This window comes from Salmo trutta, chromosome 12 (genome assembly GCF_901001165.1).
Source record: "Salmo trutta chromosome 12, fSalTru1.1, whole genome shotgun sequence".
In the NCBI taxonomy this organism is placed as follows: domain Eukaryota; kingdom Metazoa; phylum Chordata; class Actinopteri; order Salmoniformes; family Salmonidae; genus Salmo; species Salmo trutta.
This window is the reverse complement of record NC_042968.1, coordinates 83,206,244-83,330,262: the sequence shown is the minus strand read 5'-3', so window position 1 is coordinate 83,330,262 and position 124,019 is coordinate 83,206,244. Positions and strand designations below refer to the sequence as shown.

General features: G+C 43.4%; 5 protein-coding genes, 1 long non-coding RNA gene and 1 pseudogene across 9 annotated transcripts; 4 read left to right on the top strand and 3 right to left on the bottom strand.

Annotated features, from left to right (window-relative positions):
• Positions 1-32,245: 32,245 nt before the first annotated feature.
• Positions 32,246-44,347, bottom strand: LOC115204458 (sodium/hydrogen exchanger 6). Its single transcript, XM_029770046.1, has 16 exons — positions 43,998-44,347; positions 43,538-43,737; positions 43,092-43,169; positions 42,904-42,980; positions 41,315-41,427; positions 40,356-40,461; positions 36,758-36,899; positions 36,395-36,500; positions 36,202-36,290; positions 35,943-36,056; positions 35,696-35,807; positions 35,422-35,575; positions 35,267-35,297; positions 35,007-35,092; positions 34,231-34,336; positions 32,246-34,162 (listed from the first exon to the last, which is right to left on the bottom strand). Exons 1-16 carry the CDS (start codon positions 44,266-44,268, stop codon positions 33,818-33,820), a joined length of 2,130 nt encoding a protein of 709 aa, XP_029625906.1. The 5' UTR covers positions 44,269-44,347; the 3' UTR covers positions 32,246-33,817.
• A 7,215-nt stretch (positions 44,348-51,562) lies between these two features.
• Positions 51,563-58,934, top strand: LOC115204456 (cytokine receptor common subunit gamma-like). Its single transcript, XM_029770045.1, is given in 9 exon segments — positions 51,563-51,645; positions 57,015-57,096; positions 57,325-57,491; positions 57,655-57,791; positions 57,931-58,102; positions 58,201-58,300; positions 58,457-58,541; positions 58,668-58,685; positions 58,687-58,934. Coding segments are annotated over 9 exon segments (975 nt in total). The 5' UTR covers positions 51,563-51,578; the 3' UTR covers positions 58,834-58,934.
• A 416-nt stretch (positions 58,935-59,350) lies between these two features.
• Positions 59,351-60,067, bottom strand: LOC115204457 (uncharacterized). The gene is made up of 2 exons (XR_003880368.1): positions 59,979-60,067; positions 59,351-59,799 (listed from the first exon to the last, which is right to left on the bottom strand). It is a non-coding gene; the product is annotated as an uncharacterized LOC115204457 (long non-coding RNA).
• dpp3 (dipeptidyl-peptidase 3) lies at positions 59,992-80,371 on the top strand. 3 transcript variants are annotated; one of them, XM_029770041.1, is made up of 19 exons: positions 59,992-60,204; positions 61,139-61,267; positions 71,965-72,295; positions 72,581-72,670; positions 72,766-72,903; positions 73,051-73,125; positions 73,380-73,470; positions 73,591-73,721; positions 75,415-75,545; positions 75,647-75,705; positions 75,815-76,009; positions 76,143-76,255; positions 76,624-76,716; positions 76,973-77,035; positions 78,326-78,450; positions 78,572-78,692; positions 78,921-79,100; positions 79,233-79,395; positions 79,562-80,371. In XM_029770041.1, the coding sequence occupies exons 1-19, from the start codon at positions 60,095-60,097 to the stop codon at positions 79,702-79,704; spliced, it is 2,481 nt and encodes an 826-aa protein (XP_029625901.1). In that variant the 5' UTR covers positions 59,992-60,094; the 3' UTR covers positions 79,705-80,371. The 3 variants fall into 3 exon arrangements, with proteins under 3 accessions (XP_029625901.1, XP_029625902.1, XP_029625903.1); XM_029770042.1 differs by lacking the exon at positions 61,139-61,267 and having other exon boundaries at positions 59,994-60,204; XM_029770043.1 differs by lacking the exons at positions 59,992-60,204; positions 61,139-61,267 and adding an exon at positions 67,548-67,642.
• Positions 80,372-80,462: 91 nt separating this feature from the next.
• Positions 80,463-88,908, bottom strand: LOC115204455 (ras and Rab interactor 2-like). The gene is made up of 10 exons (XM_029770044.1): positions 88,665-88,908; positions 86,277-86,471; positions 85,931-86,045; positions 85,745-85,817; positions 85,563-85,654; positions 84,207-85,253; positions 83,771-84,079; positions 83,508-83,639; positions 83,268-83,434; positions 80,463-81,686 (listed from the first exon to the last, which is right to left on the bottom strand). Exons 1-10 carry the CDS (start codon positions 88,668-88,670, stop codon positions 81,411-81,413), a joined length of 2,412 nt encoding a protein of 803 aa, XP_029625904.1. The 5' UTR covers positions 88,671-88,908; the 3' UTR covers positions 80,463-81,410.
• Positions 88,909-89,539: 631 nt separating this feature from the next.
• LOC115204453 (RNA-binding protein 4B) lies at positions 89,540-93,094 on the top strand. 2 transcript variants are annotated; one of them, XM_029770040.1, is made up of 4 exons: positions 89,540-89,582; positions 90,224-90,593; positions 91,378-92,275; positions 92,360-93,094. In XM_029770040.1, exons 2-4 carry the CDS (start codon positions 90,236-90,238, stop codon positions 92,643-92,645), a joined length of 1,542 nt encoding a protein of 513 aa, XP_029625900.1. In that variant the 5' UTR covers positions 89,540-89,582; positions 90,224-90,235; the 3' UTR covers positions 92,646-93,094. The 2 variants fall into 2 exon arrangements, with proteins under 2 accessions (XP_029625900.1, XP_029625898.1); XM_029770038.1 differs by lacking the exon at positions 89,540-89,582 and adding an exon at positions 89,617-89,996.
• A 5,089-nt stretch (positions 93,095-98,183) lies between these two features.
• On the top strand, positions 98,184-121,452 carry LOC115202777 (alpha-actinin-3-like; annotated as a pseudogene).
• The last annotated feature ends 2,567 nt before the right edge of the window (positions 121,453-124,019 follow it).

The following is a 124,019-nucleotide window of genomic DNA, read 5'->3' as shown; positions in this document are numbered from 1 at the left end:
AACACCCACTGGTTGGTGACATGCTGCAGGTAGCTCTTAGACTCCAACATGTCTGAGATGATGCTGATGATAGCTTTGCCCAGAGGTGGGGTCATCCAGCTGATGAAAACAATTGTTTAGAGTTTCTTCAGAACGGTGTTAAGTTCAGTGCAGTTGAGTTCTGGATGGTCCTGCAGCAGGCTCTCTATCATCTCCACCACATCCATTGCATTCTCTGAAAACATCAAAAGCATAATACATTGATTATCATGGCCACAGACAAAAGCCGAAAGGTAGACGGTTTCGAATCCTAGGCAGGGCCCCTACCGTTGGCCCCTAGAGCAATTAACGCCACAACTTGCCGTTCAGCAGCAGCACTGGGGGGGGGGGGGGGGGGGGGGGGCATATGGACAGTAAAGTTGTGTTCTAAATGGACGTAGCAGAACTATTGAGGAACTCACCAGGAGTGACATCAATGTTGTCTAGTTCTGGAATGGTCTCAACCACGAACAGGCACTGGTGCAGATCTGGGATGCCCCAACTGACTGGTACACCCAACAGACTGTATGTAGGAGTCATCCGTCCATGGTCCAGATGTGGCAGGAGTCATCCGTCCATGGTCCAGATGTGGCAGGAGTCATCCGTCCATGGTCCAGATGTGGCAGGAGTCATCCGTCCATGGTCCAGATGTGGCAGGAGTCATCCGTCCATGGTCAAACAAATAAGAGACAGGAAGATTAAAGTCAATGAACAAAATATATTTGTGTTAGCTGCCTCGTAATTCAATCCACAAGGCATGTTAGAAGGCTCAGTAATAGTTGTACAGTCCAGTGTTGTTAGCCATCACATATTTATCTTAATGGAGGCGAACAGGTGTCTCAGAGACAAACAATATCACATCCCTCGCAAACAATAAGGCTCCATGTTTAACACACATAATAAAATGTTTTAAAAAATTACTTAAATATTAGCTCTGCTCATGATGTCTAACAGATTCATGTTTTTATTGCAGGACATGTTCCAGATGTAGTCATAAATTGATTTGGTTATCGTTCAATGCAAATATCCTTCTTCCAGTGTTAATAAAGAGAGACTGCTTGGTCAGTATGTTTCAGACAGCACACAGTCTCTGACAGCAAGATGAAATAGGCTATAAAATCAATGAGCCAGAAACAATAGAGCTCTAAAATTAAACTGTGCGATGACACGAGAGACAACATTTTTTTTTGGAGACCACAAGAGCCCTTCATCATTGGTAATTTGTCATAAATAATCATAATGGACTACAGTATGTCAACTTGACAGCTTGTCTCACCAGAGCCTACTGGCTGTCTTGCTGGGGTCTCCCTGACATGGCAGCGTGGCTGTCTGGGGGGCCCAGGTGACCGGCCACACAAACAGGCCATGTCTGGTCTGGTGACGGTGCTCCAGACAACTCCCTGGCGGTGGGACAAACAAGGAACACAAGGCATCAACGCCTGCACAATCCACATGGACATATGTTATATTTTCACATCAAATAAGTTCAAATCATTCATATCAAAGGGAAAGCCATTTTCAACCGTTTTCTTTCTTCAACCCCAAGCCTCTTTTTCTCTAGACAGTACCAGAGTCCTTCCAGTTTCAGTTTTATGGGTCCTGTTTCATTCAAACAAAGCTTACGTATATGACGGATCTTGATGTCCTTGGACTTGGTTTCTATGGTTATAAGGCCATTGGTGTATATCTTCTCCAGGAGGGTGCGGATCCTTGTCGTTGTCGCCTCTTGACTTGATGACGTTGTCACCTTCACTCGGAACAGGCAGCCGTGTCTGTGGATGGAGAAGGAAACTTCTTAGTTAAAATCCTCCAAACAAATAGTTACATATTGTTCACTCAATTTTATTATAAATTACATGTGGTGTTTAGTTGTCCTCAGTGTATGTCTGACTCTCTTTTAGTATTATTTCTATGTTTCTGTGATTATTTTCTATGATCATACCTTGACGTTTTGAGCAAGGAAGGCTGCAAGGAAGAATGACAGTGTTAAGTGCTAACAGACCCTGAATATACTGGCAGGTTAAAGTCATTTTCATTTTACAATGTGGATATGTTAACCTCTCACAAAAACATTTCTTGCTGCCTCAACTACCAGGAGAATCATTTGTATGTCCTTGGCCGATACATACCCTATCAGAATGAGCCGTGTTTGATCGTGGAGATGGATGGTGCACACTGAAAGACAGAACACCTTCTGATTTAGCTGAGACTTTGTATTCACTGTATCTGTTTATTCTTTAAAAACCTCTTCAGCATAGGACCCTTTTTTTCAATTTTTGCCTAAAATGACATACCCAAATCTAACTGCCTGTAGCTCAGGACCTGAAGCAAGGATATGCATATTCTTGATAGTATTTGAAAGGAAACACTTTGACGTTTGTGAAAACGTGAAATGAATGTAGGAGAATATAACACATTAGATCTGGTAAAATATAATGTTTATTGTTCCATCATCTTTGAAATGCAAGCAGTGCAAAGTTTTAGACTGATCCAATGAACCATTGAATTTCTGTTAAAAATGTCACATCAAGACTGCCCAAATGTGCCTAATTGGTTTATTAATAACTTTTCAAGTTCATAACTGTGCACTCTCCTGAAACAATAGCATGGTATTCTTCCACTGTAAAAGCTACTGCAAATTGGCCAGTGCAGTTCGATTAACAATAATTGAAGCTTTCTGCCCATATCAGATATGTCTATGTCCTGAGAAATGTTCTTGTTACTTGCATCCTCATGTTAATCACATTAAGCTACATTAGCTCAACTGTCCGGGGGGGTTCGATCCTGTTGAGGTTAAGACGTATGTAATAAGAGCCAGACAAAATCTCCCATGATTCCATTTGCGGGATATAGTGAGCGTTTTACTGATACATACCTGTATGCCTTTCTCAAAAGCTGGAAGGTCAGAACAGACATCTCAGCAGGTAGAGTGCCATGCAGCTGAAAGTGTCAGAGAACAGGCAGAATAATTAGTAACCTGGATTAATCAGGAAGACAAGCATTTGAATGAAGAAATGCTGTCCTATCATCACACATACCCAGTTACTGATGGTCTGTCCCGGATCGTCACAGGACCCAATAAGGGTCACGCTCGCATCAACCTCAAAATATATGTCTGTAATGAAAGACAGTTTACGCCTCATGTCCACCAGATGCATCGAACTCGTTGCGTTCCGGTGGAAGTCATTCATTGTCAGTGGAGCAGCTCTACATTGGGGGTGAGGCACTAGGCTGCGGTGCATTCTGTGTACCGCACGAGTTCAATATTTTCAACTCTTGTTTTGCTTTACTGTGCTGTGGTACAAACGATAGTACAGACACACAGACTCCAACTAGCTAGCTTTTAGCTAGTTGAAAGCGAAGCACATGTGCATCCAGTACGGAAAATCCGTCTAGACGTGGTAAAATAAAAGGTATATACATCTGGTGGATGGGAGACATTTTAAAACCACTATATTTCAAGTCAAAAATCGTATCACATGCAGTAATTAGTTTGGTTGTGGATGGAAGAAGGGATGGTTTCCAGAAACAGATGAGGAACACACTAACCTGAGAGTTTGCCACCAGTCGTGACACTAAGGTCTATGGTTGTGTCAGAAGAGGCTTCAGTGACTATGTCAATGGGAGGAATGTGTGTGGCTCGTGGGAAGTCCTCTGTGGAAAAAGACAATCCCTCTCCACATAGACCTGTATTGGTTCTCCTCATCACAGTGGAACCATAGACCATTGACATCACACGTCTAGATCATCTATAAGACCAGGAGTTTGTCCTCCTGACCAGGAGAAAAACCCAGGGCCCTAATCACTTAGTAACCTTTCCTCTTTAGTCGTTATTTTCTCTCCAAAGGTGGGATTTCTTTTGAAATGCTTTGTGTCTTACCTACAGCGTTCACTTGAATGCTGTGGGGGCCAGCCATTAGTGTGAGATATCCAGAGTTGTGATGGGTGTTCAGCAAAAGAGAGACCTATTTCTGCACTGTACTGACATCAGAGCTGGGGATCACGTTGAGGTGGACCAGGCATTCAAAGCTGTGTGGTGATACAACAATGACTAAACAACAACAAGCACAAGTCCTGTTAGTCCCAAACATATAGCTTCAGTCAGCTCCTGGAAATGAGAGGTAGTGAGTATATTTCTTTGTAAATGTAATGCCAATTGTAGTAGTGTCATAGAGACCAATTTCAAAAAGTGAAACTTGTGAATTACACCAGAATAAAGTATTTCTTACTTGTTAACATTGAATTCAGCCCACAATGTTGGTTTGTCCTGGGGAATTAAAATCGGAATACATGCTATCATCTGTGCTCAAAAAGGTGCACTGATCATCATCAGAATAAATGTTTAACTTTGAAACTATCACGTTATTGTTGTTACTGTATATTGTAGTATCATCATTCCATCGAGTTCAACACTTACCTGGACCTCTTCCTCGTATGTCTCACCAACACTGTCAAGCGTGTGATATGGCCTGCATTAGAGATTACAAATGAGAAGAAGAGATGGTTTACTTATATTGCATACATAAATCCATGATAAACCTGTATTAAATGTGTAATTGGGTCTTTTCTTACCCGGTTGACACAGACACAGAGACTCTGTACAAGTAATATTTGTTGGATGGTAATATTTGTTGGATGGTAATATTTGTTGGATGGTAATATTTGTTGGATGGTAATATTTGTTGAAGGTAATATTTGTTGAATGGTAATATTTGTTGGAAGGTAATATTTGTTGGAAGGTAATATTTGTTGGATGGTAATATTTGTTGGATGGTAATATTTGTTGGATGGTAATATTTGTTGGATAGTAATATTTGTTGAAGGTAATATTTGTTGGATAGTAGTATTTGTTGAATGGTAATATTTGTTGGAAGGTAATATTTGTTGGATGGTAGTATTTGTTGGAAGGTAATATTTGTTGGATGGTAGTATTTGTTGGAAGGTAATATTTGTTGGAAGGTAATATTTGTTGGATAGTATTATTTGTTGGAAGGTAATATTTGTTGGAAGGTAATATTTGTTGGAAGGTAATTTTGTTGGAAGGTAATATTTGTTGGAAGGTAATATTTGTTGGATGGTAATATTTGTTGGATGGTAATATTTGTTGGATAGTAATATTTGTTGGATAGTAATATTTGTTGAAGGTAATATTTGTTGAATGGTAATATTTGTCGGAAGGTAATATTTGTTGAAGGTAATATTTGTTGAATGGTAATATTTGTTGGAAGGTAATATTTGTTGGATAGTAGTATTTGTTGAATGGTAATATTTGTTGGAAGGTAATATTTGTTGGAAGGTAATATTTGTTGGATAGTAGTATTTGTTAAATGGTAATATTTGTTGGAAGGTAATATTTGTTGGAAGGTAATATTTGTTGGATAGTAGTATTTGTTGAATGGTAATATTTGTTGGAAGGTAATATTTGTTGGAAGGTCATATTTGTTGGATAGTAGTATTTATTGAATGGTAATATTTGTTGGAAGGTAATATTTGTTGGAAGGTAATATTTGTTGGATAGTAGTATTTGTTGAATGGTAATATTTGTTGGAAGGTAATATTTGTTGGAAGGTAATATTTGTTGGATAGTAATATTTGTTGGAAGGTAATATTTGTTGGATGGTAGTATTTGTTGGATGGTAGTATTTGTTGGAAGGTAATATTTGTTGGATGGTAATATTTGTTGGATGGTAGTATTTGTTGGAAGGTAATATTTGTTGGAAGGTAATATTTGTTGGATGGTAGTATTTGTTGGAAGGTAATATTTGTTGGATGGTAGTATTTGTTGGAAGGTAGTATTTGTTGGATGGTAGTATTTGTTGGAAGGTAATATTTGTTGGAAGGTAATATTTGTTGGATGGTAGTATTTGTTGGAAGGTAATATTTGTTGGAAGGTAATATTTGTTGGATGGTAGTATTTGTTGGATGGTAGTATTTGTTGGAAGGTAATATTTGTTGGATGGTAATATTTGTTGGATGGTAGTATTTGTTGGAAGGTAGTATTTGTTGGAAGGTAATATTTGTTGGATGGTAATATTTGTTGGATGGTAATATTTGTTGGAAGGTAATATTTGTTGGATGGTAATATTTGTTGGAAGGTAATATTTGTTGGATGGTAGTATTTGTTGGAAGGTAGTATTTGTTGGAAGGTAATATTTGTTGGAAGGTAATATTTGTCTGAGCTGCAAGTAGATAAAGGTAACGGATCCATCAAAATAGAGAACATTACATATGGAGAGTAATATTGGAATCATTCTGAACACTGTGCAACAGGAAGTGAAATGTGACCCAGTAGCTTACTCATTGATGTGCAAGGTCTCTGGCTTTGTATTTATCTGTACGGTTTCCATCGTAGCGGATGATGGCAATCTTGACTTTAACTTCATACAGAGACCAGGCTGACAGAAATTATGAAAATTATGTAATAGATCAGAAGCAATGTATAAGATACAAAACATAGCTTTGGTGTTTAGACCATATACCTTCTGATTTGTGACTACTTATCATCTACATATCTACCGAATCTAACGACCTGAAAGTAACTGCAGAGAGCTTTGAGATGGATGTTTAACACATGTTTAATGATGCACCCTGTGTTTGCACCATTGGATACGAGATCAATATTTGAACTTGGGTCCAGATACATAACAGGAACAGCAGAGGACACCGGAGAAATACAAAATGGCTGCTCATAGCTGACACCAATCAGTTTTTCCATAGAGAATTACATTCAAAATAAATGTACAGACAATCAAAATCTATATAAAATATAAATGGTCTCCTGTCTCACCACACTGTAGACGGGAGTCTGGGACTGGAGGACACCTCAGGGTAAGCCAGTCGACAGAATCCCAGCGCACCTCATCCCCCTCTGTGCAGCTCAGGTCAGACACCTGTTCAGGGGTCCGCACATGTCCCCACATGCGGAACAGAGACAGACTCCCATTGAAGTTGGTACCATTCTTCACATGCATCTCCCCTTGAACTACGTAGTGTGAGACGCCCAGGGTGAGCGTCCCGTGCGCGGCCAGCCTGCAGCAGGAGGGGGACAGGGGGATTCCTTAGCATGGGCTGTAACATCCACACTGGTCCCATTGACGTAGAGGGCTGGCTGGTGAGACGCCCCAGACCAGGTTATACAGATGTAGGTCCAGTGGCTCAGGGGGAGGTGGAGGGGGGCTGACCACCTCATCCCAAACAGCCAGGTGTGGACCAGGCCCTCCTGACCCGCCAGGCCCAGCTCAGCCTGCAGCCCGTCAGGGTGGCGGTACATGAAGGCTGTCCAGGCCGGTGTTCATGTGCTGTTTGAGGTGGACACACACGCTGAGCTCCTCCAGGGCAGGGATTGAGAGGTCAGAACTCAGCTGCCAGTAGCTGCAATCCCCTGTAAAGTCAGCCATCTTCCCCCACAAGCTCACGCTGGAACACTCTGGTGTACATAGGGCACATGGACCACTGTCAGCAGGCACTTTTTATTTTCTCAATCGTTGTTGGTCGTACTTATCTTCCATATCTCCATTCATATCTTCACTCTCTTCCAGATACAGTATTTCTCCCCGAAAATTGGCAGCATATGGCTTGTTATTGATCAGTTGTGTGTGTAATTGAGTGTGAGTGTGAGTGCAGTGCAATGCTGTGGCCAGCTGTTTACCTGGGTCCTGGGGAGAGGCACAGCTTAGTAGAGACACACTGAGAAGGAGATGGAAGAGTTTCTTACAGAAGTTCATCACAGCTCTGAAATAAACATCAATAACAGTAAGACCTGCACTCAAACTTTTACTCTGGTGTTTTATATACATCTTTGAAATGTAATATTTGAAGATCTTATTTTGTAGGGCAAAAAGTTATTCTGTGTAAACCCTATCAATCATTGTACACGCTTTACATTTGGACAAACACTTTCCAAAGGACAGTTTTCTAAGCTGCTATTAACCAGCACAATACAGTATCTGAGAGAATATAGCAACTCTATTGCACTTTGTTATGTGTTCGCATATTGACTTTTGGTTATCATTGCTCCCACTGCCAAAGCCTTTAAGGTGGTTCCATATGATTTCAACCCCTTTCTGACTGCACCACTTTTCATTTGAACTAAACCTTCCATACATGTTTGCCCACGGTAGAAGTGGTCAGAAAGTGACAAAACATTCATAGAGATGCTCAAAGTTGACCCATTTTGCATAACCTACCCTACCAAGGGACAACCGTGTCTTCATCACTGGAAAAGATAAATTGTTGATTTTGATATTATTTGAAAGCTTACAAACACTGTTGTCAAACTGTTTTCTCATTTATTTTACATTTTTTCAAGAAATGATAAAATAGTTTGACCACATTTCGAACGATATCAAACTCAACCGTCTATATTTTTCAGTGATGAAGACATGGCTGTCTCATTGTAGGGTGGGGTACGCAAAATGGCTATTCAGGTCTAAAAAGTAACTTTCTGACCACTTCTACCATGGGACAACATGTATGGAAGGATTTGTTCAAATCGAAAGGGATGAAGTCAGTAAGGGTTGAAATCATATGAAACGACCCTTCATAGTCCAGTGTGTAACTCAACATGAGACTGACCATATTTACAGTAATGAACATCTAGAATAGTCTATAGCAGAATTATAGACAATCGTAAAAGATGACAATTTATGACATGAATGAGAGATGCCATTATGATTACAATGACATTGAGTTGGAAATGGATATACTAAACAGAGAACAGAGTTCGACATATATTTTATATCATATGAGGTATTCACCACCCCAAAACAATTGGTTCGCCACTTTACACTTTATCCCTGTATAAACCGCTGTCTAGGATTCAACTAAATTTTTGTTTAATCACAAAGAAATGTACAAATACTGAAAAGCTTGGTCAACATCATTAAAGTGAAGTTAAAGTATAATTTTTTTAAAGTCTATGATATAAATGGTAAATTGACTTACCAAATAATGAGGTGCCTGCAACAGGCAGATGATCCTGGTATATAGTCACTTAATGGATGGTGCTATTAACCATCATATCTATTCCTAAAGGGATGGGTGAGACCTGTAGTGTTCTGGAGTCAGTGAGACCTGTAGTGTTCTGGTGTCAGTGAGACCTGTAGTGTTCTAGTGTCAATGAGACCTGTAGTGTTCTAGTGTCAGTGAGACCTGTAGTGTTCTGGTGTCAGTGAGACCTGTAGTGTTCTGGTGTCAGTGAGACCTGTAGTGTTCTGGTGTCAGTGAGACCTGTAGTGTTCTAGTGTCAATGAGACCTGTAGTGCTCTGGTGTCAGTGAGACCTGTAGTGTTCTGGTGTCAGTGAGACCTGTAGTGCTCTGGTGTCAGTGAGACCTGTAGTGTTCTAGTGTCAGTGAGACCTGTAGTGTTCTAGTGTCAGTGAGACCTGTAGTGCTCTGGTGTCAGAGAGACCTGTAGTGTTCTGGTGTCAGTGAGACCTGTAGTGCTCTGGTGTCAGTGAGACCTGTAGTGTTCTAGTGTCAGTGAGACCTGTAGTGTTCTAGTGTCAGTGAGACCTGTAGTGTTCTGGTGTCAGTGAGACCTGTAGTGCTCTGGTGTCAGTGAGAGCTGTAGTGCTCTGGTGTCAGTGAGACCTGTAGTGTTCTAGTGTCAGTGAGACCTGTAGTGTTCTGGTGTCAGTGAGACCTGTAGTGTTCTAGTGTCAGTGAGACCTGTAGTGCTGTGGTGTCAGTGAGACCTGTAGTGCTCTGGGGTCAATGAGACCTGTAGTGTTCTAGTGTCAGTGAGACCTGTAGTGTTCTGGTGTCAGTGAGACCTGTAGTGTTCTAGTGTCAGTGAGACCTGTAGTGTTCTAGTGTCAGTGAGACCTGTAGTGTTCTGGTGTCAGTGAGACCTGTAGTGTTCTAGTGTCAGTGAGACCTGTAGTGCTGTGGTGTCAGTGAGACCTGTAGAGATCTGGTGTCAGTGAGACCTGTAGTGCTCTGGTGTCAGTGAGACCTGTAGTGTTCTAGTGTCAGTGAGACCTGTAGTGTTCTGGTGTCAGTGAGACCTGTAGTGTTCTAGTGTCAGTGAGACCTGTAGTGTTCTAGTGTCAGTGAGACCTGTAGTGCTGTGGTGTCAGTTAGACCTGTAGTGCTCTGGTGTCAGTGAGACCTGTAGAGCTCTGGTGTCAGTGAGACCTGTAGTGTTCTAGTGTCAATGAGACCTGTAGTGCTCTGGTGTCAGTGAGACCTGTAGTGCTCTGGTGTCAGTGAGACCTGTAGAGCTCTGGTGTCAGTGAGACCTGTAGTGTTCTAGTGTCAGTGAGACCTGTAGTGTTCTAGAGTCAGTGAGACATGTAGTGTTCTGGCGTCAGTGAGACCTGTAGTGCTCTGGTGTCAGTGAGACCTGTAGTGTTCTAGTGTCAGTGAGACCTGTAGTACTCTGGTGTCAGTAGGACCTGTAGTGCTCTGGTGTCAGTGAGACCTGTAGTGCTCTGGTGTCAGTGAGACCTGTAGTGCTCTGGTGTCAGTGAGACCTGTAGTGCTCTGGTGTCAGTGAGACCTGTAGTGCTCTGGTGTCAGTGAGACCTGTAGTGCTCTGGTGTCAGTGAGACCTGTAGTGCTCTGGTGTCAGTGAGACCTGTAGTGCTCTGGTGTCAGTGAAACCTGTAGTGCTCTGGTGTCAGTGAGACCTGTAGTGCTCTGGTGTCAGTGAGACCTGTAGTATTCTAGTGTCAGTGAGACCTGTAGAGCTCTGGTGTCAGTGAGACCTGTAGTGTTCTAGTGTCAGTGAGACCTGTAGTGCTCTGGTGTCAGTGAGACCTGTAGTGCTCTGGAGTCAGTGAGACCTGTAGTGTGTTAAATGAGGCCTCACCCCCTGGTTACACTAGTGACCATACCCCCCGTGCATCCGGCAAAGGCGGAGGTGTTGCTAACATTTACGATAGCAAATTTCAATTTACAAAAAAAAAAACAATGACGTTTTCGTCTTTTGAGCTTCTAGTCATGAAATCTATGCAGCCTACTCAATCACTTTTTATAGCTACTGTTTACAGGCCTCCTGGGCCATATGCAGTGTTCCTTACTGAGTTCCCTGAATTCCTATCGGATCTTGTAGTCATAGCAGATAATATTCTAATTTTTGGTGACTTTAACATTCACATGGAAAAGTCCACAGACCCACTCCAAAAGGCTTTCGGAGCCATCATCGACTCAGTGGGTTTTGTCCAACATGTCTCTGGACCTACTCACTGCCACAGTCATACTCTGGACCTAGTTTTGTCCCATGGAATAAATGTTGTGGATCTTAATGTTTTTCCTCAAAATCCTGGATTATCGGACCACCATTTTATTGCGTTTACAATTGCAACAAATAATCTGCTCAGACCCCAACCAAGGAAGATTAAAAGTCGTGCTATAAATTCTCAGACAACCCAAAGATTCCTTGATGCCCTTCCAGACTCCCTCTGCCTACCCAAGGACGTCAGAGGACAAGAATCAGTTAACCACCTAACCGAGGAACTCAATTTAACCTTGCGCAATACCCTAGATGCAGTTGCACCCCTAAAAATTAAAAACATCTGTCATAAGAAACTAGCTCCCTGGTATACAGAAAATACACGAGCTCTGAAGCAAGCTTCCAGAAAATTGGAACGGAAATGGCGCCACACTAAACTGGAAGTCTTCCGACTAGCTTGGAAAGACAGTACCGTGCAGTATCGAAGAGCCCTCACTGCTGCACGATCATCCTATTTTTCCAATTTAATTGAGGAAAATAAGAACAATCCGAAATTTCTTTTTGACACTGTCGCAAAGCTAACTAAAAAGCAGCATTCGCAAATTGAGGATGGCTTTCACTTCAGCAGTAATAAATTTATGAACTTCTTTGAGGAAAAGATCATGATCATTAGAAAGCAAATTACGGACTCCTCTTTAAATCTGGGTATTCCTCCAGGGCTCCATTGTCCTGAGTCTGCACAACTCTGCCAGGACCTAGGATCAAGGGAGATACTAAAGTGTTTTAGTACTATATCTCTTGACATAATGATGAAAATAATCATGGCCTCCAAACCCTCAAGCTGCATACTGGACCCTATTCCAACTAAACTACTGAAAGAGCTGCTTCCTGTGCTTGGCCCTCCTATGTTGAACATAATAAACGGCTCTCTATCCACCGGATGTGTACCAAGCTCACTAAAAGTGGCAGTAATAAAGCCTCTCTTGAAAAAGCCGAATCTTGACCCAGAAATTATAAAAAACTATCGGCCTATATCGAATCTTCCATTCCTCTCAAAAATTTTAGAAAAAGTTGTTGCGCAGCAACTCACTGCCTTCCTGAAGACAAACAATGTATACGAAACGCTTCAGTCTGGTTTTAGACCCCATCATAGCACTGAGACTGCACTTGTGAAGGTGGTAAATGACCTTTTAATGACGTCAGACCGAGGCTCTGCATCTGTCCTCATGCTCCTAGATCTTAGTGCCGCTTTTGATACCATCGATCACCACATTCTTTTGGAGAGATTGGAAACCCAAATTGGTCTACATGGACAAGTTCTGGCCTGGTTTAGATCTTATCTGTCGGAAAGATATCAGTTTGTCTCTGTGAATGGTTCGTCCTCTGACAAATCAATTGTAAATTTCGGTGTTCCTCAAGGTTCCGTTCTAGGACCACTATTGTTTTCACTATATATTTTACCTCTTGGGGATGTCATTCGAAAAGATAATGTTAAATTTCACTGCTATGCGGACGACACACAGCTGTACATTTCAATGAAACATGGTGAAGCCCCAAAATTGCCCTCGCTAGAAGCCTGTGTTTCAGACATAAGGAAGTGGATGGCTGCAAATGTTCTACTTTTAAACTCGGACAAAACAGAGATGCTTGTCCTAGGTCCCAAGAAACAAAGAGATCTTCTGTTGAATCTGACAATTAATCTGGATGGTTGTACAGTCGTCTCAAATAAAACTGTGAAGGACCTCGGCGTTACTCTGGACCCTGATCTCTCTTTTGAAGAACATATCAAGACTGCTTCAAGGACAGCTTTTTTCCATCTACGTAACATTGCAAAAATCAGAAACTTTCTGTCCAAAAATGACGCAGAAAAATTAATCCATGCTTTTGTTACTTCTAGGCTCGACTACTGCAATGCTCTACTTTCCGGCTACCCGGATAAAGCACTAAACAAACTTCAGTTAGTGCTAAATACGGCTGCTAGAATCCTGACTAGAACCAAAAAATTTGATCATATTACTCCAGTGCTAGCCTCCCTACACTGGCTTCCTGTTAAGGCAAGGGCTGATTTCAAGGTTTTACTGCTAACCTACAAAGCATTACATGGGCTTGCTCCTACCTATCTTTCCGATTTGGTCCTGCCGTACATACCTACACGTACGCTACGGTCACAAGACGCAGGCCTCCTAATTGTCCCTAGAATTTCTAAGCAAACGGCTGGAGGTAGGGCTTTCTCCTATAGAGCTCCATTTTTATGGAATGGTCTGCCTACCCATGTGAGAGACGCAGACTCAGTCTCAACCTTTAAGTCTTTACTGAAGACTTATCTCTTCAGTAGGTCCTATGATTAAGTATAGTCTGGCCCAGGAGTGTGAAGGTGAACGGAAAGGCTGGAGCAACGAACCGCCCTTGCTGTCTCTGCCTTGTCGGTTCCCCTCTTCCCACTGGGATTCTCTGCCTCTAACCCTTTTACAGGGGCTGAGTCACTGACTTACTGGTGTTCTTCCATGCCGTCCATGGGAGGGGTGCGTCACTTGAGTAGGTTGAGCCACTGACGTGGTCTTCCTGTCTGGGTTGGCGCCCCCACCTTGGGTTGTGCCGTGGCGGAGATCTTTGTGGGCTATACTCGGCCTTGTCTTCGGACGGTAAGTTGGTGGTTGTAGATATCCCTCTAGTGGTGTGGGGGCTGTGCTTTGGCAAAGTGGGTGGGGTTATATCCTGCCTGTTTGGCCCTGTCCGGGGGTATCATCGGATGGGGCCACAGTGTCTTCTGATCCCTCCTGTCTCAGCCTCCAGTATTTATGCTGCAGTAGTTTATGTGTCGGGGGGCTAGGGTCAGTCTGTTACATCTGGAGTATTCTCTTGTCTTATCCGGTGTCCTGTGGGAATGTAAATATGCTCTCTCTAATTCTCTCTTTCTCTCTTTCTTTCTTTCTCTCGGAGGACCTGAGCCCTAGGACCATGCCTCAGGACTACCTGGCATGATGACTCCTTGCTGTCCCCAGTCCACCTGGCCATGCTGCTGCTCCAGTTTCAACTGTTCTGCCTGCGGCTACGGAACCCTGACCTGTTCACCGGACGTGCTTGTTGCACCCTCGACAATTACTATGATTATTATTATTTGACCATGCTGGTCATTTACGAACATTTTAACATCTTGACCATGTTCTGTTATAATATCCACCCGGCACAGCCAGAAGAGGACTGGCCACCCCTCATAGCCTGGTTCCTCTCTAGGTTTCTTCCTAGGTTTTTGGCCTTTCTCAGGAGTTTTTCCTAGGGAGTTTTTCCCAGCCACCGTGCTTCTTTCACATGCATTGCTTGCTGTTTGGGGTTTTAGGCTGGGTTTCTGTACAGCACTTTGAGATTTCAGCTGATGTACGAAGGGCTATATAAATAAATTTGATTTGATTTGATTTAGTGTTCTAGTGTCAGTGAGACTTGTAGTGTTCTGGTGTCAGTGAGACTTGTGGTGTTCTGGTGTCAGTGAGACTTGTAGTGTTCTGGTGTCAGTAAGACTTGTAGTGTTCTGGTGTCAGTGAGACCTGTAGTGTTCTAGTGTCAGTGAGACCTGTAGTGTTCTGGTGTCAGTGAGACCTGTAGGGTTCTGGTGTCAGTGAGACTTGTAGTGTTCTAGTGTCAGTGAGACCTGTAGTGTTCTGGTGTCAGTGAGACCTGTAGTGCTCTGGTGTCAGTGAGACTTGTAGTGTTCTAGTGTCAGTGAGATCTGTAGTGTTCTGGTGTCAGTGAGACCTGTAGGGTTCTGGTGTCAGTGAGACCTGTAGTGTTCTAGTGTCAGTGAGACCTGTAGTGTTCTGGTGTCAGTGAGACCTGTAGTGCTCTGGTGTCAGTGAGACCTGTAGTGCTCTGGTGTCAGTGAGACCTGTAGTGCTCTGGTGTCAGTGAAACCTGTAGTGCTCTGGTGTCAGTGAGACCTATAGTGCTCTGGTGTCAATGAGACCTGTAGTATTCTAGTGTCAGTGAGACCTGTAGTGCTCTGGTGTCAGTGAGACCTGTAGTGTTCTAGTGTCAGTGAGACCTGTAGTGTTCTAGTGTCAGTGAGACCTGTAGTGCTGTGGTGTCAGTTAGACCTGTAGTGCTCTGATGTCAGTGAGACCTGTAGAGCTCTGGTGTCAGTGAGACCTGTAGTGCTCTAGTGTCAATGAGACCTGTAGTGTTCTAGTGTCAGTGAGACCTGTAGTGTTCTGGTGTCATAGAGACCTGTAGTGTTCTAGTGTCAGTGAGACCTGTAGTGCTCTGGTGTCAGTGAGACCTGTAGAGCTCTGGTGTCAGTAAGACCTGTAGTGCTCTGGTGTCAGTGAGACCTGTAGTGTTCTAGTGTCAGTGAGACCTGTAGTGTTCTAGAGTCAGTAAAACATGTAGTGTTCTGGCGTCAGTGAGACCTGTAGTGCTCTGGTGTCAGTGAGACCTGTAGTGTTCTAGTGTCAGTGAGACCTGTAGTACTCTGGTGTCAGTAGGACCTGTAGTGCTGTGGTGTCAGTGAGACCTGTAGTGCTCTGGTGTCAATGAGACCTGTAGTGTTCTAGTGTCAGTGAGACCTGTAGTGTTCTGGTGTCAGTGAGACCTGTAGTGTTCTAGTGTCAGTGAGACCTGTAGTGTTCTAGTGTCAGTGAGACCTGTAGTGTTCTGGTGTCAGTGAGACCTGTAGTGTTCTAGTGTCAGTGAGACCTGTAGTGCTGTAGTGTCAGTGAGACCTGTAGAGCTCTGGTGTCAGTGAGACCTGTAGTGCTCTGGTGTCAGTGAGACCTGTAGTGTTCTAGTGTCAGTGAGACCTGTAGTGTTCTGGTGTCAGTGAGACCTGTAGTGTTCTAGTGTCAGTGAGACCTGTAGTGCTGTGGTGTCAGTTAGACCTGTAGTGCTCTGGTGTCAGTGAGACCTGTAGAGCTCTGGTGTCAGTGAGACCTGTAGTGCTCAAGTGTCAATGAGACCTGTAGTGTTCTAGTGTCAGTGAGACCTGTAGTGTTCTGGTGTCAGAGAGACCTGTAGTGTTCTAGTGTCAGTGAGACCTGTAGTGCTCTGGTGTCAGTGAGACCTGTAGAGCTCTGGTGTCAGTGAGACCTGTAGTGCTCTGGTGTCAGTGAGACCTGTAGTGTTCTAGTGTCAGTGAGACCTGTAGTGTTCTAGAGTCAGTGAGACATGTAGTGTTCTGGCGTCAGTGAGACCTGTAGTGCTCTGGTGTCAGTGAGACCTGTAGTGTTCTAGTGTCAGTGAGACCTGTAGTACTCTGGTGTCAGTAGGACCTGTAGTGCTCTGGTGTCAGTGAGACCTGTAGTGCTCTGGTGTCAGTGAGACCTGTAGTGCTCTGGTGTCAGTGAGACCTGTAGTGCTCTGGTGTCAGTGAGACCTGTAGTGCTCTGGTGTCAGTGAGACCTATAGTGCTCTGGTGTCAGTGAGACCTGTAGTGCTCTGGTGTCAGTGAGACCTGTAGTGCTCTGGTGTCAGTGAGACCTGTAGTGTTCTAGTGTCAGTGAGACCTGTAGTGCTCTGGTGTCAGTGAGACCTTTAGTGTTCTAGTGTCAGTGAGACCTGTAGTGCTCTGGTGTCAGTAAGACCTGTAGAGCTCTGGTGTCAGTGAGACCTGTAGTGCTCTGGAGTCAGTGAGACTTGTAGTGTTCTGGTGTCAGTGAGACTTGTAGTGTTCTGGTGTCAGTGAGACTTGTGGTGTTCTGGTGTCAGTGAGACTTGTAGTGTTCTGGTGTCAGTGGGACCTGCATTCGTCTACACACACCTTGAAACCCCCTCTATGACTGTCGCTCCACCCCCTCACTTCTTACCTCTTTGTTTTACATGCTGTGGCAGTGAATCCGCCTTTAGGCTGGGTGTAAGATCTTTTCTTCCCAGATTACTGCTCTTTCCAACCTTGAAATGAATGCATGTTTGTTACATTTTCAATCTCTTAGTTTTGATGTCATGCAAACTGTAAAGTGAAATATCTGTTACTGTATTGATTAGGCAGCTGTCCATGGTGCTGAGATGAGCATCTGAATCTCATGTTGTGTTTTATAAAAAATACAATAGTATATACTGAGCCCAATATATGACAATGCAATGTAATTACAACTATCATGATGACAAAAGAAAACCAGAGTCCTTCGTAATGCTTTGTGGAAATAATTATTTGTGGAAATAATTCTCTTGGCTACGGTAGTCTTGTACCAGTCCACACAGAAAGCCTTCTACTCATGGGAGGTAAAGCGGGTCCCAGACAGTGTTTTCGACAGGAGCTGCAGACAAAACACTCTGAGTGCCATGGCTGCTCTTGGTAGTTCACTCCCCCTGTAGTGAGGACCTAGATAGGGGGCAGGAGAGAGTCAAGTCAATTTAGAGGGGAATCCTCATTAGGCCCCTGTGTTTTGCGCAACCATTTGACATGCCTGGATTTGAACTTTTATTTACACTGAACAAAAATATAAACACAACATGTAAAGTGTTGGTCCCATGTTTCATGAGCTGAAATAAAAAATCCAAGAAATGTTCCATACACACAAAAAGGTTATTTCTCTCAAATATAGTGCACAAATTTGTTTACATCCCTGTTAGTGAGCATTTCTCCTTTGCAAAGATAATCCACCTACCTGACAGGTGTGGGATATCAAGAAGCTGATTGAACAGCATGATCATTACACAGGTGCACCTTGTGCTGAGGACAATAAAATACGGTCCAGCACCATCCTTAGACAATTGCTTACATTTTTGGTTAATTCTCCTTTCTGGATAAGGCATACAATACCCTGTGAAAGTAAACGCCTCTTCTGCTTTTCTTCCGTATTATGGGCTAGATGATTATGTGGTCATTTAAAATATATATACACTATCACTTAGAAAAGTCATTATTTTTGAAAGAAAAGCACACTTTTTGGCCATTAAAATAACATCAAATTGATCAGAAATACAGTGTAGACATAGTTAATGTTGTAAATGACTATTGTAGCTGGAAACGGCTGATTTTAAATGGAATATCTACATAGGTGTACAGAGGCCCATTATCAGTAACCATCACTCCTGTGTTCCAATGGCACATTGTGTTAGCTAATTGAAGTTATCATTTCAAAAGGCTAATTGATCATTAGGAAACCCTTTTGCAATTACAGTTGGAGTCGGAAGTTAAAACTTGTTTTTTAACCACTCCACAAATTAATATCTAACAAGTAATCTAACAATTTCACCCAGCTACCTTATAAACACAAGTTTAAAGAAATGAATAAGAATATGTACATATAAATATATGGATGAGCAATGGCCATGCAGCATAGGCAAGATGCAGTAGATGGTATAGAGTACAGTATATACATATGAGATGAGTAATGTAGGGTATGTAAACATTATATAAAGTGGCATTGTTTAAAGTGACAAGTGATACATTTATTACATCCAATTTTTAATTATTAAAGTGGCTAAAGATTTGAGTCAGTATTTTGGCAGCAGCCACTCAATGTTAGTGATGGCTGTTTAACAGTCTGATGGCCTTGAGATAGAAACTGTTTTTCAATCTCTCAGTCCCAGCTTTGATGCACCTGTACTGACCTCGCCTTCTGGATGATAGCGGGGTGAACAGGCAGTGGCTCGGGTGGTTGTTGTCCTTGATGATCTTTTTTGCCTTCCTGTGACATCGGGTGGTGTAGGTGTCCTGGGGGGCAGGTAGTTTGCCCCCGGTGATGCGTTGTGCAGACCTCACTACCCTCTGGAGAGCCTTACGGTTATGGGCAGAGCAGTTGCCGTACCAAGCGGTGCTACAGCCTGACAGGATGCTCTCGATTGTGCATCTGTAAAAGTTTGTGAGTGTTTTCGGTGACAAGCCAAATTTCTTCAGCCTCCTGAGGTTGAAGAGGCACTGTTGCGCCTTTTTCACCATGCTGTCTGTGTGGGTGGACCATTTCAGTTTGTCCGTGATGTGTACGCCGAGGAACTTAAAACTTTCCACCTTCTCCACCACTGTCCCGTCGATGTGGATAGGGGGGTGTCTCAACGTCAACAGTGAAGAGGCGACTCCGGGATGCTGGACTTCTAGGCAGAGGTCCTCTGTCCAGTGTCTGTGTTCTTTTGCCCATCTTAATCTTTTCTTTTTATTGGTCAGTCTGAGATATGGCTTTTTCTTTGCCTATAAACTCTGCCTATAAAGCCAGCATCCCGGAGTCACCTCTTCACTGTTGACGTTGAGACTGGTGTACCATTTAATGAAGCTGCCAGTTGAGGACTTGTGAGGTGTCTGTTTCTTAAACTAGACACTCTAATGTACTTGTCTTCTTGCTCAGTTGTGCACCTGGGCCTCCCTTCATTTCTCAGAACAAGAAAAGACTGACGAGTTTCAGAAGAAAGTTCTTTGTTTCTGGCCATTTTGAGCCTGTAATCGAACCCACAAATGCTGATGCTCCAGATACTCAACTAGTCTAAAGAAGGACAGTTTTATTGCTTCTTTAATCAGCACAACAGTTGTGCTAACATACAGTTGAAGTCGGAAGTTTACATACACCTTAGCCAAATGCATTTAAACTCAGTATTTCACAATTCCTGACATTGAATCCTAGTTAAAATTCCCTGTCTTCGGTCAGGTAGGATCACCACTTTATTTTAAGAATGTGAAATGTCAGAATAATAGTAGAGAGAATGATTTATTTCAGCTTTTATTTCTTTCATCACATTCCCAGTGGGTCAGAAGTTTACATACACTCAATTAGTATTTGGTAGCATTGCCTTTAAATTGTTTAACTTGGGTCAAACGTTTTGGGTAGCCTTCCACAAGCTTCCCACAATAAGTTGGGTGAATTTTGGCCCATTCCCCCTGACAGAGCTGGTGTAACTGAATTAGGTTTGTAGGCCTCCTTGCTCACACATGCATTTTCAGTTCTGCCCACAAACCTTCTATAGGATTGAGGTCAGGGCTTTGTGATGGCCACTACAATACCTTGACTTTGTTGTCCTTAAGCCATTTTGCCACAACTTTGGAAGTATGCTTGGGGTCATTGTCCATTTGGAAGACCCATTTGCGACCAAGCTTTAACTTCCTGACTGATGTCTTGAGATGTTGCTTCAATATATCCATATAATTTAATTTTGTGAAGTGCACCAGTCCCTCCTGCAGCAAAGCACCCCCACAACATGATGCTGCCACCCCCGTGCTTCACAGTTGGGATGGTGTTCTTCGGCTTGCAAGCCTCCCCTTTTTCCATAAGATGGTCATTATGACCAAACAGTTTTATAATTGTTTCATCAGACCAAAAAGTACCATCTTTGTCCCCATGTGCAGTTGCAAACTGTAGTCTGGCTTTTTTATGGAGGTTTTGGAGCAGTGGCTTCTTCCTTGCTGAGCGGCCTTTCAGGTTATGTCGATATAGGACTCATTTTTACTGTGGATATAGATACTTTGTACCTGTTTCCTCCAGCATCTTCACAAGGTCCTTTGCTGTTGTTCTGGGATTGATTTGCACTTTTCGCACCAAAGTACGTTCATCTCTAGGAGACAGAACGCGTCTCCTTCTTGTGCGGTATGACAGCTGTGTGGTCCCATGGTGTTTATACTTGCGTACTATTGGTTGTGCAGATGAACGTGGTACCTTCAGGCGTTTGGAAATTGCTCCCAAGGATGAACCAGACTTGTGGAGGTCTACTATTTCTTTTCTGAGGTCTTGGCTGATTTCTTTTGATTTTCCAATGATGTCAAGCAAAGAGGCACTGAGTTTGAAGGTAGGCCTTGAAATACATTCACAGGTACACCTCCAATTGATTCAAATGATGTGAATTAGCCTATCAGAAGCTTCTAAAGCCATGACATCATTTTCTGGAATCGTCCAAGCTGTTTAAAGGCACATTCAACTGAGTGTATGTAAACTTCTAACCCACTGGAATTGTGATACAATGAGTTATAAGTGAAATAATCTGTCTGTAAACAATTGTTAGAAAAATTACTTGTGTCATGCACAAAGTAGATGTCCTAACCGACTTGCCAAAACTATAGTTTGTTAACAAGAAATTTGTGGAGTGTTTGAAAAACAAGTTTTAATGACTCCAACCTAAGTGTATGTAAACTTCCGACTCCAACTGTAATTGCAAAAGGGTTTTCTAATGATCAATTAGCCTTTTGAAATTATAAACTTGGATTAGCTAACACAACGTACCATTGATACACAGGAGTGATGGATTCTGATAATGGGCCTCTGTACGCCTATGTAGATACTCAATTAAAAATCAGCCGTTTCCAGCTACAATAGTCATTTACAATATTAACAACGTCTACAATGTATTTCTGATCAATTTGATGTTATTTTAATGGGGGAAAAAATTGCTTATCTTTCAAAAACAAGGACCCCAAACTTTTGAACGGTAGTGTACATAAAATGATATTTGTGTTTGTAGATGAATGTACTTCTGCCAGATTACTTTTATGAAGTTTCTGCGCTGAAGACCATTGAGCTACGTTTTTGCCCATTGAATAATATTCAAAAAGTCTAAAAAAGTTCAAAAACTACAAGGCTACTTGCTGAGAAACAACGCATCACTTGCATATCGTAAACAGGATGTCATTTATAGGGCAGAACAACTGGTTTCTTACCAACCACTTTGGTCCAATTGGCTTATTTAAAATGGACATCCATCAATTACATCAAAGGATTTTGATCCTATTGAAAAAAATCTAATCTTTACGTTACCTGCTTACAGCTGACACAGATCTTGGCAAACTTCTTCTCGTGGCAACGGTTACAGTAGATGTCCGTGCCTTTGGTCAGGAAGCTTTGAGAGTGGATGGGTTTTTTACAGTGGAAACAGGTGAAGCAGACCTCGTGCCACACGTCACCTTCATACTCCACATTGTCAGAGCCTTTAGTAAAGAAAAATATTCACATTAGTCTCAAGGAAGGTTTAAAGGGGCAGTCTGCAATTAGTACATCCATTTTGGGACTTTTAAATTGATTATGTATATCCATTGATTCTTGAAGAATATAACTTATATATATACGAGCTTAGTTCAGCTGTCATTCCCCATCAGAACCCAAAATATAAGTTTGTTTTACTCAATTGGTTGTAAACAATATAATTGTAAACAAACACTGTATACCCTCAAAACATCAATTTTATGGATGGTCAATCCTTCCATCCTAAGCTATGTCTAATTTGAAAGTGGTAACATTTCTCCAGCTCCATCCATCAGCTATTTACCAACACAGTGGCAGAGTGTCTCTTTGTTATTGTTTGAACAGTAGATTGCCCTTTTAATGGAACTGAACTGTAGTTTAAGAAGCATTTACTAATTACATCTAAGTTCACATAATGGAGAGTATCTAAAAAATGAAGTGTACAGTGGGTATAAATATCACTTGCTGAATTTCATGTTAACTCATATCAGTGACAGTGAGTCTTAGCCCATAGTGCCCTCTACCGGCTAGAATGGCTTTGTAGCAGGTGTGACAACGAGGGGCATTCTCTCGGGAGCTACACTTCCCACATATGATGCCGTCATCCTTAGCACTGAAAGACTCCTTGGCTAGCGACTTGTAGCAGCGAAAGCAGTCTGCGTGCCAATAGCGGCCCTTATGTTGCAGCTCCTAAAGGAAGGAAGGAAGGAAGGAAGGAAGGAAGGAAGGAAGGAAGGAAGGAAGGAAGGAAGGAAAGAAGGAAGGAAGGAAGGAAGGAAGATCAGGGAGGAGGGAACGAGAGTAACTGTTTTCTTCCTCAGATGCTTGGTAGACAGTGTGCACTCATAAACACATCTTGACAGTCAGTCATGAAAACACATGCTGACAGTTTGCTGGTAAAGACAAACCCATATGGAAACACACAAAAAAACATATTTACACACACAGATATATATATATATATATATATATATATATATATATATATATATATATATATATATATATATATACATTTAATGCCAGTATCCTGACCATCTTAGACATGGGAGGTGTCTCTGAACACACACACCTTGGAGTCGATGCCAATAGGGCGGCGGCACTCAGAGCAGGTGTTGGCACAGACCTGGTCATGGCATCGGACACAGACAGGCTTCTCCTCCTGTTTAACGTACTTCTTCCCACTTAGGTCTTCTCGGCAGTATTTGCAGTTCATACTGTCAGTCATGACAGCAGCAGCAAGGCAGCAAACACCTGAAAAACACACAGGTGTAGAGGATGTATTGAGCTGATGCTCTGTTTATTACAAGTGGTATTTTTCAGGAACCATTGTCTGAATATAATGGTGTAGGTCTAAACTTTATGTCCTGCAGAGTACAACAATAGAATTGAAAGCTATTGGATGTGGTGGTGTACTGTATGGGTTTACAGAACACTTGGGCACTTGCATTACTTTCTCATTACCACAGAGGGGCAGTGTAGTTCTAGGCTGCATCACATCCGGCCTTGATTGGGAGTCCCATATGGCGGCTCACAATTGGCCCAGTGTCGTCCGGGTTTTGCCGGGGTAGGCCATCATTGTAAATAAGAATTTGTTCTTAACTGACTTGCCTAGTTAAATAAAGGTTAAATAAAAAAAATAAAAAATCACATTCTAACCAAAGCCACATACAGTATATCCAGAGTTTGGCCATGTTTTAGAACGGCTGCCATGTTAGCGCCTTTATTCTACAAAGTGGACTCTACAAAGTGTCGAATTTCTGTTCCACAGGGATGCTGACCCATGTTGACTCCAATGCTTTCCACAGTTGTGTCAAGTTGGCTAGATGTCCTTTGGGTGGTGGACCATTCTTGATACACAGGGGAAACTGTTGAGCCTGAAAACCCCAGCAGAGTTGCAGTTCTTGCAATTCTTGACACACTCAAACCAGTGCCCCTGGCACCTACCACCATACCCCATTCAAAGGTACTTAAATCTTTTGTCTTGCCCATTCCCCTCTGAATGGCACACATACACAATCCTTGTCTCAGTTGTCTCAAGGCTTAAAAATCCTTCTTTAACCTGTCTCCTCCCCTTCATCTACACTGATTTTAAGTGGATTTAACAAGTGAAATCAATAAGGGATCATAGCTTTCACCTGGATTCACCTGGTCAGTCTATGTAACGGAAAGAGTAGGTGTTCCTAAGGAAAGATTCTATTGGGGAAAGGTTCCCGTGGGGGTTGCCATGGAAGCCAAGAAGGAGAGTGAGGTGTGTGCGTGCTCAAACACATATGCATGTGGGGGTCTGGGAGAGGAAGTGTGTCCATCTGATGAATAGGCATGTGCCTGAACTCAATTTTATACACTAATTGTAGTCTCACCCATTAATTTCTAATGACCGGCCTTTTTTGAACGGGAACACCACAGGGGTACAAAAGTTAAATAAAACATCCAAAATTTTATGAAAATCATCTAAATGTATTTTATGTGTTCAGATGCCCTGTGTGGACAAAGTCATGGAACCTTATGACAATCAGATTAAATGAAGTACATTTTTCAGAGATAAACCTTGTAAATCTGTCCAATTCGACCGGAACACAGCCGGAGGGTTAACAAGAAAGAACATTGGACTGGTATGGAGCACGGTTGCTTAGTTGTGTAATCACAGCCAAACAAAAGGTGTACTGGGCATGTTCCTCCATTCATGGAGCTTATCGTAAACTGATATGACAGGCAGTGGTGTTGTAAAATGCAGAATAGTTTGTGACTGAGGGTTGAGAGGACATAAAAAAGTCTGGAGCAAATCCCCATGTTCCCCGACACCATAGATCAGGTATTCCCAAACTGGGGTATGCGTACCACCAGGGGTATGCACAATGCCGTTAAAAATGTGATTCACATTTAAAAAATAAATAATCATAATTTCTTATTTTTTTACATTTTTTTATCTTCACATTTTCAAACATTCCATTTATATTTTCTAACAGGGCTATACATTTGGGTGAGGTTTTTTTCTCGCCTGAGTAGCCTCTGCAGCATCCACCGAGAGGCTCTTGCTGCCAAGGGAATGCCTGACAGTTTGAAAGACGTTTTGGACACTACAGTGAAAATGGTTAACTTTGTTAAAGCAAGGCCCCTGAACTCTTGTGTATTTACTGCACTATGCAATGATATGGGCAGCGACCATGTAACACTTTCACAACATACATAGGTGCCCTGGTAATCAAGGGGCAAAGTATTGATACATTTTTTTAAGAAGTTGGAGCTCTTCTCTGTTTGCATTAACAAGGACATCACACAGGTCTTTCCATCATTGTATGATTTTTTGTGTGCAAATTAACTCAAGCTTACTGTTAGGTATGCGTAACTGGCTGTAAGGGAGTCAGGCCCAGGAGAGCAGAATTTGGGTAGCAAATGGAGCCTTTTATTTCGGCAAACAAAACACACGACACTAAGAACACTAAACACAATACGGGTTGGCATAACCCAGCGCAAACCTGTCTAACGTGCACATACACGAAACAACAAACAATTCCACACACAGACAGGGGGGAAACGAAGGGTTATATACACGTCAAAAAATGAGGGAATTGAAACCAGGTGTGTAGGAAAACAAGACAAAACAAATGGAAAATGAAAGGTGGATTGGCGATGGCTAGAAGACCGGTTACGTCGACCGCCGAACGCCGCCCAAACAAGGAGAGGAACCGACTTCGGCGGAAGTCGTGACACTTACGGACAATGTCAAATGTGATATAGCGAAGTACCTGAGTGAGTTGGGTACACAATTACGCAGGGACTTTCCCAAAACGGATGACACAAACAACTGGATTCATTATCCCTTTTATGCCCTGTCTCCAGTCCACTTACCGATATCTGAACAAGAGAGCCTCATCGAAATTACAACAAGCGGTTCTGTGAAAATTTTATTTAATCAGAAGCCACTGACAGATTTCTGGATTGGGTTGCACTCAGAGTATCCTGCCTTGGCAAATGGCGCTGTTAAGACACTGATGCCCTTTGCAACCACTTATGTGAGAGTGGATTCTCGGCCCTCACTAGCATGAAAACTAAATACAGGCACAGACTGTGTGTGGAAAATGATTTTAAGACTGAGACTCCAATATAACCCAACATTGCAGAGTTATATGCACCCTTTCAAGCACACCCTTCCCATTAACCTGTGGTGAGTTATTCACAATTTTCGATGAACAAATAAGGTTTAATATGTAACATGGTTAAATAAAGAGCAAAGTTATTGATTATTAGTGAGGGTGTGGGTGTGTGAGGAGTCTGTGTGTTTGTGCAGTGGGGTGTATACATGAAGGAAGGCCTGCTATAAGTGTGGCCAGATCTGGACTGTTGCCAGCTCTTTGACAGGCCCAGTGAGCGGAGTGTTCCCTCCCTTTGGACCTCCTCTGTGAAGTAAAAGAGGTACTGAGGATCCACTAGACACCAGCTAGACTATTACCTATTACAGTGTGTATGGTTATTCCTTGGTTATTCCATTGTTGCTATGAGAGAAATATACACTTTCAATATGACAAAATCCATATACTGTATGCAAACACTTACAATAGAGGACCCTTGGTGTCTGAAAAATGTACATTATTTCAAAGAGCTTGTTGTTGTAAGTGCAGCATAAAGCCATCAGAACCAAGGAATTGTCTGCCACTGCCTCAGACCTGACCACAGATGAAAATATCATGTCCCTTTTCACTGCACTAGCGTACACACACACATTTCAGACATTTTACTACTGTCTGAATGCACAAACCAAATTGGAGATCATTCATGTTACATGTTCTTTCTACCTATGTTTCCCACCATCTCCTTATCTCCTGTAGTAACCTGTGAAAGACTCAAACATTATGTACATGAGCAAACAAAACATTAGGGGCCGGGACCACAGAACATTAGGACCACAGAACATTAGGACCACAGAACATTTCCAAAATCTCATTTATCTCCTCCAGAGTTTATATCTAAGGCCACACCCCCTCTGTCTTTTCTCTTCACTTCATTTGTGTTTTTCTACTATTCTACCATCGCACATCCCCCCTCTCTCTCTCGCACGCTCACTCTCTTTCTCTCTCGCTCTCTCTCCCTCTCTCTCTCACATCCCCCCTCTCTCTCTCACATCCCCCCTCTCTCTCTCGCACGCTCACTCTCTTTCTCTCTCGCTCTCTCTCCCTCTCTCTCTCACATCCCCCCTCTCTCTCTCACATCCCCCCTCTCTCTCTCTCTTTCTCTCTCGCTCTCTCTCCCTCTCTCTCTCACATCCCCCCTCTCTCTCTCTCGCACGCTCACTCTCTTTCTCTCTCGCTCTCTCTCCCTCTCTCTCTCACATCCCCCCTCTCTCTCTCACATGCTCTCTCTCTCTCTCTCGCTCTCTCTCCCTCTCTTTCTCACATCCCCCCTCTCTCTCTCACATGCTCTCTCTCTCACTCTCTTTCTCTCTCGCTCTCTCTCCCTCTCTCTCTCTCTCTCTCACATCCCCCCTCTCTCTCTCACATCCCCCCTCTCTCTCTCGCACGCTCACTCTCTTTCTCTCTCGCTCTCTCTCCCTCTCTCTCTCACATCCCCCCTCTCTCTCTCACATCCCCCCTCTCTCTCACTCTCTTTCTCTCTCGCTCTCTCTCCCTCTCTCTCTCACATCCCCCCTCTCTCTCTCGCACGCTCACTCTCTTTCTCTCTCGCTCTCTCTCCCTCTCTCTCTCACATCCCCCCTCTCTCTCTCGCACGCTCACTCTCTTTCTCTCTCGCTCTCTCTCCCTCTCTCTCTCACATCCCCCCTCTCTCTCTCACATGCTCTCTCTCTCTCTCTCGCTCTCTCTCCCTCTCTCTCTCACATCCCCCCTCTCTCTCTCACATGCTCTCTCTCTCACTCTCTTTCTCTCTCGCTCTCTCTCCCTCTCTCTCTCACATCCCCCCTCTCTCTCTCACATGCTCTCTCTCTCACTCTCTTTCTCTCTCGCTCTCTCTCCCTCTCTCTCTCACATCCCCCCTCTCTCTCTCACATGCTCTCTCTCTCACTCTCTTTCTCTCTCGCTCTCTCTCCCTCTCTCTCTCACATCCCCCCTCTCTCTCTCACATGCTCTCTCTCTCCCTCTCTCTCTCACATCCCCCCTCTCTCTCCCTCTCTCTCTCACATCCCCCCTCTCTCTCCCTCTCTCTCTCACATCCCCCCTCTCTCTCTCACATGCTCTCTCTCTCACTCTCTTTCTCTCTCGCTCTCTCTCTCACATCCCCCCTCTCTCTCTCACATGCTCTCTCTCTCACTCTCTTTCTCTCTCGCTCTCTCTCCCTCTCTCTCTCACATCCCCCCTCTCTCTCTCACATGCTCTCTCTCTCACTCTCTCTCCCTCTCTCTCTCACATCCCCCCTCTCTCTCTCACATGCTCTCTCTCTCCCTCTCTCTCTCACATCCCCCCTCTCTCTCCCTCTCTCTCTCACATCCCCCCTCTCTCTCCCTCTCTCTCTCACATCCCCCCTCTCTCTCTCACATGCTCTCTCTCTCACGCTCTTTCTCTCTCGATCTCTCTCTCTCGATCTCTCTCCCTCTCCCGCTCTCTCTCTCTCTTACCCTCTGTTAGTTGCATTTTCCCTTCCTCATATGTTGCTTTCATTTCCTAAAAGGGTAACTGGTATCTATGCTAAGCCACAACCAAAGAGAACATTGAAATGACTTGTATTTAATTTTTTTATCTCTGAGGTTTGGCCCTCAGAGGTAATTTGAGCTACTCGCCGAACAATGGTCGCCATTCATAGGCCAGCCATCCTGCTCTGGGCTCAATGCCCTCCTCTTAACCATGACTCTGACGATGATATCAGAGGAAAACAAACCTTGTTATCTGAATGTATCTGATCTCCATGAAAAGGAGAAGGGTTATTGGGTAATAGAGAGGCACAGTGTTGTTTCTCTGCCAGTATATGTGGAGGGCTACAGCCATGGTAAACAGAGCTAGAGCATACTTTATCTGTCTGGCCATGACAATAGGCTTGGTGCTTTACCTCACCCTAACCCAGTGATATTGAAACTTTTTCAGCGGGGAACCACATTTTTCTTTATCGCAAAAGTCTAATGAAAAAATACATCAACAAATAACCTTCAATTCATGACATGTGGATTGTTCGTATTAAGAGAACCAATAAATATATTTACTTAATAAAGTTAATTTAAAAAATATATCTTTCTCAAAAACGTCTGTATTTTGTCCCATACAATAATCAGTGATTTATTTTTTATCTATCAGCAGCTGACTGACAAACCAATATGGGCCTTTTACAACAGGCTCGGTATGGCATCTGTGTCATAAGTTATGGTAACTTTCACAGATACTTGTAAAAAGGTTGAAAGTACCCAAGAGGCCAAAACAGGCAATGTGTCTTAGTGAGACTCAATTTATTAACTTCGATACTTCAGCCAACTCGACACATTATTGCATATAGGCTTACACTAATTATTTAAGTCTATAATTGTTTCAAATGAAATATAATTAGGTGTTTACAGAAAGATGACATCTATTAAAGTAGGCATAGGCCTATTATAAACGCTGGTACTGAGTGAACTGAAGTCGCCAGAGTACAGTAGGTAGGCTATGGAATCCTGGACCCAATTCATGGGCAAACTGTAAACTATTAATAATTGGCTTGACAAAATGGGGGGTATGTAGCCTGGTGCTGATTCTAAAATAAAACAGACATGAAATGCAGATATCGAAGGTGCAAATCAGCAACAGCCTGATATCAGTCAATATCACCATGTACAGTTGAAGTGGGAAGTTCACATACACTTAGGTTGGAGTTATTAAAACTTGTTTTTCAATCACTCCACAAATATCTTGTTAACAAACTATAGTTTTGGATAGTCGGTTAGGACATCTACTTTGTGCATGACACAAGTACTTTTTCCAACAAAATAATTCACTGTATCACAATTCCAGTGGGTCAGAAGTTTACATACACTAAGTTGACTCTGCCTTTAAACAGCTTGGAAAATTCCAGAAAATGATGTCATGGCTTTAGAAGCTTCTGATAGGCTAATTGACATCATGTGAGTCAATTGGAGGTGTACCTGTGGATGTATTTCAAGGCCTACCTTCAAACTCAGTGCCTCTTTGCTTGACATCATGGGAAAATCAAAAGAAATCAGCCAAGACCTCAGAAAAGAAATAGTAGACCTCCACAAGTCTGGTTCATCCTTGGGAGCAATTTCCAAACGCCTGAAGGTACCACATTAATCTGTACAAACAATAGTACACAAGTATAAACACCATGGGACCATGCAGCCGTCATACCGCTCAGGAAGGAGACGTGTTCTGTCTCCTAGAGATGAATGTACTTTTGTGCGAAAAGTGCAAATCAATCCCAGAACAACAGCAAAGGACCTTGTGAAGATTGTCGAGTCCTATATCGACATAACCTGAAAGGCCACTCAGCAAGGAAGAAGCCACTGCTTCAAAACTGCCATAAAAAAGCCAGACTACAGTTTGCAACTAACTGCACATGGGGATAAAGATCATACTTTTTTGAGAAATGTCCTCTGGTCTGATTAAAACAAAAATAGAACTGTTTGGCCATAATGACAATCGTTATGTTTGGAGGAAAAAGGGGGAGGCTTGCAAGCCAAAGAACACCATCCCAACCATGAAGCACGGGGTGGCAGCATCATGTTGTGGGGGTGCTTTGCTGCAGGAGGGACGGGTGCACTTCACAAAATAGATCGCATCACGAGGAAGAAAAATGATGTGGATATATTGAAGAAACATCTCATCAGTCTTGACCATGTTCTGTTATAATATCCACCCGGCACAGCCAGAAGAGGACTGGCCACCCCTCATAGCCTGGTTCCTCTCTAGGTTTCTTCCTAGGTTTTTGGCCTTTCTAGGGAGTTTTTTCCTAGGGAGTTTTTCCTAGCCACCGTGCCACTTTCACATGCATTGCTTGCTGTTTGGGGTTTTAGGCTGGGTTTCTGTACAGCACTTTGAGATTTCAGCTGATATACGAAGGGCTATATAAATACATTTGATTTGATTTGATCAGTCAGGAAGTTAAAGCTTGGTCGCAAATGGGTCTTCCAAATGGACAATGACCCCAAGCATACTTCCAAAGTTGTGGCAAAATGGTTTAAGGACAACAAAGTCAAGGTATTGTAGTGGCCATCACAAAGCCCTGACCTCAATCCTATAGAAAATGTGTGAGCAGAACTGAAAAAGCGTGTGCGAGCAAGGAAGCCTACAAACCTGAAAAGCCTCTGTCAGGAGGAATGGGCCAAAATTCACCCAACTTATTGTGGGAAGCTTGTGGAAGGCTACCCAAAACATTTGACCCAAGTTAAACAATCTAAAGGCAATGCTTCCAAATACTAGTTGAGTGTATGCAAACTTCTGACCCACTGGGAATGTGATGAAAGAAATAAAAGCCGAAATAAATCATTCTCTCTAGTATTATTCTGACATGTCACATTCTTAAAATAAAGTGGTGATCCTAACTGACCAAAAACAGGGAATTTTTACTAGGATAAAAAATGTCAGGAATTGTGAAAAACTGAGTTTAAATGTATTTGGCTAAGGTGTATGTATACTTCCGATTTCAACTGTATTATATTGAATGACTTAACTGTACATTCGTGTTTACATAGCTTTTACATTTACAATTCAGGATACTCGAAAAACATACCACGCCAATAGCTATACAAATGGTATCTAGTGTCCTTGTATTAATTAATTCCGACAAGATTCAGATCTGTCCATGCAACTTACTAAGGTCAAAAAAAGTTGTGGGACATGCGCATGCATTCCCTGATCTGCACAAGCGCCACTTTTCTTCTGAGCAGGATATAGCCAATTACAGTAAATGTACCCTACAAAAGCACAAACCACTCATCCAGAGGCAGGATATCAGGGGGAAAATCAGGACAGGATACGACTGCCTTCCAAACAACCCAACTGCATTGTATTTCCATGCAGAATATTACTGGCCAAGTCTTCAGGAAAAGGTTGAATGAACGATGAACCACTTATTGGGGTGAAATATTGATTGATCAGTCCATTTACATGTGGCTACCACTACTCTTTATACATTGTGTACTGAAAGGAAGTGTTTGTGAAATACAACATGTTACAGATAACATACTTGTAAATAAATACAAAAGTTACATGGATTTGGTACTTGAAACAGGAAGAAAAAAAACATCCCAAATTAATTTTGTAGCCTAATAGAAACATTTATTTTCATTCACATTACATTCACATATTTAGTATTTAGGCTACTGTACATTGAGACTTTTCATAACTTTGTCTCTCCCCACATCCAAATTAACTATATTTTGTAGAATTCACATTTCATTAACAAAAACAAACTATTCACAAAATATAGCTACATCAATATCATACACCCAAATACTGTTGGAACAAGTAAAGGCTGCCTCACCTTTTCAGGTTGAATTTGCTGCTACTTTAACAACTGAGCTTTTAGTTACTATGCTAAATATCTGAGCTGAACTACAATCCCATTTACAGACTAGATTAGTTCCAGTTAGAGTTTAGACTATATGAACCATTGCATTCATAACATGTGGTTACTCTAGCTACTGTCGGTGGTAGGGTTGCATTCTAGTCAGGTCTTTCAACATAAGTTCAAGTGGCTCAATCTAAATAAAGATCACAATGCAAACAAATGATATGTAATAAAGCGCAAAAATCTGTTCATAGTTGCTGCCCACCTGACTGAGAAAGAAAGGGTTCGGCAGGTATAATTCTTTGAAAACAAAAACTAATCCTGCATAGCAGGAGCTCAGAGAGTGACAGTTCCAGCTAGCTGTCTTAGAGCCCATACACACATTCAGCCTGGACTGGGTCCATAGAAAGCAGCTCTGTATAGTATTGTACCAAACCCTTCGCCACAGCTTTCTGCTCAGGTCGTTAGATTCAGTATCAAGGCATCTGCTTATAGTTAAGGGCCTTGTCGTTCACAGAGCAAGAGTGGAGGTGACAGAAATCTCCAGACTTAGAAATCTGCTTAAGAAAATGTCAATATTTCATTTAAGGTAATGACATATCTTAATCATTTCCAGCAGGCTTCATTTGCAAATGTATATCAATCAATTACAACTAATGAATATTACAATTTATGGAAAAAGGTTCATAGTACAATATTGCATTGTATTCCGTAGGGTCTTGGTATAACACTGACCTGGGTTTCAAGTTATTATAATCCAAATTATTTACTGTAAATTATTAATGAATATGTACAAATCTGCATAAATTGCAAAAAATATATATAATTAGGCACTTGTTTAAAACAGTTCAGCATCCTGGAGCCCCCAATACAGATGCCTCTGACTTAAATAATGACCCTCACATCAGCCAGTAGCAGTCAGGCAGGAGAACTGAGTGAAACTTATTATTCACAACTTACTAGCAACTAAAGTACACCCTAAACTACTCCCATGACATAAAAATCACCACTGAAATTCAAATTTATGTTTCCATGTTTTGAAAAAGAAAGGAAGCATGGCTCTTGAAACCCCCCAACGACTCTCTGTGGGGTAAGGGCAACAATGAAAACCTTGACATATAAATACATAGAGTATATAAATACATAAATAAATATAGGATGTACTTTTTAAAATATACAAATACATGAATGGGCAGAGGAGAAAGAGGCAGGCATGAGTAAAGACCACCACATAACACAACCCATTTTGCTTTTGAAAGCAGGGGTTGTTCAAGACCAAGGAATGGCTAGACAGAAAAAGGGAGCCCTTGGCCTCTAGAGTCTGTTGCGTCTGGGATCAGAGAAGGGATCTGAAAAGGGATCTGAGAAAGGCGGGGGGGAGGTGGGTGGAGGGGGCAGGGTCACAGTGGGTTCAGGGGGGTCGTCCATGGGCAGGACCAGACGTGTTCCCCTGATGACCAGTTCATGCTCCCCAAACGCCAGCTCCTGGTCCAGGGCCTCCTCCGAGGTTATGCCCATGGTGGAGGCAGACAGGTGTTTATGGTTGGTGGTGCGGGTGCCCGATGCATCGGTGCTCACTGTGACATCACCATACATGGTTGCATTGCCGTCATTCAGGACCAGTTCATCAGAGTCATCATTGTGCTGGTGCCCTTCATTCTAGACAGAGAAGGAATCATGAACCACTACGTACGTACGTACGTGCGTGCGTGCGTGCGTGTACTCACCTCATATGCCTGAGTGCTGGTGAGACAGCGAGCCAAGGGGCCACAGCAGGCAGGCAGGGTGGCAGTGAGGGGTGGGCCGCTGTGAGTCAACAGGGGTTTCAGGTAGCTGGAGAAGGCTGCAGTCAAGGTATCTAATCCTCAGGGGACTCTAAACGCTGTTACAAACTGGGTGGTTTGAGCCCTGAATACTGATTGGCTGACAGACGTGGTATATCAGACCGTATACCACAGGTATGACAAAACATTTATTGTTACTGTTCTAATTACGTTGGTAACTACTTTATAATAGCAATAAGGCACCTCAGGGGTTTGTGATATTATGGCCAATATACCATGGCTAAGGGCTGTATTAAGGCACTCCGTGTTGCATCGTGCATAAGAACAGCCCTTAGCCGTGGTATATTGGCCATATACCACACCCCCTCAGGCCTTATTGCTTAATTATAGTAATCTGAACCCAATCACCATTAATAAAGGAATAACCTCTATAAAAGGCATTTAGTGCCTTGTCATATTTTCATTGAGGAATGTGTATCACATGAACTGACTTGCCTTCCCTTTTCAAAGGAAATTCAAAGAGTGGCCTCTAGTGTATAATTAAGCAATAAGGCCCGAGGGGGTGTGGTATATGGCCAATATACCGCAGATAATCACCACCGAACACCGTTTCCTCAATGGTTGGTCCAAGTTGAAGACTGGATTGTTAGGGCTTCATCTAATGACTCACAACCACATTCTAAAGGCTTTAGGTGTGACATGTTGCAGATAAAGGATACGTATTGTCGAAATTGTACCATATTCTAAAAGGCCAGGCACTCTCATGTTTGGTGTTCCTATGTTGCGTTCCATCCGAAACAATCACCTGCTCAAAGACATAAAAGTTAGCATGTGACTTTTGTAATACCATAACGGTACAAGCACAATCTCCAATTATTCCTATTCTTTTGTCCACACAACGCTACCCTGTAAACAGACTTCTGCTGTCCTTTAGAAGCAAATCTCAGAATCATGGACAAGCAGATGGTTGGTTACTTACTGAGCTGTCTTGGTCCGAGTCCACTCCCACACTAGCACAAACACATGGATGCGAATGTGTAAGAATACATACAGTAGAGGTATACATCCATCTATCTAATCGAGGCATAATGATCAAACTAGTGGTGAAAGTTGTGACATCTAGGTGAGACTCACCGTATACTCATGAAGGAGAGCATTGGGGTGGTGCCGCCTCCACACACCCACACAGTGAAGAAGACGATCAGGAGGGTGGTGGAGAACATCATCTGCCGGGCGTACGTGGCCGTGTCCCGGATGGAGAGGGCAAAGGTCATAGCCCCCCGCAGGCCTGATCAACAGATATCAGAGGACAGTGAAATGAGAGAAAACTACACCGCAAACATGATCTACAGACATCATCAATCATTCAACTCCTTCTAGTACAGGACAACTACAGACAGCCTCCTACCTGCAAACATCATAACATGTTGGAAGTTAGATCCAATTTTGTTTTTACGGCCCAAATTGAGCAAGAAAGAGAGGGGGTAGATGTTGGCTGCCCTGCCAAGGAATACTGCAATCTGGTAGGGGACAGCAGTTAAGGAAAGTGGCTTCTGGATGGGGAAACTACATGCAGTTAGAATTAAAGATATTACATTGGCTGTATAAAAAATAAAAAAAACATTTTGCCTCTCTCGCTCTGTTTTTTAGGATACAAATGCTCCAATGATGAACAAGGGGTTGAACACATGGGACTGGAAGGAGAACAGTGTCAGGCCCATATAGGAAAATATGAAATTCTCCGCCAGAAAGTTCAGGAGCTCAAATAGCTTTGGGACGAGAGACAAAAACAATATCAACCAAAATAAACAATTTAATAGCGTAAATGTAAATTCAAAAATGGTGGGCCAGGCATTGTCTAACAAAAACATACAGCATGGTTTAAGGCAAATAGACCGGTATGTGTTCCAGTACCTGTTTGGTCCTGTCCTGGGAGTCAGGAGAAAGGTTGTTGAAAGTGTAGTGAGCCTGGGTCATCCCACAGAACAACACGGCCACCACACCTGCACGAGAAAGTCCACACAGATCAGCATGTGACATGGGACTCACCTATGTAAGCTTGAAACCGTGTGTGTGTACGTGTGTGTGTAAACACTGCATTAGTTACCAGTCATTTCACAGGCCTCGGCCAGCAGGAAAGTGCTCCAGGACATGAGGAAGAAGAGGGCCGTCTCCAGCAGGGGGAAATCACGCAGTTTAGTGAACTTGGTGACGTGATGGGCGACAGGTCAAGGAACAGATCGAGAACTTCAATCTATCACAGAAACATCCTAACATTCAAGGAGGAGATAATACAATAACATAGCAAACGCGTTACTCCTGGAGAATAGAAGCTGTAATGCCTTTAAAAAACGGCAAATTGCCTAGATAAAGCAGATTAGCAGACTTTCAATTATTTTAATCTATAAAATTCACAGGCTTTTCTTTTGAATGAATGCCATCCTCTGGCACGAAGGTGGCAAAAGGATATCAGTGCAGTCATGACTCCGGTGGCCACACCAAGGGCGAGGGATCCACTGAAGACCCCGAGGAACACACCAAAAGACTTGATCATGGCTGTTGCGTCGAATGTGTGGCTGTTGTCCCCGGCTGGCTGATAGGCACCTATGGAGCTGTAACCAGTGCAGACACATGGAGCCAAAGACAGGTGTAAGCATTAGGAGGCTCTACTACTAACAACTCACATGTTTACAATGCAAAGGGGAAAATGTGAAGACATCTGTAAGATACAGTATCTCTGCAACATCTGTACATGGGTCATTCCACAAAATAAGTCCCTTTTGTGTCCCTTTTATATTTTAAGCAGAAATTCTGCACCAATATTGAATTCTACATTTTATATTAAATGAAGTGCCCTTTAATATATGGAATTTCCAATAAATCTGAATAAAGTCTTGCTAAAGTGCCAAAATTCTGCCTTTTGACATATCTCTCTGTGCATCCTCTGACTTCTAGGAAGATTTTAGCCCACTTAACCCAAACATTTCTCCAAGTTTTCACCATCATTGTAAAGCCCTAGTTATTTTGTTGCTTTGACAAAGTCATTTCATAAAATGATTTATTTAATCTGATAAGTGATTCATTTGAAAGTAACTGTCCAGTGTTTCCAGATTTACATGAAATATGACCTTTAATTAAATGACAATATGAGTGAAATAGTTCCCTTAAAAAAATAAGGAAAAATCCAAAAAATTATACTAAACAAAAATATAAACACAACATTTAAAGTGTTGGTCCCATGTTTCATGAGCTGAAATACAAGATCCCCAAAATGTTCCATACACACAAAGGAGAATTTCTGTCTGTAATAAAAGCCCTTTTGTGGAGATAAACTCATTCCGATTGGCTGGGCCTGGCTCCCCAGCATATTTTCTGTGTTGGAATGGTGTGGACGTCAATAAGGAACTTCTATCATACAATGTCAGTCGAGCTGTTGCTCCCGCTCACCTCACTTTTACAGGTATACATTCTTCCTTACGCGGAGCGGGAAGGGCAACGCGACCTCACTCATATTAATCATAGAACTGGGGTTAAGTAACCTTACGTTTTATTTCAAATAATCATTTAGTCACTCAGTATGGGACATTGCCAACTCTCATAGCGCTCGCATACTCTCCGAAGCCAGGAAGTCTAGACAGACTCAACTCAACTCTCAGAGGTCCCGACTCCCTGCACACCTGTGCCGGCAAGATCGGTAAAACCTATGGAGGAATAAGGGGGAGTTCCTCTAAATGTTGCATGAATCTGTTTGAACAGAGATTCCATAAACTATGCCCATGACGCAACCACACCTCTGGTAGAATGAGCTCTGAAGCCCTCCAGAGGTGGTCAACCCTTGCTATTATATGCCCGATAATAGCCTACACTGATCCAAAAGGATAAACACTTGGCGAGAAATGGGTCTCCCTGCGTGGGGAGGCGCCAAACACACAAAAAGCTGGTCTCTCTTCCTATCCATGTAGAAGCGCAACACAAGCACAGGACACAAGCAGTGGAAACACTGTTCCTTCATGGGGAAAAACAGCGGTAGGCACAAAAAAGGGTTTAGGTTGAAGTAACCTTGGATAATCCCAGGGCAGGGTACAGGCACGAGTGGTGAAACTGACAGAGCGTGCGGCTCACTCACCCGCTTTGTGGATGTAATGACTAAGAAAATGTCCTCGCTTTCCAGAGGCTCCAACGGTGGCTGTAAAAGTACCTAAAGTACAACAGAAAGTTCCCAGGGTGGGACTAGCTGTTTGGGTACTGGGCGTAGGCGATGTGTGCCCTTCATACGGCAGGCAGAGATGGCAGCCAAATACACCTGTATAGTGGAAAAAGCTTTTCCCTTGTCCAAAAGGACCTGTAGAAGCAGAGAGCCTCTGGAACAGAGCAAAGAAAGGGAATGATCCCCCAAAAAAGTAGCTGAATTCCTACGCTCGGCAGTGAATCCTCACGGGTTCGCCTATGAACAGTTTAGCAGGAAAGCAGTAGCCCAAAGTCGATGCTAAGGAGAGTATGAAGAAGTATTACGACCTCATAAGGAAGAACGGAAGTGAGATGAGGGAGCCCATTGGCTGTCGCTCCTGTCTGTCTATGACAGACGTTGTGTGATAGGAGATCCTTAATGATCACGCCCAACGAATGCGTTACCCATACGGAGTGACTCAGCGATTATATGAAATAGAACTCTCGTTTTGATGTGGTGAAACACTGAAATAATAGTCAATCATAGTGTAAAAGCAGGTGAGCTGGTTATAATCTTTTTGGCCATTTTCTGGTGTTTTGTAGTGAAAAACTGAGTGAGTCGAGCATAACTCGTCAACCTTGTTACCCATAGATAGTCAGGCAAGACATTTTCTTAGCAATGTAACATTTTTTGTGAAGCTTCCATTCCATTGCCTCTCCTGTTGCACACAACAAGCTTCCATTCCCCTGTAACAAGTGGATTTATGGACAATGTCAGATGAAATCATCAACCCTGTTACTTTATTTGGCACTTATTATAGTTTTTTTCTCTCTCAACCAAGTCACACTACCCAAAAGGGACTCATTTCGTGGAATGACCCACATCTTTTGTATTTACAGCACAAAAGTCTGGGGAGGTGCTTACCATGTCTACATAGCTAGCAGCTATGCCTACAACACAGTTATAAGAGCCTCTCTTTCCAAAACTGAGGGGGAAATTATCATTTGTCAAACAAATCCCAACCTATAGGAACCCAACTCCACTCCACACAGGTCTCTTGATCATTGAATGGTGTGAGAACAGATTGACTAAAAGGTCTGACTTGGCATAGGCTAATTCAATTTCTAATCTAGAATTAAGAAAGATGCTGATTGTAAACCCTACAAGGACTACAGTTGGGTTCCACACACTCTTAATGACCACAACAGCGAATAACCTGCACAGCAAACAAGAGCAATATGGAGAAACTTAACAGAGAACTACACACACTGAAAAAAGGTCATCAACCAACACGAAGGCTACACCCGTTCTACCTGAACAGCAAATCACCAGCGCATACTCCATTACAAGAGGAATGATGTTTTCCACAACGCCCACTTTTAAGCCTGGTATTTACTATCAATAAGTACACAAGGTACCAAAAACAACGCCATCTGCGGTGCTGAGCAGGTCTTCAGTAGGGGTCACAACATAAGAACAGTCCGTTGTTGTAACCACTTAGGCCTTACTCAAGGACCTGTTTTCATTAGCTGGTAATTTGCTGAGCCTACAGTAACCTAAAGTAGCAGGGGGGATGTGGTATAGTAAAGCTGGGTGAGGCAGACTATAACCATAGCCCACCTAGGGGGGATCCCCTGTTCCTCTACCAATGCTGTGGTCTCTCCATGGCCATGCCGGGCCTGCCTGCTCTGCTTTTCGTAATGCAGAAGAACTCTGTATACAGGTGGCCAGTAAAATGTGAGGGGTTGGGGTTAGTGTCTGCACAAAGTCAACACATCTCCAAACACCAATGAAAGTGACAGGATTGGACAACATAGACAAGAAGATGAGGCGAGGTGCTCAATGTGATGTTACTGTGTGTGTGGTGCTCATTGAAATGTTGAAAAGGACGGAGACTTACGAAGACAGAACTATGGCCACAGCGTCGTTGAGTACACTCTCTCCAAACATCAGGGCGTACAGGTCCACATCCACCTTCAGCTCGTTGAATATGGCAAGTACTGTCACTGTGGGAGCAACAGCAGGAATGTCACATACATACACTCCATATGATTGCAATGTGGGCTAATCCGAATGCTTAAAATCGCTAACACAAAGGCTAAAGTAGTTAATAAAACTGTTCAATGGAGTTTACAGCTAAAGCATATTGTAGCACTGTGTCCAGAATAGGCCCCTCAAACTCAACTCTAGACCTCGAAGCCAGTTCCATTGATTTTTTTTCCATTGTTCCCCTCTAAAGGATTCAGCATGCTTCGACTCGGCTAGGCGAACATGTGCTCGCTTGAAAAATTTGAAAAAGTGGCAATAGTACCGTTTGTCCATCTTGAGATGCCGTATCCAGTATACACTTCCTCAAGAGTCAGAATGAATCTAAAATAACTCAAGAAAGCTGTCAATAATTTTGACGTTTGTGCCGAGGAGATCTTAGTGGCGCAATTTTACATATAACTGAGATGTCTGGTGCAGTAATTCTCAAGTGAAAAAATGTGCATGAAAATTAGTCGTCTCTCATTGAATGACAACAAACACTTGAATAATTCCTACTGCTGACCAATCACAAACGAAAGGGGCGTAGACTTCGGCTACCAACTTTGGCTACAAACTTCAGCTGGAAAAACCCTTGCCAAAGACCAAAAACTTCACAAAATGTCATCACAATATACGCACAAACTGTTCCGAACTGATTTGGATGGGAAGCATGCGGATGTCTTTAAAATCAGGCACTGATTTAGACCTGGGACACCAGGTGGGCATAATTATTTATTAGGTAGAACAGAAAACCATCAGGCTCCGGACCTCGTAGGGTAAGAGTTGAATAGCCCTGGTATAGGCTATGCTAGTCAGGGTGAGGATGATTACCTGGGTCTGTCGCTGAGACAATGGCACCAAAAAAGAGGCAGTCAGTAAAGAAAAAATCCCCTCTCAACTGCCCAACCGCCTTCATTAATGTCACACAGCCATACATAACCAGCCTGTAAGAGAAAAGATAGTGATTAATCACGTAAACAAAACAAAAAAAGACCACTATTAGGGGGAATCCTAGAAAGATCCATTGTAGAAAGGATTGTCGACATATATTTTAAATGTGTATCTAAAAGCATAATTAAGAAAAAATTGATCAAAGTTGGCATATTTATGACATTTTGACCTTACCCAGGCCTCCTTTAAGACTCCATAATGTTTCACCCAAGACCGTTATTGGTTCATCATTTCATCAGGTTTGAATCTTTTAGTTGATGGGAAATCACCCACAAATGTGTGTCTACTTCCGTCTGCTACAACAGAGGTTCCCAAAATGCATGAGAGGGTACTTCAGGGGTATTCCGGGCAGAGCAAAATTCAGTTGGTGGTTCAGTAACCAAAAAAGGTTGGGAACCACTGTGCTATAACACAAAGCTGAAACCACTCCAAAATAACCTGTTTTCCCCCTATATTCATTTAGCAGTGACAACGGAGTTAGAAAGGACACCTGTATCTTTGTAGTGACTGGGTGTATTTATACACCATCCAAAGTGTAATTAATAACTTCACCATGCTCATAGGAATATTCAGCGTCTGCTTTTTTAAATTTTTACCCATCTACCAATACGTGCCCTTCTTTGCGAGGCATTGAAAACATCCCTGGTCTTTGTGGTTGAACCCGTGTTTGAAAGTCACTGCTCAACTGAAGGACCTTACAGAATTGTATGTGTGGGGTACAGAGATGAGGTAGTCATTCAAAAACCATGTTAAAACACTATTATTGCACACAGATTGAGCACATGCAACTTACTTTGTGACTTTCTACACCTGAACTTATTTAGGCATGTCATAACAAAAGGGTTGAATACTTGACAAGACATTTCAGCTTTTTATTTTTAACTCATTTGTAAAAATGTGCTAAACATAATTCCACATCAAGGGTGTGAATGCTTTCTAAAGGCACTGTAAAAGCTGAATTGCAGTATACATGGCATAGTCATGGCATGGGGCCCCTATTGATTTTGTTATAATGTCTGAGTCACTCAGATAGAAGAACACAGCATAACCAAAGATAAAGTGTGGAATTGCATGAAATTTGCTTTAAAATTGCTAATTGTCCCTCAGCCCCATGGCAAAATGTGTAGAATTGTAGGAAATTAGCTTTAAAACAGTAACATTTTCCCTCAGTCCCATGGCAAAATGTGTAGAATTGTAGGAAATTAGCTTTAAAACAGTAACATTTTCCCTCAGTCCCATGGCAAAATGTGTAGAATTGCAGGAAACTAGCTTTAAAACAGTAACATTTTCCCTCTGCCCCATGGCAAAATGTGTAGAATAGCAGGAAATTAGCTCTAAAACAAAGACTGTCATAGGCCACGCCCACTACTAAGCCCCCCCCATGCCAACTTTGCGACCGCTGCTAAAAAAAATAATCCTAGTTGAAACACTGAACCACCTTTTTGACCGTTTTAAAGAAATGGGCTCACCCAATGACAAAAGATGATATGACTGTCCCCATGAAAGCATAGGCAAGGATGGACCCCAGGTTCCTGAAGAAGTGTCGCTGAAACACAATGGAGGTGTAGGGGAGACAACAAAATAGTATTCCAGTTTAGTATACAGAAGACTTTTCTATGGTGCCGGCACACAGTCTTCAATCCATGAAGTATCTTACCCGCTTCAAGCTGTAGCCAGCATGGAAGATGATTGGAGGCAGCAAAATGTTGAAAAATACTTCAGGGTCAAAGGTCACCTTGCAGAAAATAATGAAAAAAGTTAGAGAACTAATCAACCCATACTGTAACAATCTATACACAATCTATGCCGAATCGCTCCTCTGCAGACAGCTCAAAGCTTATCAGACAACATCCAGCCCGTGTTAATGATTGTAGACTTTGTCACAAAAGTATTAAATAGCTCCCTTTCCTACTCTTCGTTCATTACACCACTGATCTGGAAAAAAGTAATATGATGACTATGAAGTATTTTCAGCCATCAGTGGTCATGATTGGGAGACAGTGAAAGGAGACCATTTCAGAGTAGACTACCATCCAGGTCTAGAACCATCCAGTCTGCTGGTAATGTGTGTGTAAATTGACAGTGAGTGAAAGAGTACTGTACCTTCCTGAGCATCTCATCATCCTGCACGTCATGCCCCTTGACGGTGCTGACTTCACCCTTCAGTGTGTACTCATAAAAGCGTCCGCTGACGTTGACCAGAAGAGTTGCTGGGCTGGCATTCACACTGCAGTTCATAGTCACATTGTTCATATTTCGTGGCACATGAACCCCAAAACGAAGGATCACCCCCACCAGCAGACCTGAGGAGTGGACAGAGAGAGGCCAGTCAGATACAGGTCAGGCAGACATACAGATGCAAAGTGCTGTCAAATACATCTTATCAAGAAATAGCAAGTACAAGTTAATATGGGCATAATGCATGCAAGCCAAGGCATGCCATTTCATTGCCATCTTGCAACGATGTGACATGAACTGGAGGATGTAGCTCACTCAGTGTTGTCATTCTGCATTATATAGCTACCGTTAGCTAGCTAGCTACAGAGTTCACGAAGGTCCTCACCATAGATCATAGCCAGTCCTGTTTCGTGTAGAAACCTGAAGCGACGGTGTTTAAACAGCCAAATGGTTAAAATAGTGAGAGTTAAGAGCATTATGAAAATAAGAAGGTTGGCACTGTCTTGTCTATGGCTTTCCTCAGCCCTCCTCTCAGTAGCAACATTGTCCATAGCAGTATTCTCGCCTTGACTACCCACTAAAAGAAATGTAAACAGAGAAAGTAAAACAAACAATGTCTTCGACGCCTTTAGAGCAGAATTTGGTTTCAGTCCCATGATTAGACAGTGATGACTATCAGACACCGGATAGCTGAGTTGGTAGCTAGCTAGCTGGACTAGTATTCGGACAGCAGAAAAAAAATATATGACGTCACTTTCGTATGGTAATGAGGAAACCTTCAAAATAAATGCCCACATTTCAAAACATTGCAATGTGATCTCATTCAATTTTAATCAATGTCCATTTTTATGGTGCCTTTAAGCATATGCAAAAAGGAATTTATGAAAAGAATTAGAAATATATACAGTACCAGTCAAATGTTTGGACACACCTACTCATTCAAGGGTCTTTCTCTATTTTGACTATTTCCTACATTGTATAATAATAGCGAAGAAAGACATCACAACTATGAAATAATACATATGGAATCATGTAGTAACTAAAAAAGTGTTAAACAAATCAAGATATATTTTATAACTCTTTACCTTGATGGCAGGGGCTCCTGAGTAGCGCAGCGGTCTAAGGCACAGCATCTCAGTGCTTGAAGTGTCACTACAGACACCCTGGTTCAAATCCAGGCTGTATCCCAACTGACCGTGATTGGGAGTCCCATAGGGCGGCATGCAGTTGGCCCAGCGTCATCTGGGTTTGGCCGGTGTAGGCCGTCATTGTAAATAAGAATTTGTTCTTAACTGACTTGCCTAGTTAAATAAAGGTTACACATGACAGATTTGCACACTCTTGGCATTCTGTCAACCAGCTTCACCTGCAATGCTTTTCCAACAGTCTTGAAGGAGTTCCCACATATGCTGAGCACTTGTTAGCTGATTTTCCTTCACTCTGCGGTCCAACTCATCCCAAACCATCTCAATTGGGTTGAGATCAGGTGATTGTGGAGGTCAGGTCATCTGATGCAGCACTCCATCGCTCTCCTTCTTGGTCAAATAGCCCTTACACAGCCTGGAGGTGTGTTGGGTCATTGTCCTGTTGAAAAACAAATGATAGTCCCATTAACCGCAAACCAGATGGGATGGCGTATCGCTGCAGAATGCTGTAAGAGTGCCTTGAATTCGTTTTTCACAGCATTGCAACCACCTAATTTGAGGTATATAATAGCCAGCAGCGCTTTCTACTCCACCCATTCCAATGGTCCCAATGCATTACACAGTAGGCCTATTGAATTATTGGAGTAGAAAATCCTGCTGGATATTAAGACAGTCTAAGTACAGACCCTACTGAGTAATCCCAACCCCACTTTTAACCTTGGCACAATTCTTTTTCCCTCTATTAGCCAATATGTGATTTATAGGCCTCCAGTGTATTACATTGGGACCAATGGAATAGGTGGAATATAAAGTGCTGCTGGGTATTATACACGTCACATAAAGTTGTTGCAATGCTGTGAAAAAAAGTTGTACTGCACTAGAGTGTTAGAACAAATCGATATTCCCAAAATGTAGCATGTCTTTGCAGGGTGACTCTTATTTTGAAGAATAAATATCCTCAATCGTGCTGCCAGCATAATATCCTTCTACTAAAAGACCAGTAATCTTGTCCCCAGGCTTAGTATCTCTGGCTTCTCGGCTATTGCGCATTTGGGCGGAAGTGTAATGCCGCAGGGCTTGTTCGACATTGGAGCTGACAGTGCATGCCACAGCCTGACTGATCTACAAATCAAACCTTGCATCATAAATAACTAGTATTATTTTTAAATCAGTCACTATTTACCCACAATGCATCATGTATTTGATGCTCTTGAACCGTTCTTATTATACATGAATGTTTCGAACATGGCCAGTGGTTTCACTGCCCTTTTCTCAGTAATTTGGATGAAATCGAGAAGTCCCTTCTCCAGGACCAGATAAGTGGTCGAAGAGAGTGTCAATTTGTTAGTCGGTAAACCGGAGAGTCCTCCCCTCAATGGTCACCTTTCATCGAGGATAGTCATGTTTATCCTTCTGCCTGAGTCCTTCGCAGAATAGTTTATATATATATATATATTTGCCACACCCCCTTTGAAGTGGTTGTTGTTTTCTCGACGGGGAAAAACAAGCAAACATTTAAAATTATATACTAATTATCCTTTTATCTATAAAATGTCTTGCACAAGCTAAATGTGTTTTGTCACTTTACAAATGTATTTTGTGATTCCACAGTAAACTTTATTTGCCTGATAATGCGTGAGTGGAGAGGAGCCTTATTTCATAAAAGCGCATTTTCGTCCACATTCCTTCTCCTCACAACTTCTTGAAACCTTTGACATTTTTGAAAAGGAAGCGAGAGAGTATGCAGGAGTTGAGCAAAGTTAATTGAGAAAAGGCCACTGTCTTTGGTAACGCTAGTTGGCTATTAGCTTGCAAGTTCGTGTCTTTCTGCCAGTAAAACAAACTTGATAACAGCATCTTTGAATTCTTCTAAATAAAAGTTCCATGATGTGCCCATCTTTTTATTGAACACAAAAATGTGTTTTGCTCGTCATAAATACAATTGAAAAATAATTAATTACTTAAAGGACTATGAAAATAGCCTAGCAAGCCATTGCCAAAGCAAGTGAAGTAGATAAACAAAAGTGAAATAAACTATAAAAATTGCACTCACAGAAGTTCCAAAATAATAAATACATTTCAAATGTCATATGTATACATATATACAGTATACAGTGTTGTAACGATGTGCAAATGGTTAAAGTACAAAAGGGAAAAGAAATAAACATAAATATGGGTTGCAGTTACAATGGTGTTTGTTCTTCACTGGTTGACCTTTTCTTGTGGCAACAGGTCACAAATCTTGCTGCTGTGATGGCACACTGTGGTATTTCACCCAGTCGATAAGGGAGTTTGTTTTTGAATTACTTGTGGATCTGTGTAATCTGAGGGAAATATGTGTCTCTAATATGGTCATACATTTGGCAGGAGGTTAGGAAGTGCAGCTCAATTTCCACCTCATTTTGTATGCAGTGTGCACATAGCCTGTCTTGTCTTGAGAGCCAGGTCTGCCTTTCTCAATAGCAAGGTTATGCTCACTGAGTCTGTACATAGTCAAACCTTTACTTAAATTTGGGTCAGTCACAGTTGTCAGGTATTCTGCCAACTGTGTACTCTGTTTAGGGCTAAATAGCATTCTAGTTTGCTCAGTTTTTTTGTGAATTCTTTCCAATGTGTCAAGAAATTATTTTTTGTTTTCTCATGATTTTGTTGGTTCTAATTGTGTTGCTGTCTTGGGGCTCTGTGGGGTCTGTTTGTGAACAGAGCACCAGGACCAGCTTGCTTAGGGGACTCTTCTCCAGGTTCATCTCTCTGTAGGTGGTGGGTTTGTTATGGAAGGTTTGGGAGATGCTTACTTTTAGATGGTTGTAGAATTTAACATCTCTTTTCTGGATTTTAATAATTAGTGGGTATCAGCCTAATTCTGCTCTGCTCTCATTATTTGGTGTTTTACGTTGTACACGGAGGATATTTTTGCAGAATTCTGCATGCAGAGTCTCAATTTGGTGTTTTTCCCATTTTGTGAATTCTTGGTTGGTGAGTGGACCCCAGACCTTACAACCATAAAGGGCAATGGGTTCTATAACTGATTCAAGTATTTTTAGCCAGATCCTAATTGGTATGTCGAATTTTATGTTCCTTTTGATGGTTTAGAAGGCCCTTCTTATCTTGTCTCTCAGATCGTTCACAGCTTTGTGGAAGTTACCTGTGGCACTGATGTTTAGGCCAAGGTATGTATAGTTTTTTTGTGTGCTCTAGGGCAACAGTGTCTAGATGGAATTTGTATTTGTGTTCCTGGTGACTGGCCCATTTTTTGGAACACCATTATTTTGGTCTTACTGAGATTACTGTCAGGGCCCAGGTCTGGCAGAATCTGTGCAGAAGATCTAGGTGCTGCTGTAGGCCCTCCTTGGTTGGTGACAGAAGCACCAGATCATCAGCAAACAGTAGACATTTGACTTCAGATTCTAGCAGGGTGAGGCTGGGTGCTGCAGACTGTTCTAGTGCCCTCGTCAATTCGTTGATACAGTTGAAGTCGGAAGTTTACATACACCTTAGCCAAATACATTTAAACTCAGTTTTTCACAATTCCTGACATTTAATCCTAATAAAAATTCCCTGTCTTGGGTCAGTTAGGATCACCACTTTATTTTAAGAATGTGAAATGTCAGAATAATAGTAAAGAGAATGATTTATTTCAGCTTTTATTTCTTTCATCACATTCCCAGTGGGTCAGAAGTTTGCATACACTCAATTAGTATTTGGTAGCATTGCCTTTAAATTGTTTAACTTGGGTCAAACTTTTCGGGTAGCCTTCCACATTCTTCCACAATAAGTTGGGTGAATTTTGGCCCATTACTCCTGACAGAGCTGGTGTAACTGAGTCAGGTTTGCAGGCCTCCTTGTAGGCACACGCTTTTTCAGTTCTGCCCACAAATCTTCTATAGGATTGAGGTCGGGGCTTTGTGATGGCCACTCCAATACCTTGACTTTGCTGTCCTTAAGCCATTTTGCCACAACTTTGGAAGTATACTTGGGATCATTGTTCATTTGGAAGACCCATTTGCGACCAAGCTTTAACTTCCTGACTGATGTCTTGAGCTGTTTCTTCAATATATCCACATAATTTTCTTCCTGATGGTGCCATCTATTTTGTGAAGTGCACCCGTCCCTCCTGCAGCAAAGCACCCCCACAACATGATGCCGCTACCCCTGTGCTTTACGTTTGGGATGGTGTTCTTCGGCTTGCAAGCATCCCCCTTTTTCGTCCAAACATAACGATTGTCATTATGGTCAAACAATTCTATTTTTGTTTCATCAGACCAGAGGACATTTCTCCAAAAAGTACAATATTTGTCCCCATGTGCAGTTGCAATCCGTAGTCTGGCTTTATTTATGCCGGTTTTGGAGATGTGGATTCTTCCTTGCTGAGCGGCCTTTCAGGTTATGTCGATATAGGACTCGTTTTACTGTGGATATAGATACTTTTGTACCTGCTTCCTCCAGCATCTTCACAAGGTCCTTTGCTGTTGTTCTGGGATTGATTTTCACTTTTCACACAAAAGTCCGTTCATCTCTAGGAGACAGAACGCGTCTCCTTCCTGAGCGGTATGACGGCTGCGTGGTCCCATGGTGTTTATACTTGTGTTCTATTGTTTGTACAGATGAATGTGGTACCTTCAGGCGTTTGGAAATTGCTCCCAAGGATGAACTAGACTTGTGGAGGTCTACAATATTTTTTCTGAGGTTTTGGCTGATTTCTTTTGATTTTCCATGATGTCAAGCAAAGAGGCACTGAGTTTGAAGGTAGGCCTTGAAATACATCCGAAGGTACACCTCCAATTGACTCAAATGATGTCAATTAGCCTATCAGAAGCTTCTAAAGCCATGACATCATTTTCTGGAATTTTCCAAGCTGTTTAAAGGCACATTCAACTGACCCACTGGATTTGTGATACAGTGAGTTATATGTAAAATGATCTGTCTGTAAACAATTGTTGGAAAAATGACTTGTGTCATGCACAAAGTAGATGTCCTAACCGACTTGCCAAAACTATAGTTTGTTAACAAGAAATTTGTGGAGTGGTTGAAAAGCGAGTTTTAATGACTTCAACCTATGTATATGTAAACTTCCGATATCAACTGTATACATGTTGAAGGGGGTAGGGCTTAAGCTGCATTCCTGTCTCACCCCCCGGCCCTGTGGTAAGAAATGTGTGTTTCTTGCCAATTTTAACCGCAGACTTGTTGTTTATGTACATTCATTTTATAATGTAGTATGTTTTTCCCCCCCAACTCCACTTTCCATCAATTTGTATAGCAGATCCTCATGCCAAATTGAGTCAAAGTCATTTTTTAAATCAACAAAGCATGAAAAGACTTTGCCTTTGTTTTGGTTTGTTTGTTTGTCAATTAGGGTGTGCAGGGTGAATATGTGGTCTGTCGTACAATACTTTGTTAAAAAGCCAATTTGACATTTGCTCAGTACATTGTTTTCACTGAGGAAATGTACAAGTCTGCTGTTAATGATAATGCAGTGGATTTTCCCAAGGTTGCTGTTGACGCATATCCCATGGTAGTTATTGGGGTCAAATTTGTCTCCACTTTTGCGGATTGGAGTGATCAGTCCTTGGTTCCAAATATTGGGGAAGATGCCAGTAGAGGATGATGTTAAATAGTTTAAGTATAGTCAATTGAAATTTGTTATCTGTATATTTTATAATTTCATTGAGGATACCATCAACACCACAGGCCTTTTTGGGTTGGAGGGTTTTTATTTTGTCCTGTAATTCATTCAAGGTAATTGGAGAATACAGTGGGTTCTGGTAGTCTTTAATAGTTGATTCTAAGATTTGCATTTGATCATGTATATGTTTTTGCTGTTTGTTCTTTGTTATAGAGCCAAAAAGATTGGAGAAGTGATTTAACCATACATCTCCATTTTGGATAGATAACTCTTCGTGTTGTTGTTTGTTTAGGTTTTTACATTCTTCATCAAACCATTTGTAATTGTTGTTAATTTTCTTTGGTTTTCTGTTTTTTAATTTGATAGGGTGTCACGTCCTGACCATGGAAAGCTGTTATTTTCTATGGTAGAGTAGGTCAGGGCGTGACAGGGGGGTTTTGTAGTTTAGTTTTTCTATGTTGTTATGTTCTAGTTTTGTATTTCTATGTTGGGTTTGTTTGGGATAATCTCCAATTAGAGGCAGCTGGTCCTCGTTGTCTCTAATTGGAGATCATACTTAAGTAGGTGTTTCTTTCCACCTGGGTTTAGGGGGGGGATTGTTTTTGAGTAGTGTATGTTTCAACTCTGCGTCACGGTTTGTTGTGTGTGTGTGTGTGTGTTTGTTTGTTTGTTTGTTTGTTTGTTTGTTTGTTTGTTTGTTTGTTTGGTTTTGTGTATGTATTGCATAGTTTCACAGTTCAATAAAAATGTGGAACGATAATCACGCTGCACTTTGGTCCGCTCCTTCATACGACATCCGTGACATAGGGAAGCTAAAGGTGAAATACTTTCTCTCTCTCTCTCTCTCTCTCTCTCTCTCAATATCCACAATTGATGTCATAAATTGCTTTATGGATCAATGCATACCCTGTCCAGAATGCAAGGTGTTCCACTCGTTCTTTAAAACTGTCAAACAATTATGGGTAACCCTTTAAAGCACTTTAATTGAAGGATCAGATTATACATGTTTGTAGATAGTTAATGTGTTAACATTGTTTGCTTGTTATTTAGCTTTTTTGATTGTCAGACTGTTCCTGTATTTTTTTATAGAGTAGATGTGGCCACTGCCACAGGAAATGTAGCACACATGTAGGCCAACCGTAGCTGTATAAAAGAGAGGAAGTAAAGGGGAGTGAAGAGGAAGACACATTTTGACATGAAGATGGTTGGAAGCTGGCTATTTCTCATCTCTCTCCAAGGATATGAGGCTCCCTCCACCCCCAGTAAGATTGTCTTGTTGGAATAATGATGCTACGCCTGTGCCATTTATTTTAATGTTAATTTATTCAACTTCTTTAAGACCTTGTGCTACGGCAACACATCCGGCCAATGTGCCCTCAACTTTTGATACTGTTTTTGATCTTGTCATAAGAGGATTTACTGTGTTAATCAGAGAATGAGTTTTAGTTTGTCCCTTGATTTTGTGTAGACCTACTCTCATTGTGAGTTGGTGGTTTCATGCTCTCAGTTGGCAATTATTTGTTATTGTATTTGTAGTTTTTTGTCATGTTTTTGGTTCAACTATATTTATTTAGTTTATTACTATTTACCTGCTATTAACTTCTGAATTACATAGTAAAATGGCAACATAAGTTATAGTAATTATAGGCCTACTCTTTTTTTATAGGCCAATGCCATTTCATACCAGGTACTCTAGCAATTAATGTGATCAAACTATTACATAACCTATATATGTAAACAGAAGTGTTTTTTCAATGATGGCCTCTTCTTGGAAACACAAAATACTAAGAAACAGGAACTAGACTGTCATGTGCCATTTCTATTGCTGCTGTGACACCAAATGTCCCCTGCTAGTCTGAGATTGACGTCAACTACTTTGGTTTCCTGTAACATGGCCATCCATCTTGTCATACAGTGGGGCAAAAAAGTATTTAGTCAGCCACAAATTGTACAAGTTCTCCCACTTAAAAAGATGAGAGGCCTGTAATTTTCATCATAGGTACACGTCAACTATGACAGACAAAATGAGAAAAGAAAATCCAGAAAATCACATTGTAGGATTTTTAATGAATTTATTTGCAAATTATGGTGGAAAATAAGTATTTGGTCACCTACAAACAAGATTTCTGGCTCTCACAGACCTGTAACTTCTTTAAGAGGCTCCTCTGTCCTCCACTCGTTACCTGTATTAATGGCACCTGTTTGAACTTGTTATCAGTATAAAAGACACCTGTCCACAACCTCCAACAGTCACACTCCAAACTCCACTATGGCCAAGACCAAAGCGCTGTCAAAGGACAACAGAAACAAAATTGTAGACCTGCACCAGGCTGGGAAGACTGAATCTGCAATAGGTAAGCAGCTTGGTTTGAAGAAATCAACTGTGGGAGCAATTATTAGGAAATGGAAGACATACAAGACCACTAATCTCCCTCGATCTGGGGCTCCACGGAAGATCTCACCCCGTGGGGTCAAAATGATCACAAGAACGGTGAGCAAAAATCCCAGAACCACACGGGGGGACCTAGTGAATGACCTGCAGAGAGCTGGGACCAAAGTAACGAAGCCTACCATCAGTAACACACTACGCCGCCAGGGACTCAAATCCTGCAGTGCCAGACGTGTCCCCCTGCTTAAGCCAGTACATGTCAAGGCCCGTCTGAAGTTTGCTAGAGAGCATTTGGATGATCCAGAAGAGGATTGGGAGAATGTCATATGGTCAGATGAAACCAAAATATAACTTTTTGGTAAAAACTCAACTCGTTGTGTTTGGAGGACAAAGAATGCTGAGTTGCATCCAAAGAAGACCATACCTACTGTGAAGCATGGGGGTGGAAACATCATGCTTTGGGGCTGTTTTTCTGCAAAGGGACCAGGACGACTGATCCGTGTAAAGGAAAGAATGAATGGGGCCATGTATTGTGAGATTTTGAGTGAAAACCTCCTTCCATCAGCAAGGGTATTGAAGATGAAACGTGGCTGGGTCTTTCAGCATGACAATGATCCCAAACACACCACCCGGGCAACGAAGGAATGGCTTCGTAAGAAGCATTTCAAGGTCCTGGAGTGGCCAAGCCAGTCTCCAGATCTCAACCCCATAGAAAATCTTTGGAAGGAGTTGAAAGTCCGTGTTGCCCAGCGACAGCCCCAAAACATCACTGCTCTAGAGGAGATCTGCATGGAGAATGGGCCAAAATACCAGCAACAGTGTGTGAAAACCTTGTGAAGACTTACAGAAAACGTTTGACCTGTGTCATTGCCAACAAAGGGTATAAAACAAAGAATTGAGAAACTTTTGTTATTGACCAAATACTTATTTTCCACCATAACTTGCAAATAAATTCATAAAAAATCCTACAATGTGATTTTCTGGAATTTTTTTTCTCATTTTGTCTGTCATAGTTGAAGTGTACCTATGATGAAAATGACAGGCCTCTCATCTTTTTAAGTGGGAGAACTTGCACAATTGGTGGCTGACTAAATACTTTTTGCCCCACTGTATACATTCACATACTGATAAAATGATTCATTTAATTCAATGTGATGGTGGAAAAGTACTCTGCAATCTTAGAAAAAGGTTATTTGGCTGTCCACATAGGAGAACCCTTTTTGCTTCCGGGTAGAACACATTTGGGTTCCATGTTGAACCCTCTGTGTAAAGGGTTCTACCTGGAGCCAAAAGTGTTCTCCTGTGGGGACAGCTGAAGAACCCCTTTAGGTTCTAGATAGCACCTTTTTTTTATAAGAGTTTAGTCATGATATACATGAATGTATAGACCCCTTAATGCTATCTGATTTGCCTCTTAAAAATCATCTGGTAACATCCAATGTAATTATGCAACTCATCTTTATCATACCACAGCTCCCCTTTAAAGGATTCAGTGTAATATCATTAAACTGGTTTTCAATAGGCAGGTTTCCATTGACCCAGGTTTATTTGACTAAAGCAATATAAAAAATGGCAGATATAGGAGAAACGATCTAAAGATCAACATTTTTATCTGTTCAACAGGGGTGAATTTTGAGACATGGGATATACCTGAGACATGAAACAGATGTGGGAGGGCATATAGGCTTTCGCCAATTTATTAACGCACAATTTAACTAAATGGGTCATGGAAACACTTCAACCACTACAATTTTATTCGAAACGAGCTATGTGTCCAATTTGCAACAGGTCTTCATGTGAATATTCTAAAATCTGCATAAAAAAAGATGTGCATTTTCACACCAGATATGTGTTTCCATCAAACTGAATGTTTGCAGATTAAAGTCTGATGTAGTGCACATTAACATGACTTTTGCCTTTAAATTCACATGTCCCGATTGAAAAATACAAGTTAAATGGGTTTCCATCACATTGTCAACTCTGATGGTTTTGTCACAAAAACAGTTGCGTTACATTATTTTTTTCGTCATTTAGCAGACGCTCTTATCCAGAGCGACTTACAGTAGTGAGTGCATACATTTCATACATTTTTTTCCTACGTACTGGTCCCCCGTGGGAATCAAACCCACAACCCTGGCGTTGCAAACACCATGCTCTACCAACTGAGCCACACGTTACATAACAAATGTGCCCACTCTGGTCTTGGCACATGCGCTTTAGCCAACAGCTCGTAGATACATGAGATTATTATGGATAAGAACGATATTTGTCAAACGGCAGCCAAGCATCAATCATGTCACCAGAATAAGACCCTAGATATTTATTGGAAAGGAGAATCAAGCTCATCACCTTGCACATTCACCACCTTGTGAAGTTTATCATAATTTAATTCATCTGTATCGTTATAAATTGCATGCTTTCCCGAGCCGTAGTAAGAGGATCACAGAACATATAATCTTGACTCCCAATTTTACTTCGATATGATGGTTATTATATCAATATTTGCGCATAAACGCGTCTCCACAGCCGTTTCTCACATAATTCATTTTCCAGACACACAAAGATTCTACCATGTTGAACTGACAAATTGTCTGTCGGCATTTTAAAATTGTACCCGCATTTCCTGTTTCCATCAACCCCTCCGCATGAAATGGTTAGATGGAAACATGGTTACTGAAGCTGGTTTTTGCGAGAGAAAAAAAAACTTTTCTTTTGTGACCTCATTACATCCAGTTTTTTTTAAGAGAAGGGTGCAACTGTGGCATGTAATTCGGGGCGTTCATGCATGTGAGCATTCCTGCAGGTGCAGGAACCCCTCTTTATTCATCTATTGGTCAATGTTTAAGTTAGGACAGGCGGGAGGTTGGGGTGCTCCAGTACAGTAGGTGGCGTTAATGCACAGTAATGTTGGATGCCAGCCGCCGATAAATCCCACAGAAGGGGCAAGGGCGACAACTGTAGCTAGCTAGCCGTACAACGGTCAACAGTGTTCTTCACCGCCGCCTGTCGGGCACTGTTTTCCCGCAGTTCTGTTAACGACGCTGAGGGCAGGTGGGCGCGAAGGACATTCTCTACCCGTGTCGCTCCAGCTAGCTAGCAAGGACTCCAGTAGGCAGGGGCATAAAAACTCAGATAATTATTTGGGGCCTTACTGCTATTAGCCCATACAAACACATTGAATAACAGATTTTCTACATGGAACAACAGACCCTCAACAACAAAAATCGAAAGGAATTTTGTTCTGAAGTGTCTGTCCTATATCTGAGAGATATAAGAAAGACCAGGAAACATTTCTTTTTTTTTGTTTTTTACATCTTATTTTTGGCACTAAACAGTCTCAATATGTATACTTCGATAAATGTTTTGACTGGTACAAGGGGACCTTCAGACAAGCCTTGTGAGACCTGTGGGCGTCCTAGAAGCATGTATATGTTCGTGAGAGTCTAACCTTTACACATAGGGGTCATATTAATAGAAGTTTGCATATCGGCTGTACCGACTTCAGACGAGTCCCAAGACACTTGTGGGAGTCATCTTTCCGTCCGGACGCTACAGACGATTTTGTGAGAAGACTGATTTTCAGGATGTCTCAAAGTCTGACAAACACCGCTCTAGCTCTGTCACCTTTCACCGAAGACGCGGATGTCAAGGCTGTGGGTAACTGGTGAAAGGAGTCAGGCGCAGGAGAGCTGAGATGTGTGGATAAGGTATTTAATTTAAGATAACACCAGTATACACACAATACTAGGGTGCGGGAACAATACCAGTACCACGAAAATAAACGGGCATAATCACAAAACCCGGCAACAAATTACCAGCCGTCAGATACAGCCTTCACAATAAAACAAACACGCACACAAACATGGGGTAAACCAGAGGGTTAAATAATGAACATGTAATGAGGGAATTGAAACCAGGTGTGTAGAAAACAAAGACAAAACAAATGGAAAATGAAAAGTGGATCGGAGATGGTTAGAAGGTCGGTGACGTCGACGGCCGAATGCCGCTCGAACAAGGAGAGGGACCAACTCTGGCGGAAGTCGTGACAGCGGAAGTGTTATATAGACAGATGCGGTGGATTTTAATGTATCCAATGAAAAGAAAACAGATATCTCTAGCTTAAATTGAGAGATATTGATATTGGGGATGTTTGTATTATGCTAATTAGATGTGCTCGCGGGTGCAGAAATCGACCTTAGGAGGTTTTAATGGAAAAATAGCAAATTTCTGTTGCTTTTGCAGATGTAAACTGCCTGTTCATTAACCTGGATTATGTCAACTGCACCTGGAGTCCAGAGGTCAACTACACCTTCTTCCACAAAAGGTTAGTGCAATGGCAGTACCTTGTCTTACTTTCAAGATATGTGTTGGGCGATGGGTGTTGAGCTCTTTCGTACAAAATGCTTGTCGTGCATCAATGTGATGGATGCTACACATTGGTTGTGGTTGAGGTGAGTGAGTTTCCTCCTTGAAAGGGATTTCGAGACCTAGAGAGATGTGATAGTGACTGTCAAATCTTTGGTACTAATTCTCATCCATCATATGTGTTTAGGTTCATCAAAGGGAATATGGAGGAGTGCACAACATATCTCCAGGAGAAGAGTTATGCTGTGGGATGTAGACTGTCCTATGACGAGTCTGACAGGTTTAGAACACTGACAACCAAGCTGGTCCATCAGAACAACAGTTATGTGCAGAAGCATAACCTGAAAAGTATGGGTAGGTTTTTTTTCTCAATCAAATCAGAACCCTACATACAGAACAGCATGTAACATGAAGAGCAATAGTCATCTTACTTTAGGCTTTTTAACGTGTGTTTTTCCTATTTCAATCTTCATTTGATGTGTCGTTAACATTTGACCCTCCTTAACGCTTTTTCTAGTGAAGCTTTACCCGCCTGTCAACCTGTCAGTTGAGATGAACAAAGACCCAGAGCTGAATCTGTACTGGAACAACAGCAAGAACACCCTCTGCATTGAGAGTGAAGTTCGCTACAGAATAAACAGCGACAAGTGGAAGGTGGGCATGGGTCAGGACTCAGGAGTTGGACCACTGTTTGGACACTGTAGCCTACTGGTCATTTTTCAACAAAATACTAAACAAATGTTTGAAAAAACGATCTCTCTCTCCTCCACTCTCTCTTTGTTCCTTTCTTCAGACATCTACTCCAAGCAAGGAACAGAAGTATGCTGTGGCTTTCCCCTTAAAGAGCAGTCGATATGAGTTTCAAGTGAGAGCACGAGTAAACAACGTGTGTGGCGAGTCCAAGTTCTGGAGTGAATGGAGTCAGCCCATTCAATGGGATTCCATGAAGGGAAATAACATCACAGGTAAATACATACAAAATCTCTGCTTTGCTTTATGGTTATAAAGTTGTGCTCAGACTTCTGTCAGGACTTTGTCATGTCAACTTTTCTCTTTGGCCTAGACATATCTGGCAGCTCAATGTCTGTGTGGAAGCCAGTGCTGTCATTAGTGGGTACCATGACACTCTTCATATTGGCCTGCATGCTGGTCTACAGGGAAAGGTGGGTTTGCCAACAGAAGTTAACACCACACTTAGGCCCCAAATAAAGACTAAAATCAAGGGGTATAGTTTACATTATAAAAAATCTAAGTCTCCTCCATTCTTCCTCTGAAAAAAAGTGATACTCTGATTCTGAACTGAACCTCTCTCTTTGTAGAGAACGACTGAGATTCATCCTCATTCCCATTGTGCATAATCCAGGCAAGAACCTGGAGGACCTTCTTCACAAGGACACTGTAGAGGTACTATTTATCACTGGTTGCTCTTTACCATTCACTGCACTTCATTATAATCTTTGTATTTTATAAGTGGTACTGTTATCTACAGTGTAAATCAAATCTCTTATTACATAACCTCTACCTTTGAAGGCCTGGCTTCACATCTCCGAAGATGTTTGCTTCCAGCCTAACTTCACTGAGCTTGCCTGTCCTGTTTGTGAGTGCAGTCTGGTTCCCCAAACTGGCAGTGTCAGTGAATCTGAGAGTAACCTCTCCATCCCAACAGACCAAAACGACAATCTCTTGTAATGTTTAAATTATAGGCTATTGTATCTTGTGGAATCGAGTGGAACAGCTGACTCTTTGAATATTATCATGCTTGTAATAGTATCTTGTTGCATTTTTGTTTACAAGCAAGTGGCTACTGCTTTAGGCCAGGATTTCCCAAACTCGGTCCTGGGGCCCCACCTGGGTGCATGTTTTGTTTTTTGGCCCTAGCACTACACAGCTGATTCAAACAGCCAACTCATCATCGAGCTTTGATTATTTAAACCAGCTGTATAGTTCAAGGACAAAAACCAAAACATGCAGCCAGGGGGGGCCCCAGGACCGAGTTTGGGAAACCCTGCGTAGGCAACCCTGTTCCTGGAATGCCATAGGTACTGCAGGATTTTGTTCCAACTAGGCACTACGCCTGACCAACTAACCTAATTGATTAGTTCAATGATTGCCCAAATTCAACATACCTGATCTTCCAGCTCGGTTAAATCAAAGACATGATCCAGGACCAGGGTTGCCTACTCCTGGGCTACTTAATAAATTGTTAGGCCAGACAAAATTGATTCACTGTTTAATGGATTTTCCCCCCAGAAAAGTGGGGCAAGCGAGCAAAAAATAAAATAAACTGGTGGATAAGAAATAACAGTACTTTATCACATTGTCCTACTAGGCGTAATAGTCTGAGAGGCCTAATCATATTTGTATGAACATTTTGTTAACGCCTATAGGCTATAGAGATGCATTCAGGTAAGGAATTAATTATACAAAAACATATTTAATTTGATTACAATTGTCAAGCATTCTTGATTGACATTACCCGATACATCACATTAAATTACGAGATTGGATTGCACTTTTATTTTCCAGGAATAAAGAAACCGTCACAAGCTTCTCTTCCCTTTGTGTTTCATTTCTCATGGTTATAACAACATTGTAACATCTGCATTCTTTCGCATGGAATAACTCTTGAAGCGCACATTAGGCCTAGAACCTGCACAAGCACCTAGGACAAAGAAAGAGGGCCAATCTTTCAGGTCAGCCAAATAAAAAAAAAGACATACATCCAGCTATAGAGTATAGCCTATCATCATCAAAATTAAAATGTTGTTTAACATGCACAATTAGAACTCAAACACAATTAGAGCGAGCTTAACTAATTTCGAGCCCAGTAATTTTGCTCACCGCATCCTCCTTTGATTGTCTCGTCTGGCTGCCACGAAAAGCTCCCACCTTGGAGACAGTCGATAACATCATTGTGGAGCTGCTGATCTGCACGAAGTGTGTGCGTGCAACTGGCGATGTACTTTGCTGGACATGCTAACTGTTCTCGGCCCGGCATCATCACTTCAAACGCATTCCTTTTTGGGGTTATCGGTTTGTCTACTTCTACTGGTAGTACCGGTAAAATGTAAGTTATGAATCGCAAATCACCATACAGCTGACACACTTCGATTTCATCAATCATTTTGACTTCACTTTGGTTGTCACAAATACGACCAGCTTGCACTGCGTCTTTGCTGATGAATGTCCTGATCTCTGGCCAGTCAATTGGTTCAATGACATTGTTGTTTCGTCTATTAATCGTTTCTAAAAGATCAGAAAATTCTGCATTAACCGAATGTTTGTTTTATAATGAGGGACGTTGCACGTTTAACCTGGACACAAATTGTATTTATTTGGCTAAGTGGGTTTCACTGTCCAATCCTAGGCTCGAACATGATCTGAGCGCGTGATGTTGCTGTTTGGTGTCTTGTATGGAGGACCAAGATGGCCAAAATCAAAAATACATAAATAAATTCATCTATTTTGGCCGTCTTGGACCTCCATAGTGAAGGTCTTAATTGAAAGGAAAAAACAAAAACCTGCAGACACTTGGCCCTCTGTGGAATGAGTTTGACACCAGCTATCAACCTCAGATCAAGAGCGAATGCATACATTTTCATACTTTTTCAAACTATTGGGCTTAATTTTTCAAACTATTGGGCTTAACTGGGCTTAATTTGTTACTTTACTCCTACATTTCAATACATTTCTCTGTGAATTGTGTTTGAGTTCAAACTGTGTAATTTATTTGATATTTAGTTAGTTTTATCCATTATCCCAGCTCTCTGAGGCTTCCCAGGGGTGAGAATGTCAGACTAGACTGGGCTCTGACAAAGACAAAAATATCAGTAGACTACAGTAGAAAAATGTTAATCTAAAGTTTGAGGTGTTTGAATCCAGAATGGGCATACCCAGACCCAGAGTCATATAGACTCTGGGCGTACCCATCACCAGAGTCACTGAATGGAATGATGAGACGCTTGTGTTTCCACTCTAACTATGGGATTTGTTGTCCACAGAGCAGAACGGCGGACTGTCAAGCTCTTGCGGTCCCCCCTCTTCCACTTCCTGAAGGGCCGCCCTCAGGTGGTGAGGGTAGGCAAAAACACATCCGCCATGGTTACCTTCAACATGGGGGCCCCTCAGGGGTGAGTGCTTAGTCCTCTCCTGTACTCCCTGTTCACCCTTGACTGCGTGGCTGTGAACGACTCCAACACCATCATTAAGTTTGCCGACGACACAACGATGAGACAGCCTATTGGGAGGGGGTCAGAGTGTCATGTCTGCTCCCGCTCTTCCCTTCCCCTGGCGCTTGAGGGCGCCAGATTACCCTGCATCACACGCTCCTGCCATCATCACTCACACCTGCCCTCCCTCGTCACTCGCTTCAGCGTTATTGGACTCACTTATCACATGTTAATTTCCTCACCTATATTAGTCTGTTCCCTTGATCTGTTCCCTGCTGCTGCATTGATTGTTTCTTGTCTTAGTTTAAGTTTGGGTTAGGGTTAGGGTTAGGGCAGAATGCAGCAGCCAACATACGAAGCATCGGGGAGTACTGGCGTTCCGGTTGGAATGGTGGCAGCGGCTCTGGGTCGCCATCGATGGAACCGGGGATGCCTAGCCAGCTCATCGGGCTTCCACGCCCTAGCTGGTTCGAGAGGTTTCCTTGCCCCGGTTGGCTCGGAGGGTGTCCATCCCACGTCGGGCCTCAGCCGGATTGTCAGTTTTTGTGCGCCCAACCGGTCCAGGAGTGTTTTGTTTGTGACGTCGGGGTGGATTCCGCCGCCGATGGAACCGGGGATACCTCAGCCAGCCCGTCGGGCTTTCACGCCCTGGCTGTCTCGAGAGGTTTCGTTGCCTCGGTTGGCTCGGCAGGTTTCCATCCCACGTCACGCTCCACTGGATCTTCGGGCTTCCTCAGCGGGATCGACAGGCGTCTTGCCTCGGCCGGCTCACCAGGCTCTCACGCTCCTGCCGGTTCATCTTGTTTTCACGCCCCAACCGGTTTGCCCAGCATCCATGTCTCGGCCGGTACTGTCTCGTCTGCTCCCGCTCTTCCCTTCCCCTGGCGCTTGAGGGCACCAGATTACCCTGCATCACACCTGCCCTCCCTCGTCACTCGCACCTGCCCTCCCTCGTCACTCGCTTCAGCGTTATTGCACTCACCTGGACTCACTTATCACATGTTCATTTCCTCCCCTATATTTGTCTGTTCCCTTGCTCTGTTCCCTGCTGCTGCATTGATTGTTTCTTGTCTTAGTTTAAGTTTGCTGACGCTGTGCCTGTCTCGTTATATGTCCGTCATCTATTAAATGTTACTCCACGTACCTGCTTTGTCTCTCCAGCGTCATTCCGCGTGACACAGAGACCTGGCAGTGTGGTGCTACGACAACAACCTCTCCCTCAACGTCAGGAAAACAAAGGAGCTGAGCATGCACCCATTTACACCGACAGGGCTGTAGTGGAGTGAATCGACAGCTTCAAGTTCCTCTGTGTCCACATCACTAAGGACCTATCATGGTCCAAATACACCAACACAGTTGTTAAGAGAACACGTCTTCCCTCTCAGGAGGCTCAAAAAAGGTTTGGCATGGGCCTCAGATCCTCAAAGTTATACAGCTGCACCAACGAGAGCATCTTGACTGGCTGCATCACCTCTTGGTATGGCAACTGCTTGGCATCTGCCCGTAAGGCACTACAGAGCGTTTTGCGTATGGCCCAGTACATCACTGGTGCAGAGCTCCCTGCCATCCAGGACCTCTATACCAGGCGGTGTCAGAGGAAGGCCCAGCCACCCAAGTCATAGCGGTACCGGAGTGGTACCAGAGCGCCAAGTCTGGGACCAAAAGACTCCTGGACAGCTTCTACCCCCAAGCCATAAGACCGCTTAACAGTTAATCAAGTGGCTACCCAGACTATTTGCATTGACCCCTTTAATTTTGAACTCTCTTACACTGGCTTTGTGCACACTCACTAGACTCTACCCACTCACACATACACACACATACACACACGCATATTGATGCCACACACACACTCACACATAGACAGACTTTCACACTCTTCGCATACGCTGCTGCTACTCTGTTTATTATATATCATGATTACCTAGTCACTTTTACCCCTAACCTACATCTACATATTTCCTCAATTACTTCAACTACCTCGTACACCTGCACATTTACTCAGTATGGGTAACTCTGCATTGTTGGGAAAGGGCTCGTAAGTCAGCATTTCACGGTAAGGTCTACTATACCTGTTGTATTCGGCACATTGTGACAAATAACATGCAATTTGATTTAGACCCTCTTGAATATCAACAGGGACAACTCCGGTATAAAATGTTTTTTCTCAAAGTTGGCAGGATGTCACGTGCATCACACTTAGATCAGTTCACTCGTAACAACCTAAGCATTACCAAACTTCTATTATATAAAATAAACCTCACATATCAACAGATGGATGAAAATGGCAAAGTGATGGAAAATCGGATAGAAATGAAAGCTCTGGTGAGCCTGAATGACAGCCGAGGGACCAGGAATGATGTAGCCACAGGGAAAGAGTCTGCCTTGAACCTCGCTCTGGTATCTAGTGCAATGGCAGGAATCTGAGTGGTAGGTAAGGGAGGAGTCGACAGCAGGGAGTGATTATTACCCCATAGTATGCACAGTAGGCCAGAGGGAGGAGGAGGTGTCAGTGGATGGAGTAGGCAGGTGGTTGTTTGTTAAGGCAAAGTGGGATGAGTTTCAGGAGCTGAGTGAGCAGGTGATGGGTGGATATGAGAGGGGATGTGGATAGTATGAATAACTGGGTGAGAACAGCGTTAGTGGGGGCAGCTACTGATGCTATACGTAAGAGTTCAGGGAGGAGGAGGAAAGCAGTCCCATGGTGGACGGAGGAGTGTGGGGCAGCGGGGAGGAGTAGGTACAGGGCATTTAGAGTACTGAAAAGTACACATCTGATCACATTCCAACATCTGATTCAGTATAAGCAGGCCCAGGCCCTGGTGAGGAGAACTATCCGTCAGGCAATGAGGTCATGTTGGCGTCAGGTTCTGTGACACCATTGGAAGGGCAACACTTATGGGGGATTATTAAGAGGATGAGTGGGGTCACAAGGAAGTGGGATTATCCAGTGTTGACGAGTGGGAAGGATGTGGCAGTAACAGATAAGGAGAAGGCAGAGATGATGGTCAAAGCATTTGTCCAAATGCATAGCTCTGAAAAATGGTCATAGGAGGGGGAGAGGGTGAATGAGAGAGGAGCACCCTGGAGTGCTGTATAGAAGAGAGGATGTAAATGATGCGTTGAATGCACCATTTGCCATGGAAGAGATGAAAAGGGCAATAGGTAAGGCTGGGTTAACTTCATGTGGGAAAGATGAGGTGTGCTATGTTATGCTGGACCATCTTAGTGATGAGGCACTGGATAAGGTATTGGTGTACAACAGAGTGTGGGAGGAGGAGAAACTACCAGACAGCTGGAAGGAGGCAGTAGTGGTACCAATCCGGAAGCCAGGGAAGGATCCAACTAGGCCAACAAGCTATCGGCCAGTAACTTTAACATCACATGTATGTAAGATTATGGAACGTACATTATGATTACAGAGAGGCTAACTTACTTCCTGGAGAGCAGGGGGCTAGTATCATCAGAGTGGGTTCAGGAAGGGGAGTGTAACTATGGACCCAGTGCTCTGCTTAGAAGCAGAGGTCAGGAAGGCTCAGGTGAACAAGGAGACTGTTGTAGCTGTCTTTGATGTGGAGAAGGCATATGATATGTTAATCAAGCTTGAAATTATGGGGGTAGGAGGAAGAATGTACAACTGGATAAAGTATTTCCTGTTGGAAGATCTATCCAGGTGAGGGTGGGGAAGTCTCTATCAGGCAGCTACCTGGTGGATAACGGTACACCACAGGGGAGAGTGATTAGTCCTCTGTTGTTCTCAATCATGATCAATGATTTTTACTCTCAGGGACGGACGGATATTGGGAGGTTGTTATTTGCAGATGATGGGGCCTTATGGGAGAGGGGAAGAAATGTGCCATACATAGGAAGGTACAGGAAGCAATTGATGAGGTAGAGCGGTGGGGATTCAGGTTCTCTGTAGATAAAACTCAGTGTTCTTTTCCAGAAGGAAGGTGGGAGATGAGGTATGCTTGAGGTTATATGGGAGAAACTTGGAGAGGATGGGGAGCTTCAGGTTCCTTGGGGTATACTTTGACACTAGACTGACCTGGGCAGAACACATTGAGAGAGTGGTGGGAAAGTGTAAGAAGGTGCTAAATGTGATGCGCTGTCTGACGGGGAAGGAGAGTGGGGCTGGACGTTCCTCATTGAGGACCATGTATGTTGCATTGATCCGATCTGTAATAGACTATGGCAGTATACCGTATGGTTTGGCAGCCCAGACCTCATTGTCATACAGGGGCAAGGACTCAGAATATATAAGGGCACAAGGCGAGACTCAAATGCAGACACAGGAGGTAGAGCGCCGATATTTATTATAACAAAGGGAGTAGGCAAAGGTAGGTCAGGGACAGGTGAGAGTTCATAAACCAGGTCAGAGTCCAAACAGTACCAGACGATAGGTTGTTTCGAGGTCAGGCCAGGCAGAGGTCAGAAACCAAATCTGAGTCCAAAAACAGTACAAGGGGATAGGCAGGCTGATAGTCAGAACATGCAGATTGGTCAGGCAGGTGGGTTCGGAGTCAGGACAGGGTCGACACCAGGAGGACTGGAAACAAACAGAGACTGGGAAAAATAGGAACAAGGAAAACCACTGGCAGACTTGGCAAAACAAGACAAACTGGCACAGAGCGACAGGAAACACAGAGACATATACACTGGCACAGAGAGACAGGAAACACAGGGATATATACACCGGGGATAATAAGCGACACCTGGAGGCGGTGAAGACAATCACGAGGACAGGTGAACCAGATCAGGGTGTGACAGAATATGTAGTGGGGCGTTTCGAACGTCCCTCGTGGCTGCACTACAGGTGGAGATGGGGGATATGCCTTTGCAGATTAGGAGACAACAGCTGGCAATTAATTATTGGGTATACCTACAGGAACATGGGATGTCTCATCCTGCGAAAGTGATTTTACAGGCATGCTGGGATGATGAGTAAGGACAGAAAACAAGCTTTGGGTGGGTGGGTAATACCCAAGCAAAGGAGATGGATTAAACTCCCTTCCATACAGTCCCAACAGTAACTATTCCTGTAAATCCACCATGGCTACTCCCGCCTCCAGTATTTGATCTAGAAGTGTTATAGAGACTGCAGAAAGATAGGGAGGGTGTTGATCCATCTGATTTGTTTAAGAGACATCTGGATACTGTGTATCAGTATTTTGTGGCCATTACACAGATGGTTCAAAAGATCAAAGGACAGGACATACTGGGTCATTATTTGTAGTGCAGGAATGTGCGGCGGAGCTGATGGCCATACTGTTGGCCTTGCAGTGGGTGGAGGAAGTCAAGCCAGACAGAGTAGTTATTTGCTCTGATTCATGTGCAGTGTTGATGAGTCTCCAGTCCTTTAGCTCACATAGCAGACACAACCTGCTTTGAGGTGCTACAAATCCATGGCAGGATTAGACAGATGGGTAAACAGATGGGTCCCGGCCCATGTGGGTTAGACGGGAACGAGGCAGTTGATGTACTTTTTAAACAAGCACTTAGTAGTGGAGATGTTGTTGTAGTTTCAATGAGCAATGCAGAGGCAAGAAGCCTGATATGGACAGTGATGGTGCAGAGATGGCAGGAGCAGTGGAATAGAGATACTAAGAGCAGGCATTTATTTGAAGTACAGAGGAAAGTTGGGGAGGACGGCAGGAAGGGACAGAAGAGAGGAGGCTATTTTTACAAGAAGGTGGGACAAGCTGGTTGAATAAGACTTTAAATGTGATAGGAAAGCATCCAACAGGAAAGTGTGATTAATGTCAGGAAATAGAGACCGTGAAGCATGTATTGCTACAGTGTGGGCAGTATCAGAGGGAAAAAGATAGGCTGAGATCTAGTATGAGAGAGAAGAGGATACAATAAATTAGTTTCGAGTATATTGAATAGAACTTCATTTAGATATAGTCTCATATGTTGTTTTTCTTTTTTAAGAGCAATTGGGCTGGCAGGTAGGATTTGGTTTGGGGGACCGGGTGGCGCAGCGATTTTAGACACTGTATCACAGTGCTAGAGGCGTCACTACTGACCTGGCTTCAATCCCGGGCTGTATCACAACCGGCCATGATCGGGAGTCCCATAGGGCTGTGCACAATTGGCCCAGTGTTGTCTGGCCAGCGTAGCATGTCATTGTAAATAAGAATTTGTTCTTAACTGACTTGCCTAGTTAAATAAAAAATTGTTTATCCATGTCTCTAGTCCGACACTCCAGTACAGTAGGTGGCGGTAATGCACCATAACTTTGGTGACAGGCGGGCTTGGCATTGAACGAACATAGGAAGTGAATTTCAGAGTGAGATTGCAATTTGACGTTCAGACGTGTCCACAAATAATCAGGTAGTGTAGCCTAATACAAACTTGATTTAACCGCAACAGAAATACACCATAATCACTGCTGGATGATTCGTTGTAACCTGATTAAAGGCTTGCGTATTGTAAATTTACAGTAGCAAGCGACAGAGGATTTACTCACTCAACGTTAGCTAACCGGCTTACTAGTTAGCTGTTAGCCAGGGGTGTATTCATTACGGAAACCGTTTACTGTTTAAGAACCAAACAGAAAATGGAACGAAACGGAGAGGGACCTAAACTCTCGTTTGCATTCACAAAGCGTTTTGTTAATAGACGAAACGTTTGCAACAGAATCGGCGTAATGATTACACCCCAGTGCATAGCGGTAGCTGGATAACTAGCTACCGGCTGCTACCATTTTCTACTATTAATATGACGTTATATAAGTTAAAAGTATGGTTTCGAATTAACACTAGCGTTACGAATTTTCTATTCGCGGCAATCTATATAGCAAAATCTGGAGTTTATCCTAGCTAGCTAGTATCTTAATATTTTATTGAACCAACCCATTCGCTCCCACTGGCTAACCTAGCTAGATGGCTAGTAGCCAGCAGATCCGACCCGCTTTATTACAATTGCACTAGGGTCAGACAGACTTTCTATTTAGGTTGAAGGCCACAGCATGCTCCCCATCCGAAACAGTTTGTGGATATATTATGATTACATTTTGTGACCCGTGGACCTTTTGTAGGCCAAAATAAAAAAATATATATATACTGAACAAAAAATATAAATGTAACATGCAACAATTTCAAAGATTTTACTGAGTTACAGTTCATAAAGAAATCAGTCAATTTAAATACATTTATTAGGCCCTAACCTATGGTTTTCACATGACTGGGAATACAGATATGGATATGTTGATCACAGATACCTTTAAAAAAAAAAGTTTTTTAAAAAGGATCAGAAAACCAGTCAGTATCAGGTGTGACCACCATTTGCCTGATGCAGCGTGACACATCTCCTTCACATAGAGTTGATCAGGGTGTTGATTGTGGCCTGTGGGATGTTGTCCCACTCCTCTTCAATGACTGTGAGAAGTTGCTGGATGGGTGACGTCTGGTTAGTATGGAGGCCATGGAAGAACTGGGACATTTTCAGCTTCCAGGAATTGTGTACAGATCCTTGCGGCATGGGGCTGTGCATTATCATGCTGAAACATGAGGTGATAGCGGCGGATGAATGGCATGACGATGGGCCTCGGGATCTCATCACAGTATCTCTGTGCATTCAAATTGCCATCGATAAAATGCAATTGTGTTCGTTGTCCGTAGCTTATGCCAGCCCATTCCATAACCCCACTGGCACCATGGGGCACTCTGTTCAAAACGTTGACATCAGCAAACCGCTCTCCCACACAACGCCATACATGTGGTCTGCGGTTGTGAGGCCAGTTGGACATACTGCCAAATTTTCTAAAATGATGTTGGAGGTGGCTTATGGTAGAGAAATGAACATTCAATTCTCTAGCAACAGCTCTGGTGGACATTCCTGCGGTCAGCATGCCAATTGCACGCTCCCTGAACTTGAGTCATCTGTGGCATTGTGTTGTTTTAGTGTCCCCAGCACAAGGTGCACCTGTGTAATGATCATGCTGTTTAATCAGCTTCTTGATATGCCACACCTATCAGGTGGATGGATTATCTTGGCAAAGGAGAAATGCTCACTAACAGGGATGTGCACAACATTTGAGAGAAATAAGCTTTTTGTTTGTATAGACAATTTCTGGAATATTTTATTTCAGCTCATGAAACATGGGACCAAAAATATGTTTATATTTTTGTTCAGTGTATATAAACTCAGCAAAAAAAAGAAACGTCCTCTCACTGTCAACTGTGTTTATTTTCAGCAAACTGAACGTGTAAATATTTGTATGAACATAACAAGATTCAACAACTGAGACATAAACTGAGCAAGTGCCACAGACATGTGACTAACAGAAATGGAATAATGTGTCCCTGAACAAAGGGGGGGTCAAAATCAAAAGTAACAGTCAGTATCTGGTGTGGCCACCAGCTGCATTAAGTACTGCAGTGCATCTCCTCATGGACTGCACCAGATTTGCCAGTTCTTGCTGTGAGATGTTACACCACTCTTCCACCAAGCCACCTGCAAGTTCCCGGACATTTCTGGGAGGAATGGCCCTAGCCCTCACCCTCCGATCCAACATGTCCCAGACGTGCTCAATGGGATTGAGATCCGGGCTCTTCGCTGGCCATGGCAGAACACTGACATTCCTGTCTTGCAGGAAATCACGCACAGAACGATCAGTATGGCTGGTGGCGTTGTCATGCTGGAGGGTCATGTCAGGATGAGCCTGCAGGAAGGGTACCACATGAAGGAGGAGGATGTCTTCCCTGTAACGCACAGCATTGAGATTACCTGCAATGACAACAAGCTCAGTCCGATGATGCTGTGACACACCGCCCCAGACCATGATGGACCCTCCAAATCGATCCCGCTCCAGAGTACAGGCCTCGGTGTAATGGTCATTCCTTCGACGATAAACGCGAATCCGACCATCACCGCTGGTGAGACAAAACCGTGACTCGTCAGTGAAGAGCACTTTTTGCCAGTCCTGTCTGGTCCAGCGACGGTGGGTTTGTACCCATAGGCAACGTTGTTGCCGGTGATGTCTGGTAAGGACCTGCCTTACAACAGGCCTACAAGCCCTCAGTTCAGCCTCTCTCAGCCTATTGCGGACAGTCTGAGCACTGATGGAGGGATTGTGCGTTCCTGGTGTAACTCAGGCTGTTGTTGTTGCCATCCTGTACCTGTCCCGCAGGTGTGATGTTCGGATGTACAGATCCTGTTCAGGTGTTGTTACACATGGTCTGCCACTGCGAGGACGATCAGCTGTCCGTCCTGTCTCCCTGTAGCGCGGTCTTAGGTGTCTCACAGTACGGACATTGCAATTTATTGCCCTGGTCACATCTGCAGTCCTCATGCCTCCTTGCAGCATGCCTAAGGCACATTCACGCAGATGAGCAGGGACCCTGGGCATCTTTCTTTTGGTGTTTTTCAGAGTCAGTAGAAAGGCTTTTTTTAGTGTCATAAGTTTTCATAACTGTGACCTTAATTGCCTACCGTCTGTTAGTGTCTTAATGACCATTCCACAGGTGCATGTTCATTAATTGTTTATGGTTCATTGAACAAGCATGGGAAACGGGATTTAAACCCTTTACAATGAAGATCTGTGAAGTTATATGGATTTTTACGAATTATCTTTGAAAGACAGGGTCCTGAAAAGGGGACGTTTCTTTTTTTACTGAGTGTGTGTGTATATATATATATTTTTTTTTTTTTATTATATATATATATATTTTTTTTTTTTTGTATTTTTGGGAACTCAGTCTGGGTCTCAATTTTTGAGAGTTAAAATTATAGAATACACAAGGTGCAATTTAGAAATTTTGTTACTCAATACCAATGTCAGCAAAACATTTTTTATTGTTAAGTTAGTCTAGCGGCCAGCAATCTAAACTTGTAGTAAGCATGATTGAATTATAGACTGGGGTGGGGCCCATTGATAGTTCGTTATATTAAAATCGGCAAACATTTTCGTCAACCCTTTTGCAAAATGTGTAGAATTGCCGGAAATTCGCTGAAAAACTTCACGTTTTTCTCTCTACCCCGTGGCAAAATGAGTAGAGTTGCATGAAATTAGTTAGAAAAATGCTAAATCTTGTCTCCGCCCCATTGCAAAATGTGTACAATTGCAGGAAAGTTGTGTTATCAGATTTAGCATGTTCCACCATTTGCAGAATGCATACAGGCATTGGAAAGGGGAATCTGGACACAATGTGGACATGGTACACATTTAAATGTAGCTGACGCATGACGTGTTCGGAATTTCATGATCACAACTCACATGATTAGAATCAAAAGCTGCATGAACTGTCAAGTGTAGACATGGCCTTAGATACCGCGGAGCTGGTGCGAGATATGGTTCGGAAAACGTACCTCCTAATTGTCCCATTTTCACAACTGTTACACCGAGAAGATTGAACGACTGCTCGTCTTTCCGTAAAACTGTCCTTTTCGTCCTCATGCTAGGTAGCAGAAGCCACAGCAGCCATGGAATGGCAATGTCAGCCAATCCGCTCCTTCGTTGTTAAACGTGATGTAGCTGTCTAGCTAGTTTTGATTGCTTTATCATGCAATGTATTTAGTTAAAGTTACAGCTAGGAAGGGTTCTCAGAACTTCTCACCTGATGACTTGAGACATAATGTTAGTGTGGAAATGTAACCATACATCTAGAAACATTTCTTGGAGATAATAATATGCATTTTGTTTATATCTACAGATTCTCAACAGTGAGTATTGTGTTGAAGAGGCAGCTGCAAGCGTCCAGATTGTTGTTCACCATGGTGGACTCTCAGTACTTCCTCCCCAATGACATTGGGATCTCTGCGCTGGACTGTACTGAAGCCTTTCGCCTGCTGTCCCCTAGAGAAAAGCTCTATGCGCACTACCTCTCCCGGTCTGCCTGGTACGGAGGACTGGCTGTGCTGCTGCAGACCTCGCCTGAGTCTGCCTCCATCTTCGTTCTCTTACAGAGGCTGTTCCGCAAGCAGCCAGCAGCACAGCTGGAGAGCATGGCCACTGCAGCTGGACTTAGTCCTGAAGAGTACCAGGTCAAGTAATGCACCTGCCTACAGAGCCTTGAGAGAAAAACTGAGTCAAACAATGTATACACCATAGAATTCGAATTTGTGTATACACACACACAAAGTGATGGTAGAGGCTTAGAGTTCTATCAGAATATAGGCTTCAGAGTACAAAGTACACAGTGTGTTGAATATGTTACACATCCACTCCACCTGCTCAGACTCCCAGCCACTCAGCCTGTTGTAATAAACATGTCTTCTGTAACTCAGCCTGACTAGATAATAATAGCTATTTTTCTTCCGTATTTACAGGCCTTTCTTGTTTATGCTGCTGGTCTCTATGCCAACATGGGAAACTACAAGTCATTTGGAGACACCAAGTTCATTCCCAACCTCCCCCAGGTAGATCATCCTCACTTTTATAACTGAATGTATTATAAAAAAAGCCTTGACATAATCACGGCGGTGGCCTTTAATAACCACTCATTGCGGTATAGGAGAAGCTGAAGGCCCTTGTGTGGCAGAGCCAGGCATTCCAGGACAGCCCCAGTGAGATGGAGGCCCTGTGGGACAGCTGCTCCACCCTCCTCTTCTCCCTGGAGGACCAACAGAAACAGCTGGGCTTGGGGGACAAGGTGAGAGACTCCATGATGCCAAGCTCTCATCTCACCTCGCCTTATGTGGTGATGGGTTCCCTTATTGCCAGCCTTAGTTGTCTGAATAAATCCTATATACTGTAGCCTAGGTGTTGATAATGATGTTGCTTTATTCCTTGTTCTCAGGGAGTCACCACATACTTCTCAGGGAACTGTTGCTTGGAGGATGCAGAGTTGGCCCAGAAATTCCTGGATTCAAAGGTGTGTATTCAAGTTTGTCTTATGTCTGTGTTATTAGTATTGTAGGATTTAGGCGGCAGGTAGCCTAGCGGTTTAGAACGTTGGGCTAGTAACAGAAAGGTCTCTGGTTCGAATCCCCAATCCGACTAGGTGAATAATCTGTAGATGGGCCCTTGACCAAGGCACTTCACCCTAATTGCTCCTGTAAGTCACTCTGGATGAGAGCGTCTGCTAAATGACTAAAATGTACATTTATATAAGTGTCTCCCTTACAGAACCTGAGTGCCTACAACACACGACTGTTCAAGAACAAATCAGAAGGGAAGGCCAGCTATGAGGTGCGCCTGGCGTCAGCTGTGCAGAAGGGTGAGAGTGCCATGTCCTTTTTAAAAAGCTATGCTAATTGAGGAAACACTGGTTATTTTTCTGTTAATTTCAGTAATGCATTCTCTTTTCTTAAATCCCCTGTATCTGTCATTGCTGTAGACTGTGCAGTGGAGGGGGAGGGGGAGACCAGGTGTGGCAGATATGACTTTGAGGACTGTGTCTTCACGGTGTCCAGGGGAGACTATGCTTACCTTATGAAGAAAGTGAGTGAAAATCTGGAGAAAGCAAAGGTGAGTTCAAAGACAATATTCTAATTCAAATGTACAGTTCATTTGGAAAGTATTCAGACCCCTTGACTTTTTCCACATTTTGTTACGTTACAGCCTTATTCTAAAATGGATCATATTGTTTTCCCCCCCCTCAATCTACACACTACCCCATAATGACAAAGCAAAAACAGGTTTTTAGACATTCTTGCAAAAAAATACAAATAAATGTATATAAGCATTCAGACCCTTTACTCAGTACTTTGTTGAAGCACCTTTAGCAGCGATTACAGCCTCGAGTCTTCTTGGGTATGACGCTACAAGCTTGGCACACCTGTATTTGGGGAGTTTCTCCCATTCTTCTCTGCAGATCCTCTCAAGCTCTGTCAGGTTGGATGTGGAGTGTCGCTGCACAGCTATTTTCAGGTCTCTCCAGGCTCTGGCTGGGCCACTCAAGGACATTGAGACTTGTCCCGAAGCCACTCCTGCGTTGTCTTTGCTGTGTGCTTAGGGTCGTTGTCCTAGTGGAAGGTGAACCTTCATCCCAGTCTGAGGTCCTGAGCGATCTGGAACAGATTTTCATCAAGGATCTCTCTGTACTTTGCTCTGTTCATCTGTCCCTCGATCCTGACTAGCCTCCCAGTCCCTGCCGCTGAAAAACATCCCCACAGCATGATGCTGCAACCACCATGCTTCACCGTAGGGATGGTGCCAGGTTTCCTCCAGACGTGATGCTTGGCATTCAGGCCAAAGAGTTCAATCTTGGTTTCATCAGACCAGAGATTCTTGTTTCTCATGGTCTGAGAGTCCTTTAGGTGCCTTTTGGCAAACTCCAAGCGGGCTATCATGTGCCTTTTACTGAGGAGTGGCTTCTGTCTGGCCACTCTACCATAAAGGCCTGATTAATGGAGTGCTGCAGAGATGGTTGTCCTTCTGGAATGTTCTCCCATCTCTACAGATGAACTCTATAGCTCTGTCAAAGTGACCTTCGGGTTCTTGGTCACCTCCCTGACCAAGGCCCTTCTCCCTCGATTGCTCAGTTTGGCCGGGTGGCCAGCTCTAGGAAAAGTCTTGGTGGTTCCAAATTTCTTCCATTTTAAGAATGATGGAGACCGCTGTTCTTGGGGACCTTCAATGCTGCAGACATTTTTTTGTTACCCTTCCTCAGATCTGTGCCTCGACACAATCCTGTCTCAGAGCTCTACGGACAATTCCTTCGAGCTCATGGCTTGGTTTTTGCTCTGACATACACTGTCAACTGTGGGACCTTTTTATATAGACGGGTGTGTGCCTTTCCAAATCATGTCCAATCAATAACATTTACCACAGGTGGACTCCAATCAATTTGTAGAAACATCTCAAGGATGATCAATGGAAACAGGATGCACCTGAGCTCAATTTCGAGTCTCATAACAAGGGGTCTGAATACTTATGTAAATAAGGTAATTCTGTTTTTATTTTTAATACATTTGCAAAAGTTTCTAAAAACTTATTCTCGCTTTGTTATTATGGGTATTGTGTGTAGATTGATGAAAATAATCAATAAAAAATATATATATTTTAGAATAAGGTTGTAATGTAACAAAATGTGGACAAAGTCAAAGGGTCTGAATACTTTCCGAATGCACTGTTTTTTTGTCCCTTTATCAATTAAAAAGTGTTTCATAACTACTAGTGCATCTTAGGTCTCATGTCAACGTCTTCTCCTTGATGACAGGACCATGCTGCCAATGAGAACCAGAAGCGAATGCTGGAGGAATATGCACAGAGTTTCACCTTTGGGTCCATAGAGGCGCACAAGGAGGGCTCTCGTTTCTGGATCAAAGACAAGGGACCCATCGTTGAGAGGTGAGAGAGCACTGCCCTCCACGTTTGGCCTTCCACTCAGGATGAAATAGAAGTTGCAATCCCTTCATTTTCTGTTCTTCTTTTTCCCATTTCTCTCCTAGTTATATTGGCTTTATCGAGAGCTACAGGGATCCCTTTGGTTCCAGGGGAGAGTTTGAAGGTACAAATGAAGAGGCAAAGCATGTGTTATCAATATCACCCCTATTATCACGACATGTTTTGGAAGACTCCTTGGTGATCTTATTGGGGTTTGTCTTTGCTTCCCTCAGGCTTTGTGGCTGTGGTGAACAAGGCCATGAGTGAACGCTTTGCTAAGCTGGTGAGCTCAGCCGAGGTGCTGCTGCCAGAGCTGCCATGGCCAAAAGACTTTGAGAAGGACCGTTTCCTCCTGCCAGACTTCACCTCCCTGGACGTACTGACGTTCGCTGGCAGTGGCATCCCAGCTGGCATTAACATTCCCAACTGTGAGTGCCACTTCCAACGGACTCTTTATCTCTTTAATATTGACAGGACTGATCCACAGTTTCTTCTGGTCTTGGAAGGATCTCTTAATGACTTCAGCTAGACGTTAACTCTGTGTGTCTGATCTGTGTCCAGATGATGACATCAGACAGTCGGAGGGCTTTAAGAATGTCTCCCTGGGCAATGTGCTGGCTGTGGCCTATGCTACCCAGAAGGACAAGCTCACCTTCCTGGATGAGGAAGACAAGGTAATGACAAGCTCACCTTCCTGGATGAGGAAGGCTGGGTAAACAACAAGCTCACTATGATCTCCTCAGTACCATGTGTAGGGCCCTGTGATTTGGGCAATCATGTGTCATAGCAAGGTTTTATCCTGCATTTTTTTGCCTTATCCAGAAATTAGATTTAGACCAAAACTGAAAGCAATTGTCTTAGAATGGTTCTGGACTATCTGACATGAAAAAAGCGTGATAAATTTATCGAAAAGCATTAAATAAATGTTAAAATCCAGGTCATGTGGCATTATTGCACAAAACACAGGGCCCTATCAAAGATACAATTTATGTCTCAGTCGGATCTTTTTTAGTTCCTTCAATGGTCGCTCTCTGTCTTTCAGGATATGTACATTAAGTGGAAGGGACCCTCTTTCGAGGTGCAGGTTGGCCTCCATGAGCTGCTGGGCCATGGCAGTGGGAAGCTCTTTGTCCAGGTGAGCGAGAGCAAGTCCTCTTCATCCATGCTCATGTCATGCATGGTCAGTCTTTGCATCCATAGCCTAGTCTATGCATTTGGGTGCTTACATTTCTCCAGCTCAATCCCCCCCAGGCTGTTTACCATAAGTGGCCAGGTGACCGCTTTGCTGTTGATTGAACTGCAGATTGCTCCTTTAATATCTAAATGTCTGGTTTTCAGTTACAGCCATTGTGAATGATTAAGTGTATCATTATGTGCTGTCATGTGTACAGGATGAGAAGGGGACTTTCAACTTCGAGCAGGATAATGTTCGCAATCCTGAGACTGGAGAACAGGTGAGTCTATACAGTAGTTGTTTGGTATCATAAGTTTTCTTAATTCTTTGCTTTGGACTGATTCTGAGACAGCATAATTTATTGTCGGGGTAAAGTACATGACCAGAAAAATGTGGACACCTGCTCGTCAAACATCTCATTCCAGTATCATGGGCATTAATATGGAGTTGCCCCCCCCTCCCTACTATAACAGCCTCCACTCTTCTGGGAAGGTTTCCACTAGATGTTGGAACATTGCTACAGGGACTTGCTTCCATTCAGCCACAAGAGCATTAGTGAGGTCGGGCACTGATGTTGGGCGATTAGGCCTGGCTCGCAGTCGGCGTTCCAATTCATCCCGAAGGTTTTCGATGGGGTTGAGGTCAGGGCTTTGTGCAGGCCAGTCAAGTTCTTCCACATCGATCGCGACTAACCATTTCTGTATGGACCTCGCTTTGTGCACAGGGGCATTGTCTTGCTGAAACAGGAAAGGGCCTTCCCTCAACTGTTGCCACAAAGTTGGAAGCACAGAATCGTCTAGAATATCATTGAATGCTGTAGCATTGATTTCCCTTCACTGGAACTAAGGGGTCTAGCCCAAACCATGAAAAACAGCCCCAGACCATTATCCCTCCTCCACCAAACTTTACAGTTGGCACTATGCATTGGGGCAGGTAGCATTCTCCTGGCCTCCGCCAAACCCAGATGCGTTCATCGGATTGCCAGATGGTGAAGCGTGATTCATCACTCCAGAGAACGTGTTTCCACTGCTCCAGAGTCCAATGGTGGCGAGCTTTACACCACTCCAGCCAACGTTTGGGTGAAGCTCCCCATGCTTTTTCCAGGGCGGTTTGGAACTCGGTACTGAGTGTTGCAACTGAGGACCGGCGCTTTTATGCGCTTCAGCACTCGGCGGTCCCGTTATGTAAGCTTGTGTCGCAAACCACTTCGTGGCTGAGCCGTTGTTGCTCGCAGACGTTCCCACTTCACAATAACATCACTTACGGTTGACCGGGCAGCTCTAGCAGGGAAGAAATTTAACAAACTTACTTGTTGGAAATGTGGCATCCTATCACGGTGCCACGTTGAAAGTCACTGAGTTCTTCCGTAAGGCCATTCTACTGCCAATGTTTGTCTATGGAAATTGCATGGCTGTGTGCTCGATTTTATACACCTGCCAGCAAATAGCCGACTCCACTCATTTGAAGGGGTGTCCACATACTTTTGTATATATAGTATATCTATGATCTTGATTTAAGACTTGAAATTTCTGGTTTAAGTATTTTCTAAAGTATGGTTTATGTGCTTCAGATCACCACCTGGTACAAAGGCAATGAAACATGGGACAGCAAATTTTCCACCATTTCTTGCTCCTATGAAGAGTGCAGGGCCGAGTGTGTGGGGCTTTACCTCTGCCTCAACAAACACGTGCTGAGGTACCTCTACGCACGCGCACACATATACTCTGTTACTCACTGAAGCTACATGAATATATAAACAGTGATCTTATGTGGGTCAGGATGCTCTAACGAGGATGATGTCCCTGTGGGTTTGCAGTATCTTTGGCCATGAGGACGAGGATGCAGAGGAGGTGGTGTACATCAACTGGCTCAACATGGTGCGAGCTGGCCTGCTGGGCCTGGAGTTCTTTACCCCCGAGAGCAAGAGCTGGAGACAGGTCAGCTGAAGTTCAGTCCTTTGTATAGTACAGCCTATCATGCTGTCTTTCTTTCCCTAAAGCTCTTTTGAATTGCTTTCCCACCGACTGAGCGCTAGCCCCACGAGCCAGCATGATCTCGTGTGCTTACATGAATGGTTCGCTGCAGTGGTAATCAGTCTGGTAGTATGAGGCTATATGTGACCCCTTGTGTCTGTTTGACTGAACCTCCTGTTGTCTCTGTCTCAGGCCCACATGCAGGCTCGCTTTGTGATCCTACGGGTGCTCCTGGAGGCTGGCGAGGGGCTGGTGACCCTGAAGGAGAGCATAGGAAAGGATGGGCGCCCAGACGCCCTCATAACACTGGACCGCAGCAAGGTCCACACTGTGGGCAAAGCTGCCATCGAGAGGTTCCTATGCAAACTACAGGTACAGCCGTAGAAGCATAGAAAATGTCTTGGTCATGGCTGGGATTACAGGGGTAAATTACCAGCCATCAATATTCAATTTAAAATCTAATCAAGTCTCCTATTCGGCCCATTATAATCTATGTCCCTGCAGGTCATCAAGTCCACAGCTGATGTGGAGGGAGGCAGAGCTCTGTATGAGGGCTACTCAGCTGTGTCAGACACTGGTTCTCACAACTTCCTGCACCTGCGGGAGACTGTTCTCCTGCGCAAAGAGGCTCGCAAGATGTTTGTTCAGGCCAACACAAGGGTCAAAGGTCAGTCTTTTTCCCCCTGTCCTAATGCCAAGACACGTCTACATTTTAAATGGCCCTTCATATATCTTCCTACTAAGTGGTAAGACTTTTTTATCACCCGGCCTAAACCATTCTACTGGCACATACGCCATTGTTGTTCTAAGACTTGATGTATTGTGTGATGCAGGTGAAAGTGTGGAGCTGGTGGAATACGAGGGTAGTGCAGCCGGACTGATCCGCTCCTTCACAGAACGGTTTGCAGACGACGCCGAGGAGGTGGAGGCCCACCTGCTAGAGCTCAACAAGAGGGATGCCTCCTGCTGGTGCTGAGTGAACAGTGCAGATACACAGTCAAAGCACTGCTAAGACCCAGACATGCTACTGCCCTGCCCATGCCTGCTTCTGACTGAAACATGCCTGGTCTGTGTGGCCCTGCCATAAGAAAGGATCTTTCACTGTCAAATGCCTAAATCAGTCAAGGGTGGAATGCACATGTGGTTATGGCTGTGATTGGGAGACGAGAGACATTCACCCCCGAGGCACAGTTTCAAACTACGTTAAGCCTCTGTCATTATGCAGTTATTTCCCACTTCCAATATCAGGAAGGACAGGAACAGTGTAAACAATCTGGTGTTGAAAGGACCTAGTGGTAGGAGCTTGAAGTCAGTTTGAAACAAGGCCAGAGTATAAAAAAAGCTAAGTGACTATAAACGATTCACCATCAACTGTGTCAATCAAATCCCAAACACAGTCTTATTAAACTTTTGTTGCCACATTTCAATTGCTGTTTGTCTTGACAATGTTCTTTTTATAGAACTCCTTCCAAATAATATTAATCATATGATAAGCTTTTCGTCCCTTGTGTCCAGGGCACTTGAAGCCACCACTGTGACATGGTCAAAGGCAAGGCATTGTCAAAGGGTCCACAGTACTGTAAGTCTCTCTTGGTTAGGTTGTTGAGAAACAACCTAGACAAAAATAAATTTGATTAAAAAAACAAGACCTATGTCTGTTTTTTGTTATGAAAAATTATCTCAGATAACTTGCGTAATCAGCTGCATACTAAACTGGTACACATTGGAATATAATTTACACAGACCTTTGTATTTATTTCTCATTACTTTGCAATCTCAGACCTGCCAACAAGCACGCATTTTGCGTACCAACTACACCATTTTCTGTCCATGTACGATATCCGAGTTAAAAGTACGTAGAAATGAATAGGGCATGATTTTTGTTACGTTTTAATAAAAAATAAATCCACTGAGTAAATCTAACATCCCGATTCTCTAGCTGCAACACAGACATGTACGGAGTTTGTGAATATATCATTATCGGACGTAGCTACCCGGTGTCTGCCCTTTCTGTTTGTTGACTGTCAGCTGTACGTAAACATGGACACATCCCTTTTCGACTCCGTGTGTTGTGGAAAGGTAAACACTTTGTTTCAAGCTAACGTTAGCGAACATAAGATGGATATTCAGTGGGCTCTAAAGTGCCAGCAGTTCACTCGCATTTGCTCGTGAAAGAAATGAAATGCAAATATGAAAAATAACTGGTCGCATTTGTGCGAGTGTGATCTACATTTAATTCTGCGTCCCATTAGTTGTATTTTCCACATAACATTACGAGGTTCACGCAACCTGAGACTAACTAATTATGATCCACGTCACAAAAAGTATAATCACAAATAAATATAAACATCTTGGCATTAAACGGGAGTTTAGAAGACTGCGCGATTAAGAATGAGTCCGTTATTAGCTATAGAGGCAATGCTCCTAAAATGCCTTCGCACTAGATTTGCGAGATCAATCCAATTTGCCGCGCGAGTCTGGTAATCTGAAAAGTTGGACAGGGTGGCTGGTCTGCAATCTCCATTCAGAAAAATGTTCACTTAAATAGTTTAGTAATAAAGTACAAAGCAATTATTTCTTGCAGTTGAGAAAATCGGTCAATAATGTGTGGATACCAAAGTGTGTGGATACCAAAGTGGACCTCTCAAGGTAATCCCATAAAGTCCACCGCCTCCTCTCTATTTAGTTTGGAGCCTTGAGTTCATCCTGGTTGGCTTGCTGGTATATGAGGGGTGTCCCACTGCTGCCTTGGCCCTGTAGGTCCTGGATCTGGGCCTGTGCTGGGAGGGCTTTGATTTCCCCCTCACTCCGCCAGTACAGTTTGAACAGTTCTGGGTTGTCCACCCCAAATTTAGCAGCACAGAGCTGGGTCAGGGCCCCCTCACTAACTCCTGCCCTCCACTGCAGGGTTTTCATCCAGCTGTTCTCTCCATCTTGAAACAGAACCCTGACACACCTCTGCAACAGAATGAAAAGAAGGTATGTACCCAGGAGAACAGTATCAAGCATTCCTTACTGTTGCTTTGGGGTACAGAGATATTCTACCGTGGCATATTATTCCTCATCTATTAGTTATGACGAGTGTGTGTTCATTTCTGTTCAGTATTACTGCTAAATGTGGGATTCTATACAGTGGGGGTCGGCAACAGGCAGAAATTAGCCTGCAACGGGGGAAAGGGGATATTTCAGTTTTTTGGTTTAAAAAAAGGACAGTAAAGTCAAAAGGAATTAAGCTAAAAATGAGTTTGTATTTGAAAATATCCCAAATGAATCTCTTTTTGAGCTTAGTTGTGGTCAATTTGCAGTGTACAAATTATAACTGTTCCGCTGACAAAAATCATCCCGTGGCTGAATCTACACGGAACAAAAATATAAACGCACCATGTAAAGTGTTGGTTTCATGAGCTGAAATAAAAGATCCCAGAAATGTTCCATATGCACAAAAAGCTTATTTCTCTAAAATGTTGTGCACAAACGTGTTTACATCCGTTTTAGTGAGCATTTCTCCTTTGCCAAGATAATGCATCTACCTGACAGGTGTGGAATATCAAGAAGCTGATTAAACAGAATGATCATTACACAGGTGCACCTTGGGTTGGGACAATGAAAGGCCACTCTAAAATGTGCAATTTTGTCGCCAGGGATGACTTAAGTTTTGAGGGAGCGTGCAGTTGGAATGCTGACTGCAGGAATGTCCCATAAACTGCCTCCAACATTGTTTTAGAAAATGTTGCAGTACGTAGACCCAACTTCACAACTGCAGACCATGTGTATAGCATCGTGTGGGCGAGCGGTTTGCTGATGTCAACGTTGTGAACAGAATGCCCCATGGTGGGTGGGGTTATGGTATGGGCTGGCATAAGCTACGGACAATGAACATAATTGCATTTTATCGATGGAAATTTGAATGCACAGAGATACCGTGACGAGATCCTAAGGCCCATTGTCATGCCATTCATCTGCTGTCATCATCTCATGTTTCAGCACGGCCCCATGTCGCAAGGATCTGTACACAGTTCCTGCAAGCTGAAAATGTCCCTGTTCTTCCATTTGCCTGCATACTTACCAGACATGTTACCCATTGAGCATGTTTGGGATGCTCTGGATCAACGGTACGACAGCGTGTTCTAGTTCCTGCCAATATCCAGAAACTTTGCACAGCCATTGAAGAGGAGTGGGACAAAATTCCACAGATCACAATCAACAGCCTGATCAACTCTATGCAAAGGAGATAGATGTGTTGCGCTGCATGAGGCAAATGGTGGTCACACCAGATACTGACTGGTTTTCTGATCCATGTATCTACCTTTTTTTTAAGGTATCTGTGACCAACAGATGCATATCTGTGTTCCCAGTCATGTGCAATCCATAGTTTAGGGCCTAATAAATGTATTTAGATTGACTGATTTCTTTATATGAACTGTAACTCAGTAAAATCTTTGAATTTGTTTGCTTGTTGCATTTATATTTTTGTTCAGTATAGTTGCCTACCCCTGCTATACACTATTGGGGCTAATAAATCAATGAATTGAGCCGTACCAGTTGCTGTCGTAAGTTTTTCTGGCTTTGCGCCTGGAGGCTCCGGCGCCGGCTCCAGTCTTTCAAAGAGTCTCTGGCCTCGCGGGTCAGCCCACTGGAGGGTACTACTTCAGGCTTGCTCTGGATCAGGCACAGGCTGGCATACACACTGGTCAGGTAGTACCCACCTGGTACAAGCATTACAAAATGGCTATTTGGCATCACATACTATTCAAAATATTTTCACATTTAAAGCCTTACCCTCCCCTTTGAGCCATGATGACTCCAGCAGTTCCATCATGTACTCCACCTCCACAGACAGCTCAGGCATGTTACACTGTACGAGGACATAGGACAGGGCTAGCAGGAAGTCATCTGCACCGAACTCCTGGCCTGCTCATGGAGACAAGACAAAGCAACCATGTTGACACAAGACATGACAAGACGAACGATGGTAGGGATAGCAGCTGTTGGTTCTGTAATGTTTATTTCTCTATCACATTCACTCAAAGAAAAGCCCTCACCTGAATTGTCCTTCATGGCTTTATAGATGAGCTTGCAGACCTGCAGGAGCAGCACAACCTTGTCAATGGGAGAGTAGGCCCGCCTCATGAGAGCAACCTTCTGCCGCACCTTCTCCACATCAGCAGCATCCGGCACTCCCACCCGCACTCCAAAACACTCCAACGGGGTCTTTCCCCTGGCCTTAGCCAGGCTCTCTGCCATGCTTTGGGTGGAGCTGTCTCGCTCATGCAAAGTTTGCAGTGTCCCATCTATCTGTCCTTTCAAAGGTTTCAGCACACAGCGGAACATGGCTTTCTCCAGCACCAGGTCTGCACACAAACAAGCACATTCATAAAATGTCACATGTCATCATCACTAGGGAAACATGCTAGTACTGGTTGTATTTAAAGTGACTGAGCATATTTTGACAGTTTATTTGACTAATGTCTGCTGTACCTTTCTCATCATCATGCACCATGGTCTCAATGGGGGGCTGTAGGTCTCCACAGTCCAGCAGGAAGGTCTTGGCCTGGGAGAGGAAGAGACGGATGCCCTGCAGTAGCTCTATGCCAGATCTCTGGCACTGAGGCTTGATCACCTCGCGCTGCTGCCTGAGGAAGTCCTGCACCAGGACACCAAACGCAGTCGTCTTGTCACGGGACAGGTCCTCCACCAGCCTCGCCACGCGCTTCTCAGGCACAAAGGACGACACAAAGGCTGCACTAAGCTTGCGCAGGGCTGAGACGGGCTGACGAGCGGGAGAGGTGCATGGTGGTGAGGGGTTACTTGTTCCCCTGGTGAGGGGAGGTCTCTCTGAGTTCTCCTCTGCCTCCTCCAAGCTGCTGAGGGAACTGCTGCTGTCCAGCTCACTCAGGGAGGGAGCATATCTCTGCTCCAGCAAGAGATCCACCCCCTCACCTCCTTTCTCCTGGCCCAGTCCCTGCAGGAGACCTATGGGCACATGGTAGTCATCCTCCTCTGCAGTGGGAGACAGTGTGGGTGTGACCCTGGTCTTTTTCGGAAGAACTGGAAGAACCAAGCATGGCTGCAAGTAGTCTGAATCCTCCTGGACGGGTGCTGTCCCTCCCTCACCCTCCACTCTGGCCTCCACTGCTCTACTGGCCTGATGGACCTTCTTGCTCTTTTTCTTGGCCAGCAGAGGTGGGGGAGGGGGAGGAGCAAATGGTGGGGACAAGGGGCTAGAGTTCTCAGTCGAGACACGCACCTTGAGGCTGCGTTTGAACTGGTGGCGGCGTCTGTGCAGTGTAGTCTGGAACTGCAGGAAGAGTGGGTTGATGAAACAGAGAGCCCCTTGGCCTGTTGCCCCACAGTTCAGCTCCCGGGGGCTGCGTGTTTGGATGGAGCAGAACTCTTGAAACAGGGTGGGGCTCTCCTCGGGTGTGGCACAATCCTCAGGGGTGGGGCTAGGGGGCAGTGGTGCCTCCTCCACTGGTGGGGGCCCATTGCGTGGACCTCTGAAGTTCAGCTGGGAGCTCCAGAACTCTGAATGAAAAAGAAGCAAAACTATGTCAGCATTATTCTTCAAGGCTATCCTTGATCAACCAATCGAATGTCCTTTTTCCATCAGCAGTTGTCACAGATAGATACCCAGCCTAAAACCCCAAAGAGCAAGGAACGCGGAGGCAGAAGCACAGTGGTTATGAACAACTCCATAGAAGGCAGAAACCTAGGAAGAAACTTAGAGATGAGTTGTCGAGACGTTGTGTACAGCACACAATGGCAGCTAGCATTTCAACAATGGGCAAGACCTTGGTGGATCATCAGACCTCTGAGCCACTCTGTGGTACCTACCCACTCCCATGTGGGAGATGGACTCCAGCTGTTTGTGGGATGAAGCCTTGACTATGGCCTCAGGGAGCTCCAGGGGGAAGGGCAACACATCCCTGAAATAGACAGCACATACAGTAGGTTTTATAGACAGGTCTGATTGGTCTAAAGGTCCTGAACCTATTCTACTGTGATGTAGAACATACCGGCTAACACAGTAGAAGGCGATGAGCCTGCAGAGGTCAGGGAAACTGATAGCAGCTCTCTCCAAGGAGAAAGCTGTGAATGGAAGGGAGATGGGGAAGCAAGGATAAGATCATTAGTAAGACCCTCATCGTTCACTGCAACGGGCTGGAGATGGAACATCTCTGGCTTTCTCTTTCAACACTCACTGGAGTCCAATTCCTGGATGACAAATTGTTTGAAAAAGGAGGGGAGGTAGTCGTCTGCAAGCCTGACACACAGCACTTTCTTCTGCGAGGTGTTGGACCTGCGCACTAGAAAGGTCTGCAGAGAGACAGATATATGCAAACTTAGGTTGTGGTTTGTGTGCGGTGTGTATCCCTCTCACAGGAGGTTGGTGGCACCTTAATTGGGGAGGACAGGCTCGTGGTAATGGCTGGAGTGGAATATGTGGAATGGTATCAAATACATCAAACAAAATTATGCCATTCCATTTGCTCCATTGCAGCCATTACTATGAGCCATCCTCCCGTCAGCAGCCTCCACTGGTCTCACCCCAGGCGGCTCCCTCTGTAGGATGTGCAGAGCGGTAGCAGAGTTGATGGACAGCTGCAGCCAGACAGGGTGTGTGAGAAGCAGACGGTCCAGCACACTGATGCTCTTCAGGGAGCTACGCTGAGGACAAGCTCGCCTCTCTCCTACCGGCTTCCCTACCGGCTCAGGGAAATCATACACCGGGTCCTCCTGCATCTGGGGAACAGAGACATACAGTATATAGCACGGGTACTATATGGTATCTGTACACCATGTGGTTATGCTTTATGTTGCCACAATTATGCTTCCCATTGAAGGTAAAACACCAGCAAGAGAATACACATTCTTTGTGGTTCTGCTCTTCCTCAGACTAATGCTTCATAATCAGTACCCTTCCTGTTCCGTTCTGGTAACACCAGCATGCATCATGTCATATGTTCTCGGTTCTGTGCTGACCACTACTTCTCTGTCCTTTTGGGAAACTCCCAAACCCTATTCCTTCCTCTCACTGAGTAATCTGGAGGGTGTATGTCATCAACTGAGTACGACTCACCACACGGGAGGGTGTTTAGTGTGTGTGGTTCTAGTGTGTGCACATATCCTAAGGATCCTACCCTAAACAGTGAACTTGCTGGTACTGAAGTATAATTTTGTCTTAGCTTTTTAAACCCTTTGAATATGAGAAGGTGTGGCTATATTTTGACAGAGGTAGTTATGTGCACAGGCTGTTATCACCTCCAACTTCCTTCCAGGGATTGGCTGCTGCTGTATATATGCCCCTGAGCCTAAAACACCATAGAAGCCTGGCAAGTTTAGACTTGGTGAAAACACTCTCCAAACCTACAGAGAAGTGTGTGAAAATGCTAATCTAACCCAGCAAACAATTGAGAGGTACAGGTCTAAAATTTAAACCAGTAGTTTAAATGTGTATTCATATTTGTAATGCAATAAAACATGTCCAGAATGAATAGCCTATTCTGAAGCCTGCTATTGAACCTCGTAAGACTGACCCAATGAGACTATTGTATAACTGACAAAAAAACAACTGTGACCTGCCAGGATCTGAATAAACAGTATCACTAGAATAACATGAAGGTGTAATGACCTGCCAGGATCTGAATATACAGTATCACTAGAATAACATGAAGGTGTAATGACCTGCCAGGACCTGAATAAACAGTATCACTATAATAACATGAAGGTGTAATGACCTGCCAGGATCTGAATATACAGTATCACTAGAATAACATGAAGGTGTAATGACCTGCCAGGATCTGAATATACAGTATCACTAGAATAACATGAAGGTGTAATGACCTGCCAGGACCTGAATATACAGTATCACTATAATAACATGAAGGTGTAATGACCTGCCAGGATCTGAATATACAGTATCACTAGAATAACATGAAGGTGTAATGACCTGCCAGGATCTGAATATACAGTATCACTAGAATAACATGAAGGTGTAATGACCTGCCAGGATCTGAATATACAGTATCACTAGAATAACATGAAGGTGTAATGACCTGCCAGGACCTGAATATACAGTATCACTATAATAACATGAAGGTGTAATGACCTGCCAGGATCTGAATATACAGTATCACTAGAATAACATGAAGGTGTAATGACCTGCCAGGATCTGAATATACAGTATCACTATAATAACATGAAGGTGTAATGACCTGCCAGGATCTGAATATACAGTATCACTAGAATAACATGAAGGTGTAATGACCTGCCAGGATCTGAATATACAGTATCACTAGAATAACATGAAGGTGTAATGACCTGCCAGGATCTGAATATACAGTATCACTATAATAACATGAAGGTGTAATGACCTGCCAGGATCTGAATATACAGTATCAAATCAAAATCACATTTTATTAGTCACATACACGTGTTTACCAAATGTTATTGAGGGTGTAGCGAAATGCTAGAATAACATGAGGTGTAGTGCCAAACAAGTAGTTAAAAATGAGTTAATTAATGGCGTTATTTTGCTCTTATGTTGTGGAACCAGTGGTGATTTTCTTTTCTTCCATAAATAACAGTTTACTATATTGTAATAACTGACCATGATATCAAAAGGTACTTCATTCAGTAAATTGAACAAATGTATTTTGTATTTTATTTGTATAAATAATAACATTACAGCATCCTATTTGTGGACATTGTATTGACTTCCAACATACTTGTTTCCACGTCTTATCTACGGACACGTTTTGCCTTGCGTGCTGCTCGATCTGTACCACTCTGTGCGCGGCACCTCCTTGATCTGCGGTCTTCTTGCATACCTTCAGTTAATGAGTGCCAGGTCTCGTGATTTCACTAATCATACAAATATTCACAACTGTTTCTCGTTTTACACTTTCAAATAAATGGCAACATGACATAATTTACCTTCATCTCCCGATCCCCTGTCGTCCTTAAATGTGACAGAGATTATTCTGAATAGCCTACTGTAAATCCCACTTGATCCCTGAATTTCCAAATGCCATTAAAACTTCAAAAGTATAGAGACATGTAATAATCCTAGATCTCTGGATATGCCATGTTGTCTGTCTGGGACTCTCCAGGCAGAGATCTGTGAAGCTGTGCTTCAGAAGTTCCTGGCACTCCTCTGCTGTCTTCCTTATATTTTCTATTCACACTTGGGAGAGAAACAAACCTGAACCAAGGTTAAATACGCGTGCGCCGGTCACCACGTTGCGGAAATTCAATTGATACAGTATTTTCAAAGGGAATTTCGCCTCTTAAACACAATTACAATGTATTCCCTAAATACAGTATTTTGAAAGGGAAATTCACCTCTAAAAAACAATTACAATCTATCTGTATTCTGTACTTTGTGAAGGAGGGCTAGACAATTAATCTGCATCAATTATTTTTAAACTTCCGAGTGGTCACCACCATTGCAACCAAATTAGGCTGCAATTATTAACATATTCTACAGACATACAACAGCCTATTTATTGAAATGTAAATGTCTGTTTAATTTGATACTACAGAGACAAGGATTGACATCACTGACCAGACAAATGCAACAAGAAGAAGTAATGGTTGAAAGCGTAACATTAGGAATTCGAATACAAGGATCACTATGGTTGTAACACTCAGTGGTAGCCTTGTACACGTCACTCAAACAACATGGTCATTTACATTGTAGAAAAAGGCTGTAGCCAACATTGTGTAATCCGCCTACCATGAACGTTTACATGTAACCAGATTTCCGCTCTAGTGATTTGTTGAAAATATCATACGTCACTCTCTCAAAGCGCGGAACCGGAGGTGGTCATAGGAAATATTGCACCGCGTTAGGTAAGATGGATGCACAGTGTGCTTATTTTTTGTCTGTGTAAACTTTTGTCATTTTAGTTTAACTCGGCAACTTTTATGAATGCACAGTGTGATATAAAAATGTGCATAATGCTCTAAATAGTTGCAAATAGATGTAATTAGTTAAACTGCTTCTGAACATTATTTTTCAACACCGCAAAATGGCTAGTTTAGCTAGCCAGTAAGCTAACTCTAATCCGCGCCGAATTGATCATTTAGCTAGCTAGCCAGCCAGATAGCGAGCCAGGATAAATCTGATCACACCACGACCAACTAATGTGTGTATAGTACAGCAATTTCGTGTAACTATATGAGCATCTCGTGTTTCCCGATCGGGTGTTGCCAAGCATCACCGAATTGATGCCACCTCGACTCGAGAAGGGAGGGGGAACTAACGTTAGCTTGCTAGCTAGGTTTTCTAATGTTGACCATGGACTAGTTTTAGCTTTATGCGTTAAACTGTTGTTAGTTACATGTCACGTTTTATTAAACTACTATATTCATGATTTGCCTATAGTGGTTGCATGCGGTTTTTATTAGACGTCCCTTTACAGTTATGTCATCAGCTAAAATATAAACTTAAATTAGCTAGCTAGGTCACTGACACCCTGCTCCTTCCCCAGGTGTACCCAACCATGGAGTCAACGGATAAGAACGAAGCTATAAAGCTCTTTGTGGGGAACCTGGCTTTGGACACCTCTCAGGAGGACCTGACACAGCTCTTTGCGCCATATGGACAGGTGGTCACCTGCAGTGTACTCAGGCAGTTTGCCTTCATCCATCTCCAGGGAGATGGTGCTGCTGATCTAGCCATAAGAGAACTGAATGGACGGGAGTTCCGTGGCCGCAACCTGGTGGTTGAAGAGTCCCGCGGAAGGCCCATGCATTCCACCAAGGTGTTTGTGGGGAACCTCAGTGCCATGTGTTCTGCTGAGGACCTGCAAGAGCTCTTTCAGACCTTTGGGAAAGTTCTGGAGTGTGATAAGGTCAAAGGTCAGTCTCTACCCCCCCCATCCACTTATCAAAAGATTTTTAAGCAAATACCGGTATTCAAATTATACTGGTAGGGGTGTTTTCATCAAATTGGTCTGTTGAGGATACAAAACTGTGTAATGACGTCATGCATATAAACACTTTGTTCTGTATCTTAACTCTGTCAATGGTTTTGGCACAAACTCTTCGGATAAATAGTACATTTGTACATGGTGGTCTTGGAACGTGCACTCTAGCCTATAGCCTATAGCTCGCAGATACAACACACAGGGTACATGAGAATATGGCTAAGAGGAAGATAATATTTATTGGTCAATAAAATGTAATTGACAGCCAAGCACTGATCACTTTGTCACCAGCATCCAAATTAAGACCTTTTGAAATGTATTGGAAATAAGCATCAAGCTCATCAGGTTCATCATAACTTATTTTATCTGTTAATAAACTGTGAAAAAAAATTCACCTCGTAGTAGGAAGACCGCCACAACATAGCATGAGTGAGTTGACTTCCATATGATGGTTATTCTAGCAACAACTATGCAAATAAAAAGCATATCCACCACAGTTTGTCACATTATATTTCACCATAAAATAGCTTTTATACAATCCTGTCGAATGTGTTTTGTCAACATTTAGGAAAGTTAAGACAATTTTGCCGTTTCCATCAGGCCTATGGTGAGTTTTATCAGACCGGTACTTTACTCATCAGAATGGTTGGATGGTAAACATGGTTAGTGGTTACTTTCATTAGCTGACTGTGTTGTCATCCTGTGCTTGGTTACAGCGAGGCTCTCCTCCTCTGCGGGCTATGCCTTTGTACACATGGAGCGGAAGGAGGATGCAGTGCAGGCTATTGAGGCTCTCCATGGGACCACCTTCAAAGGCCGACCGCTCTCTGTGGAGCTCTCCAATGTGCAGCCCAGTAATCCCACCACAACTACAGCCAAGGCCCCCGTCATGAGTCACTATGCCACTGAAAGCCCCTCCATCAACCCTCATATGGAGCACCACCAGAGTCAGGCTGCTGTATTGGCTGCTGCCGTTGCTGCAGCTGCAGGTCTGCCTCTTCAGGTGCAGCAGAGCTTGCACAACTCTGTCTACAACACAACGAGCTTTGATCCCACATACGCTGCACTAAAGGGCATGACGGCAGCCAGCGCCACAGATGGTACTCCAGTGAGCCCTGCGGTTTACGGTGCCCTCGCCAGCCAGGTGTACGGCTCTGTAGCGGATCAGGTATACGACTCTATAGCCAACCAGGCCGCCAGCTATCAGAATTCAGCCACACCGGACGCAGAAGGCTACAGTAACCAGTACGACCCCACAGCTGGAGAGGCACCCTCAGCCCAGGCTGCTGTCAACCCGGCCTACGGTGGAGCCTCGGCCCTCTACAACGCCAGCTCAGCCTATGGCTCCATGGGGGGTGCAGAACCCACTGCCCAGGCCATCTTTGAGGCAGCACGGGCCCGCTTCTTCCAGCAGGGCCAGCAGGTTCTAGCTGAGCAGCAGATGGGGACTAAGTCAGGGGACAGGGACCGCAGCCCAGTACGCCGCTCCACCCCACTGCTGCCTGACCCTGTGCCCCAGCCCTTCCCCCAGCCACGCCCCAAACGCCGCGCCCTCCTCCCAACGCCACCCGGCCGACCAGAGGACCCGGCTGCTGATAGAGACCCCATTGCCAGGTACATGATGCACGTTTGGGGCAGTTTTGTTATTTTGAAGCAGATCAAACATGTTCAACAGCCTTTCTCTTTTCTCAACTTCAGATGCTATGCAGAGTACTATCAGCAGGTCCAGCAGTACCAACAGTACCAGCAGTACCAACAACAGTACCAGCAGTACCAATATGGCTACCCTCCTCCAGCCCCGACCCAGATGCCCCCCACAATGCCCAACTACCAGATGCCCATGCAGGCCCCGCCCCCGACGGAGGCCCACAACCTGGAAGCGCCTGCTACCTACGCCCCAGCTAGAGCGTATGAACCGCCTCCATCACACAAGGAGCCCCTCCTCCGCCGCCCTGACTACTCCCACATGCCAGAGCACCGATAACCCTTTACATTGCAGTGTGAATGTGTGTGTGTGTGTGTGTGTGTGAATGTGTGGGTTTTGAGTGATGTAGTTGTGGTCCAAATGTGCATCACTGCAAGTTTGCCCATTTATAATTCCCCTGTTTTGCATCTTCTCTTTTCTAAACACAATTCTGACTAGTTGATTTTTCACTTTATAGTATGCCTGGTTTTGCTTTGATAAGAACGCTGCCCCATAATGCAGTAATCTGTATTGTGAAGTCGTTATGGTTTTAAGGAAGTGTATGGTTGTGATGCGTACTGGGGCTCTGTAATGACAGCTCTTCCTTACACATCCCCGTCCCAGAAACTGTCAAATATGCGAGAATATTAATCCATACCAGAGGAGTGCCTTGTTAAAAGCCTAGTTGAAATATATTGTGTAAAATAAATGGGTATATTTTTGAGCAATGAAGGAAGCACCCAAATCGATCCATGCATTTTTTTTAACCAGAGCCTTGCCTCTGTCCTCAAGGTGACTTTAGCTCATCCAAATTAGCCATTAGTTCACATACACTACATGGCCAAAAGTATATGGACAGCCCTTCAAATTAGTGGAGTCAGCTATTTTAGCCACACCCGTTGTGGACAGGTGTATAAAATTGAGCACGCAACGGCTCAGCCGCGAAGTGGTAGTCCACGCAAGCTCACAGAATAGGACCGCCGAGTGCTGAAGTGCGTAAAAATCATCTGTCCTCGGTTGCTACACCCACTACCGAGTTCCAAACTGCCTCAGGAAGCAATGTCAGCACAATAACTGTTTCTTCGGGAGCTTCATGAAATGGGTTTCCATGGCCGAGCAGCCGCACACAAGCCTAAGATCACCATGCGCAATTCCAAGCGTTGGCTTGAGTGGTGTAAAGCTCACCGCCATTGGACTCTGGAGCAGTGGAAACACGTCTGGAGTGATGAATCATGCTTCACCATCTGGCAGTCTGACGGATAAATCTGGGTTTGGCAGATGCCAGGAGAACGCTACCTACTCAAATGGTGGAGGAGGAATAATAGTCTGGGGCTGTTTTTCACGGATAGGTCCCTTAGTTCCAGTGACATCTTAACGCTACAGCATACAATGACATTGTAGATGATTCTGTGCTTCCAACTTTGTGGCAAAAGTTTGGGGAAGGCCCTTTCCTGTTTCAGCATGACAAAGCTCCCTGTGCACAAAGCGGGGTCCATACAGTAATGGTTTGTTGAGATCGGTGTGGAAGAACTTGGCCTGCACAGAGCCCTGACCTTAACCCATCCCTTTGGGATTTTGGCCTAGTCGCCCAACATCAGTGCCCGACCTCACTAATGTCTTGTGGCTGAATAGAAGCAACATCTAGTGGAAATCCTTCCCAGAACAGTGGGGGCTGTTATAGCAGTAAAGGGGGGACCAAATCCATATTAATACCCATGATTTTGGAATAAGATGTTTGACGAGCATGTGTCCACATACTTTTGGCCATGTTGTGTATATAGTTTAGAGCTTAATTTTTCCATTGGCCAGATTTCGTTTTTTAAATTTATATTGCCTTCATCGAAGACCTTGATATGAAAAGTCACTGTTCCAATATGTTCCAGCGTATGTAGATCTTTGGTTAATAAAATGGTTATAGGTTTTAGAGCTTGTGTTTAAAAAAAAACTACTTTTTTTTTAAAATATGGAAAGCAAGGGGCAAAGTATCTTTACATATAGGCTAATTTGGACATGAGGACCAGTGTGACTGTATGTGTGGACACTTGTAAACATTCTAGGGGATCAATTTAAGCATGATGCCTTCACTTTTTATAACAATCACAGGAATACACATTCACACCTCAGTCATCAAACTTTCTCTCCATAATGTCTGGGGGGCTTTGGGAGAGAGACCCGGGCGCTTTGCTGCAACAACATTACACGTCTCTGCTGGAGTGATAAGCAAAACTCACTTTTCTCTGGGAATGTAGTCCCTCCCCACGTCTCACATGACCTCCCGTTGGAACTGATCAAATATATCAAATAGAAATCCAACTAAGCAAACCACTTTAAGATTAGACAGGCTAGCTTTAAACTCGCATTTTCTGTGGAACTCGTTTTTTTATTTGCAGACAGTGATGCATGAATGCTTTCTATTATTATACCATGAATTCTAGCCTAGTGACTTAACTGGTTTCACCTCTGTTTGGTTTAAATGGAAATGTGGAAAGCCCTGCTGGTGGCAACTGCATGCAGAGGGCTTCCTTTAAGCAAGCCTTTCAGGATCTGAGGGTAATCAACTGCCATTTTGGGCCTCACCTTTTCCCCAAAGGACAAAAACTAGTGGGCTTTTCACACACAGTACATTGTGTGGTTTGACCGTGTACAGGACAAACATTTTCCTTTTCTTTGTTTTCTTTTGGTTTAAGTGAACTTCCTGTGCGATCCTGATCATAATATTATGTGAGCGTATTTACTTCAATTGGACCATCAAATTCATTAGTTATCTTAAAGGGAGCCATTAGGCTCTCCAGGTTTGGTGGAGACGTATTGGTTTCTATTATTCAGTATGTAACCTATTAAAACCTTAAGCCTCAAGCTTAAGTAATAAAAGTAGGAGTGATTTGGTTTGAGAATAAAACATGCGGCTGTATTTTTTTATAATTTAAAATAGGAAATGTTTTCCATATCGGGTTAATTATTAGACATGCGATTAAACATGATATTAAATCGTTTCCATGTTTTTTTTCAAAGGATTTACAAATTATTTCAACCTTTCACGTCTGAAGGGAAACACTTTAAACATTCTTGATTATCCCATTCCTATGAACTATGACAAGATCATTTCAAACTGTTCTCAATTGGGCTCTACCACTTGGTCTCAGCCTTGGTCTTCATTACACCTACCTCAGAACATGCGACAAACCTCATGGCAATGTTTGTTAGAGTTTGTCGCCGTGGGTGTCAGAAGAACAGTTGAAGGCAATCCTATCATTAGAATGAAAAATGTTTGTAGCCTTGCTGCGTCACAGTATTTGGATGTAGAAGTGAGCTGTAGACTACAGTTGGTTATGGATTGGTTTTCATTTCTGATAGGAACATTTTAAATTGTTATCTCATTCTTTCTGGTTACCATGATAACATGCACCTGCTTATTGCACGTATATTCCTTGATATGGCTTTCTGTGTTGTTTTAAAACTGTAGTGCATGACATTGTTACTGTTATTGCTCTTCCAGCTACGTTTTCCCTTCTCGCTAATTATTACAGCTAAAATGGCTCCTGGGTCCCTGGACGCCATGTTGTGTGTGACGGGGGAAGAAAATTAGTCGCGCAATGCCGTGGACGCAGTCCCCACAAAGGTAAAGCCCTCTGCCCCCGACCACGCCTGCACTTCGACCATACACTTCCCTCATTGACCCCACTCCTCTTCCTTCACAACGAGGCACCCCATTTTATGATTTATTTGAGGTCTGTGATGCTGGAAGCCCAACAAACTATCACAAGACAACCAGTTCACAAGAACCCAGGGCCTGAATGTCTGGGCATGTCCAGTGGGTTAGTGAGGCCACACTCCCCTCATTGTAGTTGTAGTACTGCTACTAGTATGGTTGATAAGGGTAATCTCCACAAGGCACATACACTATTTAGCCTTTTGCAGACCCAACTGATCTGGGTTGACGCTAGATGTGGCTGTAAAATAGTCCAGTCATGGCTCTATCTGATGCCATCTTCCTTTCCGAAATTAGACGACCCCCATCAACAGTAGTCATGGATTTTTCTTATTTTCTTTGATTCTATTGATGTTTTTAAAGGAATCATTTTGCCAAATTGAAATGAATCACACTGTATAATGTCATTAAATGAATCTTCAATTAATCACAGAAATGTGTTTTAAACCTGTACTCAAAACAGATATAAGAAACTTATGTTATTGTAATTGAGGGTGATCAGATTGGGGAATGCTGGAGTTGTTGCGTATGCTTGTGTTGTGGCATATTTTTCTGAGGTATTTCCAGTGAGACAAGATGTGCATTCACGCTCAAAACTGAGGCGTTCCAGCTGTGCTTTGAACGGCTAAGGACGCAGTGGTACGCAAAAGGCCAGATGAACGGAGGGAGGGAGGTAGGGCTATCGACCTCTGTCCCACGCATGCTGGGTGAGTAACCAATGCACCACTGCCCCGCTCAAATTCACCTACCCCCCCTTCAATCTGCAGCACAACGCCAACCCTCTCACTCTGATCCCATAACCAGTATATCTACAGGCTTACAACAGCGTCCCCTAGAGAACATTCCACAGCTGCGTTAGATATGGATGTCAAGAGGACAACATTCAGTTTTCTACGTTCCCTGTCTAGTTTGTTAAGTAAATTCTACATATCCCAATCACCCTGTTAAATTGTCTGATTACAATTTGCAAACATTGATTGGGAACCTTAATGTAATCATCTGGTTGATTTAAGATATATTAGGCTGTTTTTACGCAGGCAGACCAATTCGGATCTTTTGCCAGTAATTGGGCTTTTGACCAATCAGATTAGATCTTTTGCCAATAATTGGGCAGAAGATCAAAATTGGGCTGCCTGTGTAAATGCAGCCAAACACCAAAATTCCACCATATTTTTTTTTGTTAAGTTTGTATTGCTGTGTTTATTGAGGACTTCAGTGGCCTCCCTCAGTGAATGAGAGCTGGACTATATCGGCCTACGATACACCGTGCACGGTTTCAATCAAAGTTCCCTTACCTATCTGTCACGTTATAGTTTCAAATTGGCACTAATCATATCACTACTAAACAGTTTTTCCTCCAGTTTCCCAATCTTTCGTCCATTGGAATTCCTGACAACATTTTTACAGAGACTTGTTTGACCGCATGTGGATTAGGACTGAAAAGTATATGTAAAACCAAGCTTTATGAGAAATCAGGGAAAATACTGTACATCTGTAGATTACTGTTATTTGTCCATTACAGAAAATGAAAGACAGGTTGCTGATTGCAGAACCATTTATTGAAAGATATATAAATGAATCACCTGATGCTTAATTGAGAATTTGTTTTCATTTGTAGCTGTCAAATTCATTTCAATTAAGACACGTTGTTCTTTGTAAGTCTCAATAAATGACATTGAAACAACTCATTTGTTTTGGATAGCCTACTTTTTTATGGGCATGAAGGGACATGTTTACTGAACTAAGAAGTATGACACAATGCTCTGCATTATGTGAATGTGGCATAAAGCCTTTCACATTGGTTTTGATCATTTCTCACATATCCTGAACCTGCGACCTCTGGTTAGTGGCAGTGCCCACCAAGACCTGTCACAATTGGCGACATATCGAGGACTTGATTGGAATGTATATCTTACACATGTTTTATTGTGACCCATATTGATCTGTCGATGAGAACTCTTGCATTCTAGATCGATGCATCTGCAAGAGGCATACATGCAAATCCACTAGTTCTGCCTAGTCTTTTTAGTGTCACTTATAGCCCCAGGTCAAGCCAGTCATATGTAACGGGATGCTGTTACGTGTGTCCACTGACCAGGGGTTTGAGCTCAGTCTACTTCGTGCGGTGGGAGCACCATCTAGCTCTAACCTATAGGCAGGAATCTGTAATCGGGTGCAGTTGTCTCTGCCACTGAAAGTGTTCCTACAATTTTGCGGGCTTAAGAGTTGACGGCTCAGCGCATGTATGTTTAATTGAAAAGTGCAAATTAAATTGAGTAGGTCGAGGGGATAAGCATCTCCCAAAGGAGACATCGAAATGACAGCAATTGAAACGCAGGTGCAATATGGTTCCTACATGATGACTTTGGACTCGGAGCACGTCTACATGAACCAAGAGGATGATTGGGACAGGGACTTTCTATTGGACCCCGCCTGGGAAAAACAGCAGCGCAAGGTGATTTGGCCCACAAGTATATGGCCTACAAATTTTGCATGGTGTTACTATTAACAAAATGAATGATTGGTACCTATGTAGCCTGCAGGATATGTACCCTCTGGATATACACTGAGTGGACAAAACATTAGAAACACTTTCCTAATATTGAGTTGCACCCGACCCCCTTTGCCCTCGGAATATCCTCAATTTTTTATATATATATATATATATTATATATATATTATAAACCGGTTCGAGCCCTGAATGCTGATTGGCTGAAAGCCGTGGCATATCAGACCATATATCAAGGGTGTGACAACTTATTTTTACTGCTCTAATTACGTTTGTAACTAGTTTGTGGTATATGGCCAATATAGCATGACGAAGGGCTGTATCTTGGCACGCCACGTTGCGTCGTGTATAAGAACAGCCCTGAGCCTGGGATATTGGCCATACACCACAAACCCCCGATGTGCCATATTGCTTTAATAATATATACGTTATATGCCATTTACCAGACACTTTTATCCAAAGCAACTTAGTAATGTATGCATTTTAAGTGTTACCGGGAATCGAATCCACTAGCTTGGCATTGCAAGCGCCGTAATCTACCAACTGAACTACGGGGTCTGGACTCTACAAGGTGTTGAAAGCCGTCCTCCGGGATTCTGACCCATGTGGACTTCAACGCTTTCCACAGCTGTGTCAAGTTGGCTGGATGTCCTTTGGGTGGTGGACCATTCTTGATACACAGGGGAAACTGTTGAGCCTGAAAAACCCAGCAGAGTTGCAGTTTTTGCAATTCTTGACACACACAAACCAGTGCGCCTGGCACCTATTACCATACCCCATTCAAAGGCACTTAAATATTTTGTCTTGCCCTTTCCCCCTCTGAATGGCACACACACAATCCATGTCTCAATTGTCTCAAGGCTTAAAAATCCTTAACCTCATGTTATCTACACTGATTGAAGTGGATTTAACAAGTGACATCAATAAGGGATCATAGCTTTCACCTGGGTTCACCTGGTCAATCTGTCAAGGTGTTTGTAATGTTTTGTACACTGTATATCTGTTGTACCGCTTAAGGTCCCTGATAACAATTTGAATGAGTTGCCAGTGAACTTATTGATTAAATGATTGCTTGTACAATACCATTTTGGGGATGGGTATAATGGTCATTTATAGTGTAGACCAGCTACAGGTAGGGAAGAGGATGCCTGAATCATATTTAAACTCGGCTGATCTAATTGAATACTGGCCATTCACCTGCTTGATTTGGGAAGATTCATTGCACATACCAGTTTATATGTACTTCAACCTATTTTCAACTGTCTGTCTTAGTGGTCATTGACGGGGTAGGCTAGCCTACATTGGTTTCCCATCAGTGTGAGGGTAGTTGAGCCAAATGCAAGTCTCAATTCCTATATTGCAGAAACTGCAGCAGATGACAACACCAAGACAGGGAAACGTAGAGTGGCAAGAGAGCTTACTGTATTTCAGACCCCCAAATAGACTAATGAAATATACATGCTTAACCCGCCCACCACACCCCCTATATCATATTCCTACAGCCCATCAATCCCACTGCTACTGCAAGTGTTTTGCCTCTTCATCATTCTCTGGGGTTTTATGAGAGTACACCATGGTAGACTAGTCTTATCCAATAAGGGACCTAAATCTTTTGAGGTAATAACCTCTAGATTCTTACGGTTCTTAGTTTTATTTTATTATTATTTTTTCGTTTGTCGGTATGACAACAAATACGGCTTTAATACTCTAGAACAGCTGCCTGAAATCCTGATTTTGGAGTGCAGGCATCTGACCAGAAAGACTAGAAGTTCCTCTTCAAGTACTAAGCGACGGTGTTTGCCAAAAGCTCAAGAACAAATGTGCTTACTAACTTACTCCATATAAGCCGAGGAAAATTCTTGTCACAGAGGGCCTTATAATATCCTTGTTTGTTGTTGCTGCCAGTTGTATAGTCAGGATGCTCGGATAGAAAAGCATTAATCTCAGCAACCAGAACCAAATCAGCTATGATCGTCAGAGACTGTGATCGTCAGAGACTGTTACACTGCACTTAGTAAACACTTAGGGCCCCCTATTTTGTGGCTTTTGAGAATTCATTGCGTTGAGTATGGTCACCTTTTGCAATGGTATGTGCGTGCTATTTACCTGTAAAAATAATTCTGGGCATTATTTATTTACCTGTCGGAGCCCACTCCACTATGTATGTTCTGTAGACGTTTATCTAGTTTAGACTTATGTTTGATGATGTAACACGTAGTTGGGTGTTCCCCTGGCTCAGTGGTGGTCTAGGGATTAGGCCTAGTCAATGTTTATGGAGGACTGTCTGATCCTGCCTGTGGTCTCTGGATCCTGACAGCTGCAGGACTGTCTGTGTGTTTGTCTACCACCTGTTAGCTCTCGGTTGGCCTCTATTAGTTGCTTGTTAGATTGTTGGATGCAGCTGTCCAGGAAAGGGACCAGTTTTACACCAGTCCACATGCATCCGGCTCACAGGTGACATGCTCAATTTCACAGAGGGATTGGTGGATTGTTATGTATTGTTCCCAATTAAGCATCTCTGGACACATTTTACTGTTTGGATGTTTGTCAGACTAAGTGAGTGATGAAACCACAACCGCTTAAATGTTCTTGTCATGTTTCTATCGCTTTGATACTTTTCCAGCACACGAACCAGTGTGGTGTGTGTATTCTAGTCCACTAATTGCTGTGCTAAAATACCAGCCTGTAAAACATCTCAATGTCTTATTGCGTAGTTATCCATTGGCCATCCATGCCTCCACTGCATAGTCATTGAAAACGTTAACACCCTAATACAGTATGACTAAATGCAGGCGGTCCTGAACCAGTTGCACCACCACTAGCAATGAACTAAAGCCTGGTTAGCAATGAATTACAGCCACACACTCCAAATACAACTTCCTATGGTAAACATTATGTATTAACTTATTAAAAACAGCAGGTGTATTTTGCATCACCTGTTTGACCTATCCTATCCATCCATGTTCTCCTAATGTTAACTAAAACTATGTGACTGTGAAGTCATTCAATACTTTAATACAAGCAGTTTTTTAAGGGGTTTCCATCTGCTAATCTTTCAGCATGTAGGTGCAATCTTAAATTAAGGTACATGTTGTAGGTTTTGGAAATCAAGGAATTATGGCGGCTGAATCGGTCGGGAGAGAGAGCAAGCTGGGGAGCCTTTTACAGGCTGTAGATGGAGGGAGGGGGCTGACAAAGCCATCAGTATGATAAAATGGCAGTTGCTATTCCAGAAGATGTGTCCTTGTACGGCAGCTTCTATCAACTGCCTGGTGTGGGGGGTTATCGGTGTCAGGACTCAAGGTCATGCAGGTATTTCTGATCAGCTAAATTCAGGAGCCGTCTAAGTGGAGCATTGGAGCTGAATCTCAAGAGAGAGAGATTGGAGGGTAAGGGTTGTTTAGGTCATGGAGACCGATGCAGTTAATCCCTGCAAATAATGTCATTGACCCCATTTATGTCAATTGCTCCTCTCCAGTAAGGTTCAGCCTTTCAACAGCAGACTGTACATGGCAAAGGCCTTACTTTACGTTAGGCAAGTGTCTAGGTGACGTAAAGAGATTGAACAGGATCTTAAGAAGCACATACCAATTTGTAACATATTGTGTGAATTGGAATTTGTAACATATCATACGAATTGCAAGAAAATTATTATAATAATAAACAAAAAATTCTATACGAAATGGATGACATTGTAAGCAGCAATTATAAATCCTTGTGTACCTTTCAGTACACACCATGAAGCGTCATCCATCACTGGATGGAAGCCTCAGTCTGTCTGTACAGTCTTAGAAGACTCACTGTACTTTGGACACCAGAAGGCTACTAATTATGCTGATGATGTTAGCCCTTTAGCAGTTATAAATAGTCATTGGGGTTTCTGCAGCCCTCCCAAATGCTGGCAGACATACAGCACCAGTCAAAAGTTTGGAAACCTACTCATTCCAGGGTTTTTCTTTATTGTTACTATTTTCTACATTGTGCAATAATAGTGAAGAAATCAAAACTATGAAATAACACATGGAATCATGTAGTAACCAAAAAACTGTTTAACAAATCTAAATGTATTTTAGATTCTTCAAAGTAGTCACCCTTTGTCTTGACAGCTTTGCACACACTTGCCATTCTCTCAACCAGCTTCATGAGGTAGTCACCTGGAATGCATTTCAATTAACAGGTGTGTCTTGTTAAAAGTTAATTCGTGGAACTTCTTTCCTTCTTAATGCGTTTGCGCGAATCAGTTGTGTTGTGACAAGGTATACAGAAGATAGCCCTATTTGGTAAAAATCCAAGTCCATATTATGGCAAGAATAGCTCAAATAAGCAAAGAAAAACAACAGTCCATCATTACTTTAAGACATGAAGGTCAGTCAATACTGAACATTTCAATAAGTGCAGTCGCAAAAACCATCAAGTGCTATGATGAAACTGGCTCTCATTAGAACCGCCACAGGAAAGGAAGTCCCAGAGTTACCTCTGCTGCAGAGGATAAGTTCATTAGAGTTAACTGCACCTCAGATTGCAGCCCCCCAAAAAAGAGTTTAAGTAACAGACACATCTCAACATCAACTGTTCAGAGGAGACTGCGTGAATCAGGCCTTTATGGTCAAATTTATGCAAAGAAACCACTACTAAAGAACACCAATAAGAAGAAGAGACTTGCTTGGGCCAAGAAACACGAGCAATGGACATTAGACCGATGGAAATCTGTCCTTTGGTCTGATGAGTCCAAACTTTAGATTTTTGGTTCCAACCTCCGTGGCTTTGTGAGACGCAGAGTAGGTGGATGGATGATCTCTGCATGTGTGGTTCCCAATGTAAAGCATGGAGGAGGAGGTGTGATGGTGTGGGGGTGATTTGCTGGTGACACTGTCTGTGATTTATTTAGAATTCAAGGCACACTTAACCAGCATGGCTACCACAGCATTCTGCAGCGATACGCCATCCCATCTGGTTTGGGCTTAGTGGGACTATCATTTGTTTTTCAACAGGACAATGACCCAAAACGCACCTCCAGGCTGTGTAAGGGCTCTTTGACCAAGGAGAGTGATGGAGTGCTGCATCAGATGACCCGGCCACAATCACCCGACAACCCAATTGAGATAGTTTGGATGAGTTGGACTGAAGAGTGAAGGAAAAGCAGCCAACAAGTGCTCAGCATACACTACTGTTCAAAAGTTTGGGGTCACCTAGAAATGTCCTTGTTTTTGAAAGAAAAGCACATTTTTGGTCCATTAAAATAACATCAAATTGATCAGAAGTACAGTGTAGACATTGTTAATATTGTAAATGACTATTGTAGCTGGAAACGATATATTTTTTTATGGAATATCTACATAGGCGTACAGAAGCCCATTATCAGCAACCTTCACTTAATTAGCCAATCCAAGTTTATCATTTTAAAATGCTAATTGATCATTAGAAAACTCTTTTGCAATTATGTTAGCACAGCTGAAAACTGTAGTTCTGATTAAAGAAGCAATAAAACTGGCCTTCTTTAGACTAATTGAGTATCTGGAGCATCAGCATTTGTGGGTTTGATTACAGACTCAAAATGGCCAGAAACAAATAACTTTCTTCTGAAACTCGTCAGTCTATTCTTGTTCTGAGAAATGAAAGCTATTCCATGAGAGAAATTGGCAAGAAACTGAAGATCTTTTACAACGCTGTGTACTACTCCCTTCACAGAACAGTGCAAACTGGCTCTAACCAGAATAAAAAGAGGGGTGGGAGGCCCCGGTGCACAACTGAGCAAGAGGACAAGTACATTAGAGTGTCTAGTTTGAGAAGCGGATGCCTCACAAGTCCTCAACTGGCATCTTCATTAAATAGTACCCGCAAAACACCAGTCTCAATGTCAACAGTGAAGAGGCGACTCCGGAATGCTGACCTTCTAGGAGAACGGCAAGATGACAGCAATATGCAAGTCATTGAGAGAGGGCTTCAGTTCTTTGTGTGAATCCATGATAACAATGACGGATAAATCAGACTCAAGGGATAATCAAGGCAAACAACATGGTTGTGGACGGAATTTCAGAATCTCCACATGAGACCTGGACGGAGTCTGAGGACAAAGAGAGGAAAATGATCTCTCAGAAATTGAAGATGGACCACAGGAAGATTGAGGTGGAGCGCGCCCACAGAACTGGAAAACCCACCACCGGCCCAGGTGACAGGCCCAGGCCAATAGTGGTAAAGTTCCTGAGGTTGAAGGACAAAGATAGCTGTTCTGGAGAGAGCCAAGAACTTGAGAGGAACATATATCTTCCTCAACGAGGACTATCCTGAAGCTGTGCACCAGAAGAGGAAAGAACTGATCCCAGCCATGAAAGCTGCCAGAGCGTGTGGGGACATTGCATACATCCGCTATGACAGACTCATTGTCCACCCTCCCTCCCAGAAGCAGGGAGGGTGGACAAGGTTCGTAGCTTCAACCCCACAGCACACACACACACACACACACCAATTGATTAATGGACTGCTGAATGTATATTTTTTCTCTTGCCTTGTTTCCTCTTTTCAGTATTATGTCTATCTCTAATAGGCTACCCAGGAAAGGCCTGAAAATAGCCCATATGAATATATGTAGCCTTAGAAATAAGGTTCATGAAATCAGTAACTTGCTATTATCAGATAACATTCATATATTAGTCATTTCTGAGACTCACTTAGATAACTAATTTGATGATACAGCAGTAGCAATACAAGGATATATCAAATCAAATCAAATTTATTTATATAGCCCTTCTTACATCAGCTGATATCTCAAAGTGCTGTACAGAAACCCAGCCTAAAACCCCAAACAGCAAGCAATGCAGGTGTAGAAGCACGGTGGCTAGGAAAAACTCCCTAGAAAAGCCAAAACCTAGGAAGAAACCTAGAGAGGAACCAGGCTATGAGGGGTGGCCAGTCCTCTTCTGGCTGTGCCGGGTGGAGATTATAACAGAACATGGCCAAGATGTTCAAATGTTCATAAATGACCAGCATGGTCAAATAATAATAATCATAGTAGTTGTCGAGGGTGCATCAAGTCAGTAACACAAGAGTAAGTGTCAGTTGGCTTTTTCATAGCCGATCTTTGAGAGTATCTCTACCGCGCCTGCTGTCTCTAGAGAGTTGAAAACAGCAGGTCTGGGACAGGTAGCACGTCCGGTGAACAGGTCAGGGTTCCAGCAGGTCTGGGACAGCAGGTCTGGGACAGGTAGAACATCCGGTGAACAGGTCAGGGTTCCATAGCCATAGGCAGAACAGTTGGAACTGGAGCAGCAGCACGGCCAGGTGAACTGGGGACAGCAAGGAGTCATCAAGCCAGGTAGTCCTGAGGCATGGTCCTAGGGCTCAGGTCCTCCGAGAGAGAGAAAGAAAGAAAGAGAAAGAGAGAATTAGAGAGAGCATATTTAAATTCACACAGGACACCGGAAAAGACAAGAGAAATACTCCAGATGTGACAGACTGACCCTAGCCCCCCGACACATAAACTACTGCAGCATAAATACTGGAGGCTGAGACAGGAGGGGTCAGGAGACACTGTGGCCCCATCCGATGAAATCCCCGGACAGGGCCAAACAGGTAGGATATAACCCCACCCACTTTGCCAAAGCACAGCCCCCACACCACTGGAGGGAAATCTCCAACCACCAACATACCATCCCGAGACAAGGCCGAGTATAGCCCACAAAGATCTCCGCCATGGCACAACCCAAGGGGGGGCGCCAACCCAGACAGGAAGACCACGTCAGTGACTCAACCCACTCAAGTGACGCACCCCTCCCAGGGACGGCATGGAAGAACACCAGTAAGCCAGTGACTCAGCCTCTGTAATAGGGGTAGAGGCAGAGAATCCCAGTGGAAAGAGGGGAAAACGGCCAGGCAGAGACAGCAAGGGCGGTTCGTTGCTCCTGCCTTTCCGTTCACCTTCACACCCCTGGGCCAGACTACACTTAATCATAGGACCTACTGAAGAGATGTGTCTTCAGTAAAGACTTAAAGGTTGAGACTGAGTCTGCGTCTCTCACATGGGTAGGCAGACTATTCCATAAAAATGGAGCTCTATAGGAGAAAGCCCTGCCTCCAGCTGTTTGCTTAGAAATTGTAGGAACAATTAGGAGGCCCGCGTCTTGTGACCGTAGTGTACGTGTAGGTATGTACGGCAGGACCAAATCGGAAAGATAGGTAGGAGCAAGCCCATGTAATGCTTTGTAGGTTAGCAGTAAAACCTTGAAATCAGCCCTTGCTTTAACAGGAAGCCAGTGTAGGGAGGCAAGCACTGGAGTAATATGATAATTTTTTTTGGTTCTAGTCAGGATTCTAGCAGCCGTATTTAGCACTAACTGAAGTTTATTTAGTGCTTTATCCGGGTAGCCGGAAAGTAGAGCATTGCAGTAGTCCAACCTAGAAGTAACAAAGGCATGGATTAATCTTTCTGCGTCATTTTTGGACAGAAAGTTGATGATTTTTGCAATGTTACGTAGATGGAAAAAAGCTGTCCTTGAAACAGTCTTGATATGTTCTTCAAAAGAGAGATCAGGGTCCAAAGTAACGCCGAGGTCCTTCACAGTTTTATTTCAGACGACTGAACAACTATCCAGATTAATTGTCAGATTCAACAGAAGATCTCTTTGTTTCTTGGGACCTAGAACAAGCATCTCTGTTTTGTCCGAGTTTAAAAGTAGAAAGTTTGCAGCCATCCACTTCCTTATGTCTGAGACACAGGCTTCTAGCGAGGGCAATTTTGGGGCTTCACCATGTTTCATTGAAATGTACAGCTGTGTGTCATCCGCATAGCAGTGAAATTTAACATTATGTTTTCGAATGACATCCCCAAGAGGTAAAATATATAGTGAAAACAATAGTGGTCCTAAAACGGAACCTTGAGGAATACCGAAATTTACAGTTGATTTGTCAGAGGACAAACCATTCACAGAGACAAACTGATATCTTTCCGACAGATAATATCTAAACCAGGCCAGAACTTGTCCGTGTAGACCAATTTGGGTTTCCAATCTCTCCAAAAGAATGTGGTGATCGATGGTATCAAAAGCAGCACTAAGATCTAGGAGCACGAGGACAGATGCAGAGCCTCGGTCTGACGTCATTAAAATGTAATTTACCACCTTCACAAGTGCAGTCTCAGTGCTATGATGGGGTCTAAAACCAGACTGAAGCGTTTCGTATACATTGTTTGTCTTCAGGAAGGCAGTGAGTTGCTGTGCAACAGCTTTTTCTAAAATTTTTGAGAGGAATGGAAGATTCGATATAGGCCGATTTCTGGGTCAAGATTTGGCTTTTTCAAGAGAGGCTTTATTACTGCCACTTTTAGTGAGTTTGGTACACATCCGGTGGATAGAGAGCCGTTTATTATGTTCAACATAGGAGGGCCAAGCACAGAAAGCAGCTCTTTCAGTAGTTTAGTTGGAATAGGGTCCAGTATGCAGCTTGAAGGTTTAGAGGCCATGATTATTTTCATCATTGTGTCAAGAGATATAGTACTAAAACACTTTAGTGTCTCCCTTGATCCTAGGTCCTGGCAGAGTTGTGCAGACTCAGGACAACTGAGCTTTGGAGAAATACGCAGATTTAAAGAGGAGTTCATAATTTTCTTTCTAATGATCATGATCTTTTCCTCAAAGTTCATGAATTCATTACTGCTGAAGTGAGAGCCATCCTCTCTTGGGGAATGCTGCTTTTTAGTTAGCTTTGCGACAGTATCAAAAAGAAATGTCGGATTGTTCTTATTTTCCTCAGTTAAGTTGGAAAAATAGGATGATCGAGCAGCAGTGAGGGCTCTTCGATACTGCACGGTACTGTCTTTCCAAGCTAGTCGGAAGACTTCCAGTTTGGTGTGGCGCCATTTCCGTTCCAATTTTCTGGAAGCTTGCTTCAGAGCTCGTGTATTTTCTGTATACCAGGGAGCTAGTTTCTTATGACAAATGTTTTTAGTTTTTAAGGGTGAAACTGCATCTAGGGTATTGCGCAAGGTAAAATTGAGTTCCTCAGTTAGGTGGTTAACTGATTTTTGTCCTCTGACGTCCTTGGGCAGGCAGAGGGAGTCTGGAAGGGCATCAAGGAATCTTTGGGTTGTCTGAGAATTTATAGCACGACTTTTAATGGTTCTTGGTTGGGGTCTGAGCAGATCATTTGTTGCGATTGCAAACGTAATAAAATGGTGGTCTGATAGTCCAGGATTATGAGGAAAAACATTAAGATCCACAACATTTATTCCATGGGACAAAACTAGGTCCAGAGTATGAGTAGGTCATCTATAGAAGAGACAGAAATGCTTATGGGGGAGGTGTTGCTGTATATATTCAGAGCCATGTCCCTATAATGCTTAGAGAAGATCTTATGTCAAGTGTTGTTGTGGTTGCAGGTTCAGTTGGCATATCTAAAGCCTTTTCTTTTTGGGGTGTTGCTATAGGCCAACAAGTGCTAAATGTCAGAATTTAAATAATATGTGTGAGCCACACACAGCCCAAAACAAAGAAATACAAAAACATAGAACAATAATCATAGAACGCCCACCCAATGTAACACCCTGGCCTAACCAAAATAAAGAACAAAAACCCCTCTCTATGGCCAGGGCGTTACACTAAAGCTGTATCCGTACCCATTGGATGCAGTGATCACAATCTATTGGCTACATCCAGGAAAGCCAAAGTTCTGACAGCTAGGCCAAAAATAGTGTATAAGAGATCATTCAAAAGATTTTGCTATGATTCTTATGTGGATGATGTAAAAAATATTTGTTGATCTGATGTGATTAATAAGGAGCATCCAGACACTGCACTTGATTAATTTATGAAATTGCTTCTTCCAATTATTGACAAACATGCACCTGTTAAGAAACTGACTGTTAAATCTGTTAAGGCTAGATGAGGAACTGAAAAACTGTATGGTTGTATTAACTGTATTAAGTCTGGCTGCACATCTGACTTACTGCAAACTGAGAAATTCTGTGACTAAAGTCAACAAAAAGAAGAGGAAACTGTATTATGAAGCCAAGATCAATGATATAAAGAATGATGGAAAAAAACTTGAGTAGTTTAAATGATGGGCAGAAAGACAAATTTAACTCCATCTTTCATTGAATCAGATGGCTTTTTCATCACAAAACCATTTGATGTTGGCAATTATTTTAATGATTACTTAATTGCCAAAGTGGGCAAACTTAGGCAGGAAAAGCCAACAACGAACAGTGAGCAATTGTATTCATGCATAAAAAAACAAATAATGAAAGAAAACTAGTAGAAAGAGGAGGAAGGGAAGCGCTACTAAGGAGTGCCAGACCCAGCCCACAGTCTCCTACAGTCCCCTGGAAGTCCCATGCCACAGTCTCCTACAGTCCCCTGGAAGTCCCAGGCCACTGTCTCCTACGGTCCCCTTGAAGTAACAGGCCCAGCCCACAGTCTCCTACAGTCCCCTGGAAGTCCCAGGCCACTGTCTCCTACGGTCCCCTTGAAGTAACAGGCCCAGCCCACAGTCTCCTACAGCCCGCTGGAAGGCCCAGGCCCATGCCCAGCCCACAGTCTCCTACAGTCCCATCGAAGTCCCATGCCCAGCCCACAGTCCCCTTGAAGTCCCATGCCCAGCCCACAGTCTCCTACAGTCCCCTTGAAGTCCCAGGTCCAGGCCACTGTCTCCTACAGTCCCCTTGAAGTCCCAGGTCCAGGCCACTGTCTCCTACAGTCCCCTGGAAGTCCCGGGTCCAGGCCACTGTCTCCTACAGTCCCCTGGAAGTCCCAGGCCCAGCCCACTCTCTTCTACAGTCCCCTTGAAGTCCCAGGTCCAGGCCACTGTCTCCTATAGTCCCCTGGAAGGCCCAGGCCACAGTCTCCTACAGTCCCCTGGAAGTCCCATGCCCAGCCCACAGTCTCCTGGAAGTCCCAGGCCCAGGCCACAGTCTCCTACAGCCCCCTTGAAGTCCCAGGCCCAGGCCCAGGCCATTGTCTCCTACAGCCAACTGGGAGTGCCAGGCTCTGGGCCACAGTCTCTCACTGACCTTAACCCCCAAACGTAGCTCTGTTTCCCAGGCTTCCTTACATTCAAGTGATAAATGAGACTTGGAAGGATGACATGGGACAACTTTAGCTTCAGACCTGCTATACAACCTGAAGCCAACAGGGCTCCATAATAATAGCCACTGTATTTGTCTCATAGTTCACTCTGGTTTGAGCTAATACATTGGAGAAGCTATAGTCCTCAGTGACAGCAACAGGCGTAGTTTCAGGTGGAGTTTAGCCTTTTTGTAAATTATGTTTTAGCCTGGAAGTTGTATTAACACCTTAGTTCTGATCATCGTTTAATACAGTAACTCTCATCTAGAGAAAGGGTTGCTCAGTTACTGAATGGTATTGTGTGCTGCCGTGGAACGTTGTCTTATGTGAGTTAATGTAATGTTAGTGTTTGACCTTCAGACAATGTTCATTGAGACATGAGTTTTGTGGCGAGGCCTTGTTTGTTATTGTGGCTTTAAGTGCAATAGATATCTGGAAATGAGTTACTCAGAAAAATAGTAGTTCACCATTTGTTATGCTTTTGCCTTGAGCTTTCTCAACAATAAAGTTGGTGTTAGGTAGGGATAGGGCATTGCTGTACCAGTATGAATGCCTCTTTGGTCTAAATCTGTTTCTTGTTCATTTCTCTAAGAATTATTGCTGTTATGCTTTTCACCTCTGTCATGCACAAGACATACATTCCATATTAACATTCTTTCCAGAGTTCTTGGGCATTTTGTAGCACCAGTTTTATGTTATTCAATTTACAAAGTAAATAAAACATTATGACGATCATTATGATCGATCATATGAGTTGATCTATCATTCTCAAGTCTCAGTTTAACACATGAAGTTATTTCATTTTTATTAATTCACTGTGTGGTCACTGCCTTTCTCTTAGTAAGAAGGATAAAAGGTGATTGATTGTATGATATTATCCCATCCCAAATCACCAGTAGGCAGGGTAAAGGTATTACTGTAAAGCTAACATCTAGAGTGGTAAAAAAAAAACACACCCCCTCTCCTTTTCCCAGCATTCCCTTTTCACACACTGTTGGTTGAGAGTGTCTGCTGCAGGAATACTCTGCTGTCGGCTGTCCCCTGGTGTCTTATGGCTACCCGATATAGCCTCCTTCAACCCCCACCTCCTCCTTTCTCCTCCTTAGCCCCCCTTCACCCACCCAGTCTAAATTTGGGCATCTATGGCAGTAGGGGTTGATTTTAGGGTTAGGCACCTGCTGCGGAAGAGTCTCCTCTTCTAGCCTTACTTACATTAAATGACATTGGACCTGAACATTCTCTCGCTCTCTCTCTCTCTCTCTCTCTCTCTCTCTCTCCCTCTCTCTCTCTCTCTCTCTCTCTCTTTCCATTTTGCCCTCTTTCCCTATCACTATCTCTCCTTCCCTCAGACTCTCCTCTCTCTAGGTTCAGTCCTTCCCTCAGACTCTCGTCTCTCTAGGTCCATTCCTTCCCTCAGACTCTCCTCTGTCTAGGTTCAGTCCTTCCCTCAGACTCTCATCTGTCTAGGTTCAGTCCTTCCCTCAGACTCTCATCTGTCTAGGTTCAGTCCTTCCCTCAGACTCTCATCTGTCTAGGTTCAGTCCTTCCCTCAGACTCGCCTCTGTCTAGGTTCAGTCCTTCCCTCAGACTCTCGTCTCTCTAGGTCCATTCCTTCCCTCAGACTCTCCTCTGTCTAGGTTCAGTCCTTCCCTCAGACTCGCCTCTGTCTAGGTTCAGTCCTTCCCTCAGACTCTCCTCTGTCTAGGTTCAGTAATTCCCTCAGACTCTCCTCTCTCTGCTTTGTATTGCTTCTGCATCATATTCTAATATGTTCAAAATAGTATCCATAACTACGTTCTCTTCAAAATTATATGTAAAAGCTATTTCTCAGTATTTGAAAATAGGTAAATACCATACTCAAAAATTAACATTTACCCTATGTCTTGATACTGAACTAACTATTCAGACGGTTAGTTGTAGCTTGAAAACCTAATGCTGCATACATGATGATACTGGAAGGTGTTTTTCCACAAGCTGTTATACAGTGGATGTGGCAGATGACATGAGATCATTGTGCACTGCAGCTTTCAAGTTGATTGCTTTCTAGAATTTGTATTAACCAAAGCAGGATCAGTGGTAACCTAGATATATTGACCCATAATCCCTGAAAAACATATGGAGCTAGATCAAGGTGTTTCAGAAGTGACGCATTACGCATTTTAGGATCATTTTTATGCATTATTGTAACACGCTCTTTCTCTCTCAGACCTTCACTGCCTGGTGCAACTCTCACTCGCGTAAAGCGGGTACACAGATTGAGAACATTGAGGAGGACTTCAGGAATGGACTCAAACTCATGTTGCTGCTGGAAGTCATCTCAGGTAGTTGGACACCCTTTTCTCTTTTCTGCATGGTCAAATTCTAAGTACAGTTCACTATTGCCATTCCCTAATGCTAACTAATGGGTCCATGTCGTGTTTGTTTGTGGATGTGCAGGTGAAAGGCTTCCCAAGCCAGACAAAGGTAAAATGCGTTTCCACAAGATCGCCAATGTGAACAAGGCCCTAGATTTCATCTGTAGCAAGGGAGTCAAGCTGGTGTCCATCGGTGCTGAGGGTGGGCCTCACACCCCAAAACCCTTCCAAACCCTAAACCCTTCTAAACCCTTCTATACCCTTCTATACCCTTCCAACCCCATCCAAACCCTTCTATACCCTTCTAAACCTTTCTATACCCTTCCAAATACTTTCAAATACTTCCAAACCCTTCTATACCCTTCCAACCCCTTCTCCGGCTTATATTCTCATAGCATTCATCTACTTGATGTATGGAGTTTCCTGTAAATGTATTTTCACATCTTATTGTCTCTATCCTCCTATCCAACTGACCCTTGACCTCTGCAGAGATTGTGGATGGTAATGTAAAGATGACCCTGGGGATGATCTGGACCATCATCCTGCGTTTCGCCATCCAGGACATCTCTGTAGAGGGTGAGAACTCTTCAAAGACACACAGCAAAACTCTCTAACAGTACAGTTAAGGCCTCATTCAACTATGCAACAAATTGAATAGGCATGTCTAATGGTTAGGGTTATTTCTATACTACCAAGGGCTTCTTTTAAACAAATGATCATCCTTACATCATTGTGTGTGTTCAGAGACCTCTGCTAAGGAGGGTCTGTTGTTCTGGTGCCAGAGGAAGACAGCCCCCTACAGGAATGTCAATGTGCAGAACTTCCACATCAGGTGAGCAGCCACTACCCTCTTCTGGTCACCACGCTGGCTCACTGATATGGCTCTAAATCATGATTTTAATTCTGAATAATCTCAATCTGCTCAATTGTTACAGGATATTTTCCTCATCTCATTGTTTCCCTGTTACACTTTCACATCCCGTGTTTACCTCTTTTTCCATATCAATCTCTTTTGTTCCTCCTTTTCATCTTTGATTGATTTGTATATCATTCTCTCCATCCTTCTCCCCCTATTCCAGGGTTTGTGTCTCAGTTGGAAGGATGGCCTGGCACTGTGTGCCCTCATCCACAGACACAGACCTGACCTCATTGATTACTCCAAACTGCGCAAGGTGCTGTCTCTGGCCCCACCCCACCACATCCCTGCATGATTGGTCCTCACTTCCCTGATCTACACTCAGCCAGTCTCTCCATTGGCCCACACAAACATCACTCAAACAGCCCACATCAGCGTCTCGCCCATAGTGACGTCATTTAGCAGACGCTCTTATCCAGAGCGACTTACAGGAGCAATTAGGGTTAAGTGCCTTGCTCAAGGGCACATCGTCATATTTTTACGTAGTCAGTTCAGGGATTCAACCCACAGCCTTCTGGTTAATAGCCTAACGCTCTTAACCACTAAGCTACCTGCCACTCTATGTCTATTCTGTGATGTATTTCATGGTATTTATGATTCTTCTTTGTTTTGTAAATGAACAGTGGTGAGGATGGAGGAACTGGCATGGAGAACTGAACTGTGCTGTGGCTAACATTACTGACAGTTCATTTCCGTTAAGACACTGGTTTGAAATAACAATCTCACACCTGTTCGAGTTGGTTCAGTTTTCCATTCTTAAAAACAATGATATTTCGTTTGAATTGAATGGAACCGTAGGCCTGTACAAAACATACAGTAGCTGTTCCAGCATCATCTTCTTCAGGATAACATTGTGATTACAATGTGATGGAGTATAATGATAACTAATATAATTCAGTATCTTAGTTCTATTGTAAAGTGAACAGTTATTCTGAAGCATCATCTTTAAATCAGTATTCATTTAGTGGTGAAGATAAAGAAAGCTGCCTCTACAGTTCAGCATGGCTATGAGAGTATCCTGTCTGCTCCTACAGGTACTAGTCTGCACCCTCTTATTCACTGAGACATGTCTTGTGTGTCTCTAGGATGACCCCATGGGAAACCTCAACATTGCCTTCGAGGTGGCAGAGAAGTACCTGGACATCCCCAAGATGTTGGATGCAGAAGGTGAACAACCTATCTTACAGCACTACAACAATTAAAGATACCCACATAATAAAAAATACTATAGTATATTGTGGTATAAATACTATAGTATTCACTGTAGTGTTTTTGCTGACTTTACTGTAGTATTTACAGTTTACTATAGTGTAAATACTGTATTAAAAGAACTGGTAGTATATACTATAGTAAATAATGTAGTGTTTTTGCAGACTATAGTATACTGTAATATCTACTGTAGTGTTTTTGTTTTATTATCTTTGACATATAAGTGGAGGCTTTTTCCATGAGGAAACATATTGGAGAAAAACTAAAAGAGCAAATGTTTTATAACCTGTAGGTAGGTAAGACTGTGGTCTGAAATGATAATTCAGAGCTTCTGCTCTTTTTTATAACCACAGGGAACACAATATATGGTCTATACTTGTATTTTTTTTATTTAACTAGGCAGGCCAGTTATGAACAAATTCTTATTTACAATGACGGCTTACCCCGTCCAAACCCGGACCATGCTGGGCCAATTGTGCGCCGCCCTATGGGACTCCCAATCACAGCCGGATGTGATACAACCTGGATACGAACCAGGGACTGTAGTGACGCCTCTTGCACTGAGATGCAGTGCCTTAGACCGCTGACCCAGGGACTGTAGTGACGCCTCTTGCACTGAGATGCAGAGCCTTAGACTGCTGCGCCACTAAGGGTGCCCAAATATACTTGGCATATAGGTTTATCACTTATGGGTGGCATAAATTGGGATATGGCGAGGGGAATCGGAAGGGTATATGCAAAATAAATACTGTAGTATTTAATACAGTTAAAAAAACTGTCGTGTTTTTACGGACTGTACTGTTTTTGCGGACATTACTGCAGTATTTACAACAGTGTTTTTTTGCGGATAATACTGTCGTATTTACTATAGTATAATACAAAATTCTACAGTACGTACTACACATGATTGAGGGATACTTCAGTGTGTAGTATTATATTATACAGTTTACTACATAATTCTATAGTAAGTACTGTAGTATTCTATAGTAAACTGTAGTATTTTTTCATGTGGGTACAGTAGTTTTAAGATGGAGCTTAGCTACTGACAAAACCGGACAGTTACATAAGTGTTTTTCAACAACAACAAAAAATAATTCCATATACGAGCACACTTACAGATGCATACAAACAATGACTACATCTCAGCTGCCCAGACCCACATGCTCACACCCCCATCCCGAGTGCCTGGTCACACCCCCATCCCGAGTGCCTGCCTTATTGTTTGCCACTTGGCCCTAAATTGTATCCATTTGTTTTTTTCAGTCGCCCATGCTATTTCAATAATAAATCCTAAAAAAATCATATTGTGATGGCGGATTGATGGATTTCCATGTTTTTAAGTATAAATTTTTTTAAGATGAGTGATGAGAAGAGAATTGTCCAGCCCATTGGGTATCTCACTACACCCCCATATGACATGTCTTGAAATATGCAGACAGACAGATTAAATGTACGTTTACATTGTAATACTTCTGACAGACAACTTTTTAGCTCCGCCCTCAATTTCTGGACTTTATAGCGTTCCCACGTAAGACATGACTCTGCCGTGGTGCTGTAGAATCTGTGAATTTTGTCTCTTGTATAATACATTCTATACATTAGTTTATACTGGACTAAGCGCACAGTACATTTTCATTAACTGTAATTTTGTTAGTTATTGTATGCGCCAACTTTCCCTCCATCTTGTGCCAGTTCTTTTTAAGTCTTGGTTCCAATAGTTTATGTTTTTTCTAAGAGATAGGAAGTTGAATATGCTCCCTGCAAGGTTTTGTATATCTTCCCTATTATATGAACAACATCCTTTTCTAACTCAAATAAGATTCCCTCAAGGTTGCTCTGATGTCCAAAAGATTTAAAATCTAACTTTTAAGTTGCATGTATTTGAAACTATCTACATTGATCAGTCCAAAATGACTTTTTAATTATTTAATGGAAATGAATGTATTTTCTGTAACTAAGTCATTTACGGGTTCTATGCCTTTAGGTTTCCATGTGGACCAATTTATCGATGAATTCTGAACAGCTATCCAAGGATTGTTCCATAAGGTTATTGTTTTTAGGGAGTGATATTGGTTCTTGTAGAATATGTTTAATTTTCTTCCATATTGTTATAGTATTCTTAACTATGAAGTTGTTTTATTGTCTGAACCAAATAAGAGAAAACATTTCTAAATATTTCTCTGCATATCTTTGGCAATCTTTTAAACTTTTTCTCTACATTTTAGATATTGTGAACACCCCGAAGCCCGATGAGAAAGCCATCATGACCTATGTGTCCTGCTTCTATCACGCCTTTGCTGGAGCAGAGCAGGTGAGGCCTCCCCATTGACCACCATTCTACGTAGCCTTTCCCCTCTGATCTCTGTTCTTGTGTCCTAGGCCGAGACAGCTGCCAATAGGATCTGCAAGGTGCTGGCTGTGAACCAGGAGAACGAGAAGCTGATGGAGGAGTATGAGACGCTGGCCAGTGAGGTGGGCACCCTTTAGTTTGCCCTGTTCTGGTTCCATTCAAAATAATGTCTCTGTGTTACGATGGCTTCAGTGCGTAACATATCTGTACTCCCCCTCCACCTAGCTGCTGGAATGGATCTGTCACACCATCCCCTGGCTGGAGAACCGTGTGGCGGAGCAGACCATGCGCGCCATGCAGAAGAAGCTGGAGGACTTCCGTGACTACCGTCACGTCCACAAGCCTCCCAAGGTCCAGGAGAAGTGTCAGCTGGAGATCAACTTCAACACCCTGCAGACCAAGCTGAGGCTGAGCAACAGGCCCGCCTTCATGCCTTCTGAGGGAAAGATGGTCTCGGTACGTTCCCCACAGCCACCCCAGTGATTCTGACTTTCACTCTCATTACCATAATCTGGTCAAGTCTGTTATGTTCTCTATTCACTGAGCCCCTGGTTTCTCTTAGATCTCTGTCTCCTCTCAGGACATTGCCAATGCCTGGAAGGGTCTGGAGCAGGTAGAGAAGGGCTATGAGGAGTGGCTGCTCACTGAGATCAGATGCCTGGAGAGACTGGACCACCTGGCTGAGAAGTTCAAGCAGAAGTGTTCCCTGCATGAGTCCTGGACCTCAGGTGTGGGAGATGAGGACGGAGACTCTCAATTATCTCAAATCAAGTGGAGGGTTTGTGTTAAGAAGGTTGTAAAAACCCTCCTTTAAACTTAGTTTGTGTAATAATAGATCTAAGGTATTTCTACTTTATGTCAGTGTGTGTCCCTGTGGTCTTCAGGTAAGGTGGAGCTGCTGTCCATGAAGGACTATGAGTCAGCCTCTCTGATGGAGATCAGGGCTCTGATGAGGAAACACGAGGCGTTTGAGTCTGACCTGGCTGCCCACCAGGACAGAGTGGAACAGATCGCTGCCATCGCCCAGGAGCTCAAGTAAGGAGAGAGATGGAGAGAATGCGAAAGAAAGAGAGAGCCAAAGAAAGAAATTAGATGGAGAGTGACAGAGACTGAAAGAAGGACTGGTGGAATGATATAGATAGAATGAAAGAAAGACTGATGGAATGATAATGAAAGAGAGACTGATGGAATGATAAAGATAGATAGAATGAAAGAGAGAGAGAGTGAGAAATAGAAAATAATCACCCTTCTTTCTAATGGTCTAAAATCACTCTCTGAGGGAATGCTACCTCCAATCTCATATTCTTCATGTCCTAGTGAGCTGGACTATCATGACGCTGTCACCATCAACGCCCACTGCCAGGGCATCTGTGACCAGTAGGACAACCTGGGCACTCTGACCCAAAAGAGGAGAGACTCACTTGAGGTTCCCTGGAGACAGACAGACATGACCCTATTTCAAACCTCCACCTAACACCATGACTTCCTGACCTCTACATACTTACCCTACTTACACAAATAGGCTTCAGATGTTATGTCCTTTTATTCAGCTTCCATACAAGTCTATAGTGTCCAGTTGATAACACTAAATGGATGTTTTTTCAGCGTGTGGAGAAGCTGTGGGAAACCATTGATCAGCTATACCTGGAGTTCGCCAAGAGAGCAGCTCCCTTCAACAACTGGATGGATGGAGCCATGGAGGACTTACAGGATATGTTCATTGTGCACAGCATTGAGGAGATCCAGGTAGGAGACATGATAGGAGGGTAGCTAGTTTGTTATATCCTCATTACATTAATTTATTATTGGCTGATCCTATTCTTCCTCTCTTGTTCTCCTCCTCTTCTTCCTCAGAGTCTGATTACCAGTTCAAGGCCACCCTACCAGAGGCTGATAAGGAGCGCATGGCCACCATGGGCATCCAGAGTGAGATTGTGAAGATCGCTCAGACCTACGGTATCAAGCTGTCAGGAGTCAACCCCTACACCGTCCTCTCCCCCCAGGACATCACCAACAAGTGGGATGCTGTGAGTACATGTCCATCTCTTAGATATTGTCTACTCAGGGAGTGAGATGACCCTTCTCATTCTAAGGACGAACATTGAACAACTCAATGCAACAGTGCTTTGGTTATCATTCAGTCTGTAACACTGATCCATTAGGTTACATCAAGCTCCAGGTCCAGTCATCAACTTTGTACCTCCTTTGTTAAACTTTGTAGAGATTTGATCAGCTTTGCCCGTTCTTTATCTGTGGTGCGCAGGTGAAACACTTGGTGCCCCTCAGAGACCAGATGCTGCAGGAGGAGGTGGCCAGGCAGCAGTCCAACGAGAGGCTGAGGCGCCAGTTTGCTGCCCAGGCCAACATCATTGGACCCTGGATTCAGACCAAGATGGAGGTACAGTAACGCTCAACAGCTCCCACTCAAACTCACTCTTCATTAGATTATTCCAGAGTTGTTTATAACTGTTCAAGCATATCCTCTCAAGACAGTCAATGAATCCTGGTATTAACACAACTTTTATGTTATGTGCATATATGTTTTTATTGATTTTATGGAACCCAGGGCTCCCTGGAAAACAGTGGCAATGCTTAATGAGTGGATTATCCTGGCTAAATAAATACAATTAAATGAATGAATGGTGTTCCTCTGTAGCTTCGTTGGTTGAGCATGGCATTTGCAATGCAAGGATAGTGGGTTTGATTCCGGGGACCACTCATACGTAAAATGTATGCATGCATGACTGTTGCTTTGGATAAAAGTGTCTGCTAAATGGCATCTATTAACATGATATTATTGATGAAGTGTCATTGTACTCTGTACATGTTCCACTAACACAGCCCCTGTCTCCTCCTGTAGGAGATCAGCTATGTGATGGTGGACATCGCCGGCTCCCTGTTCGAAGCAGTACATCATCAACTACAAGTGTAACATCGACAAGCTGGAGGGAGACCACCAGCTCAGCCAGGAAGGACTCCTCTTCGACAACAAGCACACCAACTTTACCATGGAGGTACTGCCACAGGGTTCCCCTCTCTCTCTCTCGGTCTCTCTGTTTCTCTCTCGGTCTGTCTCTCTCTCTGTCTGTAAAGTCTTCAGATTCTAATCCTGTATTCTCCTCATCTCAGCATGTGCGTGTGGGCTGGGAGCAGCTCCTGACCACCATCGTCCGCACCATCAAGGAGGTGGAGAACCAGACCCGCGACGCTAAGGGCACTAGCCAGGAGCAGCTCAACGAGTTCAGAGCCTCCTTCAACCACTTTGACAGGGTAAGACGGAGCTTGAGCTCACCTGTCAGTCATCTTTCCAGTCCATGTGGTTTAGTGATCTTTGTTTTTCCTTTGTAGAAGAGAAATGGCATGATGGATCCAGACGACTTCCGAGCCCGTCTCATCTCCATGGGCTTTGATCTGGTGAGTGGGACTGCTTTAGGACCCAGTCATTTGGGGCAATGGACATATGTTGGTTTCTGTGTGAGTCATTATTTGTTGTACTCAAATAACTCTGTCTGTCTTCCTCTCTTGGTCTATGTCTGTCTGTGTGTGACCCTCAGGGTGAGGTGGAGTTTGCCCGCATCATGACCCTGGTGGATTCCAACAACACAGGCGTGGTCACCTTCTAGGTCTTCATCGACTTCATGACCCGTGAGACAGCCGAGACAGACACCGCCGACCAGGTCATGGCCTCCTTCAAGATCCTGGCCTCCAACAAGGTGAGTTGAGCGGAACCATTATTGCACTTATTCTTCTGTAAACTCCGTCGGTCACATGAAGTAACAGCTCATTTGAGCCATTGGTTTAGGTTATTTTGTGGTGTCTGTGGTGTGACCTTTGTTGACCTGTGTCCTCCCCTCCCAGACATACATCACTGTGGAAGAACTGCGCAGGGAGCTGCCCCCAGAGCAGGCCGACGACTGTGTCAGCCTCATGACCAGGTACATCGGCAGTGACGCGCCCCGGACTACATCTCCTTCTCCAGTGCCCTGTACGGCAAGAGCGACTTATAAACACAACTCAGACCCCCTCCTGTCAATACCTACATACAGTACACACACGTCCCCCCCCAAAATCCCCCCCCAACTCCAGCACAAATCACTGGGAGGCTTTTCTCTGATCCCCTAGACATCATTAGTGACTGTGTCTGGTCATGTCAACCAAGATCTCTCACAATTGTAAGGATTCTGAAACTCAGCAAAAAAAGAAATGTCCTCTCACTGTCAACTGCATTTATTTTCAGCAAACTTAACATGTGTAAATATTTGTATGAACATAACAAGATTCAACAACTGAGACATAAACTGAACAAGTTCCACTGACATGTGACTAACAGAAATGGAATAATGTGTCCCTGAACAAAGGGGGGGTCAAAATCAAAGTAACAGTCAGTGTCTGGTGTGGCCACCAGCTGCATTAAGTACTGCAGTGCATCTCCTCCTCATGGACTGCACCAGATTTGCCAGTTCTTGCTGTGAGATGTTACCCTACTCTTCCACCAGGGCACCTACAAGTTCCCGGACATTTCTGGGGGGAATGTCCCTAACCCTCACCCTCCGATCCAACAGGTCCCAGACGTGCTTAATGGGATTGAGATCCAGGCTTGTAGCTGGCCATGGCAGAACACTGACATTCCTGTCTTGCAGGAAATCACGCACAGAACGAGCAGTATGGCTGTTGGCATTGTCATGCTGGAGGGTCATATCAGGATGAGCCTGCAGGAAGGGTAACACATGAGGGAGGAGGATGTCTTCCCTGTAACGCATAGCGTTAAGATTGCCTGCAATGACAACATGCTCAGTCCGATGATGCTCTGACACACTTCCCCAGACCATGATGGACCCTCCAAATCGATCCCGCTCCAGAGTACAGGCCTCGGTGTAACGCTCATTCCTTTGATGATAAACGCGAATACAACCATCACCCCTGGTGAGACAAAACTGCGACTCGTCAGTGAAGAGCACTTTTTGCCAGTCCTGTCTGGTCCAGCGATGGTGGGTTTGTGCCCATAGGCGACGTTGTTGCCGGTGATGTCTGGTGAGGACCTGCCTTACAACAGGCCTACAAGTCCTCAGTCCAGCCTCTCTCAGCCTATTGCAGACAGTCTGAGCATTGATGGAGGGATTGTGCGTTCTTGATGGAACTCAGGCAGTTGTTGTTGCCATCCTCTACCTGTCCCACAGGTGTGAGGTTCGGATGTACCGATCCTGTGCAGGTGTTGTTACACGTGGTCTGTCACTGCGAGGACGATCAGCTGTCCGTCCTTTCTCCCTGTAGCACTGTCTTAGGCGTCTCACAGTACGGACATTGCAATTTATTGCCTTTGCCACATCTGCAGTCCTCATGCCTCCTTGCAGCATGCCTAAGGCACGTACACGCAGATGAGCAGGAACGCTGGGCATCTTTCTGTTGGTGTTTTTCAGAGTCAGTAGAAAGACCTCTAGTGTCCTAAGTTTTCTGTGACCTTAATTGCCTACCGTCTGTAAGCTTTTAGTGTCTTAACGACCTTTCCACAGGTGCATATTCATTAATTGTTTAAACCCTTTAAAATGAAGATCTGTGAAGTTATTTGGATTTTTACGAATTATCTTTGAAAGACAGGGTCCTGAAAAAGGGACGTTTATTTTTTTGCAATGTTTGACCCAATAAGGTCAAACAAGGTCACTAGTTCCACTACACTGAGAGTAGTTAAACTAAAGCACTCGTATCAGGACTTTTAAAACGTGCTTTTTTGACTAGGGCACAAGGAACAAAGCCTACCTCTCATACCCACTCAGGCAACTTTTGTTTTGGAAAAAGAAAATAAAGTAGGATTTGGTGTCAGATGTTGCTGATTGTGAATGTTGCAGATGCCATCTATTTTATGTCACTAATTCCACCCAACTCTCTTGTCTCCCGAGCTGTGTGATCATCGCTGTCAATGTCAGGTTTTGGGGTCAAGTTACTACATCAAATTTCACTACTTGCAGATGTAAAGTATCTTGGGGGTATCGTCCGGAATGTATTAGTGTGTTCTGGTCAAGACAGCGTAGGGGGGAACTGAGTCTAGCTAGAGGAGAATAAATGAATGTATTAGTGTGTTCTGGTCAAGACAGCGTGGGGGGGAACTGAGTCTAGAGGAGAATAAATGAATGTATTAGTGTGTTCTGGTCAAGTCAGCGTGGGGGGGAACTGAGTCTAGCTAGAGGAGAATAAATGAATGTATTAGTGTGTTCTGGTCAAGACAGCGTGGGGGGGGGAACTGAGTCTAGCTAGAGGAGAATAAATGAATGTATTAGTGTGTTCTGGACAAGACAGCGTGGGGGGGAACTGAGTCTAGCTAGAGGAGAATAAATTAATGTATTAGTGTGTTCTGGTCAAGACAGCATGGGGGGGAACTGAGTCTAGCTAGAGGAGAATAAATGAATGTATTAGTGTGTTCTGGTCAAGACAGCGTGGGGGGGAACTGAGTCTAGCTAGAGGAGAATAAATGAATGTATTAGTGTGTTCTGGTCAAGACAGCATGGGGGGGAACTGAGCCTAGCTAGAGGAGAATAAATGAATGTATTAGTGTGTTCTGGTCAAGACAGCATGGGGGGGA

Coding starts and splice junctions, on each gene's coding strand:
- dpp3 (XM_029770041.1), top strand. CDS start 60,095: ATGTACTTTGCTGGACATGCTAACTGTTCTCGGCCCGGCATCATCACT. Junction 78,693..78,920: donor AGAGCAAGAGCTGGAGACAG/GTCAGCTGAAGT, acceptor TCTCTGTCTCAG/GCCCACATGCAGGCTCGCTT. Junction 79,101..79,232: donor GGTTCCTATGCAAACTACAG/GTACAGCCGTAG, acceptor ATGTCCCTGCAG/GTCATCAAGTCCACAGCTGA.
- LOC115204455 (XM_029770044.1), bottom strand. Junction 83,435..83,507: donor ATCATGGCTCAAAGGGGAGG/GTAAGGCTTTAA, acceptor TGCTTGTACCAG/GTGGGTACTACCTGACCAGT. Junction 81,687..83,267: donor AAAACTTACGACAGCAACTG/GTACGGCTCAAT, acceptor ATTCTGTTGCAG/AGGTGTGTCAGGGTTCTGTT.
- LOC115204458 (XM_029770046.1), bottom strand. CDS start 44,268: ATGGGACTGAAACCAAATTCTGCTCTAAAGGCGTCGAAGACATTGTTT. Junction 36,900..40,355: donor GTGGCCATAGTTCTGTCTTC/GTAAGTCTCCGT, acceptor CACTGGTTACAG/CTCCATAGGTGCCTATCAGC. Junction 35,093..35,266: donor ACTCGGACCAAGACAGCTCA/GTAAGTAACCAA, acceptor GTCTTTGAGCAG/GTGATTGTTTCGGATGGAAC.
- LOC115204453 (XM_029770038.1), top strand. CDS start 89,961: ATGCCACCTCGACTCGAGAAGGGAGGGGGAACTAAC. Junction 89,997..90,223: donor AGAAGGGAGGGGGAACTAAC/GTTAGCTTGCTA, acceptor CTCCTTCCCCAG/GTGTACCCAACCATGGAGTC. Junction 92,276..92,359: donor GATAGAGACCCCATTGCCAG/GTACATGATGCA, acceptor TCTCAACTTCAG/ATGCTATGCAGAGTACTATC.